The sequence below is a fragment of the Cannabis sativa genome, chromosome 1, assembly GCF_029168945.1.
Source record: "Cannabis sativa cultivar Pink pepper isolate KNU-18-1 chromosome 1, ASM2916894v1, whole genome shotgun sequence".
NCBI classification, from domain to species: domain Eukaryota; kingdom Viridiplantae; phylum Streptophyta; class Magnoliopsida; order Rosales; family Cannabaceae; genus Cannabis; species Cannabis sativa.
The window spans coordinates 13,969,145-14,102,059 of NC_083601.1; the positions used below are offsets into that span (position 1 = coordinate 13,969,145).

Here is a 132,915-nt window from a genome sequence, read left to right on the forward strand (position 1 = left end):
GTTAAAGAAAGAAATTTGTGATAAGTTTTTCATTTTAAAAGAGAGAAAATTTGTAGAGAGGATTGAAATTGGTTTAAATCAGTTCACAATTAATATACGTCATTATGCTCTAATTGAACATGTAATTCTCTCTTCTATTCTTCTTCTTTTTTTTTTTTGTGTTCTCTAGTTATACGATTTCGTACGTTTATACTTTATTTCACTAAATATATATAATAAAATAATTATATTTATAAATCAAACTTTACTGCTGGAGGATAATTAATATAGCTAGAGAATTTCGAATTATATATAAAAAAAAAAAAAATATCCAACTAATTTAAATTAGTGATTACTTTATAATTTGAAAAATTAAATCATCATGAGAAAGAAATTAATGAGAAAGTTAAGACTTTCTAATTTCAAATGTAGGAGTCAAAATATGATTATTCAATAATTATTCATTAATAGCTTCATTAAAAATATTTAACACATAAAGATGATATTAGATAAGTAATTTTAATAAGTGATAAATTTTAATCTTATGAAATTGAGAATTGATTATGATAATCAATAAGAGGTATATGTGATAGTTCGAATCTATATCTAACAAGGATACAATGACATAGTCGTTGACTTCCAGATGTAGATGTTTGAATTTATATATGAATTTATTAATACATAAATCTCAATTATGAGATAATTAAATTATAGAAGTATAGATAAATAAATATAAATTAAACACAAATCATTAATCATTTATTTGATATCTATTGCTGTTAGAGAATAATGTAGATGATATCAATGGCAAATAATTACATGACTGTAATATTATTAAATAGAGATTTAATAAAGTAAACATGATGATTGAGAATGTTAACGAGGTATTGAATAAATAAGTGAAATTGTATTCATAATATGGGATATTTATGAAATACAATAATTGTTTGATAATGAAACTTAATGATACTTGTACAATGTGATTTAACAAGTGGTAAACTTCAGATCATGAAATTAAAAAAAAAAAAAAAAGTCTTAATATCATGATTAAAATGTTAGATTGCAAAAGAGGTCGTATGTTGAAGGTAAGAACTCATCAACTAATCTTTTGGCCGAAAAATCAAAATCTAACTTCAAAACTCAAAAATAAGATGAAGATAAAATGTGAACTGAAATAAAAATGTGCTTTCAGAGAAGAGAGAAAATTTTCTTTCTATTGCTTTCAATGTGTTGATTACAAGAGTGATTTTCCACTCCATTCTCACATTTGAGAAAGAGATATTTATAGGCTCTAATGGCCTTTGATACATTAGTGGTCCCTAAGGACATGGTGACATCCATTATCTAGCAATTGCAGGTTGTAGGAGGTGGTCTTGTACCTTGTACCTTTGTTTGGTATTAGGTGCTCTGGGTTGCATTAGTGGTGGCTGTTGTGTACCCTTGGTCGGTTCATCAGGCCTTGCAGGTGTGATGCTTCCACTACTCGTACCTTCTTGCTTTCAGAGCTTGCAGAAGATGTAGTTGTACACACCTCATATGCACACCTTATCCTTGTGATCGTACCCTAGTTACCTTCATTTCCATACTTAGGAAAATTTCACTAAGTATAGCCATATTGCTATGGAAGTTGCATACCGAGTGGCATGCTTGAAGTGCATGCCGAGTGAGCTCTTGGAGGGTGCATGTCGAGTGACTTTTAGAATGGTACATGCCAAGTGACTTTGAGAAAGAGCATGGCGAGTGACATGCATGAAGTGCATGCCAAGTGACTTTGAGAAAGAGCATGACGAGTGACATGCATGAAGTGCATGCCTAGTGAGCTCTTGGGGGTGCATTTCGAGTGACTTTGAGAATGGTGCATGCCTAGTGACTTTGAGAAAGAGCATGCTGAGTGACTTGAGAATGAGCATTCCGAGTGACTTGAGAAGGGTGCATGCGTAATGACTTTGAGAATGGATGCATGCTGAGTGACTTGAGAATGAGCATGCCGAGTGACTTGAGAATGGTGCATACCGAGTGACTTGAGAAGGGTGCATGTTGAGTGACTTGCATGGTGACCATGGTGAGTGACCTGCATAGTGGCCATGTCGAGTGACTCGCATGATGACCATGCCGAGTGACTTGCATGGGGGTCATGCCTAGCGACTCGCATAGTGACCATGTTAAGTGAATTAGATGGTGGCCATGTCGTCTGACTTGCATGGTGACCATGTCGAGTGACCATGCATCACTACTCCTCTGAAGCGACTCTCTTGGCACGTTCTCGTTAATATCTCAATTGCCAATTAACTATTTTTAGACGTTAGTGTTAGGTTATTTTTAGCCTACGTTTTGGGTCACTTTTTATAGTTATTTTCCTTCTTTATTATTATATTTGGAATAGAATTACGCTTGTTTTCTTTGGTTTCAGGTTTCACACTTGGAATATATCAATTGATCAAATTTCGGAAAATAACAATCTATAGAATAGAGAAAATTCTACAAGAAAATAAAGCTAAAACTTCAAGCTTAAATTTGACTATGTTCTAGTCAGATTTTGGAAAAAGTCAAAACATAAAAGTTTTAGATTTCTTTTTCTTCTTTCCAATGCATCTTGAATCAACTCATTTGGAGTTTGTATGTGAAAGTTATGCACATTTTACTAAAAGATACTGAAGCTGTCCAATTTTGCTTCAGTAGTCGCGACCACCACTTCCCATGGTCGCGACCATGGTCGCAACTAGGAGCCAGGCAGCGAGCATATTTTTTCGTATTTTGCCTATGGTCGCGACTAGACTTTATGTAGTCGCGACTAGGGGCGAAAAATGAGATTTTTGGGCAGTTTTTGACTTTTTCAAAGGTAGCAACCCTAATTTCTATTTAAGGGGCTCGTGTTTTAGAAGGAAGGGAGGCAGAAATTGGATCTAAAAGTGAAAGAAGGAGGCAGAGGAAGCAATGGTGGCGATCCGGAATGCAATCACCAACTAGTTCTTTCTTAAACTCTTGATTTCTATGTTAATTTCTGTTTTAGATTTGATTATGGATGTTATTATGGATTTTATGAACTAAACTCCTATTTAGGGAGATGATGAATGTTGATTGAAATTACTTTTGGTTAATGATAATTGCTATTTCTCCTTTCTTGATTGTGAATTTATCCATATTTGTGTTTAATTACATGTTTAAGATTGATCACCTTCTACATGTTCTATGATCCTAATTCAAAATCTGAAAAGTGAGAATTTGGAATGCTAAAATTGGATAAACTAGGTTTTGATGTGAAACGAAAGTATTTGCATAGACTTTGTGACATTTAGATTATTTCTTAATGCTGATTATATGTTAATCTATCTCAGAGATGATTAGATAACATGTGATTTAGGACCTAAAAGATCTGAAAAGAGTTAGGTTTATTTTTATAATCTGTCATTCACATTGAGAAAGAGAATAGTAATTAGCATTAACAGCTGGGTAATTAAATCAACAAGATTCTTTTCCCTAATTTCTCATCCTTGATTAAACACCTTTATTGCTTCTTTAATTTTCTTATTTTTCTTTATTTCAAAATCTATCAAAATTATTTATCTACCAAATAGAATCATAAGTCTAATTTAGTTGTATTCAGTTCAATTCCCTGTGGTTCGACCTCACCTGCGTGAGTTTACTACTTGATTACGTGCACTTGCGTATTGTTCATAATTTTCGTAACAAGTTTTTGGCGCCGTTGCCGGGGAATTGTTTAAAGATTAATATTACACAAAATTATACTAACTTCTACTTTGGTATATTTTCTCTTGCTGAATTTATAACCTTTCTCTTGCAAAACTGTTCTTATCTATTTCAGGTATTTTGAGTGCATGCGCCGCCAAGGGCAAGCAGTTATATTACCCATTGACCCTGAAATTGAGAAAACTTGTAGAAGAAACCGAAGGAACGAGAGGCAAGAAGGAGTTTCAGCAACTGCTGAAACAACAGAATTCATGACTGCTAATGTGAATGTGAATGCTGCAAATAACGGTAATAATGGTGGTGCCGTGGAAGATCAAGCTAATGGCCGTAGCTTGAGAGATTACATTCTCCCTACTCTAACGGGAGTGCAGTCATGTATCAGGCCACCGGCAGTGGATGCGAATAACTTTGAGATCAAACCTGCCATACTTCAAATGGTGCAGTCTTCAGTTCAGTTTGGTGGCTTCCCTTCTAAAGATCCTAATCTGCATCTTTCTAACTTCATGGAACTTTGTGAAACTTTTAAAGTTAATGGAGTTAGTGATGATGCCATTCGACTGAGACTGTTCCCATTCTCGCTCAGAGAACGAGCCAAGAGTTGGTTAAACTCCTTACCACCCAAATCTATTGCCACCTGGAATGATCTAGCTACGAAATTCTTGTCAAAGTTCTTTTCTCCAGCAAAGTCTGCCAAGCTGCGAGGAGAAATCAACAACTTCTGCCAACAAGATAATGAATCTCTCCATGAGTCTTGGGAGAGGTTTAAAGATCTGATCAGAAAGTGCCCTCATCATGGTATAGAGAAGTGGATGCTGGTCCATAATTTCTACAACCGGTTGGTAGGTAACACTAGAACTCTGATAGATGCAGCAGCTGGTGGAGCCTTTATGAGAAAGAGTGCTAATGAGGCTTACGATCTATTGGAGGAGATGGCTCTAAACAATCAGCAGTGGCCAACTGAAAGGAGTCAAACTAAGAAGGTAGCTGGTGTGTTAGAGGTTGATGCCATCACAAAGTTGACAGCTCAGGTTGAGGCATTGACAAAGCTAATTGCAGGGCAAGCTAAACAAGCCCAAATTGTTTGTGAGATATGTGGAGGAAATCATCACTTTTCAGAGTGTCAAGCAGATGTGGATGATTTGCCAATGGATGAAGCAAAAGTCATTGGAAATTTTTCACAGAACAACAACAACAATTATGGGTTCAACCAAGGTGGTAACCGAAGAAATACTAGGTTCTATCAGCAACGAAATCAGAACCAGACACAGAACCAACAGTTTAATCAGCAACAAGCCTCTGGTGGAAATTCTGGTTTGCAGACAGATTTACTGGTACAATTCATGACTGAAACTAGATCTTCAATTAAAGACTTGCAGACTCAAATGGGCCAACTAGCAACTCAGGTAGCAACCCGTCCTCAAGGAAATTTGCCTAGTACAACTGAAGTTAATCCTAAGGAAAACTGCAATGCAATTACCCTGAGGAGCGGTAAGAAGTATGATGGGCCTGAATTGACACAACCAGTTGATGTAAACAAGGAGATTAAATCTCAACCAGTGCCAACCCCAACACCAACAGTAGAGAAGGCTACTGATAGCCCAGCACCACCACAACAGTCAACACCAATCAGTATTAATCCTCAGAGACTTATAAATTTTTTTTTAATTATTGTAGTTATTCTGTTCTTTTTAGTTATTTTGCTTTAGTTTAGTCTTTTTATTTTGTTGTTAGTCGATTAAATAAACTAAAGATAGTTGTGTGCTGCTGTTAATTGTGATATATCCTGAAATTTTAAAATTGTGTGCTTAATTCTTTTAACTCTTTGGATTAGTTTGGATGCTTGTGAAACCTGTGTATGAATGCAATTTGACGATCTGTGAAATATGTTATAATTGTTTTACTGTGGTTTTTGGTAAGATTGATTGAATAGCTTAGAACTTGCATGTCTTATTCTTTTGAGGCGAAATCCTTGACAACATTTAATAGGAACATGATTTAGGCAATTTGTTTGGATAGTTTGAGCCTTTCAAGCCTACCATAAAATGAATATCCTTTGTTATAGTGAGATTTCTCTCACCTAGAAACTCGAGACAAGACTCCCATTTAAAGGACACGTATATTCAGATTTCCAATGGAAGCTAAAATGTCCATGAGAGACTACTCGAAGTTTTAAACCTCGCCCAGGATAAAGCCAGCGAGATACCGCGAGTACGACCAAAGTCGGATCGCATAGCTGTGACTCGCATTATGCAGGATGAAAGGATGGATCTAACTCGCATGTGTCGCGACATATGCTAGTATCCTCTCTATACTTCTGCGAGGTTAGAGATCAACTCTCTATGATGTGTTATGGTCCCGACAGCCCAATAGCCTTGATAAACCGATATAGACTCGCATGTCTAAGTTCTATCAGCTCGACATGCGATGTCTACAAGAGGTGATTATCTAAGGATACGAACATTCCAAACGTAATGATAACCCTGCGAGCTCAACAACGAAACATGAACAGTCAACTCGCAGATGCGGAAGACGCATACGTTGATGGACTTAGTAACTGTCATTCATTTATTAATGTTAACGTTGCTTGGGTTTAATTATTGCAATTCAATATGTAAATAATGGATTAACAATGAATGTGATCCTTGTGTAACCGATTGGGCACCTGCTTTGTATATAAAGGGGTGATCCACCATGAAATGGCACCTACGAATCCCTTGCTACAGTGGACTAAGCAGATCATAATCTGACTGAACCACTATAATTCTCTGCCTTATTGTTATTTTCCAGCCTTCGTTGATTATTTCTCATTCCCAGTCGAGTACTCGCCATTCTAGGTTGAATACTCGCACTTGTCTTTCCACATAAATTTCTTCTTGTTATTAATAATACTATATAATTTGGTGTTGCAAAATTCACTCGACAACATTTGGCGCCGTCTGTGGGAATCGACTAAGATTTTATTTATTTTAAAGAAAAATACCATCATGGCTGGAAATCATGCAAACGGAGGAGCTAACAACGGGTCCATCAACATTGGGACGATGAACGTACCGTTATCAGGAACTGGAATGCCACCTGTGGACGTCATTAACGGCGGAGTAGGGAGAAGCAACATTAGACCTCTCAACTTGTTCCCAGAAACGACTGACCCTCAAGTCGGGGACACATCCACACCACCAGCAACCATGCATTTTCCCCCTGTCACTCCGGCAGTGGTATCTGAGGGAATCATCCAACTCACCACTGATCAATATACTGCGATTCAGGATCAACTGTGCGCGCTACAGGCCGAAGTAGATGGATAAAACCGAGCCCGACGCCCTCCTCGAGTTCCTGCTATTCGCACGGATAACCCTCAGGTAACAACTTCTAGACATCATACTAACCGTGTACGCAAGGAACGGAGAACCAACCCTGAAGGTTTGGACCTAAACCATCCAACGTCGAGGGATCAATTCGCAAGGTATCCAAACCAAAGCACACAGGTTGATGAAGACCCTGAACGACGCAATCCTCGCAGTCGACCATCAAGAGACAACGACGCAGAATCAGCCTCTTCGTCATCGCACGGTCGTACACCAAGTAGATATACAAGGTCCGGCTTTGTACAGACGCAAGAGGGAGGACATTACCAGGTATATCAGGGTGATCTGCGTGATCACCTCAACGCAGTTTTTAGGGCACGTTCTTGCGCCCCCCGTAATACTGAGACACTCCGTGATCCCCATGCGGACGATCAGGGTGTCAACACTTATAATAACCCGCCTACCGCGCCGATCGCGACCACTGGGATCAATGTCCCAGCAAATCTCGCCGCAGTAGTTGCGACTCCCGCGGTCGTTATAGCCCAGAGTCCTGCGACTGGAGGGATCGACCAGAGCATGCTTCTGCAGGCTTTGAAAATGCTCGAGCAGCAACGGAAGTCAATATACAAGTTGCATGGTACCTCGCCCTTCACTACAGAAGTGCGACAAGCTCAACTTCCAAAGGGGTTTCGTCTGTCCGAATCCCTCAAATATAAAGGTACTTCTAACCCAATAGATTATCTTGAAAAATTCAATACTATAATGGAAGTGGATCAGGTACCACAGCTCGCAAAGTGTCACATTCTTGCGGCAACACTCGAGGAGAACGCCCACGATTGGTTTACCCAGTTGCCTGAGGCGTCGATATCGACGTGGGAAACCTTCGTCGACTTATTCCTCACACATTTCCAGGCCACAATGACCTATAGGCCACCTTATACGACTTTGGCCAACATCAAACAAGAACCTCATGAGTCTTTACAAGACTATTTTAAACGGTTTAATGAAGAAGTAACAAAAGTCGAGAAGGCTCCCGAGTCTTCGCTTGTTTGTATGCTAATAACAGGTATATTGCCGAGGACCGACTTTTGGAAGGAGTTACAAGCTGGAATGGCCGAACCGCACAAGAGAATCGAGAATTCTCTGGCGGAGTTAGAGAAGGGAAAAGACAAACGTCGATCACCAATACCGCGTTCACGATCTCGCAGTCCCTGAGGGAAGAACTCCAGGGGCCGAAGCCCAAGGAGACGTAGCCCGCGGAGACAGCGAAGTCCGAAGTTGGCCAAGTCTCCTCCAAAGAAGGAATCCTCGCCGAAAAGGAAAGGTGGACCTCGTTTCGTCAACTATACTGAACTCGCAGTCCCCCGAGACCATATCTACGCAATCGAAGAAAGAAACGGAGTCTTCAAGAAGCCGCCCCCCATCAGGGGAAATCGCGACAGAAGAGACCCCAAAAAATGTTGGAAATTATTTTACCAGGATCTTAGATCTACTCACAAGTATGTTTATTAACATCCTAAATATGAACTTTCTAAAACGATAAATTAAACACATATAAAGTTTAAGAAACCTTACATTGGGTGCAGCGGAATAATATGACTCCTTCCGTTCAGATATCTAGCCCTTGATTCCTTTCTGTAGCAGAGCATTATCAATATCTGAACCTGGATCTCTTTCTCTGAATCTTTGATGCTGAAACTCCTTTGCTGATGATCTTTCTTCACGATCTTCCTCACTATGATTGAGGTATCACTTGATGTGTGTGGGCACTACTCTAATCACTAAGGATTTCGAAATTCAAAGGAAGAAGAAAGAAGAAGTGGTAGCTAAAGATAGGGAGAGAGAAGGCTCAGTTTTTCTGATTCAGAAAGTGTCAGAAGAAAAGTCTTATTTTTCTGAAGCCTTCACTATCTATTTATAGCATTCCACTAGGGTTAGGTTTGAATTATTTGGCATTAAAATAATGAAAAAATTAACTTAAAATACTACAATAGGTGGCCGGCCATACCTTTAGTGGATTGGGCCTTGCTTTTTGCAATTTTGCAATTTTAACACCTTTTGTATCTGATTTTCTCAAAAATGCTAATTTCCTAATTCAACCATTTAAAATGCCAATTCTAACTATTTAATAACTATAAATAATTATTAAATAATATTGTCATTTATCATATTTATTAATTGAACCATACAAAGTATCATAATTAACAAATATGCCCCTATAAACTCTTTCTTTACAATTTCGCCCTTACTTAGTGAAAATTTCACAAATAGACATAGTCTAACTTGTGAATTATAATTGATTAATCAAAACCAATTACATGAGTCTTACAAGCAATATTATCTCAACTAGTGGGGGGACCATGGGTCTATATAACCGAGCTTCCAATAAGTAGATCAAGAATTTAACACTAAAATTCACTAACTTATTAATTCTTCGTTGAATCCACGCATAGAACTTAGAATTGCACTCTCAGTATATAGAATGCTCTATATGTTCCACCATATAGACACATCATTAGTTATCCATTGTTATAATCCTAATGTGATCAATGATCCTCTATATGAATGATCTACACAGTAAAGGGATTAAATTACCGTAACACCCTACTATATATTTTATCCTTAAAACACTTGACCCCGTATAAATGATATTTCAGCTTATGTGAAATGAAATCTCCACCATTTATTTTCGTTTGGTCAAGCTCGAAGGTGATCATCCTTTGCTTACTACTCGCCAGATAGAAGCTATAGATTCCATGTTTATGCTAGCGCTCCCACTCAATTGCACTACGGTGTTCCCAAAAGTACGTATCACCCTGACCTAAAAGTAGGCTTAACTAACAAATCAAAGAACACGAATAGCCTTTCAAGATTGAGCCTAATCATAACAGGATTAAGATCATTTGATCTAGGATCAACTAGGCGATATTGACTTGAATAGATTTTACGGTAAGTTTAATAAATCTAAGTTAAAGTTCAATATCGGTCCCTTCCGATGCATACTCCATGCATCCAACCTGAGCTTTACTTTAACCAATGCTCTGGAAAGAACATAGCACTTCTCCAAATGCAAGTAAACTCTGTTGTAGATTATCATATCAGTAAAACCCTATGTCTGATAAATCTAGGAAACTTTATTCACATAGTCATGTTTACTTTCCAATGTGTTGACGGCACAATAAACAGGATCAAGTATGTGAAAAGGATTTCAAATGAATTTATACATTATGTACATATAATCATGAAATAAATCATGTGAACCATGCAACATTAAATGTTATTTCTGATCTATATTAATAAGTAAATCTGATTATATTGAAATGAGTTTTATTTAGGGCATAAAACCCAACAAACTCCCACTTGCACTAATATAAAACAAAAAAGTGCGTTTCAAATAATCTCATCACCTTGATATACAAATCAAGTGTAGTAGTAGTAAACTCCTCGTAATAGGATTTGAAAGGTTGAATTAACCACAACCTTTTCTCCACCATTACTCTTCCTTAATCACAAAATCATTGATAATGTGAAATTCCTCTCTATATGTCTACTCTCTTGGGATACTGGATTCTATATCTTTGGCAACTACTTTTGGTTAATCAGGAAATTAACACTAGTAGTTTAGGCAATTTGGAATGGTGCCAAAGATGTATAGAACTTTCCTTAGACTGAATAAGTACCTTTCCTGCAACCTTAACATTCAGTCCCTCTCTGGTAGACCTAGAGACTTCAAATAGGCTTTTACACTTCTCCAAAATCACTATTCCACTCCCAGAGTAACCACCATCTTATCAGAAATATTTACTAGCACATAGGCAAATTTCAAAATCTGATATGGTGTAGTCTAAGAGTTTTAAACACACCCTTATAGACTAACATATAGTTCCTCTTCTTAATCTTAGGATTTACTTGATTGTCTTCCAATGTTCTTCTCCTGGATTAATCTGATACCTACTCATTACTCCCACTCAACAGCAGGTGGCTGGTCTAAGGCATACAAAAGCATATCTAAGACCTCTCACTGTTGAAATAAGAAATTCTTTCATGGCTTTATCTTTTCTCGAATAGTTGAGACTTTTCCTTAGATAAATAAAATCTATGCCTTAGAAGTTGTGAAGCTTCTATAGATTTCCATTAGAAAGAAAATGCTTCAGCATCTTACTAAAATAAGTTGCTTGCATTAGAGTAAGTAATTACCAGGTATACCACAAGCCATAGGTTTAGATAAACTCAAACCTATAATACTAGGAACAGGAAGTTTGTTAAGTCCATAGAATAGACTTATTAACTAAAATTTCCTTTTATGTCCTTGTAATAGAAAACTTTAGGTTATTCCATGTGAATGGATTAAACCATAGTTCTATTGGCTTTCTTCTTAGTTTCTTATCTTGACAATCCATTACTTGTTTAAACTCACAATGGATTTTAATCACTAGTGTCTCCCAAGTCATAAGAAGGTGAGTTCCTAGAAACTCTCCCACTACGACAAGGTACCGTGAATTATGTCGAAGAAAACTAAATGGTATTAACCTCTTTGGTTGTGACAAGACAACAGAGGCAGTGGGATCATCATATGTAAGATGATAGAACACTTTTGGAATCAAGAAAAAAATATCTCCTTTATTTACTATTTGTTTTCAGACTTAGTCATTATCTTAGAAAAGTAGTATTTGTTTGAACAAACACTTTCTTATCTATTGACTATGGGATGGTCCACCCCTAATCACTTAGAATAGCTAACAAACCATGGTTAACAGTTCTAGCCTTTCTTAAGATTTTGATTAGGTCATCCATGAATCTAGTAATGATTTACACGAAGTATACAACCATTACATCATTCTGAAATTGTATTACCATAGAAGGATTTAGGCAACGACTAGTAACTAATCATCAACATGCAACTCGAAATTTCTGGGGAGGTAAGTTTGGATATAATTCAAAAATCAAATTAATGATCTTTGAACTGCATATCTACTAACTATTTCTCCACCCCTATCAGTTCGCAAGATCTTTAACCACTTACCTTAATGGTTTTAACCATTGCTAGAAATTAATGAAATTTTTCAAACATTTCAAATTTCTTTGCATAAGGTATAATCTAGAGTGATCGTTTTAAGAATACAACGAAAAACTCATATCCACCCCTGAATGTACATCCATCTGCGAATGAGATGAACTACTTTCAGTGGATATAGGCATATTAACTCTTTGCAGAGCTTGATCTTGTCAAATCCACTATGAACAAGATACAAATGCCATAGATTAAAAAAAATGTGGTTGAGTCTTTTGATGACTTAGGTGTAGTTACATCAATGAGTTCATAGAATACTGCAAGTGGATCCTGGTCACAGAATACCTAACTCATATTCCATACAGTTTTAATCCATTAATAGAAGATGGATATTAAACACTTGAGAAAGTGTAACTATATTGTATTCTGGAATCAGAAATATAAGAAAATTTCTGTTTGGATTCTAAAATTAAAGTCAAAGACTTAAATTCAACCAAATATAATGAGTAATTTTTTCTTGGACCACCACTACTATTTAAACTCTAAGTCAGATTTGCCCATACAAGTAGGATATTTCTAAGATTGAGAATTTATATCAATTGGAAATAGAATTTCGGGATTATAATCATATGCGTCATTTAATTTCTTAAGAGAAAATATAGAATGACATGAAATGATTTATAGACCATTCATCCAATGATATGCTATTAAGCTAATTCGAAATGAATAAGCTAAGAGGAATTAGGATAATTTCGTTTAAAATAAGAATCCAACGATGCTTCGATTAGCGAAAGTCAAAGTAATCTTATTTATACAATCTTCTTGTTTCATATCGTAAAAATACTAGTCTAAGGTGTCATCAATTGATGAACAGCTAGATGTCGCATATACAATATTTATCTTTCGAGATCTAACACTATTATGAATGTCTAATGGTGAAAATCCACTAGGGATTTATCTCATTAGATAAACAAGCCAAGTTAGACCAACAATGAAGATTCAAAATTAAACTACAACTTAATAACAGAAAATAACATGGTTCAATATAAATTCATACACAATTCAGAAATTATAAACATATAGCAAGTAGGAATGACAAGTGAAAATACTAAAACTTACAATCCTAAATAATTTCCAAGGTTTTCAACAAACTGATATCAGTGTCCCGTTTAGGCGAGAGTCAAAGCTACCATTCATTGAATAGAGTTGTCAGCTCGTCTAAAATGTTAAACATTCTAGCAACCTTTTATTCGATCAAGATTGGAATTCAGCGTTGTCCCGTTTAGGCGAGAGTCAAGGCAATTCTATCTTATGAGCTTCCACCATTGTTTCATAATTTGCAAGTCAAGTATGGTCGCCACCATTAGGGTGATCCATACCATACAAAACACTTACAAACTACTTATCATGCGAGGTTAAACGGTGCGAAATTGCTAATGAACGTTCCTCCATTAGGGAGGATTACTCACTAAAACAAACGCGGTGTAAAACCCACAATGGAGATCGAATGTCTTAATAATAAAGCTCATTATTTAAAAAGAGTTGTATTTTCTTTGATTCTCTTTATTTATTCTATTTATTTTAAATATATATTTATTTAGTTAAAATTTCCAATTTAGAATGAAAAATTCTAAATATAAATTTTAATTTAATATTTATAAATTTTACTTAGATGGTTATGAAAATAACATGAATTATTTCTATCTTAGTAATAATTTTCAATAAATATTTAGAAAAATATTCAATTTAAGTTGTTACAAAATTAATTTAAATTAATTTACAACTCAAATTTTATTTTCTATAAATATATATTGCATTTCAAAAAATTAAAGTATTTAAGAATACAATTTTCGAAAAATGCAAGTTAAAATAAAAAATAAATCCTGGAAAAATTATTCTAATTTAATGTTGGCCCAAAATTAATTTACAACAAAAAATATAATTTTCCTATTTAATTAAATATATAAGAAAAATTTCAAATATTTAAGTATGATGATGAAAATCAACTTAAATATTAATTTTCTATTTAATTAAATACACTAGAAATATACTTTAAGCAAAAATATCATCTATCTAGATTTTCCTTTGACTAATTAATTCAATTTCTAATAATATACTTTAATTCAATTTATTTTAAATTAATCAATAAATGAAAAAATCATTGATTTAAGTTGATCCAAGAATTAATTAAAATAAATAATTAATTTACAACTTAATCTATTTTTCAAGATAAAATTCGAAATTCTAGCATGTAAGAAATGCAATTTCGAAAATTGATTAATAAAATAAAGAAAAAAAATATATTTTGAAAATTATTTAAATTTAGTTGAAAAAATAAATTTCAACTAAAAATAATTTTCTATTTAATTAAATGTCATGAAAAAGAAATATTTAAGTATGATGATAAAAATCAACTTAGATATTTAATTTTCAAATTAATTAAATGTATTAAATTCAAGAAATAAATAATTAAGTGTAGAGAAGGCTTAATTATTAATCTCTAGTTTAATACTAGGAAAAATATACTTAAAATAAATTGTACCAAAATTAATTATATAAATAATTAATTTCACAATGTATAATATTTTCCTATTTAATATTAGAAATAATAAGTAGTCTAGAAATAACTATCTAGAAAATATCTTATTTGACTAAGTATATTTTCCACAAAATTTGAAAAAATATCTGATTTAGGTTGTATTAGAAAAAATCTAGAACCTAAATATTTTTCAAATTTAAATTTAATTAAATATCAAAAATTAAGTTGTAACCACTTAATTTGAAAATATTCCATTTTAAGTTAATATTCGAAAAGATATTAACTTAAAAAAATATCTAAAATATTTCATTTTAAGTTAATATTCGAAAAGATATTAACTTAAAAAATATCTAAAGAATCTTAATAACCAATGCCTAAAATTCCTCAACTTAATTTTGAAATTTGAAATTCAAAAGATATTCAGATTTAAGTTGGTTAGTTGTAGATAACTAAATATCAACTTAAATAAGAATATTTAATGAATAATTTAAATTAAGTTCCAGAAAGAATCTAGATGGTTATAATTCTATATTTAATTAAATACAAGAAAATACATATAGTTTAGCTTAGAATAAAGAATTCTTTAAACTATAATTTTCTTAAATTAATTTCAAAATAAATGAAATTAATTATGTTGCTAATCAATTTTATTAGGTTAAACTAGTGTAATTAACCTAGTACAGTTGTTCAAATCAGGCAAATGGGCCTTCACAATTGGGGTGGTTCATGTGAGGGGGTGCTGGGTTCAGTATGTCGTACCCACTTCTATGGCTCGCAACTCTCACACAAGGCCCAAAAGAGAGGAATTTAACCTTAATAAGAACAACTGTTATTAATTGAATAGGCCCAAAAACTAAATGGGCCTAAATAAATTCTATCAAGAACTATGATAATTTATTTTAGCAACAACAACCTATATGTATCTATAATCAAATTAAACACATAGGCTCACACAGGCACACTTTGGATGGGTCCTATCATGTTGCTAGGTCATACACAGATGAAAGAAGATTGTAAATATACCTGTTACAAATTATTATCTTGACCAAGGGAACCATCAGATCATTAGATCTGGCAAAAAGTAACCATGGCTATTTGCAATCAAGTAATAATAGGTTTTGAAAACTTACACATAAGCTAAAACACATACTCCTGCAACAAGGTTAGTTGGATAGTTGGATGTAGGATTTATTTAATTTTAAATTAAATATTTAATTTCGAAAATAATTAATTAAATAAAAAATAATTTTTCGAAAAATTTAAAAAAAAATTTGAAAAATTCGAAATTTTTAAAAAATTTAAATTTAAAATTAAACCTACAATTTTTGAAAAATTAGGTTTCAACCAACCTAAATATCATTTCAAAAATTTGCTAACTACTTTTAAATTTTAAATGTTATTTTATAAATAAAAATTAAATAAAAAATTAGAAAAGATAAATAAATATCTTTTTCAAATTTTAAATGTAATTTAAATAAATAAAATAACAAAATTTAAAAAATTAGCAAAATATCTTATATCATTTAAAAATTACATGATTATAAATATCTTATTTTTAAATTTAAAATAAGATAAGATATAATCAAATTTTAAAATAAGATAGATTTTTAAGCAAGAAGATAGATACTAATTCTATTCAAATTCAAATTACACTAATATCTTGAATTAAATTTAAAAAATATTAAATTAATTCAAAAAGATAATTAGAATTGAATTAGGAATAGTAATAGTATAAATACAAAACTATACCAAAAAACGGAAGTTAATTCCATGAAAAAGCATGAAAAATTGAAGAAAAACGAAAAAATTGTGAACTGTACGGACAGATTTGCGATCGCAGGAAAATATCAGCACAGCCCCGATTTTTTCAAATCTTCAAAAAATCATAACTAATTCAAATAAAATCTAAATTAAGTTCTGTAAAAAGGCTAACTTACTTAATTTTTTCCATACTATCCAATAAAAATAATTCCAGAGATAAAATCGCAATTATTTTTCACGAAAAGTTTACAAACATCAATCAATCATCAAATAACACTCAATACAACATGATACCATCCAAAGAACATACAAACAATCGTTTTAAAGTCCAAATTTCTTGCAAGTAAATCAATTACCATGGCTCTGAGGCCAGTTGTTGGAAATTATTTTACCAGGATCTTAGATCTACTCACAAGTATGTTTATTAACATCCTAAATATGAACTTTCTAAAACGATAAATTAAACACATATAAAGTTTAAGAAACCTTACATTGGGTGCAGCGAAATAATATGACTCCTTCCGTTCAGATATCTAGCCCTTGATTCCTTTCTGTAGCAGAGCATTATCAATATCTGAACCTGGATCTCTTTCTCTGAATCTTTGATGCTGAAACTCCTTTGCTGATGATCTTTCTTCACGATCTTCCTCACTATGATTGAGGTATCACTTGATGTGTGTGGGCACTACTCTAATCACTAAGGATTTCGAAATTCAAAGGAAGAAGAAAGAAGAAGTGGTAGCTAAAGATAGGGAGAGAGAAGGCTCAGTTTTTCTGATTCAGAAAGTGTCAGAAGAAAAGTCTTATTTTTCTGAAGCCTTCACTATCTATTTATAGCATTCCACTAGGGTTAGGTTTGAATTATTTGGCATTAAAATAATGAAAAAATCAACTTAAAATACTACAATAGGTGGTCGGCCATACCTTTAGTGGATTGGGCCTTGCTTTTTGCAATTTTGCAATTTTAACACCTTTTGTATCTGATTTTCTCAAAAATGCCAATTTCCTAATTCAACCATTTAAAATGCCAATTCTAACTATTTAATAACTATAAATAATTATTAAATAATATTGTCATTTATCATATTTATTAATTGAACCATACAAAATATCATAATTAACAAATATGCCCCTATAAACTCTTTCTTTACAATTTCGCCCTTACTTAGTGAAAATTTCACAAATAGACATAGTCTAACTTGTGAATTATAATTGATTAATCAAAACCAATTACATGAGTCTTACAAGCAATATTATCTCAACTAGTGGGGGGACCATGGGTCTATATAACCGAGCTTCCAATAAGTAGATCAAGAATTTAACACTAAAATTCACTAACTTATTAATTCTTCGTTGAATCCACGCATAGAATTTAGAATTGCACTCTCAGTATATAGAATGCTCTATATGTTCCACCATATAGACACATCATTAGTTATCCATTGTTATAATCCTAATGTGATCAATGATCCTCTATATGAATGATCTACACAGTAAAGGGATTAAATTACCGTAACACCCTACTATGTATTTTATCCTTAAAACACTTGACCCCGTATAAATGATATTTCAGCTTATGTGAAATGAGATCTCCACCATTTATTTTCGTTTGGTCAAGCTCGAAGGTGATCATCCTTTGCTTACTATTCGCCAGATAGAAGCTATAGATTCCATGTTTATGCTAGCGCTCCCACTCAATTGCACTACCGTGTTCCCAAAAAGTACGTATCACCCTGACCTAAAAGTAGGCTTAACTAACAAATCAAAGAACACGAATAGCCTTTCAAGATTGAGCCTAATCATAACAGGATTAAGATCATTTGATCTAGGATCAACTAGGCGATATTGACTTGAATAGATTTTACGGTAAGTTTAATAAATCTAAGTTAAAGTTCAATATCGGTCCCTTCCGATGCATACTCCATGCATCCAACCTGAGCTTTACTTTAACCAATGCTCTGGAAAGAACATAGCACTTCTCCAAATGCAAGTAAACTCTGTTGTAGATTATCATATCAGTAAAACCCTATGTCTGATAAATCTAGGAAACTTTATTCACATAGTCATGTTTACTTTTCAATGTGTTGACGGCACAATAAACAGGATCAAGTATGTGAAAAGGGTTTCAGATGAATTTATACATTATGTACATATAATCATGAAATAAATCATGTGAACCATGCAACATTAAATGTTATTTCTGATCTATATTAATAAGTAAATCTGATTATATTGAAATGAGTTTTATTTAGGGCATAAAACCCAACAAAAAATTCTATAAGTACCACAAGGACATTGGTCATACTACCTTAGAATGTTGGGTCTTGCAGGATGAAATCGAGGAGCTAATTCGGAGAGGAAAGTTCGACAAGTATAAGAAGAGCGAGGAAAGTCATCCCCAAGCGGATGACAAAGGAGAAAACCAGAATGCGAGTGGCTCCAGAACACCTCGCAACATCCTAACTATTATTGGAGGACCCCATATTGCAGGGGACTCTCGCAAGTCACAAGAGCGATATGCCAGAGAAGCTAAAGAAAAGCCGTTCACCAATGTCAACAATCTTAGTGAGCAGCCCGAGAAACTTTTCAAGAAGGAATGCGATGACATCACCTTTATGGAGAGTGATGCGAGATGGGTCCATCACCCGCATTCCGATGCACTAGTCATAATCGCCAATATTGGCGGGGATAATGTCCATCGCATACTCGTCGACAATGGGAGTTTGGTGAATCTGTTGAATTTCCAAGCATTCAAACAAATGGGGTTGCAGGAGAAGGATCTGCGACCTGTGACGTCGAGCATCTATGGTTTTACAGGCGACGTCATAACCATAAAAGGAATGATCAAACTCCCAATCACTTTGGGAACTGCCCCAGTGACAGCCAAGTCAATGGCTGACTTCGCAGTAATCGACCAGTACTCAGCATATAACGTCGTGATTGGTTGACCGATCCTGAAGGAGATGAAGATCATAACCTCGATCTATCATCTGACAATGAAATTCCCTACTCCCGCTGGAGTAGGTTCTGTGCGGGGAGTCCAAGCAGATTCGCGGGAATGCTACAACACGGCAGTTAAACTCGTAGAGAAAAAGACGGTAAATGTTATCTACCTTTTGGAGGCACCACCTCCTCGCCAGGAGATCCTCAGAATCGAGGAAGTGCCGCACATAGATGAACCAGACTTGGATCCAAGAATCCTCGATCATACCGCCGCAGCCCAAGCTGCGGAAGACACTATTGAGGTACCTATAGATCCTGTAGATAATAATAAAGTTTTGAAAATTGGTTCTAAATTAAATTTTCAGCTGGGAGAACAATTAACGACTTTTTTAAAGCAAAATCTTGATGTTTTTGCTTGGAAACATTCAGATATGGTCGGGATATCTCCGCAAGTCATGTGTCATCGCTTGAACATTGACCCCGAGGTGCGAGGTGTCCGACAAAAGCGCCGCAAAATGGACCCCGCAAGGTACCAAGCGCTAAAAGAAGAAGTCGACCGCCTCCTTGCCTGCGGCTTTATACGGGAGTCGTTTTACCCTAACTTGTTAGCAAACCCCGTACTCGTGCCTAAGCCTAATGGCTCATGGCGCACATGTGTTGACTTTACAGACCTAAACAAAGCCTGTCCCAAAGACAGCTTTCCCCTTCCTAGCATTGACCAGCTTGTTGATGCCACTGCAGGTCACGAACTCTTGAGTTTCATGGACGCATACTCGGGATATAATCAAATCCCGATGTATGAACCAGACCAGGAACACACCTCGTTCATTACTGATCGAGGACTATACTGTTACAAAGTGATGCCTTTTGGTTTGATAAACGTAGGTGCGACTTATCAGAGGCTAGTGAACATGATGTTCGCAAATCTCATTGGAAAAACCATGGAGGTATATGTTGACGATATGCTCTTAAAATCTCAACATGCGAAGGATCATATTGCCCACTTACAGACCATGTTTGACATATTGCGACGGTATAAGATGCGACTAAACCCTCTGAAATTTGTCTTTGGAGTTGGCTCGGCGAAATTCCTTGGGTTCATGGTTAATCAGCGAGGAATAGAGGCCAATCCTGCGAAGATCAGGGCATTGGTGGAAATGCCATCACCAACCAAGCCAAAGGAAGTTCAAAGCCTCACAGGTAAAGTCACAGCCTTAAACCGCTTTATATCCAGATCTTCCGATAAGTGCAAAGAGTTTTTTCAGATTTTGAAAGGCAACAAAAAGTTCCATTGGACCGAAAAATGCGAGCAGGCTTTCCAAACCTTAAAAACACACTTGGGGCAACCTCCGATCTTGTCAAAGCCAATGACCGGTGAAGTCCTATCCATCTATTTAGCAGTGTCGGAATATGCGATTAGTTCGGTACTAATATGCGAAGACCAAGAACGGAAATACCCGGTGTATTATGTCAATAAGAGATTACTGGATGCCGAGATGCGCTATCCCCAAATGGAAAAGTTGGCATTTGCCTTGATAACATCGTCAAGAAAATTGCGACCTTATTTCCAGGCTCACAGTATTGAAGTTTTGACAAACTATCCCTTAAGGCAAGTTCTGGCAAAACCAGAGGCATCGGGGAGATTGTTGAAGTGGGCGATGGAGTTGAGTCAGTTCGACATCAAGTATAAACCAAGAACTGCGATCAAGGGGCAAGCCTTAGCAGATTTTATCCTTGAATTCCCCAGCACCGAGGTAGCACTCATAGAAGACAAAAGCGACATTGCTATAGCGAATAGAGAGATGTGGACATTGTACGTCGATGGAGCCTCAAATAGCGAAGGCTCTGGTAGTGGGATCTTATTAATCAGTCCCAGTAATTTTAAGGTACATGCTGCTTTACGTTTTGAATTTTCTGCATCTAACAATGAAGCTGAGTATGAAGCATTAATCGCAGGATTGAAACTCGCTCTCGAGATGAAAGTCGAGTACCTTTAGGCTTTCAGCGACTCCTAAATTGTGGTATGCCAGGTGAATGGAGAATATCTGGCAAGAGGCAGGAGATTGGTTAAATATTTAGCCATTGTATGCGAACTAATGCAGAAATTCAAAAAAGTAGTGTCTCGAGTACCGCGTGCTCAAAATTCACACGCAGACGTACTGGCTCGTTTGGCCTCAACAAGAGAAGCCGAATTGCTCGATGTAATTCCGGTAGATGTATTGGCTCACCCAACTATAAATCAAGAAGTGATCATGGAAGTAGATACCGTTCAGGAGGTCACCTGGATGACTCCTATCGTCGCATATCTGGAAAGGGGTCTCTTGCCCGATGACAAAATAGAAGCAAGAAAGCTGCGACAGCGAGCCGCCCGATATGTAATATATGACCAAAAGTTGTATCGCAGAAGTTTTAGTCAACCTCTACTCAAATGCATCAGCGGGGAAGATTGTGGTTATATACTTCGCGAGGTACATGGGGGGATTTGTGGCAATCATACCGGAGGTAACTCCCTTGCATTAAAAATCATGCGACAAGGGTATTACTGGCCAACCTTGCGACAAGATGCTCTCGCATTTGCGAAGAAGTGTGACAGATGTCAGCGAATAGCCACATATACCCACCAACCTCCAAGTAACCTCCATTCTATCACAAGTCCATGGCCCTTTGCAGTATGGGGGATCGACTTAATTGGCGAGCTACCTAAACGGAAAGGTAGAGTCAAATATGCGGTAGTCGCAGTAGATTACTTCACGAAATGGGCCGAAGCCAAAGCACTCGCAACCATCACAGCAACAAAATTGCGCGAGTTTGTTTATACCTCCATAATTTGTCATTTTGGTATTCCATACAAACTCATCTCAGACAATAGAAAACAGTTTGATTGTAAAGAGATGCGACAACTATGCGACAATCTAGGAATCAAAAAGGCATTCTCCGCGGTTGCTTACCCGCAAAGCAATGGACAGACTAAAGCTGTTAACAAAATAATAAAACACACCATTAAAGGGAGACTAGAAGATCGCAAAGGGGCTTGGCCAGACGAGTTACCGCAAGTCCTGTGGTCTTATAATACAACTCCTCGATCCACAACTGGCGAAACACCCATCTCGCTCTCTTACGGGTGCGAGGCCATGTTGCCAGTTGAAATTGGGGCAGGTTCCCTACGCAGAGATGTTTTCAACATCTCGCAGAACGAGGAGAAGCAGTTACTCTACCTTGATCTTCTGGAGGAAAAACGTGATCAAGCGCACTTAAAAAATGCGGCTTACCAACAGCAAACTGCAAGATACTTTAACTCTAAGGTAAAAGTAAAGGTCCCGCGAGCTGGAGACTTGGTCCTTAGAAGGGTAATGCCAAATACTAAGAACCCAATGCATGGGGTCTTTGGAGATAATTGGGAAGGACCATATCTCATCGCGGAAAAAATAGGTGACACCACATACCGACTCGCAGCACTCGATGGTACTGCGATTCCACGAGCTTGGAATGGCGAAAGTTTAAAATTATATTATTAATAGTACTCGCATTATTAAACTATGTTCGCTCTTATACTTATACTTAGACATTTTTCATAAAAAAAAAAAAAAAAAAAAAAAAAAATCCTAAGTATAAGGGGTATATATGCCATAATGTACTATTGATTATATAAAGGAAATGCCTCATGTTTGTTAATTTTTCAAATTTAAACAAATTTTGTCAAAGTCTTGTAAGCTTTTCTACTTATTACACCAAGCTGTAATTAAAGTCGCATATATATATTAAAAAACGCGAGTACCCGTGTACTACAAAAATGTTAAAGGATAATTATCCCCGCGAGGATATAAATTTGTCCAAAGTAAAATGCAAATATGTCTAAGTACAGAGTGCGAGTACCCCTGTACCGCATAAAAACTAAACTAGCAAATTCAAGAAAAATAGTTTAAGCATAAAAGTCAAGCATCGGGAGCAGCAGGAGCAGGTTCATCCGCGACTTTTCTGGCGGCCTCGGTCTCGACTTCCTCGGCATCCGCAACCTCGGCCTCCTTAGGAAGATTCCCTCCACCACCTTGAGTTTGAGTGGGCGACATAGCGCGAAAAGCCTCGGCCATCTCAGCGGCTTCCGCTCCGAGGATAGAGAAGTCAAAGTCTGGGATTTTGGAAAGAGTGGTGTAAATATAATCAGACACTGCCTGATCATACTGTTTCTTCCCATTCTCCTTCTCGACCTCTAAGACGCGAGCCATCTCCTCGATCTTCACCTGAGAGTTCTTGGCCTCGAGCTCAACCTGCTCCTTAGACTTGCGAAGGTCTTCAAGCTCTTTGTCCTTTCTAGCCGCCTCTTGTTTCAGTCTCTTCATGTTCTCCTGGAGCTGGGCGTTATGCCTCTTCAGCGAGTCAGCTTCTTTAGAACCAGCGGCAACAGCTTTCATGAACAGAGTCATCGACTGCGAAGCCAACTCCACAGAGCGCGGAACAAGCTCCTCAGAAGGGATCTTCTCCGCCTTGGATATGAACTCCTCACCCACGAACTTCTCCTGCATAGCCAGAAAATTGCGGGCTCGGATAGTTGGCTCGATCATGACTTTCTTCTCTTTGTCCTGCGTGGTCTTAGCCAGCTTCTTGGAAGAGTCTGCGGCAAGAGTAGTTATAACATCGCTCTTCCTTTTCTGGGCAATGACGGGCGATGTCGTCGCTGTTCCACTTTTTGGCTTGATTTTAAGGACGGGTACGGATTTCAAAAAAGTCATCTCTGCGAGGACAAATAAAAGATAAGTATGAATAAATTTCAAGGCACTAGTTTATAACATGAGATATGTTACCTAAGACTGGTCGAGAAGTTTGCTTGGAGAGGCGTTTGTCTATCCGCTCTTGTTGTCTCTTAGATGGTTCCTTGTATACTGGCTCTCTTTGAAGACTTGCGTTCTCTGGAATCAGCTGGTGTTCTCGCAGCTTGGCAGTCGTACACAATAATCGCCAGTCGCGATCTTGTACCGGAAGGCTCCCGAGAATTTCAGCTGTCTCTCTGCGAGTTGCGTCAAGTGCAGGTCGAGCTGGTCTATCTGCGAGAACAAAAAGAGCGAGTTAGCATAAGATCTCAAAATAATTCAAAAAAATTTCTAAGTTAGAAGACATGCGACGTACTAGGTCTACGATTAAAATCAGTTCTAATCCCTGAGACTTTGAAGATGTAGAACCATTTTGATTTCCGGTATCCCATATTCGACACCATTCCTTCTACCCCGTTAATTTCAGAAGTCGCCCATTTGCTAAAGCAGTAGAAACCGTTATGAAGGCCTACGCTTTTTATGTCGTAAAAGTAGCTGAACTCTTCTACCGAGGGAACCCTATGAACGTACTCCATATACATCGCGTAAAAGGTCAGGGCAGTGCGATAACTATTGGGAGTTAGTTGGAAAGGTGATACATCATATCGTTTAAGGATGGCCGCGATGAAGGGATGGAAAGGGACTGATACTCCACATCGGAGAATGGGTATTGAGATTACCACATCCTCTGTGGGTATAATCGCAGGATTGGTAAAAGGAAGGTGCGCCCTCTGGGTCAGTTTTGGTCGCAAAAAAGCAAGCCGCAGCAGGTTCAGCCTCGTAAAAGTAGTGAAGTCTGATTTGGTAACTCTCGAAATCAGATCCTCACATGCGAAAGGCTCGTTCAGCTGGGCGTCATCGACCGAGTCAGTCCCGCTCCCTTTAGCCTCTTCTTCATCCTCCCCTGATTCGCGAGCTGGGGCCGTCCAGTCATCATCCATCTCCTCGACCTCGACATCAGGAGCATGCCTCGAATGGATAAGGTAGTCGGGGGCCGACACCATAGACTCGCTGTCTCGAATGTCGATAGTCCCAGGTTCAGCGAGTTCCTCCACCATTCTCTCGATGTTCGCAGAAGACATCGGGCCTAGCTCTATAGGTGCGACCTCCTCTTCTCAAATCTAAGTTGGGAGAAAACTATCTTCCTTCTGGTCCTCGTCGCCATCGAATGCATGGCCTCCCGAGCTGAGTAGTTGACTATCCGACAGGTCGCTCATCTGAAAGATAGAAGATCTTTTCAGCGTGATGAATGTGTGTAAGCAAAATAAGTGATCTCACCCGCGTTAAAATTATAAAGTCGCACTTGATAGAATGGTCAGCATCCTTGCGAATGCTGACAACCCCATCCATATACGAGTAGAGATGCGAATAAGTCACGCATCCTGGGCCAAGCGATATACCTCCAAAAATGGCTGGGAGAAACTCAGTTACTCAAGGGGCATGCGTTCTCAAGCATGACCCTGAAATTACTGAGTTACTCCCACCGTTCCGAGAATACCTATCAGCCAAGGAGTACGCTCATTTGAGTATTAACGCATGTCGCAAATGGCTGGGTGTATCTCAGTATTTCAAGGGGCATATAACTGCGTATATGACCATTAGAATACTGAGACACACCCACCATTTGAAAACTCGGTTAACACTCTCGCGACTCAATTCATAGCATATAAAATCCTAAAAGATCTAGCGAATAATCAGAAGCAAGTAAGTTTTGTCAGTGTGCGAGTATTCAAAGTGTTCGTCCGAATACCTGCGAGTATTCGAAGTGTTCGTCCGAATACCCGCGAGTATTCAAAGCATTAAACAATGCCTATTCAAGTATTTCTTATACAGTATGCGATTATTCCAATTTACAGATCATTTTTTATGGCTTTACCCAGTTTTTTACCTAAAAAACGTAACCTCATACGTACCCCCTTACAAGCATGCATTCCTAAAAAGCCTCGAAATACCAAAACCCAGAAAAAAAGCATTCTTTCTCAAACACAGAAAACGGAAAATGCAATGAAATTTGAAACTAACCTTTAGTTTTGACAAGTTGTTCCTGCGATTGCTCTCGATCACTTCTGAAATTGAGAATGTTTTAGAAAGAGCCGTAGAAATTTGGGCAAAGTATGAAAGTGGGTTTTTGAAATCTCTGTGAAGGAAGGAAGGAGGAAGTTAAGAACAAGAGGGAAAAATGGAGGTTTTGATTCGTATCAAAGAGTTTAAATACCCATATCCCTTATTAATTGGGATTACGACACGTGGCAACCAGAATGCCTAAGGTCGCCCAATCTAACGGCCAACGATGGCCACGCCTACACGAAAACCGAAGAGTTTTGTGACGTGGCACCATAAATGCAATAAAAAGTAATAATTACAGCCGTCATTTTTCGAAACCCTCGATGGGACAACCAAAAGGGCACCTCCTCGTGACAACCTCTCACCTGTCTCTTGAGTAATAGTTTCCCTCTGTGACCGCACCTGTCACATCGCGAAACTAGGGGCATGTGTTATAGTGAGATTTCTCTCACCTAGAAACTCGAGACAAGACTCCCATTTAAAGGACACATATATTCAGATTTCCAATGGAAGCTAAAATGTCCATGAGAGACTACTCGAAGTTTTAAACCTCGCCCAGGATAAAGCCAGCGAGATACCGCGAGTACGACCAAAGTCGGATCGCATAGCTGTGACTCGCATTATGCAGGATGAAAGGATGGATCTAACTCGCATGTGTCGGGACATATGCGAGTATCCTCTCTATACTTCTGCGAGGTTAGAGATCAACTCTCTATGATGCGTTATGGTCCCGACGGCCCAATAGCCTTGATAAACCGATATAGACTCGCATGTCTAAGTTCTATCAGCTCGACATGCGATGTCTACAAGAGGTGATTATCTAAGGATACAGACATTCCAAACGTAATGATAACCCTGCGAGCTCAACAACGAAACATGAACAGTCAACTCGCAAATGCGGAAGACGCATACGTTGATGGACTTAGTAACTGTCATTCATTTATTAATGTTAATGTTGCTTGGGTTTAATTATTGCAATTCAATATGTAAATAATGGATTAACAATGAATGTGATCCTTGTGTAACCGATTGGGCACCTGCTTTGTATATAAAGGGGTGATCCACCATGAAATGGCACCTACGAATCCCTTGCTACAGTGGACTAAGCAGATCATAATCTGACTGAAGCACTATAATTCTCTGCCTTATTGTTATTTTCCAGCCTTCGTTGATTATTTCTCATTCCCAATCGAGTACTCGCCATTCTAGGTTGAATACTCGCACTTGTCTTTTCACATAAATTTCTTCTTGTTATTAATAATACTATATAATTTGGTGTTGCGAAATTCACTCGACAACATCCTTAGTGAACCCTTTTGAGCCTAAACCTGTTTTGTTTCTTCACCCATTGAACTAAAAGATGTATCCACAATGTTGTTTTTGTCCTCATTACATTTTGAATGGTATCATAAGCCTTACAATAAGTTTGGGGGAGTGAAATATATAGTGTGTGGAAGTATTGAAGAAAAGAAAAAAAAATCTTGCGTGATTGAGAAACATGTGAAGAAAAAAGAAAGAATTGTAACTCGACATCACTTGAAAAAAGAAAAGAATGAAAAAAAAAAATTAGAAATAAAAGAAAATTTCAGTGATGTCTAATGATTGAAAAAAAGTAGCAAAATCTCAATCATGGTTAGTTGTGGGAACACTTCGGGCAATTTTAAAATTATGAGAAGCATGTGGGTTCTTTTGTGCTTATGATATCTTTAGCCAAAAATTTCTTGTGTTTTTCGAATATCTAAGCCGTAAAATTCTTACCTAAAAAGTCCTTTTGATTCTAAAAAAAATGTTGTCAACATTAGTGGAGAGAGGTAAGCATGCAAGCATATTGGCTATTGGTTTGTGGACTAGTTTGATGGAGTGAAACCATTATGACATTATTTCGATAGTGAAATTGGTTTGTATCTCTGCATTGTGTGATAAAATGAGCATCCTAATTAATTGTTAGAGTTTTTGGAATTGAAAATCTAGTTTAGTTAATTGAAGGAAGTTTCACATGAGCCAGCAGTATTATAATTATCTGATAGCTTATTTAATCGAGTTTTTAGTGTTAGTCTTAGTCTTACTCGAGGGCGAGTAAGAATCTAGTTTGGGGGAATTTGTTAGGCTATTTTTAGCCTACGTTTTGGGTCACTTTTTATAGTTGTTTTCCTTCTTTATTATTATATTTGGAATATAATTAGGCTTGTTTTCTTTGGTTTCAGGTTTCACACTTGGAATATATCAATTGATCAAATTTCAGAAAATAACAATCTATAGAATAGAGAAAACTCTGCAAGAAAATTAAGCTGAAACTTCAAGCTTAAATTTGACTATGTTCTATTCAGATTTTGGAAAAAGTCGAAACATAAAAGTTTTAGATTTCTTTTTCTTCTTTCCAACGCATCTTGAATCAACTCATTTGGAGTTTTTATGTGAAAGTTATGCACATTTTACTGAAAGATGTTGAAGTTGTCAAATTTTGCTTCAGTAGTCGCGACCACCACTTCCCATGGTTGCGACCCTTTTTCATGGTCACGACCATGGTTGCGACTAGGAGCCAGGCAGCGAGCATATTTTTCGTATTTTGCCTATGGTCGCGACTAGACTTTATGTAGTCGCGACTAGGGGCAAAAAACGAGATTTTTGGGCAGTTTTTGACTTTTTCAAAGGTAGCAACCCTAATTTCTATTTAAGGGGCTCGTGTTTTAGAAGGAATGGAGGCAGAAATTGGATCCAAAAGTGAAAGAAGGAGGCAGAGGAAGCAATGGTGGCGATCCGGAATGCAATCACCAACTAGTTCTTTCTTAAACTCTTGATTTCTATGTTAATTTCTGTTTTAGATTTGTTTATGGATGTTATTATGGATTTTATGAACTAAACTCCTATTTAGGGAGATGATGAATGTTGATTGAAATTACTTTTGGTTAATGATAATTGTTATTTCTCCTTTCTTGATTGTGAATTTATCCATATTTGTGTTTAATTACATGTTGAAGATTGATCACCTTCTACATGTTCTATGATCCTAATTTAAAATCTGAAAAGTGAGAATTTGGAATGCTAAAATTGGATAAACTAGGTTTTGATGTGAAACGAAAGTATTTGCATAGCCTTTGTGACATTTAGATTATTGCTTAATGCTGATTATATGTTAATCTATCTCAGAGATGATTAGATAACATGTGATTTAGGACCTAAAAGATCTGAAAAGAGTTAGGTTTATTTTTATAATCTGTCATTCACATTGAGAAAGAGAATAGTAATTAGCATGAACAGCTGGGTAATTAAATCAACAAGATTCTTTTCCCTAATTTCTCATCCTTGATTAAACACCTTTATTGCTTTCTTTAATTTTCTTGTTTTTCTTTATTTCAAAATCTATCAAAATTATCTATCTACCAAATAGAATCATAAGTCTAATTTAGTGGTATTCAGTTCAATTCCCTGTGGTTCGACCTCACCTGCGTGAGTTTACTACATGATTACGTGCACTTGCGTATTGTTCATAATTTTCGTAACAGTTAGCAGTGCTAAATTTTGAGATTAACACTTGCCCCTAGTCTGCAAGAATTCTTTTAAGTGCTCTTGTGGACTGGTTATTCTAGTGTTCTCTAGATTAATTGTGAGTCTGCCCCTTGGCACAAACTTTAAGAAAGAACAAACTATATATAGGGAGCCTCCTTCCCTTAAACTTCACTTCATAATTTCTTCCTTGGCCTAGTGGTGAACTTCAATCCTTCTTTCCAAGAGATCCTAGGTTTGATCCCAACCTTAGTCCTTCCTTTTGTTAATTTCTTAAATTTTTTTTGTGGGTCGGGTGACATTTGAAATCACTCATGGCCGAGTGACTTAGTCTAACGTCCTATTGCTTAGGCACGCTAGAGTGACTTTCTAATTATTGTGCACTCATTTGCTAATCAAAGGGTTTACTTAAAAATCGTATCAAATTTGAACTTTTTACTTAAGCTTTAAACTTTGCAAATATATATCTAAAAAAAAGTTGGGATCCCATTTCTAAAATTTAAAAATATATTCAAAATACACTTTATAGACGTCGCACATCGACTACAAAAATAAGGCCCAAGACTGAACTCTCTAGGTCGAACCATCTTGACATGTACAATCATCCCCGAGCTCAGGACTCATTGGTGTTCCACCTTAGCCTTTCCTTTACCTACACATAAAAACAATATATGTGAGTCGACAGACTCAGTAAGAAAAGCATATAACATATTACCGACTTGCATTTAGGCACTCATACACCTATTTATAAGGCTTAACAGATGATCAAGAATGTTCCTAATAGAAGTACGACCTCTGTACCACATGTACTAAGTACTTGTCCCGTATTAGTGTTGGTAGGGCTAAACCATACCCTGAGTACCATTGAGTGTTGTACCACATGCACTACGTACTTAACCGTACTAGTGTTGGTATCACAGGTTTGTACCCTTTGAATATCATATATTGTACCAATGCACTCCATACCGTTACTGTACTAGTGTTGGTAGTATATGAATCACATAACATAGCATGCAATTTACATACATACACATATACATATACATGTTTTATACTAATCTTACCTCATTTCCGAATTCAAGTGTGTCGATTGACCTGAATGGAAAATCACGCACTGAACGGAGGCCCTATGTCACTATCACATAAATGGGTAAACAACTTGCTAAAATATTCTCAGAGACCTAAACTAAAAACTAGAAGTTTTCCTATTGATACCTACCAAGATATTGGAATGGAGAGCACCTTCGCAAATACTATCGGTAACCAACTTACAGAACACTACTCCAAAGTAGCAATTCTACCTACTCAACATTAGAGTACAAAAGAGCTAGTACCCACGACCTTTTTGGCATGGTCTCCCACCATTCTTCAACGGTGGCCTCTTCTATGCAAGGCAAGCAAGGGTAGTCACTTGACATCTAAAAGCTAAATCTGTGTAATGTAAGCTTGTAGATTCATTTTATGTAAGTTGCACAGCAACAAAGACCAATTAATGAATAAAAATAATGTTTATGTTCTATTTATTGTGTCTAAACTACTTGCTCACAAGATTAACTTCTTAAAGTTATTTTTTTAGTTCCACATGTGTACAATGGGCAGCACCCCAAGAAAGAACCCAGGCAAGGTCTGTGAAACTTGGTGAATAGCAAGTGACCAAGAGACCAGTCTGCATGGTCACTTAGGGGGCACCCACACCGTACAATGCATCGAACTAGCACAAAGAATTTATGTAGATAAATTTTAATGCTTAGAATAAGTTACTAAACCTACCTCTAAGTCGTCCAGGCATACTTCAGCTTGACAAAGTAAATCCAGACCCTTACATGTCAAGGCCATAAGAAGATAGCCAGGTTTAAAGACCGCTTGGTCGATCACACAATCCATGATAAAAAAGCAACAGGGCCAAACAATAGTAGTGTTCAAAAATAGAGGGTATATAGGCCAAATATACGAACATGAAGGCCCTGAGGCTGAAAATAAGTAGTGTTCTAAAAAGACCACAGGCCATGCAGAACATGAAAATAAGTAATGCTCTAAAATTAAAATGCCACAGGCCATACAGAACGTGAAAATATTTTCTATAATATACAAACATGATGTTAAATACTAATAAGTGAAAAATACTGTCTATGTGTGGTAGGGCTAGGTGGAGCCGAGTTTGAAGTCGCAAGATCAGGATCACTAGAGTTTAGGCTGGCCCCAGCATCAACAAGCTGGCCAACCTGGTGGTCAATGTAACGCCCTAACAATTAAGCACGTTACCCAAGGTGATTAAGAAACCCTAATCCCCTAAACGGGATTACTAGAAAGATAAACACGGGTAATTTAAACTTTAATCGAAAACAAATTGAAAATAAAACTTGTAATAAACTTAACTTTACAATCAAAAGTTACATGTTTCGAGATCCCAGAAAACATTTTACAAAATATTACAAGTCTTTTCGCTAGCCGACCTAGGCGGCAAAATCAAAGTTTCAAAAGTACATAACTGGTAGACCCCAACCCGGTTGGACTAGTGTGGCCTGAACATGTACATACATCGCTTAGCTCTCGCACTCATGGCTGGTCTAAGACAGATTTACCCTTTCCTGCATAGTAGAGCACCCGTGAGCCAAGCCCAGCAAGACAGTATATTTATCAATAATCATAAATAACACATCACATGGATATTAATTCCATTTCACATTTGTCTATATGAGACAGACCCGCGTGTTACACTTACACGCCTACTTATGTCTATGTGGCATAGACCTACATGTTACGCTCACACGTCTATTTGTGTCTATGTGGCACAGACCTATGTGTTACGCTCACACGTCTATTTGATGGAAATTATTTTACCAGGATCTTAGATCTACTCACAAGTATGTTGATTAACACCCTAAATATGAACTTCTAAAACGATTATGAAATAAACACATATAAAGTATTCGAAACCTTACATTGGGTGCAGCGGAATAATATGACTCCTTCCGTTCAGATCTCTAACCCTTGTATCCTTTCTGTCGCAGAGTATTATCAAGATCTGAACCTGGATCTCTTTCTCTCCTTCTTTAGTGCTGAAACTCCTTCTTGCTGAAAGTCTTTCTTCACAATCTTCCTCACTATGATTGAGGTATCACTTGCTGTGTGTGGGCACTACTCTAATCACTAAGTGTTTCAAAATCTCAAGGAAGAAGAGAGAGAGAGAGAGAGTGGGCGGTCAGATATAGAGAGAGAAGGCTCAGTTTTTTCTGAATGAAAAATGTAATTTTCCTGAAGCCTTCACTATCTATTTATAGCATTCCACTAGGGTTAGGTTTAAATTATTTTGCATTAAAATAATGAAAATATCAGATGATAAATGCTATAAAAGTGGCCGGCCATGGCAGTATGGACTTGGGCCTCACTTTTTGCAATTTTGCAGTTTTATCATTTTTGCATCTGATTTTCTCAAAAATGCCAATTTTCTAATTCAACCATTTAAATGCCAATTCTAACTATTTAATAACTATAAATAATTATTAAATAATATTGTCATTTATCATATTTATTAATTGAACCATACAAAGTATCATAATTAACAAATATGCCCCTAAAACTCTTTCTTTACAATTTCGCCCTTACTTAGTGAAAAAATTCACAAATAGACATAGTCAAATTTGAGAATTATAATTGATTAATCAAAACCAATTATATGAGTCTTACAAGCAATATTATCTCAATTAGTGGGGGGACCATGGGTCTATATAACCGAGCTTCCAATAAGCAGATCAAGAATTTATTACCTAAATTCACTGACTTATTAATTCTTCGTTGAATCCACGCATAGAACTTAGAATTGCACTCTCAGTATATAGAATGCTCTATATGTTCCACCATATAGACACATAATTAGTTATCCATTGTTATAATCCTAATTTGATCAATGATCCTCTATATGAATGATCTACACTGTAAAGGGATTAGATTACCGTTACACCCTACTATGTATTTTATCCTTAAAACACTTGACCCCGTATAAATGATATTTCAGCTTATGTGAAATGAGTACTCCACCATTTATTTTCGTTTGGTCAAGCTCGAAGGAGATCATCCTTTACTTACTATTCGCCAGATAGAAGCTATAGATTCCATGTTTATGTATCAAATAGACAAGCAATTGATAAGGTGAACCAAAACATACACAAATGAATAAAAAATACTTCTGTTTCTTTATTGATGTTGAATAAAATAGATTACATTGAAATGGAGTTTTATTTAGGGCATAAAACCCAACACTATTTATGTCTATGTAGCATAGACCTACGTGTTACGCTCACACGTCTATTTACAATAAGGCCTTAGTAGAGTTTATCTCGGTTATAGTTACCGAGTCTAATTCGGTTATGCCTTGCTCGCATAACCCTATTTATATATATGTAATCCATACATTACCTTCTGTCGGTGGTTTATCCTGGTGATATATACCAGGTTTAACCCAGTTATGTCTTATACACATAACTCTTAACATAAATGCATGCCCACAATTTATACTATAACATATAGAATCTTAGGGTAATAACCCTATCTTTCATACCAAATAATCACTCATATAACATATTATAGTATGCTCAAAATAACATCTATTGAGGGTAATAACACTAACTCATGTCTTCACTGGATTAACAATATTATCATACATCATCGCTTTCTTACCTTCATAATATTCTAGGGTAATAACCCTAGACCGCATTTAATTAAACTCAAGGTACTAGTTTACCGAGTCTAGCTTATTTATGCCTTAACCGCACAATTCATAATCTCAAATATACATACATATATTATGGCATATCAATACTTATTAACAATTCACTAGGGTAATAACCCTAGGCCAATAAACCGCTCACTTTAGAGTAATAACTCTAATCCCGATTTCTAGTTACTCATATATATATCATATTCCATATAAGCGCCATCGCGCATAACTTTACATGCTAACTACTGTCTTACCTGATGTCGCGCAAAATATGGAGATTCCAAATCCCCAGGTGCTCTTGGCCAAGTGCCGGTAATCCTAGTCACAAACTCGGGATACACAAGTATAGGGTTGATCCCTAAATCTATTTTTACAAACTATAAAATTGGCATTTAAATTACAAATATTCACATAAAGCTCAGAACAAGCTTTCCAATGATATAAAGAACATCCCAAACGGAGTCCCGAGTCAAAAATTATGGCCAAAACAAAAATCCGAAAAAAAATACAATAAGCTGCCAAAAACTGGTCGCGGCTACTGGGTTTAAAAACCCAGAAAACCCAATTTCCAGCCACGAAAAATGCATCCAAAAACACCAATTTTCATACTAAACCAGCCCACAATCATAATAAACTTTCACCTATCATAAATCAAATAATTAGAGAAGAATTTCACCTAATTCACTCTCCAACAACACCAAAATATGCATCAAGATCTTTAATTTCAGCAAGGTTTAACTAGAGTAAAAATCCCAATTCAAGAGCTTGCAAACCATAAAAAATCAGCATCTTTACACAAATTTATTCTCAATATAACTCAAGCAAATGCTTTAAAATCATTAGGAACAATTTCATATCTTTGCAACACATACATGCCAAAAACAACAAGATTATTCCCTTAATCCAACACACATGCAAAGATGACATAAAGTATGTTTTTCAATCTTATTTCAGCAGTTGAAATTAAATTAAACCAATTAAAATGGCTACCTCAACACAAGCACAAAGATTACCAAACTAAGCTTTGATCCAAGCAACAACTCACACATTCAATCAAAGAAAGAAATAGCTTAAGAGGGAAAAGGGGTTCAGTTTTGAAGAAGAAGAAACCCAGAAATTTTAGCAACAAATTCAAATAGAAAGTAAGGAAAGCTAGCTCAAATCCAAGCAAGAACAAAGCCCCAAATCTCCAAAACTAAGCTTTCTTCCACAAGCAATTCACCACAAAATCAAAGCTAGAATAAAAGAGTTTTAGAGAGAGAGAGAGAGAGAGAAGGGGGCTGCTAGGGCTGGAAAAAAAATACAGAAAATAAAAATCCTCTTTTCCTTAAAATTTTCCTTTTAATGAATCATAGCCCAAAATGCACAATTACCACATTGCCCTTATGGCCAAATTCCCATTTTCAAGCATATCAGGGCAAAAATATAATTCTCACATTTCATACATAAATATTAAATTTCAGATTTCTCATATAAAAAATAAAATGCCAAACAAACATCCCAAAATTGCATTTCGACCCCAAAATCTTGTTCGACCCGAAATACCTGGTTGTGACTATACCGCGCCAACTTGTCAGAACACACCTGAAAAAGGAAAAGACATACATACTATATAATAATATAATCCATAAGCACATAATTAAATTAAATTCATAGTTTTACCCTTTTCGGGTCAAAATTACTAAAATACCCCTGGCTTACTAACGAGATCTTAACATGTCATAAATCATAATAATTCACATATAATAAATTATATAATAATATAATTCCATAATTATACATAGTTAACTAGTTAGGGTTTGCTAATCCATTCTCTTAATCTTAGAATATTACATTCAATATCCTGGTTGGCCACTTCCTCAGCAAGTGGACCGGCCAGCCCCTCATCATGGTTCCCTGATGATGACCCCTCTCAATAGGCATTAGTCTGGTCTGCTCCCAACTGGCTCTCGAAGAGCACCTTTCCTCGGGCCAACGTGTTCTCCACTAAAGCCTCACTGCCCATGTATGACAGATTAGTTCTAGAATTACGTAGCTTGAACTCATAGGTGAGTTCGGAGGACAAGTCAGCATACTCCTCCTTTATGGCCTGCTGGCCATCAAGAGCTGCTCTCAGTCTCTCCCCATGCCCTGCTAGTTTAGACTCCAGCCTAGAGATAAAGGCAGCTTGTGTGGTGTTCTACTTGTTTCTGGCTCCCAGCATGGTCTCTAAGCCAGAATTCATGCTCTGTCTTTCCACAAGGAGAGCCTCCATCTCAAACATGGGTTTGTCCTTCGCCAGAAAGGAAACTTCCATGGTCTTCACCTGCTCCCGAAGAGCATCTAAGGACCCCCGGGAGCTATCGCATACAGAGCTCAACTTCATCAAGACCTGAAAGCAAAATAAGACAAAATTAGTATCAAACTACAAACTGGTCAACTAGCCCCTCTTTGTGACTGCTATGGTCGGCTAGCCCCTCATAAATACATCCATGGTCATCCTACCACATGTAATAAGTCCCTTGGTTGGCTAGCTTACACAGTGCCAGAAAGATGAACAAAGCTAAAAATAAAACTTACTAGAAAAAAGATCTCGAAGGCCAGTAGAGTAGAGCATATCTGGCTCGCCATCACCAAGCTCCTTGAGCTCCTCATCCATGAAATGAAAAGCTCTCTCTATGCGTATGTGGGCTTCCCCCACAACCCTCTACCCCGCAGTTGAGCCTGCTCCTCGATCGGGCCTCTAAGCACCCTATCCCGTAGGTTGTATCACAGGCTGCCTAGCAAGTCCAACCCCGGTGGAGGAGGAGGCAGAGATGACCTAGAAACATCTCTGCCATGAGAAGTTTGAGCCACCTTGGCCCTCACTCATCCCATGGGCATATCTAAGGTTCCCATGGAGAAGTCTCAGCCTGGAAGACATATCTGCAAAAAAGAAAGTAATGAAGTCATATTGCAATCATCAGCATTCAATGCAAGACAAGAATATGGTGTTATAAACTATAAAATACCATCATCTTCAAAAGAGGAACTGTCAAAATCCTCTATAATGGCCTTGGCCTTGCCTCTAGATGTAGGCAAGGGGCGAGCAGGTCCCTCAAAAGTCGGGCCTCTAGGCCCGATCTGGAGAGAAGCAACAAGACCGCTGCTGGCCAAGCACCGGTGGAAGGCCCTCTCTTTCCTCTCTAGATTCTATGCAATGCAAGACAAAGGCACATCATCATCCAATTAAGGAACCTATCCATCTCTAGGATAGGCTCCCTCTGCAGTTGAGACTCCCGCAACTCCAAAAGTAGGAGGATACAAACCATACTTTTGGAAGTTGGCGACACTGCTCAACTGGAGTATGTTCCTCTGCTCCACTAACAGAGACATGACGTGGTTCTCCCTATCCCTCATTTACAATATGAGGATAGAGCGTTTGAAGAATGGCACCCATTAGAACTCGTAGTGTCCAATCCTCTGAAGGCCATAAGCAATAAAGTACTTCTTAGCGTACCCACCAACTTAGAGCATGGCTACACTATTAGTGTCACCCAACCATTGGTGACCGATCTGACTGAAGTAGAAGTACCCAAACCTATTCTACTTCAATGAAAAATTTAAATTAAAATAATATCCGATCTCATAGGGAGTAGGCTGAGGCCAGCCTAGCTCCCTATATAAGACAAACATTATTGAAAGGTACTTGATACTTTTTGGGGTGACTTGTGTTGGACACGTCCCAAAGTATGCAGCAATGTCTCAGAAGTATGGATGAAGTGGCAACACCGCCCCATGCTCAATATGATACTCTAACCAAGCCAACCAACCCAGGGGAAGCAGGTGTGCCCAGTAATCTCTATGAGGTATCTCACAATGGACACCCCTCACTAAGCCACTAGCAAGTATCTTGCTAAAAGCATCATCAAAAAGGGTAGAAGCGGGAGAGAGCCAACTGCCTCCCTGTGATCTTGCATCTAGTATCTCAGGCTTAGAAGGCTGCTCCAAGACGTGATCTAAGCCTTACACTGAAGGCTCACCAAGCCTGTTCAGCAGATCGCCATTGGCATCGTAACGACCCAAGGGACAGTTGGAAATGAAAATACAAGTCCTTTACCTCCTCCTCCTAACCGGTACAGCCTCCTCAAGATCAGACTCAGTATCAGGACTCTCAGCCCCCTAGTCAATCTCTAAACATCAACATGAGGCTGAGTAGCCTCCTCTACGATCCTAACTCGACCCCTTGTAGCCACCTTAGCTACATGGAGGCGTTCTACGACAAGTCTACTTCGTCCTGGCCATAATTACAAAATAAATAAGGGACCTACGCTGGTGTCACCTTCCCCATCCAACATCCAGTGCCACTTGCATAGAAGAGATAAGGGAAGGTGAGCAACTTGACAAAGCTATAAACATATTCTAGTCAACAATACCTAAGGCTATCTTCCAGGTAAAACACAACGTGCAAGGTCAATTATCGACCAAGTACCGTCTTAAGTACACTTACTAAGATATATAGTAAGTCCTAAGTTATATAATTAACTATAATGGACTCACTACTGAGCCTTATACAGAGTTCCCAAGGGGAACCATGCATAAGGCTATAGTTGTATATGCCTCTAAGGCTGTCACGAGACCCTAGCCTTGGTCAGCAGAGGGAAGCAAACTGGCTGCCCCATTGGAGCCTTGGCCTTGGCTGGCCAGGGTTCTAAGCCTTAGTGGTTGGCCAGACCCCTTGACCTAGTCTAATAGCCAGCTAGGAACCCATGTTCCAAGAATAGGTCGGCCAGCTTATGCAGTACATCTCCTTAGTTGGCCAGACCCCTTGACAGCCACCCTTAGCTGGCCAGGTCTTAAACAAGACCTCCTTGGCCAGCCAGGACTTGTATAAATCAAAACATGTGTATTTTCAAGAACTCAAACATGTTCTTCGTGTTCTTCATGACTCAAAGAGTCCAGAATCACAACGAAGGTCAAATTTAGATTTTTTTGTCTAGAAATCACACATTAGATATCCTAAGGGTATCATGCAGATCAAAATACCAAAAATAAAACAATCTAACATAGGAATCAAAGGATGTTCAAAGCAAAGAATAATGTTTATGCATTCATGACAAAATCAACCAAATCAAGTGAAATAGAGGGAATATGAAGCTTGCCCACTACAAGTAACTGTTGACGACGAATGTGGGAAGCTTGGATGGTCGAAACGGTGTGAAAACCCCAAGAGAATGGTGCTTGATCGGTTTGACCCTCTAGAGAGAAGGAGGAGCTTCTTCAAATGAAAATTTCAAGTGAGAGAAGTGAAATGCAAAAAGTAAAAAGTGAAAAGGGTATTTTCTTCCCAAAAACACATATAGTACATGTGGGACCCTTTCTTCACTTACTCCACCTACACAACAAAGAGACAATTAAAGCAGTTATTTTTCTACGGAAAATAAGATCAGACAATCAAGGCAAGGTATTTCAAAAGGCTAAAAATGCAACAACTTCTATTCAGTAAAGGCAACAGCAGTCTCGACCGCACCAATCTAGCTGGTAAGTCCCACTTATTTGTACAGACACCCACACAGGGACTTGGGGGCAAATGTTATCCTGATTTTGCCCAGCTGATGTGGCAGTGCTTACATGGACAAAATAAGTGCCACATGGTAATACAGCTCACCAACAAGAAGGTCAAATTAGTACCTAAGTAAATGGGGACCCTAGCACTCAAACAGGCTTCAAATGATAGACCAACTTCCTCACAGAAGCTGGCCTGCCAGCCTCTTGACAACACCATGGTCGGCCAGCCTGCTCCCTGCAGGTGTCTAGCCAGCCAAGGAAAGAACTTGGCAGGATTTTCTATGCAATTCTACACGTGGATAGTATGATTAGGCTGTGAAATGGGCCTTAAAATCCCATTAGAATAGCTTAATATTATCTATGTTCAAGGGCATTTTTGGTCTTTTATATTAACTAATTTAATATACAAATATCTACGATTTCAAGTTGTAAATTATGGTTTAGGATTTCTATATAAAGGCCTTAAATCTAACCTAGAAAACCTAGGTCTGAAAGCCATAACCAAGTCACTAAGTGAGAACTAGGTCTAAAATCTATAACTAAGTCGTTGAATCTGATACTAGCCTCCAAGCTCTAAGCCTAAGTCTGATAACTCTCTTCTTCACTCTCTCTCACACACCCATACAAGCATTTTTAACACTTGAGATTTGCCAACATTAATTCATACTTTGTATACTTAAGGGTGCTATATCAGATCCCACCTACAGTGATCAGATTAGTCTTAACCCTTGGTATCAATACAACTAAAAGGGGAGTAGGTCATTACCCGCTATCAAAGGGGGTTGAACCTCTATAACAATTATGTGTGTTCTTTACTTTTTCATTCTCATTGTGTAACACGTGGCAAGCATCAGATCCATACGACCTCGTTGTCATTTGATCACTTTTCAAGGTCAACAGTTGTGATCTATGGACCATGGACCTATAATCCTAATCTCCAATGAACTAGATTTATTTATTGAATCTAATCAATCAAATAATCTTGTTTATTAATTTCATGATTACTCTACTATAAATATAAAATTGAACTCTTAGTAATTATAGAATTATATGTACTTAGTTTTACTGCAGTGTCCATTGATATAATCAATTCCAGTGGTAAGCCCTCCTAGTGTTCGTTCGTAATTAGTCTTGGTTAAAATATTGTTTTACCCTTCTAATTACTTCTTTATCCTTTAGTACCATTAAATCACTAATGAAAGTATAATTTAGATCCAATCTAAATTTGCGTTCAACTTTTTGTTTCCATAATTAACACATAAAGGAAACCAACATTCTATTTGTTAGGAAAGTCAAGATTCTATAATTGTAGATCATGTTCCCAGCCATCCACATTATTAGATTCCCAAAAAAGAAGTTGTAAGAATCATCTTCTCTTAGAAAATTTAACGAGTGAATCAAAGAAACTAATAATATGAACATGAGTTCATGATTACTCATGGTTTAGGCTTCTCTACTATTGATCATCATTATGATATGAATTAGGTCTTTATGGTAAACGGTAAGTTTGATAAAGATAGCTTTATTCATATTGGTCCTTGTCATACATAATCTCTATTATATACAACACATTCCCTTAGATTTCATGTTACATCAGTAATCCAAATCGAGATTACTTGCACTGAATTACAGGCATTAGTGAACCGTACTAGCAACTATTGATTAAAGACACCTAAGCTTTAATATGTTATTGACTATTTTATTCATGACTAAGTGATCTTAATTATTCGTACAATATAAGTCACAGTCTCATGTATGAATAAGAAATTTTTCGATATTTATATATAAATTATTCAATATTAAATATTAATAATTTAACATTCATGCATATATTAAAATATTCAATTATTATTCATAATCAGAAATATCTTTACAAGTTTTTCAGGGCATAAACCCTAACAATCTCCCACTTGTCCTAAAAGTAAATTGGGCATATATCTTAATCCCATATTAGTTATATGACCCATAAAATATTTCACTGGAAGCATCTTTGTGACTAGATCTACCAGGTTATGTTCTAACATAATCTTCAAGACCGTCATATCACCACTCTCTACTATATCTCTTAGTAGATGGTACTTTCTCTCAATATGTTTGCTTCTCTTGTGGCTTATTGGTGTTGGGATTTATGCTATAGAAGCAAGTAATTAATGGATAATATATTATAGAATATATGAAATGTAGTTGTATGATAAATGAATACATTAATTATAGAAGTATAATTAATTAATATCAAAAAATTTCTTATTCATTTAGAGATGGTAGAACCTTGTAAGGTTATACAAGAGAATTAAGATTATACAATATGAATAAAATAAGTTAGTAGTGTATTAAAGTAAAGGGATCCTTAATATAGAACTACTAATTATGGTTTACTAAATATTATACTTTACTGTGTGTAGTTTTGATTCGAATCACATATGTGGATGGCATGTAGTATAGGTGTCGTGTATAATTTAATTATAGATGACTACACCGATATGTAATAATATCTTTCATTAACATGTTATTTACCAAAAAATAATTATTCATATCACATTGATGGTCATTGGTAGGTCTCTCTGAATCCTAAGTATTCATGAACTCATGTTTGTGTTCATTAAGTTTTTTAATTCACTTGTTATTATTTCTCAGAGAAGATGATTCTTACAATTTCTGTTTGGAAATCTAATAGCATGAGTGGTTGGGAACATGATGTACAATAATGGAATCCAAGCTAACCTAACGGATCGAATATTAGTTCCCTTATAGTGTTAGTTTTAGGAGTGCGACCAATTGAATCTAAATCTATAATAAGTTATAGATTAACTATTCACATTGAATTAATGGTACATAAAGAGTTCAAGAGATAATTAGAAGGGTAAATCGATATTTTTGAGAAACTTTAATTATGAACTAGTAATTGGAGGACAATCTACTTGTAATGATTATATAAATGGACTACTAGTAAGAATTTTGTAAATATAATTCTATATTGTCAAAGAGTACAATTCTATATTTATAGTGGAGTAATAATTGAATTAATAAATTGGATTATTTTATTGATGAGACTTACTAGTAATCCAGTATTTATTAGAGCTTTAAAATATAGATTCATGGTCCCCAGATCACCTCTATACAATATTGTACAAGGAAAGATATAATTTGTAAGATGAATTGAGAAATAATTCATTTTTAAGAGAAGTAATTCTTGAAGGCAATATAGTAATTTTGTAAAAATTATTATTTTGTATAATTATTTCAATTATGAGTTGAATAATTAAAATAGAATTTAACTACTTAGTTTTATTTGATAAAACTATATTAATTAGTTACATATAATATTATTGCTAAATAATATTATAAGAGTGAAGCTTATTATTTTAGTAGAAAATAGTAATTATTTAATCCAAGTTAAATAAGAAATTAATGAGAATTAATTAAGTATTATTTATTGTAAATAATAAATCTTATTCAAAAAAACAAAATTGAGAAATTAATTATGGGCTCTAAAATATGACCCACACATGTGGGGCTATAGACCCACACTTGTAGGTAAAATATAAGACCTAATGAATTTTATTTTGATTATTTTATTAATTAAATAAATTAAAATAAAATAAAGATTATCTTTTAATTATTTAAATTAAATATTTTATTAGATAAGATATTAAGAATTAAAGATAATATAAATAAAAAGTTAACTGAATTTAGTTATTCGTTACTGATATTAAATATAATATATTCTTTTTATTTTAAAGGATTAAAATATAAAATTATGAATTATATATATATATGTGATATATAGTTAATACACAAAAAATGATATAGTTAACAAGACAGAAAATATAAAGAAAATTTTATACATAATTTTAAATTCTCTTGCTCTATATATATATTTTGAATTCTCTCTCTTCTAGTTATTGAGAATTTTATCCTCATCTCATAATCATAGTGTCTCATAAGTTGAGTACACGTTGTGATAGAAATTCTTCTTCTGATCATATCCGTAAGCACACTCTTATCCTGAGTGTTAAGGCCGATTTAGAAGACTATGGTGTGAAGTCTTCATCATTGTTCATAGTAAGGATTGGATGATTGATATTTTGTACAAGAAGATTTGAGGATCCCATGATAGGCTACAAGAGTTATATTTCCTTCTCATGTAGTTTAGATTTAATCTATATATTATTATGTTGAGATCCTTGAGGATGATGACTCATATTCATTAAATCAATTTTTATTAAAATCCACTTCCGCTTTCAACTCTGATATGGACCATTAAAACTAACACTTGGTTCCTTGGAGTTGGTCACTGCTCCACTGTTGCGATAGAAGAGTACTAGTGTTTTTCTATTTCTGGAACTACTTCCAAATCAGTGTAGAATTTCTTCAACCAAACTGCTTCCTTAGCTGCTTCACAAGCTACTACATATTCAACTTCCATGGTTGAATCTGCAATACTGGTTTAGTTAATACTTCTCCAGACTACAGATCCACCACCAAGAGTGAATATTGACCCAGATGTCGATTTTTGACTATTTTTGTCAGACTGAAAACCATAATTAGTATATTCAGTAGAATTTAACTCTTTACCTGAATATACAAGAATGAGATCTCTCGTTCTCCAAAAATACATGAGAATGTGCTTCACAGCTATCCAGTGTTCCAAACCTAGATTAGATTGGTAACGATAAATAATCTCAACAGCATAGCATATCTCAAGCCTTGTACACAACATTGCATACATCAAGCTTCCAACTTCTTATGCATAAGGGTACTTTCTGATGTCCTCCATCTCATGATGTGTTTTTGGACATTGATCCTTGCATAGAGTAATTTTATGTCTGGACGATAACTGTCCTTTCTTGGAATTTCCATTGAGAATCTTTTGAGCACCTTATCTATATAAGTTGCTTGAGAAATTTCTAATGTTTTCTGCTTTCTATCGCTATAGATTTTAATGTTGAGAATATAGCTTGCATCTCTCAAATCTTTTATTTAGAATTGTTTGGCTAACCACTTCCTTACATCTGATAACCTTTCTACATTGTTGTAAATAAGTAGAATGTCATCAACATAAAGAACTAGGAAGACCACTACATTATCTATAATGTATATGTATACACAGGATTTGTCTTCATTTTGTTCAAAGTCATACTCTTTAATAGTCTTATTAAAGGTGATATTCCAAGATCTAGAGGCTTGCTTCAATCCATAAATAGATTTAAGCGATTTTCATACCTTTCGATCTTTCCCTAGTTGCACATACCCTTCTAGTTGTTCCATATAAATGATTTCATCAAGATTTCCATTTAGAAAAGCAGTCTTGACGTCTATTTGGCATATCTCATAATCATAAGGGGCAGCTATGGAAAGAAGAATATGAATAGATTTCAGCAATGCCACAAGAGAGAGAGTTTTGTTATAATTGATGCCTTCTCACTATGTGTAGCCTTTGGCTACAAGCATATCTTTAAAAGTCTCTACCTTCCCTTTAAAATTTCTTTTTTTCTTGAAAATCTATTTACACCCTATGGGTGTAATGTCCTCAAGTGGAGTTTTATATACTCAGCCTTTGTCGGTGCTCATGGAATCCATTTCTTGATCCATGGCATTGTTCCACTTGTCTGAGTCAGGGTCTTCCATTGTTTGCTAGTAAGTCAATGGATCGTCCTTGTCTGTGTTAGAGACAAGAACATGTTTTTCGTGTTCACAGAAGATAGGTTGCCTCACAACCATCTCACTACGACAATGAACCGGGGTTTCCTTTTCAAGAATAGTGGTGACCGTTGTTGGTCGTTCAACTGATGATACTGAAGTTGATGGCTCAAAAATTTGTTAGTTTCTAATTTTCTCGATGACCACTTGACTACATGGTTTATGACTTTTCATATAGTCATGTTCAAGAAAAATAGCATTTATTGATACAAATATTTGTTGTCTTAAAGACTATAGAAGTATCTCCCTCGAGTTTCTACTGAATATCCCACAAACATACACACTTTAGTTCATGGAGCAAGTTTCCCAGTCTTTGGTTTAGGAACATGAGTAGGACAACCCCAAATATAGAAATATTTTAAATTGGGTTCTGTCCCATTCTATAATTCTATTGGCGTGTTGCTTATACTCTTTGAGGGTACTACATGTAAAATATAAGTAGCTGTCAGAAGTGCATATCCCTAAAAGCTTAGTGGTAGTGTTGAGTAACACATCATTGATCTGACCATGTCTAATAAGATCCAGTTTCTTCTCTCTACATCGTTCTGCTGAGGTGTTCTTGGTGTTGTAAGTTGGGATAAGATCCCTTCTTCAAGCAAATAGTCTTTGAATTTGGAATCTAAATACTTGCCACCACAATCTGATCGAAGTTTCTTTAATGACTTACCTCATTGCTTTTCAGCCGTGGCTTTGAAGTCTTTTAACTTTTCAAAAGTTCCAGACCTCTTGACCATTAGGAAAGTATGATCGTATCTAGAATAATCGTCAATAAAAGTGACAAAAATATTCGTAACCACCTCAAGTTTGAATATTAATTGGTCTGCACACATCGATGTGAATAAGCTCAAGTCGTTATTTGGCTCTATTGCCTTTTTCATAAAAATATCTTTTATCCATCTTGGCTTCTAGACAAGATTCACATACCGGAAGAGTTCTGACTTTTATTTCTCTCAAAGGACCATCATTTGTTAACCAGTTAATTGTGTCTAGCCAATGTGGCCTAAACGTAGATGCCACAGATACGTTTCATCACCATTTGGAACATTTTGCCTCCTATTTTATTGAGGCAAAGCTACTCTAAATAATTCATTATTCAAAATTAATTGCTCACTTGGTCTGAGCACATAAAGTCCATTTCTTTATTTTGTAGAATAAATTTTCGTTCTAAACTTAGAAATAATAATCTCATTATTAATAAATTCAATGTTAAAAGATTGTTCATGTAAAAACGATAAATAATAATATTCTTCGTACAATAAGGAATGAAAAAAATATTGTTCAACAATAAAAACTTATTTTTAAAGTTCAACCGGACTTGGCCAACACTTTTAGTCGATACTTGTGCTCTATTCCCAAACCATATGGTCAGCTCTCTATCAGCCAGCTCCCATGGCGAATCAAGTATTTGCATAAAAGAGCAAATATGATAAGTGGCTCTAGAATCAATAATCTAAGAATATTTATCATCTTCCACTAAGTTAGCTTCAAGAACAAATAAATCGTATTTATCTTTCTTAAGCTTAGAGAGTTACTTATTCTACTATAAAACTCTTTGATAATTGATCACTACCATAGGGTCGGTATTGAGTCAATTTCATTAAGCCTATGAGACAATTCTCATCTTTATATTTTGAAACTTAATTATCCCATATTTCCTTTCAAAATATATAGTACCTTTTTTCGATCAAGTTAACAACTAATTACATGGAAGTTTAGTTGCACTTTGTGAGTATAACCTACTATTTCAAATTCCATGAATTGACTTAGTAATGCTATCTTAGAGTTGATATCGCACTAAAATACATCATTTCCTCTTATCTTAGTCAAGAGATCAACCTTGAACAACACTATAGACAAACCTTCCTTAGGGGGACTAAAATAAAATCGTCTCGAGGCTAGTTTATACTCCTTCAATTTTAACCAATAATGGAGACCGTAGGTTACATTAACATGTACTCCTTCTCCCACACACTATTTTAAGTTAATGTATTTATTTTATTAATTCTCAAAAATAATACATATTAACCACTTTAATAATTATGATTAATTTATTAACAATAAAACTCTCAAATTATAAATAAATTTCTCATCACAATTATTAAATCTAAATTAAAACTCTTTTAATTCATAATTTAAAATTATTTTAAATTGATAGGTTAATTTTAAGTTATCAAGTTTAATTCTAAATTAATCTTAATCAGATTACATGTTTTCAGTTTCAAAAAACACATAAACACATAGGACAATCCTAATATATCATATTTCTACTATGAGATGCATGATGATATAAACTGTGTGGGATTTCTATGTATGACATGTTATTCACTAATGCATGATCATATTACTAATCAATTATTAATGAATATTTATTTAAAAGTAATAAATAAATAATGATAATGAACCGGATAAAATTTAGGTATTTTTAATTTTACAACACTTGGAAAAATTAGAAAAATAAATTACAAAATCTTCTCTCTATTGTTGCAATGGCATTTTTGTAATTTTATAGGATCGTCGTAAGCCTCAAAATTAATTAAAATATGTTTTAACTAATCATTCTTAAATAAACTTTTATTTAAGACATCTCTTAAACCTTTTAAATTAATTAAAACGATTTTAATCAATTTATTCTTAAATAAAATATTTTTATTTAAGACACAATTATCATAATTATTTTTTCTTTTTAATTGTCTTTAATTGAATAATAAAACATTTTTATTATTTAATTATCCTTACGACAATTATTGTCTTAAATAATTAAATTACTTATAACTGAAATTTGAATTTCAAATTTATACCATAATATTTATACATACATATATATTGAAATATATATACATATATAATAATGGTCGGGTTCTAAGTTCGGGTACCATGGTCCATTCATGGTTGGCGACTCTAAGAGCCACCATGGCCACGGTGGCCATGGCTGCTCAAGGTAGGAAAAATGGGAGCAGGGTCTATTCGAACCAGGCAGGTCGTGGAGACCCAGACCATATACGGGTCTATCTTCCTTGGTCACGAAATGGACGAGGAGCACCATTTGGGTCTTGTTGACCCTTATGCAAAATGGCTCGGGCATGGGTGGAGGGATTTGAATCCTTGTAAAAATGCCTCGTGAGGAGCAGTGACTCTGGCAGCACCCAAGGGAGGATCGATCGGTCCTCCAGGCGCTGCTTCAAGTAAGTCATGGGCCTAGCCAGACCTTCACAGTCCTTTTTGAGGTAGTCCATGTGTTGGTTACACCACTGTGTTTACATGGTTCAAAGACCCAAGCAGGTCTCGTTCTCCTTCACGTAAGTACTGACGTCCCATGCATGCTCGCATGTATGTATTTATGTGGGCACAGAATTTGAGACAAGTTAGTCGTCGTGCATGGTTGGGGTTCCTCCATGAACCCGACTACCGAGCTCCATGCAGTGGTCGTTTCACACGTGCATGGTCAGGATTCTAGTTTTGAATTGGAGCTCACATGCAATGAGCATTACATCGGTAAATAATTTACATAAAAAAAATTAGAAAATTAAAATTACACAAAAAATCTTATACCCCAATATTGGCTTACATTATTTTCTAAAAAAATAATAACGAAACCTACACCTAATTTTACCATAAAATTAACGATCAGTTCAACACATACATTCGCAATATGATACCATTCATTCACAATATATATCACACATGTATATAAATATAAAACTCACACAATATTAAATATACATACATAATAGAGTTGTTTTGGTACCAATTGTTAGTTTTATAGTACCAAATTAGGTACACTGCTAAATAATTATTCTAATTATCATTGTACCATATGCCTAAGATCACCATATGTATATATTAAATTAAAGTTAAATAGACTAAAATAATTTTTACCTCTAGAAGCCTATCAGGATATCCTTAATTCTTTTTGCAAGTTGTATCATTTTTCGATTGATCATAAAGCTTACCAGTAGCCTTCCAAATCTTCCAGCACACACAAAAACTAATGTAGGCTAGTAGGATAATAGAGTGTATAGAGTTCTTGAGTTTATCTCGGCACATGAGCAAAAATATTTCTTTTTAGTGATAGAGAGAAAAAGTAATAAATTTAGCCTTTTTAGGCTTCTCAAAAATTATACATAATAATTCATATAACTTGAATTTAGTTTATATACGGTATATATAAAATAAAAATTAATAAATATTTTATTTTAAATTCAAATCTATTATTAAATTATATTTAATTATTTGAATAATTAATATGATTGTAGATATTTATTTTCTATAACCAATTTAGGAAATATCTCAATTGCATTGAGATAATATCTCAACTATAAGAAAATATCTGTAATTACTTTACAAATTCACATTTAAATAAATATTTATCTTTAGAATTAATTAAATAAATAATTAACCTAAGAAGACAATTCGTGGGGACACCCTATGTAGGTGGCGCCTACACTGTGTCTAAACACAATGTAGATGGTGCATGTGTCTTTTATCCTGACAACTTTTGTCTTTTCCTAATTTATTTAATTTAATTATTTTGAAAAAAAAATTATTAATAATCACTATTTTGACAATTCAAAATAGATTTTTCCAAACTCTCACACATCTATTTTCCTTCGATAGTGTTTGATAGTGGCGATCCGAGGACCATGGACCTATAATCCTAAGCTCAAATAAACTAGATTTATTTATTGAATCTCATCAATCAAATAATCTTATTTACTAATTCCATGATTACTCCACTATAAATATAGAATTGAACTATTAGTAATTATAGAATTATATTTACTGAGTTTTACTGCAGTGTCTATTGATATAATCAATCCATTGATTAACCCTCCTAGTGTTGGTTTGTAATTAATTTTGGTCAATCTACCGTTTTACCCTCCTAATTACTTTTTTTATCTTTTAGTACCGTTAATTCTCTAGTGAAAGTATAATTTAGATCTAATCTAAATTCGCGCGTAATTTTTTAGTTTAAGAATTAACACATAAAGAGAACCAACATTTGATCCGTTAAGAAAGTCAAGATTTCATAATTGTTGATCATGTTCTCAGTCATCCACATTATTAGATTCTCAAAATAAAAGTTGTAAGAATCCTCTTCTCTTAGAAACTTTAACGAGTGAATCAAAGAAACTAATAGCATGAACATGAGTTCATGATTACTCATGATTCAAGTTGATCTACTATTGATCAATATTATGATATGAATTAAATCTTTATGGTAAACGGTAATCTAAATCGAGATTACTTACACCGAATAACAGGAATTAGTGAACTGTACTAGCAACCATTGATTAAAGATTCCTAAACTTTAATATGTTACTGACTGTTTTATTCATGGCTAAGTGACCTTAATTCTCCGTATAGTTTAAGTCATAGCCTCATGTATGAATAAGGAATTTTTCTACATTTATATATAAACTAGGCAATATAGCCGCTCTTCGCGCGGCTGCTAATTTAATTTTTTTAGTATTATAATAAATAGTTACTTAAAAATATAATTCTAATATATAGTAAAATTATAAATATATTATCTTATTTCATATTATTAATAATTTATTTATTAAAATTTAAATGCACAATTTTATTAATTATTATTTAAAATTATTTATTAAGAAGTTTAAAATTTATTATATGTAGTATTTTAAATTGTTTTGTTAAAAAAAAAATATTTTTGTAAAAATAAATAAATAAAATAGTGTAGAAAAAAAACTACAGTGTTTCCCATAATACATTATTTTCATATCTCGATTTTTTAAAACTATAATTACTATTATATCTCACTTGTTGTCTCATTGTATCTCACTTATTTTTATCACCGTATCTCACCCGTTGTCATCATTGTATCACATCTCTTGTCATTACCGTAGTTCACTTGTAGTCGTCACTATTTTATTTCCTAAATCTATATCTTAATATTAGATTTCATCTCGAATTTTAAATATTTTAATTTTAACATTTTTAAGACATTAGAGAAAATTTATTAGTTTGTTTTGTTATTAATTAATATGTTTTAAAAAATTGATTATTATTTTTTAAATATCTTAATTAAAAAAATATATATATAAAAAATGTGATATTTTAATTATGAGAAATGCTAAATGAAAAATATAGATATAGATTTATATGTATTGATTGATATTTTATGTATGTATATAAATGAAATTTATGATTAATTATATTTGATTTAAGTTTTAATATCTTTTATTAAATTTATTTTTTTTTTCTAACTTTTTTTAAAATATTATATAGAAAAATTATTAAAATAATAGTAAAATATCAATTTGTAAATTTATTCTTTTTATATAAAAAAAAAATTATTAAAATAATAGTAAAATATCAATTTATATAGATTTATGTTTTAACAAAATATTAAAATTGAGAGAATTAAGGAGAGAAGAGAAAAATAGTTTTGGAGTGACTTTAGGCTGTCATGTCACCGCCTCATACTTCTCCTTTATATAGATAGATAGATATAGATTATTTAATATTAAATATTAATAATTTAACATTTGTGCATATATCAAAATGTTTAATTATTATTCATAATCAGAAATATCTTTATAGATTTTTCAAGGCATAAACCCTAATAAAAGTGGTGGTACGATTGAGACAAACTCACAAGATGACAATGAGAAAAATAAGATGTGAAATGGAATGAGATCATCCACCATCACTGTGAATAGAGAGAATGACAATGGAAATTATCTCTAGGAATTTCAATTTTGATCTATCGCCGCCTGATTCCTTGTGCTTCCTCTCTGGCCACGTCTCACCAGCCTTTTCTTGGGGTCGGTGTGGTCATGGTTGGAGGGGTTTGTCCCTGATCTCACTAGATTTTGATCGTCAGAGATCCATTTATCTATGGTCTCGTATGTGCATTTTGTTATTTTATGTAATTATTTTTATTAATTTTTTTTATTTTGATTATGGTTTTAATAATGTTGTTGCAACACCACAATATTAGATTAATAAGGTTAATTGTTATTTTGAGGGAGGTTGTTTGTGAACTTTATTGGGTAGGGTTGTTAATGTTTCATCAATTTACTCAAATTGCATTTGCGAGGTAGCCATGAACTCTTTTCTTAGGCATTTGATTTGGGAGATTTTCAAATTTTTATTTGGTTTTGTGTCTAACGATCTTCCACTCTCTTGTGTGGATCGTATTGTGCATGGTTGGTCATGTGTTAATTTTCATTTATTCGCGATTGAATAATGAGTTTGTTATTGCCTAACTTTTGTCTTTGACGGATAGCCATGAATGGGTATAAATCATCAGATGTGCATTTAGTTTGAAAATCTAGCATATTTCACACTTGTTGGAAGCTTCATAACTTGTTGCTTATTAAACCTTTAGTTGGAATTTCTGCTAGGATTTCTTTTTTGTTATTATTATTGTAAATGACTTGATTAGTCTATTCTAAATAATTTTGTTTAATAAGTATTAACTGGATGTAATGGATATTATCTGATTAACTTATTAATGGGTATTTTCATTCTCAAAAATAAAATAAGAAAGAGGATGACAATGAGAAAAATCAAATCAAACTTTAACTAAAGAAATGAGAAAAAATTTGAGTAAAAATTTTAGAGACAATAATGGATGCTTCTCATCCCAATTTTGACCAAAAAAAAAAGTGAATACGTGTCATAATATTATTTGATTACAAAGGCCCCTACTTGTGGGTTTCTTTTTTTTGGTCTTGCAAAGAAAAATTCCATACATATATATAGGTTGCGATGGTTTTGAGGATACCAACCATGGCTCCTCAAGTCATCATTGAAGGAGACTCATCTTCCATCGAGCAGTTTTTCTTTTTCAAAGTCATGCATCCGGGGCGGGTCAACCCCAACCCGCTGAAATTAATGTAAGGCGGGACATAAACCAGATAAGTGTCCTGCTTGTTTCGGGTCGGAGAATATCCGAATTTTTTGGCTACCTCTATCTTATCTATCCTTAAATATAGAATTTTCTTTTTCTGGAATAGTAAATATTATCCTCGTTTGGTGAGAATTCCTTGTCTATTACCATTACAAGGGAATCTTGTTTGGCAACTAAGTAATGGCCCATCTTGGGATCTCGACTGGAATGAGTGATTGCTCAATTAAGTTCGGTATTGAGCTTTGTCCATGTAACAAATTATATGAATTTCTATTTTCTCAAGAAAGAAAAAACACGTACACAGCTTCTGCCACATACTTATTTATCAGCAAACACCCATATATATATGATCTAAAACGTGAATTGGCTTTTAATTTCTATTAAAAGAAAAAAAAAATTGGATGTTTCGCTTGGAAACATTGAAGAAGGCCCAGAGAGGCTTGAGTTTCAGAGGTTTTAACCAAAAACCTATCCCAACCTAAACTAGATTTCATGAAATTCAAACCAGGCGCAATGGTACTAAAATTTTGAACATGAAAAAATTACCATTGTAAATTTCATATGGGTAAGAAAAATTAAGAGGAAAAAAAAAATAACTAAGACACTCAACTCAAACAAAGCACTAAATCATGTCGGAAACTTACATAACATGCCTATCCTCATTAAATCATCATTTATGATGGGGGCAATAACAATACAGAAAAATACAAGCGCCACAATACAAGGTTATAATCACTCGGCTACATATGGTCAGACCTGCTATCATCCTCATTAATTCCATCTCCTGCATGCCTGAAACCAATAACAATGCCTTATTATTACAATAATCTTGAAGATGCAGTTAATAAACCGAAACCTAATCCGTACCCAAAATCGGTTTCAACCATGACATAATTCTACGAAAAGGGAATCAACATTTCACAAAAATTGGTCCCCGTAACATTACGGATGACAAATCAAGTTTAAAACCTACCGCCAAGACGTAGTTAGATTTCGAGCTTTTCTATCTAGCTGAAGGTTTTCCAGGGCAGATGATGCTCGAATTACTTCCTCTGGAAGCTCATCACTGTCATATCTCCAATTATACTCATCTTTCCTGTAACTTGACATGGAAGACCCACCTCTCCTATCTGAATGCTAGAAGGCATCAGAAAAACAATGGCAACCATACACGTAACCAAACGTTAAGCTAACATAAGTTTTTTACTTACCAGATGCCTGGGAAGCAGGAAGAGACCTAGAGTGGAAATATCACCAAACTAAAACATCTCAGTTACAAGTGGAAAAGAAAAATTGAATACCATAAAGAGAATTGATTTCCAAAAGAAAATGTAAAAAAACATAAGAAATAAGAAAAACAATGGTTGGCACAACACCTTCCTAGTGGAGGGAGGCCCCCGGCAACAGATGAAGAGGAAGGTCTTCGACTACTTCGAGAGTCTAGACTGGATACAGACTCTGTTTCTGAAGTGGTTAGCTTTCTTCCAGTACCCCTTGCTTGAGACAAATTCTGTATGAACATTTTAGAATCAGAGATGATAGTCAGAATATAAGGCAAGGCACCATTTGCAGCTAAGCTACAGATGTGCAAAAAAGGGTCCATATATTTACTCAAATTTTCAAGATCAGAATGTTATTTTAACTTCTATATGAAAATACTTCATGCATCGCTACTTATTGGCCAATCCAGCTTAAATTCCATAGTGACACCATGGTGGTAGCTAATTTATTACATGTCATCATAAACCGTGTACAGTGTTTGTACACATAAAATGCTCTATGTCTAACTTTAATCATGGAAGCCTCTCCCCACAAAGTATATTTGGCTTTAAGTAATAAATACAATGCAATTGAATATTTTGCCTTCATAAAGTTCCCAGAAAATCATTATATTCTGATCCACGTTAGAGAAGAAATTTTCATCTCTAGTTAGTTTTAACATTCCCTGCGACAATGTTTAAAAATTGCCCACCAAATTGTGCTACACAAAGTTATATAACTCGACTAAATTTTCCGTGCTTGGTTTACTCTCATATAACCTCTGTTTGAGTGTTTCATCCCTCTCAATCATGTGTATCATTCTCATTCTACGACAGGTTGAGAAAGTTCTACAACAATAATTTAGGCAGAATAAGTATGATCTTATATAAGTTGTGAACTTGAAGCTTACTGTTGTGACACATACTTTGGTTTGAGAAACATAAGACCAATCATATATTGTTTCCTAGATGACTAGATCAATATAAAACAATAGGCCTTTAAAACTAATTCTAAAGCAAAGTTAAGTTCTCTAACACTAACTTCCTTATAAAACTTGAATATACACAAATATAGATCTACAATACTTCTGTATAGAGAGTTAATGTCAAACCTCAAATTTCAAGAATCCTTCAAGCACATCCAAAAGCAAAGGACCACTATCACCGTTTCTGTTAAGATCATACCCATTCTTGCTACTAAATTCTTTCAATTCGGTTTTCCAGAAATCTTTTTGCTGCAAGTTGTAAAATAAATCACCATTCATTAGTAAAGGATACAGAACAATTCAAAAATCTCTTCAATGATCTTGCAATGCATAAAAGGATTTTACTTGATTACCAAATTACACTCGGGAAGGTAAACTTTCATCGTGTGATTTAGTTGTGCCCATTCTAAGTATTCACATATCAACGCAGTCAGCAACCTCCCTGCAATTTGGAAATCGTAGATAAATTAAATATGAGATTACAAATTTCACAACACCTGAAACCCAAACAAGCTAAAATGCTAGGCACGTCATAATTTCTACAGACAACGTTTACCATCTCATAGGTAAAAATTATATCAATTAGGAAGTAGCTTAAGTGAACTAAGGATGTTTAGTCAGCCATTAGCAAATGAAAAAGACATTTAATCAGCAAAAAATGGTCACGAAAACCCATAACCTCACAACAAGCACCTCACTCCGATTCTGTTTTGCTATCCAGATATATTATTCAAAAGCGAATTTTAACCTGTACGGTTGAACCCATTTCAACAACTCCATGGACCAATCAAGTGGATAAAACCCCACCAACAGAGCTGAAATGACAGCCCACTAAACAAAAGCTCCTTACCAACCAATTTATGAAAGAGATGGAAAGGAACCTGAAGGTGACGCGTGAAGTTGTTTAGCACGATCATTACAGCTCCCAAGTAAAGCAGGAGGCACACCATCTTCCTTCTCGACAACACGATCCTCTTCTTCAATTGCCTCAAACACACTTGCTCTCAACTCAGCCTAGAAATATTTGAAAAGAACCTCACCATAAATACAATATAATCCAAATATTTTCAAGTTTCAAATCTCAACCTAATTTTTCTCAATTGAGATTCACATTAACAGAACTAAGCTTTCGGATACAAATTAAAACAAAATAAAACATTTAGGTGTTCTCAGTTTACTTTGATTCCATTTTATAAGCACTAAATTAACTCCAAATCACAAAAACCAAAACAAATAAAACCCTAAAACAAAATTAGTAAAAATATGTATCAAGCATACTACATCGCTAGCTAACACAAAATAGTATTTTTCATATTTGCAGTTTAAAATCGGGCGCAAGCAAATTCTGTGAAGATCTAAATAAAAAATCCGGCAGCAAAAGAATGACATGAACAGACATAAAAAAAAAAAAAAAAAAAAAAAAAAAAAAAGTGATGATCGTGTAAATTGTACCCGGATCTTGGCAAGGACGCCCTTCTTCTCGAGAGTGCGAGTAACTAGGGTTTTGAGGTCCATCATCTCCCTCGTGTAATCATCCATCTTTAGCTTCTAAAGCTTATGAGAATTTTGAAATCCTCTGCTTTCTCTCTCTCTCTCGCTCTTTGGGTTTTGAATTGGAGAGAGATGCTTTGCTTGAGTTGTGTAGGAGAGAGAGAGAGAGTAGTTTAGTCGAGTACCGAATAGAGCAGAGGGGTGGGCAGTGCCCGGTGGGTGCCATAATGGTGAATGTGGGTGGGCCCAGTTCCGCCATCTCTCATTTTGTTTTTGGGCTTTGGTCCATTGGATATCTGTACCCCATCTTCTAATAGTCATTTGTTCCACACAAATAATAGCCCATTAGCCCATTCAAAAAGATGCATCACCCTAAATTTAAAAAGGGTAAATACCATTTTGAATTCTGTGTTTTGTAAAAGTTACTGATTGGACTATGTATTTTATTGAATGAAAAAATAAATCCTGTATTTTCCAAAATAGTAAAAATAGGACTCTCAGCTTAATTTTTGACAACTTTTTTTTTATATAATCAACTTGAAAACAATTCCTATTATGAACAGATACAGAAAATGTAAATAATTTTGTCATAACACTTTTAGATCAGATTATAATTAAATTTTATTTTGATAAAAAATCAATTCAGGATCCTATTTGTACCATTTTAGAAAATACAGGGTTTATTTTGTCATTTAACAAAACAGAAGATCCAATTTATAACTTTTGCGAAATACAGAGTCCAAAATAGTATTTATCCATTTAAAAATTAAATTAATAAATATTTATTTCTTTAAAAAATACTGTATTACTCCTCCTTAAAAATAAAAAAATTAATGTTATTATATCATACTAATTTTTGTATATAACTCCACTTACATTTTGTTAATATATAAATATTCTGTTAAATTTAACGATGTTAATAGTTTTGATCTCCCGTTAACAAATAAATAAACTCAATAATTAAACCCAAAAAATTAAACAATCTTTTTTTTTTAAATTAAAAAAAAAATTATCCACATATCTCTCTAATAAACCGGATATTTTTAATTTTTGAAATTTTTTGTTATTTTTAGTACCTATGCTGCCGGTAATGACTTTTTTTAAATCAGTATGAAGTTTTCTTAAAATTAAATAGGTGACATTGATATTTTATGAAAAATTTAGATACACCCAAAAAGAAGTTAATATGCAAGACCAATGAGGTAGCAACTGAAAGAGTTTTCTCAAATTGTATAATCCAAGAATGAAGAGGTAAACATCACATTTTGTAACTTTATGTTTTCTTTCATGTATATGCTAACCCATTTATTTGGTTTCCAAAGAAGAAATAACTTCAACCAGGGGAGATGATGACTAAATGGAAGAAGTTTTAGAACTCGAAGGGACAACATTATTAATTAAACTAACACTATATGTTTCTGATATTGATGAACTGGTAATGATTTTATTTAGACTTGAGTTTTTTAATTCTCGCAACCTAAAAGTATGTATTCATATTCATACCTCACATACAATTTTATGCACTGATATATTTATATTAAATATATGTATATATGTGAATATATTATTTTCTCTTATTTGTGTCTGCATTTTGGTTTCTAATTTGAAACAAAAGACCTTAAGAAGAATTGATTTCTTGAATTTAGGTCACTGAAGAGCGGCTTTCTACCTTATTTAGTGTCTGTGGTTTATAGACAAGTAAGTGAACAACCCTCTCTCCTCTTTATAATGTGTTAGTTAAGCTGAATATCTACTGTATGTGACTTGTTTTCTAATTATCATGTTACCTCTTGTTTAAATTTCATATGTAATAGCATATTATGGTTGCATATGCCGTTGTGTTTCTCTCTTTTGATTGGGTGTTGTTAGCATTATGTATAAAACATATTAATCAGCTAATCTTTTTTGCCTCGTACTGTTTTTATTTTCTTTTCATTTAATTGGCTAACTCAAGTCTCAAGCTTCATGCCATCTCATTTAACACACACATATGTATAACCAAGTAAATATTTGAAAAACAAAAAACACACAAGAGGAATTAAAGCGATAAAAATAAGAGATATAAATAGATACTAATAGAATATTTATATGCATAAAACATATAGGCATTCTGTTGTATACCGAAATGGTACGTTTTACATTTATCAACTCGCAAGCGCACGAATCTTTATTGTAGTATTGAGATTGTGAAGAACGAGGTCGAACCCATGGGAATTGCGTGAAATTGAAGAAAATACTTATTTAATCTAAGCTAATAAAACTCTAACCTAGTTCCGAAAATGGTGAGATTTTTGGTAACAAAATAAAATAAAGTGTTTAAATGATAAAAATGACAGTAACAGATATTTTCAGAAATATTTTGGGATATTATTAAGGGTTCAGAATCCACTTAATGTATATAAAAATATTTATGTTTATGTTGATTCTCATAATTTAATCAGTAATCAAACCAATTATTTTCTAATAAAAAATAGATTTTCCTTCGCTTTAAAATTATAACTTCTAAGCATTAAATGTGAAACAATTTAATGTAAATACAAAAAATCAAAGAATATTATTTTTAATAAAATATGGAACCAAGCATAAATAATTTCTAACTATCAAAAATACTTGATATTAAAGATGAAAGAAATTATTTTAAGAAACGAAAATCATAAGCATATATTGTACTGAGAATCAAAATAAAAATAAATACTTAATTAAATACACTAGGTTTCATCGTCCTCCTTAATAATAAGGGAACTTAGAAACCCATAAGAAAATTAACTAAGAAAGCGGTAAACTAACACTGAGCGCTCTGAGCGTTTTCTCTGGATTTTTCTGTCTGAAACTGAAACTGTATTCTAAAAACCTAAGCTTCTATTTATAGAAGGGTAAAAGGACTAATCCGCAATTAAACTTATTACAAATTGCATGTGGGTAAAATTGTAAATACAAAAAGTTAATTTCAGAGTGCCACGTGTCGCATTTTGATTGGCTGCCTTGGGCAAGGCAGTGCCACGTGGCAAGCTTCTGTTGGCTGAAAAAATAGCAAATTGAGCCTTTGAGTAACACTTGGCGCATGCAGAAAAGAGGAGAAAGCTTCCTTTTTGAAGCTTGGTGACCAAGGTGGGACGAGGCCCACTCGCGCGCCTGGAAGGTGGCGCAAACGCACGGCCAAGGAGAAGTCGTGCGCGTCACGCGCGCGTGTGAGCAGAGGGGCTGCTGCTGCTTTTTCCGAGCCAATGGGAGAGCGCCACGTGGCGCTAATGTCGGCAGGGGAGAAGAAGAGGGCCAAATGGGCTTTTGTCCTTTTGTGCTCTCTTTTGGGCTTCAAAAATACCAATTTTATAGCTTTGGGCTTTATTTTTGTCATTTTTTTATTTCTTTTCTTTTCTTTTAATAATGCTATTTTTCAATCAAACACAAACAACATTAAATCCAAATAAAATATTTTCGACATGAAATATATCATAATAATTTTAATGAAAAATATTTATTTAAAATCTAATTAATTTGTATTTCTTTAAATAAAAACAATGCATTTTCTTAACTTTTTATTTCTTTTTCTCTATTATGCCATAAATACTATTATTATTTATAAACAAAGATAAAATTAATCTTAAATAAAATATTTTCAATATAAAAATATATTGTATTAATTTCATGAAAATATTATAAAGAATTAATTTTATTTTGTATTTTTACACTATAACACATTCGAAAGCTACTACCTGGTAATTAATTAATTAGATACTAATTAATAACAATAACTTGTTGCTTAATTAGAAAGTAAAATAAAGCTTGAAATTCTAAAGATATAATTAATGAGCTATATCTATTTGTATCTGGTATTTTCTTCTTTTGTGCTCTCTCTTTAATTATAATGTCCAATCTATGATTACATGACTTTTGAGTACAATAATTAAGGTGGCGTTTGGTTGGAGGTAATGAAATTGAATGGAATGGAAAGGAAACAATTTTCATTCTATTCCTTTGTTTGGTTGCATTTTAAAGTATTGGAATGGCATTCCAATGGAATGCCCTTTCCACTATTTTGGTGGAATGGCTATTCCATTTTGAAAAGAAAGGAATGACCATTCCAATGTAAAAAGAAAGAAAAAATTAAAGATTTTTTTATCAATTTTTTTTATGCATTTTAAATTTTATTCCATTCCTATTCTTATTTCCATTCCTATTCTTATATTTTCATTCATCCCAACCAAACGCCTCCTAAGTGTGTAGTTACTTGGAGATATCTCAATTGATTTGGTGTGTGAATGTGTGGGAGATGTATAGCGGGATGGGTTGAAATCCCCATTATAACATTTGAATAACAATGTGTATATTATATTGTCAAAAAAAAAAAACAAAGTGTATATTATAGGTTTATATACACAATTATAACATTCTTAACAATTAGTTATATAAAACATATCGTTTATAAAATAATTTACAATTAGTTACTGAATTCTTAAACAAAAACCACTAAAACTTATATAAAACTAATATTTACGTGTCTCGCCACGTAACTCTCATCTAGTATGTATATATATATAATGTATTATGTACAATTATTTTTGTGATTTCATACGATTTTGTTATTTTTAAAAAAAACTTGTGCTTCATTTGTATTATTACATTTTTTTTGGAAATATTTTGTAAAATTTGATATATAAAATTATTTATTTTATACAATATATTATTTAGTCAAATACTTAAATATTATTCGTAAACTTATAATGTGGTATATTTTTTTTTATCTAATATAATTATCATAATATTTTTTTAATATTAAAATTACAAATTTATTTTTGATTATTTAAAGTTTACTTGGCTTTTAATCTCTACTTGATTTCAATCATTAGTTATAGTAAATAATAATGCCTTATAAATTTATTATATATTTATTTTTGAAAATGATAGGAAAAAAAATATTAGAATAAGCTAGCATCTATGACCTAACCTTAATATATTTACAAGCTATACTTAATTTTAGATTGTATATGACTATATGTGTAAACAGAAGAAAAACAATACAAATACAGGATTTGATAGGAAATCCTAAGTTGTCCTTTCTAACTGTTATGCAGTGTTTTGGGATAAACACTTATTAGTTTATTATTGTTATGACATAGGGCTCGAGATCATCGATCGTACTCCAAGTAGGTCGGCTAATATAACTGAACTAGAACTTGAGGTAAAAAAGTATATTGTACTGCATAGTACGTTGTATATAATATAATTAGTATTGTTATGAATTGATTAATAATGAGATATAGTTAATATTGTTATATAATGAAAAGATTGATTGGTTGAATATTGATAATGTGATAATATTATGCATGTGATATGGGCTCACCTGATTAGGTGATGCAATTTTCTTGGCGACGTACTGAGCGTAAGTATGGGCGTCAGTGATATATGATGAGTACCGAGTGTAGGTACGAGCTCACCTGATTAGGTGATGTGATTTTTCTGGCGATGTACTAGGCGTAAGTACGGGCGTCAGTGATATATGATGAGTACTGAGCGTAGGTACGAGCTCACCTAATTATGTGATGCGATTTTTCCTAGCGATGTACTGGGCGTAAGTACGGGCGTCAGTGACATATGATAAGTACTGGGTGTAGGTACGGGCTCGTCTAATTAGACGATGCGATATATTGGTGTCAGATTGTGGCACAAGCTCACATGATTAAGTGATGCAATTATATGATACATGGGTGCAGGTTTTTACACAGGCTCACCTGATTAGGTGATACAGTTATGCGACATATGAGTGCCAGGCTATGACACGGGCTTGCCTGATTAGGTAATGCAATACAAGATTATCAGATTAAAGCATCGACTTGCCTGATTAGGCAACGTGATGTTATGAAGATGGTTGCTTTATGAGGTAATATATATTATTTATATGATTAAATGAATATGAATTCTTTTATTGGTATAATGATTTTGTATTACCAAATATTTGTATACTGATGTTTATTCGTGGCAGATGTCAGTAGTGATTTGGATTTCATCTTATGAACAATGTGTGATGGTTTGACTCTTATTGTGTATAAATGACAATATTCGAATAATAAACTATATGATTATTATTATTACTTTTTTTGCTGAGTCTTGTGACTTACGGGTGCTATGTGGTGCAGGTAAAGGCAAATAAAAGCTAAATCAACCATGAGGTGACTGTTGGAATTAATTTATTTTACCAGGATCTAGATTTACTTACAAGTATGTTTGATTAACAACCTAATATGAATTCTAAAACAATGAAAATAAACACATATAAAGTTTAGAAAACCTTACAGTGGGTGCAGCGGAATATTATGACTCCTTCCATTCAGATCTCTAGCCCTTGATTCCTTTCTGTAGCAGAGCATAATCAAGATCTGAATCTGGATCTTCTTTTCTCCTTCTTTGATGTAGAATTTCCATAGTCTTACATACTATGATTGAGATACCACTTGATGTGTGTGGGCACTACTCATCACTCAAGGAATTTCGAAAATTTAGAGAGAAGAAAAGAGAGAGGGGCGTGTGGCTTTCTGAGAGAAACTAAATGATCAAAGTTGTGTGTAAGTTGTTTGTTTCCTGAAGCCAACACTTTCTATTTATAGAATACCCTCTAGGTTTAGGTTAGAATTGTATGACATTAAAATAATGGAAACTACAAATGGCAATTCTCATGCATGTGGCCGGCCATACAAAGGGATTGGGCCTCACTTTGTAACTTTCCCATTTTGTTATTTTCCATTCCCATTTTCTCAAAAATGCCAATTTTCCAATTTAACATTTTAAATGCCAATTCTAATTATTTAATAACTTAAAAAATAATTATTAAATAATATTGCCATTTAATATATTTATTAATTTAGACATGTAAAGTCTATTAATTAATAAATAAACCTAGAATCTCTTTTCTTTACAATTTCGCCCTTGCTTAGTGAAAATTCATAAAGTAGACATAGTCTAACTTTTAGAATTATAATTGATTAATTAAAATCAATTAACTGAGTCTTACAAGCAGTATGGTCTCAACTAGTATGGGGATCATGGGTCTATATAACCGAGCTTCCAATAAGTCGAACCGAATTTACCAAGTAAATTTCCTAACTTATTAATTCCTTATTGAATCCACACTTAGAACTTGGAATTGCACTCTCAGTCATATAGAACGCTCTATATGTTCCATGATATAGACACGTCATTAGTTATCTATTGTTATAACCCTAATGTGATCAATGACCCTCTAATAGACGATCTACATTGAAAAGGCACTACTGTTACCGCTGCACCTTCAATGTATTTTATCCTTAAAACACTTAGCTCCGTATAAATGATATTTCAGCAAAGTGAAATGAGATCTCCACCATTTATTTCTGTTTAGCCAAGCTCGAAGGATATCATCGTTTCACTTCTAAGTTCCTATAGAAGTTATAGATTCCATCTTTATGGTAGCGCTCCCACTTAATTATACTATCATGTTCCCAAAATGTACGTATCACCCTGACCCAAAAGTAGGCTTAACTAACAAATCAAAGAACATGTATAGTACTCTTGAGATCGAACCTACCCATATCAGGATTAAGGTCATTTGATCTAGGATCAACAGGTGATATTGAATCGAATAGATATTACGGTAAGTTTTAATATATCTAATCAAAGTTCAATATCGGTCCCTTCCGATGTATACTCCATACATCCGATACTGGTAAACTTTGCCAATGTCCTGGAAAGGACATAACACTTTTCCAAGGTGTAAGAATACCTATTGCTGATTATACCATGTCAGTCTAAATCCAGTATTCTGACAAATCAGGGAATAAACTTTTGAACATATAATTAAGATTAGATTTCACTGTGCTGACAACACTATAATCTTTAACAAACTCATATGTTCTGGACTTAAAAAGAATTCATATATTATATACATATAATCATGAAATAAATCATGTGAACCATGCAACATAAAATGTTATTTCTGATCTTTATTAATAAGTAAATTTGATTATATTGAAATGAGTTTTATTTAGGGCACAAAATCCAACAGTGACAATCTTCTCCAGCAATGTACATATTGACCTCACCGGCCTGCGCCCCGAGTTGCCAGAAGTTGTTTTGGGTTGGCTGTATCTACTGACTTTGATTTTGTGTGTAAATTGTTGTCGTATATATTTCTTTAACAAAACTTTTTATAACAGGGATCCCCAGAACACACTTTTTATGCCGTTATAATGTATGTTCTTAGTGTTTTATTTTAGTCAAGTTTGTAATATTATCACGGTTTTTAATAATTAATTAATCTATTAGTATTAAACTAGTTTATAAAATCACATGTGGTCTCTATAGATTAGGACGTTACAATAACTCACCCAAACCAAACCGAGATAACTCGACGAAAAATACAAACTTAAAAACTCAACAAAAATATAACCCGCCCCATCTTTATATTGGGGGGTTGTAAATAATATCAATTCGCCCAATCAAACCGAACTAATCTAATTAACCTAAATAAGAGAGGTTTTTTTATATATTTAATTTTTTTTATTATATATATTTATATATCATATAATTTATATGACTATTTCAAAAATATAAAGTTGAAACTAATATGTTTTTTATTATTGTGGTTGATTTGAACTTTAAATTCAATCTATATATATATATTTGTCTCATTTTTATAATTAATTAAAATATAACAATTGAATGTAAAAATAATAAAAAAAAAATATTAGTTGTCAGTTTGGATGGGTTAACCTGACCAAACCGATTAATTTTATTGGGCGGGTTACTATTTTTTTTTCTTAATTAGGCGGGTGGCACTTAGATTTTTGTAACCCGATATTTATATTGGGTTGAATAAAATGTACCATAAACCGACCAAACTGATCGATATACACCTCTAGTAGTTAGTGAAGGTGAATGGATAGAATAAGATGTATTTTTATAAATTTTTGTTGCTGTATAAATATTTATAGGACTTAATATATTTGTGTAATATTTTTATTATTTTAGTATATACATACAATTTTTTTTTATTTTGTACGTATGGAAGAAAAAATGGAAAATATTAAAATATATAAAATAAAAATGATTAAAGATAAATTTTATTTACACTTAAAAATTTATAAATACACCCTATTTTAATAATTTTTATTTTATATAAAAAATATATCTTTTCCTTTTTGAGAAAAAAAATTATATCTTTAATTGTATTAAGTTTTTTCAACTTTTTTCTTTCAATTCATTATATCTATCAAATAAAAATAAATTATATTTTAAATATTATGACAAAAAAATTAAAATAAAAAATTATATAATTTTTTAAAAAAAAAATATATACATAAGTGAAAAAATTATGAAAATGAAATTAAAATAAGTATGAAATTAACAAAAAAAAAAATTAAAAAATATATTAAAAAAAATAAAAATTATTTAAGTTTATATATATATATACTAGCAAAAAACTACGTGCGAGGCACGTATACTAAATTTTATGCTAGGTTTTTTCTATGTTATTTGAAAGTGATACGATTAAAAATTAAAGAAAAAATATTATTAGTTATTAGGTGAGATTATTATTATGTGTATCTAAATATTATAGTTTATAATGTTGTCAATTAAAAGTGAATACCGAATGCAATATATTAGTGTTTAAGAAAGCTTAAGCTTCAAATTAGTTTGAACTTGATAATTCTAATAACTCTGTGTAGACTATGTTTTTGGTGTAGTTTTTATCGTGCTGGCCTGTGGTCACAGGTCGGATTAATACACGCACTGTAGACGATGTTTTTGCCCTTGACAATGCCACATATAACTGACCGTGTGAAAAAACAGGTTGTGGCAAATAAACTCCAACATAATCTAACGTTTGGCCTCGCAATTTGTTTATTGTCATAGCAAAACTTAATCTTATGGGGAATTGTGTTCGTTTAAATGGAAAGCCGCTATTTTCATCCACATTGGGTAAGAATGGTATTCTTGATATAAAGACTCTTTTTCCTCTATGGTGTCCTACAGCAATTTCAGCATCTATCACATTTGGTTCAAATGCTCGACAAATCAAACAGGTTCCATTGCAGAGTCCATCTGAAGGATTAATGTTTCTAAGCAACATTATTGGGCAATTCCTCTTTAGCTGCAATTCATGTGGAGGAAGACCGTTTGGTGTAAGAGTGTTTAAGAAATCTTCCATAACTGATTGCTCGGTGCTATTTATAGCTTCATCTCAACTGTAGTAGTGATGTGCTTCTCCCGGGAAACGTGGAATTAACATCAAATTAATTTCATCGACAAAAGAGTTCTTTGGTGTTAATATAGCTCGATTCATCATGGTAGACACATTTTCTGGGTAGTGATGGATGTTGTGGAAGACATTTTCTATTAGGAGGTTTAAAGATGTGTTGTCGTCGTGATAAGGAATGAGCATTTTACTTGGGATTTGTAAGGTGTCATTGACGGTGATTGGTGGCATTCCATTGCCCACCGACAATACGTAATCAGAGAATATTGGGTCCAGTCTTGCTCTCATATTTTCAATTAGGTGGAACTTGGTGAATATTAACATTACTTGGGAGAATAAGCAGAGAGAAAAATCTGGAGAAGAAGAGAAGTGGTGTAACGGCCAACAAAAAAAAATTAGAAGGTATATGATTCTGTTATATATATTGGAATGAAAAAATAGAGAGAAGAGATGAGATATAAATGGATTGGGTTGATGACATATATTATTATTCTCAGTAAGCTCTGATATAAATTAGAATAAGAATGCCCAAATTATAATAGGAAAATGAATACATTGATATCTAATTTTTAAATTCTTTATGGCAAACTAAATAATAAATAAAAAAAAAAGATAAAAAAATAAAACAAAAGCTAAATAACAAAAAAAATAATAAATAAAAAATAAAACAAAAGCTAAATAACAATTGATCTATGGATCACACCAATTATAGTAGTAATAATAATAATATTCCCTTGATCTGAATCGAAAACAACCGAAAACGATGGATAATTCAAACCACCAGGGCTACTCAAAGTCCCAACTTTGGTAAATGTCGTTTCACAAATATCAGCTCTAGTGGGTGCTTTAACAAATATTCATATACGCTTAGAATCATACCCAATAGAACAAAGGAAAGCCACATAATCATTTACATCAAGATCATAAACCAAACCCGGATTGAAAGTTTTGTTGGGATCAACATGTCCTGCTCCATGAATGAAAGGTGTTGATTTTTCCCCTGACCTAAGATCATCAAAAGTCTTGATTTTTCCTCTTTCATGTACTACTATGATTAATTTTAAATTATAACTTGTAAATGTTACCAAACAAATAGGGTCTAATAAATTAAAAGTCAAACTAAAGAAACATATCGAACATCTAATGCAATATGATTTGTTTTTTTTTTTGTTGGGTATAAATCAAAAAACGATATTTTTCAAAATAATATATAAATTATGATACTTTCAAAAACACTTTCCTTTTACCTTCTTATAGATCAAGTCTTTAGTTACTAACGGAATTTGACTTTTTGAATTTGATTTATCATAATTTCTCGTCATTCGAGAATATTTACTTTTTTGAAAAATACTCACAATGGATGACCTGATTACAGTCCCTCGGAACAGAATAGTAGCCGCGGGATCATCACTTGATTTTATATACTGTTTCATTTTATCACCATTAATCTGACCAACCATGGTCGCTGGTATAAGATGAGAATCAGCTATGAGCTCTTCGCCACTGTCTTCTGTATTAGCTAACACCAAAGCAAGACCACCTGCGAGCTTAACAACACTCTTTCCGGCGACTTTAGAGGCAATGAGAGATCCAGAATAGCAGTACCTATTCCCTGCGTCACCGGCGTAGATCAACGAAAGCTTTGCATCGGCAGCTAAATGCTCTCCTGCGTACAGAGACACGCCGATTAATATTCTACCGTCACCCAAAAAGACATCGGCCGGGAACTCTCTGTCGATGGTGGAAGCACCGACGGTCAGTATCCAAGGAGCGATGTTGGTGGCAGTGGAAGGGTTGGGACCGGAGTTTCCAGCAGAGCAGGAAACCAAGACGCCGTGTTGGGATGCCCAGATGCAACATTTCCTTCATACATATCGAAATGAAACAAGTCCTCAGCAACCTGAAATTCATTAATTAACATAGATCAGTCTATCAAATATAATATTTCATTTCTTCATAATAATACTAATATTTATTTATTATACTAACTTTACCATTATTTTTGACCTTCCATCGTTACTCTGAGCTTCCTCTGGTTCGTCAGAAACAGTAGTATTACTGAAGGACACTGGATCTTGTGTTGAATGATAATCAGAACAAATTTGAGATGGTGCAACATCACATATTGTAAATGATGAAGAGCCAAATGATGGATGAGCAAGAAAACTCAAATTGTCGTCCGTATGAACCTTAGACTGTGGCTTGCTCGTCTCACTCCTGCTAGTAAAACACTAAATAAAATAAAGCTATACTTATCCAAAACTAAAGATGTACTCCACAAAAGGATTGGAATTTTTCTTCAGAACTCACCTAAATCACATGTAGCTTCAGTAATAAAATCATCAAGACATTCCAACACAGAAAATATGTCTGCATTCTGAACATGACAACACTTATCAACATAATGTTCTAAAAGCATAGGGAAAAAAAACAATAATATTCAAATTTCTTACTCCTTACCTCTCCTAAGGATTTCCCCAAGCTAGATTGCCAATCTCCATTTCCATCTGTAGCCACATCCTATGATTGCAAACAGTCCTCGACAGCAGACTGCGAAGGATTCTCCTTGATAGAGCATAAAACTGTTCTGTCCATTAAATTTGGAAAATCTGCCTCAACTGCGATCGAGTCCAAATAGTACGGCGGCGAGTGTCCATTTGCCCCAACAGAAAGAGAAATTATATGGACACCATCGGAAATCGCTTGGTCCATGACTGCTAAGATATCCGAATCGAAACATCCTAATTTTTCGAAACATGTGGGCAGTGCAAATTTTGATGGTATAAGGTAATATTTAATATCAGTTCAAATATTAATAGGATTTGTTTTATTATTATTTTATTATATATAAATAATATTTTATTATTTTATTAAATAAAAATAAAAAGTCACCCATAAATTTTTCAAAAATTAAGAATTTCAGTTATATAGGCACACTTTATATAGAATAGATATATTTTTAATAATGGGAGTGATATTTATCATGTAGCTACTCATGATTAAAAGGGGTGGTGGGTGCAAACTTGAAAAGTTAAAGTGAACGGACAATTATACCCTTGATTAATGTTCAGTTTGGATCCTTCTTTAGTTACAAGTCATCCGCATGAGTGGCAATTTAGACATCATCTTCTCCATTCTCACTCCAACCGGAACTCTGATTAATCCTCTCTGAAAACCCTAATCGTTCTTCACATACCAAATCTTCGAATTAAATTGGGTTTTCTTTTTCGGTCCCATTAATTTGAAGTTTCCTTTTCATATTTTGGGATCAGAAAAAGATTTGGTTTTGAAATCTTAATAGCTATGCCGCCGAAGCAGCAATCGAAAGCCGATGTGGCTAAGAAGCAGAAGGTCGTAGAGGATAAGACCTTTGGGCTCAAGAACAAGAACAAAAGTAAGAATGTCCAGAAGTATGTTCAGAACCTCAAACAGTCTGTTCAGCCGAAACTCGATTCAGCTAAACTCACTGCGAAGGTTTGTGTTATATACCCTTCTCTCTTTTATACGTATATGTATGTATATTTTTGATTGGGTTCTGTGTGATTTCGGGAAAATTGGCCATTCAAAATACGTTGTAAATAGTACAGGGATTAGTTATTAGTCTTGTTTTTCTTCGTTTTCTTCGCCGGTGAGCTTGATTTATTTATTTGGAGGTCTTGGATGAGGATTCTAATTGATTAGTAATTGCATGAACAGAAAAAGAAGGAGGAAGAGAAAGCAAAAGAGAAAGAGCTGAACGATTTGTTCAAGGTTGCTGTCAGTCAACCCAAAGTTCCAGTTGGTATGTATTGTGCTTTCTTACTCTTTGTTGTTTTCGGTGATGGTTAGCAATCTGTTTTATTTGGTATTTTGGGTAATTTTTCCGTCTTTTATGAAATTTGGACTTGTGAAAATTTGGATAGGTGTCGATCCCAAGTCTATATTGTGCGAGTTTTTCAAGGTCGGACAGTGTACCAAAGGTTTTAAATGCAAGTTCTCACATGATTTGAATGTCCAGAGGAAGGGTGAGAAGATCGACATTTACAGTGATAAGCGTGATGAAGGTGATTGGCTAACATGGCTGTCTGAATTATTCTTGCTTTCACTTGTGTTTTGTTGATGTTGATGAACCAATGGTTTACCCTTTTGTTCTTTTCTGGGTTCGTTATTGTTAGACACGATGGAGGACTGGGATCAGGAGACACTGGAAAAGGTTATTGAGTCAAAGAAGACCGAGTACAACCAGAACAAACCAACTGAAATTGTATGTCATATACTTCCCATTGGTTACTTAGATATTTGTTGTTGTTGTGGAAATTTTGCATTTAAAGGTGTTGTTCTCACTCCGAGAATGTTTTTCTTTGGCGTTGTGTTGCTTGGCATGCTAGATGTTAATGCCCCTCCCATACGGGCCTATGCCTGTGGGTGGCTTTCAAATATCACCTTTGGAAATACAAGTGGGCATGTAAATGTTTTTAGTGATATATGGTGCAACACTTCAATTTTTTCAGTTTATCATTCACTGCTTGTGCTGAAGAATGTGGTGTTTACTAGTGACTTTTGTTCAAGCTGTATGTCGGAGTCTATTATGGAGACTTCCGATAAAATTTTGATAGATTAGATTGCTTCTGGAATCAATGAAGTTACTGGAAGTTTTTTGTTTGTTTGCATTTTTCTTGAATTTGTTATCAATTTGAAAAAGATACTAATTTAAGTTGCACTAAATTCTGGATTATTAATGCATGTGACTATCCATTTTTGTGAATTTGTTTATGTTAACAAGCATTTTGTTCTGATTGTAATGGTAACTTGTAAGGCAATCATGAATAAACTAATCAACTTCAAGTTAACGTAGATACAAAGGCAGGCTAGGCAGCACAGATTAGCATATATCCTAGATTCTGTAAATTCTGTTACTTGACTTTGGGGTTACATGATTGCTGGGGTAGCAATTGGAATAAACTTCATCGTTTCAATTGATGTAAACTAACTGTGTAATTTACACCCAGAGTTTGATTGATCACTTATTTGTTAAGGGGTTTGACATATATCATTCATGATGGCCCATGGTTAATTTTGTGTTTATTCATTATTCTCATATTTAGGATTTAAAACTTGATTTCTGACAAAAGATGCTCTTCATCTGCTTAATTTTAATTGAAAATTTTAATACTCTATAAACTTCATCGTTTCAATTGATGTAGACTAACTGTGTAATTTACACCAGAGTTTGATTGATCACTTATTTGTTAAGGGGTTTGGCATATCATTCATGATGGTCCATGGTTAATTTTGTGTTTATTGATATTCATTGTTCCTCATATTTAGGATTTAAAAAAGTTGATTTCTGACAAAAGATTCTCTTAATCTGCAGTTGAAGTAAACATATATATTTTAATTGAAATTTTTAATATACTATGTGTAGGTCTGCAAATACTTTTTGGATGCTGTGGAAAAGAAACAGTATGGTTGGTTCTGGTCTTGTCCAAATGGTGGCAAAGAGTGTCACTACAGGCATGCCCTTCCTCCTGGCTATGTCTTGAAATCTCAAATGAAGGCACTTCTTGAGGAAGAGGCTGACAAAATGCCGATCGAGGAAGAAATTGAAAATCAGGTGAAAATTAGAATATGTTTCCTTATGAAATTTCCTCTGGCGATCCAAACTTCAAGTAATATATCTTGTTTTACACTCTGTCTTGTGTTTTAAATTCTAAACTCTTAATCTACTGGTTGCATCAGCGCTCCAAATTAACAGCCTGCACTCCCATGACACCTGACTTGTTCTTCCAATGGAAGAAGAAAAAGGTGGACGAGAGAGATGCTGGCTTAGCTGCTCTCCGAGCTGATAGGGCAAAGAATGACCGAATGAGGTTTTGTATCACACTATTAAACTATAAAATATTTTTTCTTGGTCTGTTTAGCTATAAAATATACTTGATATGAATAGGGATTTAATCTTTTTGTTCTTTTCAGTGGTCGTGAGCTGTTTCTTTCAGATGCCAGCTTGTTTGTGGATGATGCTGAGGCATATGAAAAATACAATAGAGAAGAGCCTAACAATGTCGAAGAAAGGGTAATCCTGCTTTCTTCCTTGACTGTTAACCGGATAAAAATCTGACATTCAACACTTAAGGCTTGCTTTTGGAAACAAAATGTTACTTAAACTGTATTTTCTATAAGTTGTTTTTGTTTTGACTATATCATTGTTAGTTGAAAAGATGATTCCTTGATTGTTATAATGCTACTAATTGGATCTCGTGTGCCTGTAACTGCTGGCATTTGCACTGCTGTCCTTATAAGCTTCTTCATCTTACATTTGGATTTATGCATAATCTGCACTCAATTATATCTTAATGGTTGACTTTACATATGGTGTTTCTTATTGTCAGGACAACAAGAATGCCGCCACAGAGGGTCCAAGCACCTCTAATGATGCTGTTTCCAACTCTGAAGAATTCCCTGATATTGATGATGACGACGATGATGAGCTGGACTTAGATGAGTTGAATGAGCTTGAAGCAAGTCTGTCAAAAACCTCTATTCAAATCTGTGAGCCAGGTATTGAGACATCTTGAATGAGAGGGGTTTCAATTAGTGCTCTGTCATTTTGGCTGTAGAATTAATGAGGGACAAAGGGGACTCCAAGTCCCACAATTTTTAATGAACTTCATGGGAGTTATAATCTGCTCTGTGGTATTGTGAAATTATGGGTACTACTAGTTCTTGCTGGTGATAGGATTGTGGTTTACGGTTTAATGTTATCGAAGTACCAAATTTTGATCAAACTTTCTTTTACTCTTTTTATATATATATATATATAAACTAGTAAAAACTACGTATACTAAATTTTATGCTAGTTTTTTTCTATGTTATTTGAAAGTGATACAATAAAAAATTAAAGAAAAAACATTATTAGTTATTAGGTGAGATTATTGGAATAAAGAACAATAAATAATCACGTAAAAATCAAAAATAATTATTTGAATAAAGAATTCAATATACACATTTATATATATGAATCTCATTAATCAAAAAGAATTATTAAATATATGAACAATAATTTGTCACGCTATATGTTTCCCAATAAAGAAATCCACCTCCTCATAGTCAAAAATAAACAATACATGTAATACAGATCTTTGTAATGAAGTACCTAAAAGAAACAAAACTTCAGTTAGCATAATCGGAAAAGGTTTAAGTGAACTAAATAATGACTAAGAAGATCTAAATTACAAAATGAAAATAACATGTCTATATGAGTATGATTCTATTGCTATATGAGAATATAATTGATCTAAGAGAAAATAGATAAACTTATAAACATATAAATATACTTAATATTAATTTTGACAAAGAAACAATTCAATTATAAACAATTCTAAATATCAGCTTGACAATTTCAACACACTAATTACTCATTAAATAATCATAATGTATACATCATGATAATTTTATTTTATTTGATATCAAATGATAGAGATTGTTGAGGTTTTCAGCCATGGAAAACACACTATGATCAAAAAGTAATGCTCATTAATTGTATATTTCAAAGAAACCCTAATTTCCATGAATGTCCCTAATAATATATAAACAATAAAGTTGTAAATTAAAAAAAAAAAGTAGCAAAATTTCATTTAATATAAGAAATAGAACAAATTGAAGATTTATACAATACTGGAATTTGAACTCTTAGAAGTCATTAGCGAAGGGGCGAAACTCGTTAGATCTCATAGTTGAACACTACCTTAAAAAAAATTAAATGATGTGGAGGTTTTTTTATGTGTTTCTGTTTCGATATGTTCTTTTGAAACACCATAAATTGTAAAACAAGCCTAACAGTTGCTTAATGTTTCCTTAGCTTTAACGTGGCACCCACTTCTTAGATTGGCTTTTTTATCTTGTATATTTATGTATCTTTGAGATTTAACGGAAAAGGCTCTATTGCCTTGAGATTTAAACCACGTTTTATTTTCTTATTATTTACAGGGCCGACATGCTTTGGTCTATGATATAAATACAACAAATGAGACTTGGGAGGGTTGACCTTAAGGAGGTAACAATTGTGTTTTAAAATCTTGGTTCCTGAAGAATGTTTCAAGATACAAGTATGATGGGTTTTTTATATTATAGACGATTTGTTCCAAAACATAATAGAACTAACCAATTTAGGTTAATGATCTGGCTTCTGATACGTCCATATTAAAGATGATTGGGGGTGTGCGGTTCTGTAAATGCTATGAAATAATTTTGTAGTTAGTCTGTGAATATTGCAATGAAAGTGTTGGTTTGACCTGGCAATTTTGTGGTTACAACTTACAAGAATTCTTGACAAGGTTGTTGAATAGTAAACCAATATAAAACTTGTTTTACTCTGTTGAATAATATGAAAGATAATTCATTTTTTTCACCATGTTTAAAAATAAAGACAAATTTGATGAGCATATTCTTTTTTTTTTTAATTGAGAGTTCCCGGGTTGTTTTTTTTTTAAATGTGTTGTGATTCTCGAATATTTAGCATCAAATATCAGTGCAAATATTAATGGAATTTGTTTTATTATTATTTTATTATATATAAATAATATTTTATTATTTTATTAAATAAAAATTAAAAGTCACCCAAATATCAATTCAAATATTAATGGGATTTGTTTTATTATTATTTTATTATATATAAATAATATTTTATTATTTTATTAAATAAAAATTAAAAGTCACCCATAAATTTCTCAAAAACCAAGAATTTTAGTTATATAGGCACACTTTATATAGAATAGATAGATATATATTTAGGACATTGTTACAAATTACCCCAATCTTATGTTTCGTATGGTACTATCATCAATATTCTCCCACTCCATTGTGGACAATAATTTCCTCCATGATAACATCCTCTTTTTTATGATTCTTCTCTATATACTCCCCCCATCCTTCCCTCGTCTCTTTACTATCATCAATATTGCCCATTGGGTTGTGATTATCAACTTCTGCTACGAGTCTTATTTGTGCTTGATGGTAATTGGAAAAGCGTGCAATTGCTCGATTCAGTTTCATTCTTAGAGGAACTTGATGCGTGGTATACTATCAAATTTAATAGTTATTTTCTTTTCAGTATTACCATTAAATTTATCAATTTATTATTTTTTTGAGGAAAGGTAGTTTCAGTAATCAACAATGATCAATCATACAAGCTGAATACACATTCAATGAGCAATACAATTCGCACTGTAAATGAACATAGGGCAGAAGCAACTTAAACTTTCAGTCTTCAATAAGACATTTTCATAGTGTTGCGCACCGCGTGGACTACTACCAAACTCCATTGCCACCACGACTCATTTTATCAAGCGAGTGCTTCTGTAATTTCAGGTGTTTTTTTTTTTGCAAAGTTTGTCAGGTGTTGTTTCACGCCTCCACAATCTGCCTATTGCAATCTCGAACTACGCACTCAAAGGCATACCAAGACTTATCTAAACAATTTGTTGGATCACCATTTAGTTTTGACATTGAAATTCATCTAGTGGAGTACAAAGCTCAAACATAGGAACCCATCTGTATCAAAAATAGGGTTCCTAAGATGTAAAAGTAGGCATGTCAAAAAGGTCCTTTCAGTTGAAGTGGGTCGGAGTTTCGATTCGACAGATCACTTTTGATTCGAAACATTTGGATACTGATTTGATCTCGAATCAGATTCGCTTTACCTCGCTTAATTTTTTTTTTTTGAATCAGATTTGATCTGATCAGTTTTAATATATTAAAAAAATTAATTCAAGACCCGGACCTAGGCTCTCGGACTCGAGACCCGAGACTGGACTCGGACATGGGACTAGACTCGAGACCCAAACCTGAACCCGAGACCTCAGCTCGGACTTGGGACCCAGACCTTAAACCAAATCCGAGACCAAATTCGAGTTTTGGGACCCAGACCCGAACTCGGGACCATATCTGAATCCGGGACCCAGACCCAAAATCGAATTCTGGGACCCAGACCTAAACCCAAGACCCGGACTGAAAATCGAACTTGGACCCGAACCCCGACCTGGGACCCGAGACTTGGACCTGACCCAGGACCCAGCCCGTGGACCTAGACCCAGACCCAGATCCGAACCTGGACCAGAACCAAGACCTAGACATGGGCTTAGGACCCGAACACGGACTCGAAATTAGACCCAGGACTCGGACCCAGACCCGAGACAGGACTCAAACCTGGACCCGGACCCGCGACCCGGACTTGGACCCAGACCCAAGACCCAAGACTCGAGACCTAGACCGAAACTTGGGACTCAGGACCCGCACCCGGGACCTAGACCCAGACTCGAACCCTAAACCCAGACCCCGACCCTAACCTGGACCGAGACCTAGACTCGAACCCGAAGTTGATGTTGGGGTCGAGTTTATTGAAATATGTTATCTTCACATAATCTATTAATACAAGTTAATACCAAACATAGTATTTTATTAAATAATACTAATACAAAATTAAAATTAAAATAGGTATAAAATTATATGTTTAGATATAAAATTAAAAAAAAAAAAGAAGTTAGGTCGGATCAGATCTGACCCGATTTATTCGGGTCGGATCTGATCTGATCCGAGTATTTGATCTAGCAGGACGGGGCATGGTGAATCCGTACATGATCTGGATCATGTCAGATCATAGCCAATCAAATTCGACTTGACCCATTTACACTCCTATGTAAAAGATATGCTATCTTGAGCTTTCAACCATGATCAAACATAGTTTTTGTTGAAACAACTCCCTCAGCCATAGTACACACTATATCCTCCAAAACAACCCCATTCCTAGCCTTTCAAATAGCCAAATAAAGCATGAACATCATGGTACCAAAATTGCAGCCAAATTTTTGTGAGACCTGAGATATGGCTCACTACGGCTTAAGAACCTAAAGGTATTTTTTTCCTTGTTTTTTAAAGCATTCATAGTTTAAAATTACATACATAAAAGCTAAACACAATTCAAAACTTAAAAAAAAAAAAAGAATAATTAGCAATTTTGTCCCTTAAAATTTCAACAATACTAATTTTGTCCCTTAAAATATACAACTTGTTAAAAATTCTCCCTAAACTTTTACATTTATAGAAATTTAATCTTTCTGTTAGGTTCTGTCCCATTATTCTTTTTAAATGCAGACATGTCTGTAAATTAGCAATCACTAAATTATGTATATTTTTATACTTCTAATTGGTTTTATATAATTTTTTAACAATATTTTACACATAATCATACAGAAAACTAATTAGAATGATTATAATTTGAATACTTATTAGTAAATACATATGTATTATTATTATACTAATTTTTCATGTGTTGTGCTTTTGGGCAAGTATATTCGTGCTCACGGCTTGTCGTACCGTTTCGTGCTTAAGTCCTTTTTTTTATGTCATGCTGTGACGTGCCAATTTACAGTATCGTATCATGTTGTGTCCAAATTTATATTTCTAGTTTTGGATCCTGCTTATGCCTCCCGAGCTCGTATCAATTTCATGTTGTGTCAAAAAGTTCAGACTATACATACAACATTACTCACAACTGATCAATTTTTTTTTTTTTGGCCTTTATTTGGACCATGAAACATCCTTAAGTTAACATAACAAATAATAAATAATTACAATAAACATTTAAACATATAAGCATCCATATTAGCTTTTAAACTATGTTATCATTATAATCACTAAATATGCCTTAAAATGAAATTCTCATATATTGTTATCCAACGAGTCCACTATCAAGGTAGCCTCAACTTTGTAATCAGATCTAATCTAACTCCATATACAGTTAATCAAATAAAGCAATCACCACTACTTCCATCAACTTAATCAACAAATAAACCCTACCCATGCCTGATGTAACATGTCAGCCAAGATGAAATGATACATTTTAGGTCGATGTCCACGAGGTGGCCAAATGGTGGCACATGTTGGTGGCATGCTAATGCCTAGTTTGTACAATTATAGTATTTTCGTAAATATTTTCAATATTGTTTAGATCAAAAAGAGACTTGATATTGCCATTTATTTGGGCTAGGAATACAATGTCACAATCGAATTTGAGTAAAGCGAATAATTGATATATCTTGATGATCATATGTCTATAGAGAAAAAATTATATATGTTCCTGGTAGAAGGTTAGAAGCTTAGAATGCTCCTTAAGGGAGGAGCTCTTGGTGTCAGCTCTCGACCACTCCCTGACACCTTGGTGCTAAGTGAGCACTACTAGTCAGTGGGACTAGTAGGGCGGACATGTGAGGACCACAGGGGGACTCATATGTCCCCATGAGTTGGAGTACTCACAAACATTATCGAACCGACTCAGTAGTGCGTCTAGGAATGCTGATAGAGGTTAGTTGGCAAGTTCTTATTGGCTTGCTAGTATGTTGTTTGCATGGAATGTGGCTAAACCTCCGAGAGACATCGTGGTGCACCTTGGCCATGAGTCTTAACACGAGATGACACAAGTAGTCATTCACGGGGCTAGTTTGCATATGCACATGGGATGGATGTACCATGCTGGAAAGAACAAAGTTCTTACATATGCTACTAGTCTGGTTGCTTGTCTTGAGGGCCTGCCAACATGCGTGGAAGCATGGTGCCTTTGAGGATTAAATGTATGGGTATCATTGGGCCATGAGGGAGACTGTTCGAACAATATTGTATGGGTGTCATTTGGCCAAATGCACACTTGAGAGGGTTGAGATTCAATCTGTAGTGTCTAAGAATGCTAAAGAACTCTTCCAGGTCTCTCTCGTGTACTTCTATCTTCTTAGACTTCACTAGCATATCATCAATATAAACATCTATGCTGTTCCCAATGTAACCATGAAACATTCATTTGACTAGTCTTTGATATGTGGGCCCAACATTCTTGAGACCAAATGACTTCACCTTGTAGCAGTAGAGTTCAACATCTCATTTGAAGCTAGTATGCTCTTTGTTAGGCAGGTGCATGCTAATTTGGTTGTAGCTTGAGTAAGCATCTATGAACGTGGGCAACTCATGGCCAGTAGTGGCATCTAATAGTTGGTCAATGCTTGGAAGCGATAATCAATCTTTCAAGCAAGTTTTATTCAGGTCTGTCAAGTTGATGCAGTTCAACATCTCATTTGAAGCTAGTATGCTCTTTGTTAGGCAGGTGCATGCTAATTTGGTTGTAGCTCGAGTAAGCATCTATGAACGTGGGCAACTCATGGCCAGTAGTGGCATCTAATAGTTGGTCAATGCTTGGAAGCGATAATCAATCTTTCAAGCAAGTTTTATTCAGGTCTGTCAAGTTGATGCAAGTTCTCCACTTCATATTTGGTTCAGGTACAAGCACAAGGTTGGATATCCATACTGTGTAGAAAGCTTACATGATGAATTTTTTCTCATGTAATTTCTCAACTTCTTCCTTCAAGGCCTTTAATCTCACTCTATCAAAAAGTCTTCTCTTCTATTGAACTGCCTTGAAGTTTCCTTTGTCAACGTTGAGTGTATGAATGAAGACATCAGGCTTAAGGCCAACCATGTCTTTATGTGACCAGGTGAAAATGTCTTGGTTGCATCGAAGGGAACTAAGTAAGTTCATTTGGGTCTCCTCTAAGTTCTTTCAAATCTTCACCATTTTGGTTGGGTCCTTTTCGTCTAGTGGCACTTCTTCTAACTCCTCAGTTGGACCAACTCCTGAGACATTGCCCCAAAATGAGGAGCTACATCCTCACCTTAGTGTTGGGTGTCCCTTTATTTTCGACCTAATGCAACTTATGAATTGGATGGTGCTGGTATCATTGATGAAGCTTTTTGAGCTAATGCGAGAGACATGTTTTTGCATTTTTGTGCCTGCCTCTGGTTGCCTCTCAAGAAAGCTATACCAACTATAGTTGGAATTTCATTGCCAAGTGAAAAATAGAGGTTGTTGCTAGCGAGTCATACAATGTTGGTCTCCCAAGTACTACATTATATTGAGATAGTACATCAATTACAAAAACAGTGGCCATCACTGTGTTTGACATTGAAACAACTCCCATTGTCAATTCCATCTTGATCGTTCCAATTGGTATGGTACCAGTACCATTGAGACCATATGAAAATTGAACACATGGTTCTAAGTCCTTCACTAGAAATTCCATTCTCTCCTAACATTTCTTGTAGAGAATGTTAACTAATGATTTATTGTTGATTAGAGTCTTCGACACTGTCATATTGGCAGTCTGAACTTTAACCATTAGAGGATCGTCTTGTGGATAAGTGACATTAGTTGCATCCTCCTACCTAAACATGATCGGTAAAGGTTCATATCAAGGCAACTTTGGAGGCCTCTCCTTAACTACTTATACTTCAGAAGTTGGCTCATGGCGTAGTGAGTACATGTAACTCTCATGAGAATTTCTTGAGTTGCTTGCTAGATGTGGTTCTTCAAAAATCCCATGTAAGTGGCTTTCTACAGGTGCAACTTGAAGAGTCAAAGCTTGCCCCTATTGCGCTTTGCTAGGTTTCCTATCTTTAGGTCAAATGTATCACTGAAATTTCACATGCTTTTGACGGATGAGAAACTCAATCTCTTCTCTAAGTTGATTACATTTTTTAGTTTCATGATCTAGTCTCTAAGACGTTTGTAAGGTAATGTTGGAAATATTTTACCAGGATCTAGATTTACTACCAAGTATGTTTCATTAACATCCTAATATGAATTCTAAAACAACGAAATAAACACATAAGAGTTTAAGAAAACCTTACATTGGGTGCAGCGGAATATAATGACTCATTCCATTCAGATCTCTAGCCCTTGATTCCTTTCTCTAGCAGAGCATTATCAAGATCTGAATCTGAATCTCTTTCTCTCCTTCTTTGATGCTGATTTTCCACAGTCTTACATACTATGATTGAGGTACCACTTGATGTGTGTGGGCACTACTCTATCACTCAAGGGAATTTCGAAATTAAAAGAGAAGAAAAGAGAGAGAAGGGGCGGCTTAGCTTTTCTCTGAAGGAAACAATGTGCAAAGTTATGAGTTTCCTGAAGCCAACACTTTCTATTTATAGAATGCCCTCTAGGTTTAGGTTAGAATTATGTGGCATTAAAATAATGGAAAAAATAAAATGGTAATCCTCTTGCATAGTGGGCGGCCCATATAAGGAAATTGGGTCTCACTTTGCAACTTTCCCATTTTGTTATTTTTTATTTCCATTTTCTCAAAAATGCCAATTTTCTAATTTAACCTTTTAAATGTCAATTCTAATTATTTAATAACTTAAAAATAATTATTAAATAATATTGTCATTTAATATATTTATTAATTTAGACATATAAAGTATCTTAATTAATAAATAAACTTAGAATCTCTTTTCTTTACAATTTCGCCCTTGCTTAGTAAAAATTCATAAAGTAGACATAGTCTAACTTTAGAATTATAATTGATTAATCAAAATCAATTAACTGAGTCTTACAAGCAGTATGGTCTCAACTAGTATGGGGACCATGGGTCTATATAACCGAGCTTCCAATAAGTTGAACCGAATTTACCAAGTAATTTCCCTAACTTATTAATTCCTTATTGAATCCACTCTTAGAACTTGGAATTGCACTCTCAGTCATATAGAACGCTCTATATGTTCCACGATATAGATACGTCATTAGTTATCCATTGTTATAATCCTAATTTGATCAATGATCCTCTATATAGATGATTTACACTGTAAAGGGATTAAATTACCGTTACACCCTACAATGTATTTTATCCTTAAAACACTTAACCCTGTATAAATGATATTTCAGCTAAGTGAAATGAGTACGCCACCATTTATTTTCGTTTGGTTAAGCTCGAAGGAAATCATCCTTTACTTTCTATTCGCCAGATAGAAGCTATAGATTCCATTATTATGTTAGCGCTCCCACTCAATTGCACTACTGTAACGCCCTGAACCTCAGGAACGCCACGTGTGTGCTTTTATAATCTTATTATCAATAATCTATTAGTTTAGGAAAAGTGTGGTTTAATTCAAAAAAAATATATATTATCTTTAATTAAATTTAAAATAGAAACTTTAGTTCAAAATACTGTCGTAATATGGGGATCCCCTGCTAATAAAATTCTTTTATAACCAATTATAAAACCATTAATACAAGAGTAGGTTATACATCCAATCATAGAAAAAGGGGTGATCCTGCTTCCTGGAAGCCAAGACAACACGGTTGATATGTACATTGCTGGGAGACCTCTGACTCGTGGCCAAAAGAACCGCTAATCTTCTTACCTGCATCATGAAGCACCCGTGAGTCATAATGACTCAGCAAGAAAGCTATTAGACAAAAGAAAATTATGGAAAGTGATAGTAGATTTCTTTTCAACAGATTATTCATACCAGTAGATTGCACTCTTTCAACGTATATTTACAATTCAACGTCTATACAAGTAACTCATTACAAAATTAAGAGTATTTATAGCTATACATAATCAACAATCTCAGCAGTTCATAAAACACCTTAATCATGCATTATCATAAATATTCATTTTCAATGCTTCATAAAGCACCCTAGCTCACACATTAGCATATCCACACAATTTCAGTGCTTCATAAAGCACTCCAATCATACATCATTACAACCTGTTTTCTTACATCCCTAAGCCACTGAGACTGTAAGAAAAATGACCAATTTCATAAGCAATTTAACATTTATTCAATCCTACCTTAACAAAAATGTATTCAATTACAACTCATCACATAATAACACTCTTGATCGTTCCACAACTTCATAACCACATAATTTAGGTACTTCATAAAGTACCCCTACCACTCGTTAACCACGAGCTGTATATGTCACTATCGTTGTCCGATACAACAAACGATAAGTAAGAAACCTATCCGCGGTTTCAGGAGTAATTACTCATAACGGTAATAACCGTTTCTTTTACTCGATCATAATCGAGCCACAACGATAATAATCGTTTCATAATACTTCCCTCGATCATAATCGAGTCAAACGATAATAATCGTTTCATAATATTTCCCTCGATCATAATCGAGTCAAACGATAATAATCGTTTCATAATATTTCCCTCGATCATAATCGAGACTATCACAATTATAATCGTTAACTACAAACGGTATATAGTACTTTTCTTACCTCAAGTCCAAAGTCAAGTATGTGGGCCGACCTGAGTGGAACGATGCCCGACACTTTCGAGTCCTATGTCACGATAAAAGTAAATCAATAAGGGTCCATTCTAAAACACTGTCTAAAACCCGCATAAAATAACTTATGGTTTTCTACCAAATCTTATGGTAAAAACACCCTAAAATAAAATACATCTTTTGGCTCTAATCTATGTCTCATACTGTAGAGCTCTTCATAAGCTTCGAAACGGTATATAGAATGTCTAAAACGGACACCCGAGTGAAAAGTTATGGCTAAAATACGAAAATCGGCGATTCCTGAAATTTGACCATCCGGAATTCCGATTGGTGCAGCCATGCTCCATCCGGAATTCCGGTTCACAACAGCAGAAACTCGAAAATTTCAGCTCTTCAAAGTCCCAAAACTTGCTCCAAACCTAACCAATTGATCCCAAACTTTACAGAGCAGTATAATAACCATAAGACAACATATTCCAAGCTTCAAAACACAACAATTCAATCTCTAACTCAAAATCACATGTTCAAGTGAAGAAAACTTAATTTTTAGCTTCATCCAATGCAACTCAAGTCAACCAGCCATGGAAACCACCCAAATCAATTTTCAGCATACTCAAAAATCTAAACTAAACATAACCCTAACTTACTTTAACTCCTACAGCTACTGAAACACAAAACCTTACTCCAAAACCAATTAAATTCTTAGAACAAAGCATAGAACTTACCTTGATTGCTTCTAGGTTGTGCTTAGGTTCTACAAGCTACTTCAATTCAAGAGAAATGGTGAAGTTTTGATCCTTTGCTGGCTGGTTTTTGGTTCACACGAAGGGAAGAAGAAGGAGAAGAAGAAAAAGTTTTGTTTCTTGCCTTGGAAGCTTTTCCCTTAAATAGGGTTTCTTATTATTTTCTTTCTTTCTTTTTTTTTAATAATAGTGGGCAGCCCACAAAGTCTAGAAAGTCAAAATACCTATTATACAAAATGACTAATTTACCCCCCAAAGAAATTAAACTTTAAAATAACCTAGGGGCATTTTGGTAATTTTCTAACTTTCCCGATTTAACCTAGTTCTCAACATCTTAACCTAGTCCGGTATAATTTCCAATATAACACAATTTCAACCATCGTGACATTTCTGACCATTCTGTCGAGTTCCACAATTGTCAGGCCCGAACATATTTTATTCGAATTATGGTATCTACGATACCCACATATTTCAATACAATCTCCGTAATTAATAAATTACGCTTTATTATTCATTTACTCATATTTTCCTAATCAACTCGTAATTAGTTTAAGTAGGATTATAATCCTACTCTAATACCCACTTAATCACATATTTAATAAAATATGTCCAATTAAAATATCAATATATTTTTCGGGATATTACAACTACCGTGTTCCCAAAATGTACGTATCACCCTGACCCAAAAGTAGGCTTAACTAACAAATCAAAGAACACGAATAACACTCTTGAGATTGAACCTAATCATATCAGGATTAAGATCATTTGATCTAGGGTCAACAGGTGATATTGAATTGAATAGATATTACGATAAGTTTAAATATATCTAATCAAAGTTCAATATCGGTCCCTTCCGATGTATACTCCATACATCCGATACTGGTAAACTTTGCCAATGTCCTGGAAAGGACATAACACTTTTCCAAAGTGTAAAAATACATATCGCTGATTATATCATGTCAGTCTAAATCCAGTGTTCTGACAAATCAGGGAATAAACTTTCGAACATATAATTAAGATTATATTCCACTGTGCTGACAACACTATAATCTTTAACAAATTCATATGTTCTAGACTTAAATAGAATTCATACATTATATATATAATCATGAAATAAATCATGTGAACCATGCAACATAAAATGTTATTTCTGATCTTTATTAATAAGTAAATCTGATTATATTGAAATTGGTTTTATTTAGGGCATAAAACCCAACAAATACCATTTCATGGGTGACTGCAAGAACTCCTCGAGGAGGCTTGTCTTTTGTCTTAGCCTTCTTGTTCCCATTTTTGCCACCAGCTTTTGGCCCATTGTAACTTTGCTTGCCATTCGTGTCATCATTCTTCTCATTTCATCCTTGAGTATTTGCATCATCAGAGGATTCATTTGTCTTCTTGTTTCCCTCTTTTGATCCTTCTGCTCTTCTCTTAACTTCTTCTAGCTTGATGAACCCATTTGCCCATTTTAAAAATTCTTGCATGGTCTCCACGACTCTTCAAGTATTTTCATAGCAGGCTTTTAACTATCAATCTTGCTACAAGTTCCATCACCAGCGCGTCTTCACTGATTATTTTCTTCTTAGTTACTTCCATTAGAAATCTTATGAAAATACATTTTGATTTTTAAATAAATAAAGTAATTTTATTATATTTGATTGTTAAATTATTTTTTATTAATAATTTATAGAATATATAAATATTAGAATATTCCACATTTATTGATGAGTTTATGCTCTTGTAACAGAGAGAATTAAGATCATGCATGATGATGAAATAGTCAGCAACATATTAAAGTATGAAATTTTTAATCAACAGTTGCTAGTACAATTTACTAATGCTCGTCATTCGGCGCAAGCAATTTTAATTCGGATTACTGATGTAGTTTGACATCTTGGTAAATGTACTTTATACAATGGAGATTATATATGATAGGACTGATATGAACTAACTTGTCTTTATCAAACTTTCTGTTTACTATAAGGACCTAATTCAAATAAAAAAGTTGATCAATTAGTAGATCAATTTAAATCTTGAGAATTCCTAAAATCCTGTTCATGTTAGTAGGTTATTTGATCCATTTGTTATAGTCTTATCGATATGAGCCTTACAACTTTTATTTAGAAAATTTAATAATGTGGATGGTTAGAAACATGCTTTACATACTCAGGTTAGCCTTGGGGATAGATGAGTATGTTGGACATGTCAAAGGGATGGAGTGTGGCGTCACCCAGACCCAATCTTTCAAGACCCCATGCCCTAGAAGAAAGAATATGAGTAAAGATAGTGATCACATAGCTGAGCTCCAGAGTCAACTTTTGGAGTACGAGCACTACAAGAAAATGTCACTTTTACTACCACAGTTTGTTATTGCGCTGGTAAAAGTAACTTTTACCAGCGTATTTCACAAACTGCGCTGGCAAAAAGGTCAAAGTTTTACCAGCGCACATTTGCAGTGGCTAAAATCTAACTTTTACCGCGTAATGAAAAAGTTATTTTTACCAGTGCTTTTCATTTTGTGTTGGCAAAAGTTCTAATACCAACGTTGATTTGCCAACCCCTTTTGCCAACACATCAGAAGTAAAATCCATTTTACAAGGGCAATACCAAACTTTTGCCAGCACGAAAAATGTGCTAGCAAATGTTCCATTTCTTGTAGTGGAAGGACAAAATAGAAAACAACAAGAAGAGATAAATGAAGTCCTCCAAGCAATAAGGTCTCAACAGAGAACCACCGGTGGTACTTCTCATGCACTTGGTACAGATGTTGGGGGAGCATCCAACGAACCAACAATAGTCAAGGCCTATTCTCCACCACCACCCCAACACTATTTATCGGGGCATCTGCTCCACTCGCAATGACTTCTGTGGGGGCATCTGCTCCACCCCCATCGCATCCTGTTAGGGAATCTACTCCACCAATACCAACATTTCACTTAATAATTTAATTTATTATTTATTAATAACTACAATGAATTTAATTAATATTTTGATTTTTTTCTTGTAAAAAATAAATTGCAAGATGTACGTGGAGGATCGCTCCATGAAAAAACATCCCTTAGTTGCAACGAGGCACGTGCTAGTACAACCAAAACTCAAGAGGTTGATAGTACATGGAGAGGATTATGAGAACACCAATTGTTGTGTCTTTACCGAGAAAGTCATCAATCATAATGCTCTACTAATACACCCACTTGAACAAGAAGGCTATCATGGAAACTTAAATAGATGGCGGTTGGATGGCTAAAGTAGAAATCACGAAAAAATCAAAATTTCAAAAAATGTGTTTGGAGTTAAAAGTTATGAGACTTGGATAATGAAGTCAAACATCATTGACTTTTGCGACCTGAAGACGAGCAAGGCTTCATCGATATCTCTTTGGTGTAGGTATAATGATTAAAAATTAACTTAATATGTATAAATAGAGTTTGTTATTACTTATATATTGTTTACTAGCCATTTGCAGAGCCGATTACTCAAACGTAGTGGACTGGATAAGGATTATGCATTTATTAACCCATCTTGGGTAGCTATTAAAGCTAGAAACTTCAGTGATCGTGTGAACAATTTATCCTGATGGTTGCACGGCATAGACCCAAACCAGTTTCTCAATTTCTCACTTTCCCAATAGAGGTCGACAATGGTTGTCTAATATTTATTTTATATATATATATACATATAGTTTTTATCATAATTGAAAGCCTTTATATTTGAGTTTTGTATGCTTTTGGTTTATAGTATTAGTCTTATAACTCTATTACTCTTTATATATGTGAATGCATGTATCTTTTATAGGAGGATACTTATGTATAAATAGATACATTTTTATTGTGAAGATTGTTTCTAATTTTTTTTTTTTTAAGAATGATGCAAATGTTATAATTTTACTAAAGTTAATATTTTACGTTAAAAAACACAAGAAATTTTGTTACCACACTAAAAATTATTAACATATAATAAAAGTAAAATATTAGATAGATAGATATATAAAAGATAAAATATATATTATGTTAGCACTAAATGTACAAATTAAGGCCTTGATGATAATATTTTATACATATAAGGATTGAACATTATCTATCAACTTAATTATGTGTATACATTAATTGTAAGGACTTAGTTTGCAAGGTGAGAAGAACACATATCTCATAGATGTTTAATATAAATATAAATATAAATAATATATGTTACCATAATGTAGTAGGAATATTATTATTTATCTAAGAAAACACAATATATATCCATTCATACAAAGCCACACCAATATTAATTAACTCTCAAACTTTCTTACATTTAAAAATTAACCTTGTTCATCTATATTATTATTATTATTATTATTATTATTATTTCATTCTCATATTTTTATATTTTAAAAAATTATGGTTGTTCTCCTGAAAAGAAGGTAGTGGATGCTTGGAATTTAGACCCAGGAATTAGGACACCGGGCTTTTCTTTAACCCTATAAAGGGGCATTGCTACCTTATATTCATTTTTCTTTGATTTTTTTTCAAACATTTTGTAATCATCTTTCTCTTTAATACTTTGCGTTGGTGCCTCAGCTGGTGCCTCCGTTGGGTCCTCCATCGCCATGGTTGTTGCTTTCTCTGATGCAAGTATCGTCCATAGAATGAGAGTTACTACCACAATTTTGAGAAAATCTGTTGAAGTGTTCTTGGTTGAAGCCCACATCTTTCTTCCAATTTAGTATAATTATTATTATTTATTTTTGTGGGATTGTGGTATGGATGTAAAGCTTTTATTAAATATTTAAAGAATGTGGAATTACACTTGAATTATGATTCTATTTTGAGCTTGAATGTTTGTTGGAATGAATGGAGGAAAATGTATTAGGGGTGGGGGATTGAGAAATTTCATGGAAGGTTTTAATTGTTTTTGGGTATGATTGTGTGGACTAAGTCAACATTAATATATATTTTATTTTGATGATTAGATAGTTCATAAAATAGTTATACACTTCTTCATAATAATAATAATAATATCTATTTTCATATTTTATATACAAAGAATAAAAATTAAAATAAAAATATAAATAGAAGTATGATTAAGAATGACATAAAAATAATATAAAATAGTAAAAATGTCATTGCAATCATTGAATATGCAACCAAATAAATGATTAAAATAAATTTTATTCCTTTTTTATTTCTTTACCCTCAAACTAAAGGCACCCCCTAAATAACTAACCGAAAGGCGAAGTTCTTGTCGTATGACATGGTGGGCTATGTATGATAATTGATGTTTGTTCTTCGGTCTGGGTGTTTAGTTTTTGGATTTTGTTATTTTGCTGATTGATTATTTCCTGAGGTGTGGGAGCGGAATATTTTCTTGACCATCTATGGAGGAACAATATGCGGCCTTCTCAATCCATGATGATGATGAGGAAGGGCTTATTTTTGAAGCAGGGGCTGATGGATTGGCAGAGATTGACGATCGATAGCTTCTGGTAGGACGATTTTTATCTAATCGGGCTATAGATTTTCAGGCGATGCAGAACAAGATTGCTACACTTTGGCAACCAGGGAGAGGTCTGTATGTGAAAGAACTTGACTCAAACCTTTTTCTATTTCAATTTTACCATGAAGTTGATATAGAACGGGTTATTGAGGGGAGTCCTTGGACGTTTGATCGAGCACCTTTAATCTTTGAACGAGTGAAGAGTGGTGAGAATCCTAGGAGTATACCGCTGGTAAAACTGTATTTATGGGTGCAACTGCATAACTTGACAGTCGGATTCATATCAGACAAAGTGATACAAGGTGTGGGGAATTACATTGGTTCGTTTCTTAAATCCGATCCTAATAATTTCTCAGGTGTTTGGCGAGACTATCTACGTATCCGTGTGTCAATTAGAGTGGACAAGCCACTGAAAAAGAAGAAAAAGCTTGAGATATGAGGCGGTCCGACATGCCATGTGCACTTTAAATATGAGGACTTACCAACTTTTTGCTTCATCTGTGGTGTTCTTGGACATTCTGAGAGGTTTTGTGAGAAGCTGTTCGAAGTTCCCAGAGAACAGATTGTTCAAGAGTATAATCTTGATCTGAAAGCGGCACCAAGAAGAAGGAATTATGCTGATGGTTCACGATGGCTAAAATCTGGGCTAGCAGTCAAAAGTAATACAGAGAAGCCGCCAGAAGCAAGCAGCTTCAATGGTGGTGGCCGAAGTCATCAAATCCCACCATTCAGGGAGAATCAAAGGGGGAGAATTACCATGAATCAAGTAGCTTCATTAATTCACCAAGATTTACGCTCGAGGAATGACTCACCAAGCATTAAGATAGTTGACCATAGTAATGAAGCACAAATCACTATGGAAAAATCCCTAAGTTTAAGGAAAGATAATACTACTGGGATGATGGCGCCAACTCAATCGGATTTGAATTCAGGGCTGGTCTTTATTGACAACAAAAGGAGAAGAATGGGCCATACAAATGAAGTTGGGCTTAATGAAACACAAGAAATTGAAGTGGGCCGTGGGGGAACAAATAATGATCAAGATGTCAATAATATGGATATTTCTCAACCAGAAACCAATGTAGACACAGTCCAAAATGATGCTTCAAAAAACTTTCTCGAGGCGGGTGCTGGTTCCCAAGCCCGCCAAGAATTATGAATATTTTGAGCTGGAATTGCCGGGGGCTAGGGAACCAACGGACTATTCAATTCCTTAAAGAAATTGTTTTTCAAAAGAGACCCGATTTTATCTTTTTGTGTGAAACAAAGTGTCATAAATCTAAAGTTGTGGGCCTGGCCCAAACTTTAAATTTTGAAGGTGTGTTTGTGGTAGATGCTATTGGAGCTTCGGGTGGTATTGCCTTACTTTGGAAAAATCAAGATGATGGTACTTTGTTGGGTTATTCAAACAATCACATTGACTTACAAATATCCATCTCTCCTTCCACTCCGAGTTGGCGTCTCACTGGTTTTTACGGCGAGCCAAACCGCAATAGGAGAAGTGATTCTTGGGCTCTTCTTCAAAGTTTAAGAGATCGCTCCTCTCTTCCGTTGTGTGTTATAGGGGATATTAACAATATTATTTGTCAAGAGGATAAAAGAGGTGGGCGGCCCTACCCTCAGTGGCTTTTAACGGGATTCCAGCAGACGTTATTGCATTGTGGGTTAGAGGATTTGGAGCTACAAGGCCATCAGTATACATAGGAAAAAGGAAGAGCTACGAATGCATGGATTGAGGTACGTCTTGACAGAGCTTTAGTTTCTAACACTTGGAATCAACTTTTTCAGTCGGCTGTGTTATCCAACTTAGGCTTTGCTACCTCAGATCACTCCCCATTGTTTCTTGAACCTGTAGTGATTAATAATGTTACTCATAGCCATAGATTTCGATTTGAAAATTCTTGGCTAAAGGAGCCCCTTTGTTTGGAAATTGTTCGAGATGCTTGGTCCGAGGAACAAAATGGTAACATTTCTAATAAAATTAAGCTTTGTGTCGAAAGGTTATTAAGTTGGGGAAAGGAATTAACTGGTAATCTTAATCAACGTATCAAGGCTTATAAGAATGATTTGCAAAAACTCCATGGTTTAAGGGATATCAATTCGGTTCAGAGATATGATGAGATTAAAAAGAAACTGTATGAAGCCCTTGATCGAAGGGAGAGTTATTGGAAACAACGGGCCAAACAATTCTGGTTGAGAGAGGGTGATCAAAACAGTAGCTATTTCCATAAGGCGGCGAGTAGGAGAAAGAAGAATAATCAAATTACTCAGCTTAGAGATAATAATGGCAACTGGGTTTCATGGGATTCGGGTTTAACAACGGTTGTGGCTGATTATTTCAATGAGTTATTTACTGCTTCGGGAAGTGTTTGTACTGAAGTTGTAGATTGTGTGCCGAGTTCTGTGCCGAATTTTGTGAATATGGAGCTTTGTCAACCAATTGAGGATGAAGAGGTTCGAAAAGCAGTCTTTCAGATGCACCCTGACAAAAGCCCGGGACCTGACGGGATGACACCTGCTTTTTTTCAAAAGTGTTGGCCGATAGTGGGTAATGAAGTTGTGAAAAATGTTCTCTGTTTTTTTGAAGAGGGAATCTTGGCTGATAGTTGTGGTGATGCGAATGTTGTCCTTATTCCAAAAACGAGAAATCCAGAACGTATGTCTGATCTTCGTCCTATTGCCTTATGTAATGTCTTGTTCAAGATCATAACAAAAGTCATGGTTAACAGAATGAAGCCATTCATGGATTCCATTATATCTGAAAATCAAAGTGCTTTTATCCCAGGTAGATTGATCTCTGACAACATACTTGTTTCTTTTGAAATATTACACTATCTTAAAAGGAAGCGCAAAGGAAAAGAAGGTTTTATGGCGTTAAAACTGGACATGAGTAAAGCATATGACCGCATTGAATGGGACTTTCTTGAGGCAATGCTTCGGAAACTAGGCTATGTTGAGAGATGGGTTCAGCTGGTTATGATGTGTGTGAAATCGGCCAAATACTGTGTTATGCATAACAACAATGAAGTTGGTCCAATCATTCCCACAAGAGGTATACAATAGGGTGATCCACTTTTGCCGTATCTTTTTATTCTCTGTGCTGAAGGTTTCACAGCTTTACTGCGAAAATATGAACAAAGAGGGTGGCTTCATGGATGTAAAGTGGCCAATGGTGCTCCGAGGGTGTCACATATGCTCTTTGCGGATGATAGCTATCTATACTGCAAGGCCACTGAAATGGAGGCTCGTCGGATCCAAGAAGTGCTATCCAAGTTCGAACTTGCCTCGGGTCAAAAGGTTAACTTCTCTAAGTCCTCTATTTTCTATAGTGCTAACACTTTGGATACTATGAAAGTTAGAGTAAATGCATTGTTGGGGATGACCACGGCCATTGAAGGGAGCTTATACTTGGGATTGCCTAGTTCTATGGGGAGAAATAAGTCGGCTGCTTTGGGTTTTTTGAAAAACAAGGTAAAGAATAGACTCTCGGGTTATGGTACAAAGTTTCTCTCAAGGGCTGGTAAGGAGATTTTAATTAAAACGGTTGCACAAGCACTCCCAAGCTATGCCATGAGTGTTTTCTTGATCCCGCAAGAGGTTACAAGAGATATTGAGGGATTGATGTCCAAGTTTTGGTGGCAATCGTCGAATAACTCTCCTAAAGGAATACATTGGATGTCTTGGAAAAAACTTTGTAAACACAAATCTAAAGGTGGAATGGGCTTTCGGAACTTGAGAAGCTTTAATTTGGCACTTTTGGGTAAGCAAGGTTGGAGATTAATTACAAAACCGGAGACGCTTGTTTCGAGAATTTTTAAAGCAAGGTATTACCCTCGTTTCTTCACTGCTGATATTGGTAATAATCCTAGCTATGTTTGGCATAGTGTTCTTGAAGCTCGTCAATTTCTGTCTCATGGTGTTTGCTGGTCTATTGGAAATGGCAATTCTATTTCAATTTTGGGGGAGCCTTGGTTACCTGACACTCAAAATCCATTCATCACATCTTCACATCCTACTCTTATAGGTGCTAAAGTGTGCAATTTATTTTCCACTGATGGTGTAGGCTGGGATGAAGAGATTGTTGCTGATCTATTTGTTCAGAGGGATCAAGATCTGTTACTCGACATCCCCTTGCTGCGAGGCCAGGATCGAGACAACATAACATGGAAAGGTGAAATTTCTGGACTTTATACAGTAAGGAGTGCATATAAAATTGTCCAAGAAATTAATGGGGAAGAAGATCAAGGTTCCGCTGCTGTTGAACAATTCTGGAAGAAATTCTGGGCTTTAAAATTACCTCTGAAAATGAAAAACTTGGCTTGGAGAGCTTGTCAAGGCTGTCTTCCAACCATGATTCAGTTGAGAACTAAGCGTGTGGAGGTGTCTTCTGTCTGCCCTGACAGCCAGGAAGAATCGATTTTCCATGCTCTTGTTGGCTGTCCAGCTGCTGCACTTTGTTGGAACAGAGTGGGAATCGGCACAGCAGCACCACAACAGAATAATTTTTTCGACTGGTGTGCTTTGAAGTTTCTGGTGTGTGATGCAGATCAGAAAAAACTCATGGTTGCTCTTTGTTGGTCAATTTGGAACGCACGGAATGACAAGGTTTGGAACAACAAAACATCAAGTGTGAAGAGTATAGTATTTTCGGCTCAATCTTACCTTAATCAATGGCTAACTGCTCACAGTTCTAATGTTATTTTCCCGAGTCCTGGTCTTATTCTAGGTGACGGAGCTGAGCAGTGGCAGCCACCACATGAAGATAGTATTAAGGTTAATGTCGATGCTGCTTTATTTTCCAACACAACTCAATTTGGAATTGGCTTTGTGATTCGTAATGCTCAAGGAGTTCTCATTGAAGGAGTAACCAAGCTTTTTAATGGCTCGGCCACACCAGAATTAGTGGAAGCAATGAGTGTAAAGGAAGCTTTGAGTTGGATTAAAAGAAATCAACTTTGCCAAGCTATTCTTGAGACCGACTGCTTAGTCTTTATACAAGCCTTGCGTAGTTCAATTGAAATGATTTCCATGTTTGGTCAAGTGGTTAAAGATTGTAAGGTTTTATTAAAAGAACTTAAAAGTGTTTCTATCTTTTTTATTAGGCGATCAGCTAATAAGGTGGCTCATAGCTTTGCTAGAGCTTCGTTATTCTATCCTGATTGCAATTTCAATATGGGGTCTGTCCCAATTGATTTGCTGCCTTTTTTGGTAGCTGAAGTTATTGATTGATAAATTGATGATTTTCATTCAAAAAAAAAAAAAGGCACCCTAAGATTTTAAAAATAAATATATATAAATTGAATCCTCAACCTTTTCGAACATTTTCAAATGACATCATTTAGATGTACCAAAAGTCATTAATGAATGAATTTTTTAATTCTTCTTTTCAAAGTATATCAAGAGTTAGGTTTTAATTTTTTTCAAAATTACTTTTAAAATCTTTTAAATGTATTTTAAAAATAAACAATAAAAGGTGTTAACATATTTGAAACAAAGTCGTCTCTATTGGAAATATAGTATATAATTGATTTATAACTTAATTATCAAAAATATTTTTATATATTTAATTTTTAAAAAAATATATGTTGTATTTTATTTAGTTTCTTTTTTATATTTGTTTATAAGATAAAAGTATATTTTTATTGATAATAATTCATTTTGATATATATGATTTTATTTATTTATTTATCTAGAAAATAAATATATATTAAATTATTTTTCAAGAAAATATTTAAATTATATATTTTTTAACAATTTTAAGCTATTGTTCGATTTTTATTGCTTAGTTTTTTATCGATGTGATAAGATCATATGATCATGGATTTATAAAATTTGTAAATTTATGTATTTCTAATTATACACGTATGACTCATTATTAGGAATAAAATAATTTCATAACTATTGAACCAACATGAAGTTCAATGTCATATAGTATATATGTATTTAAATAATTATTGATCTATTGTGATATATTAAAATCTCCACAAGTGTATTAATATTATTAGATATTATAAATTTTAAAAAATTCTCTCAATCAGGGAGAGAGAAGTAGTTGGGATTGATGATGATTTTTAAAAAATGATCCTTGCACAAAGTATATAAGAACGATGTAATAGTTTAAAATCATATATATCAATTGTAAATTAATATTATTCAAAGTTGAGATAGAATGAGTTGAAAACACTTGAAGCGTAAATGAATAATGTAGAAATTATTAATAAATATTTATTTAATCTATCATAAAGTTGTTAAATCTAGATGTACTCATAGATATACCTTAATGTTATAAAATTTTGATAATCGTGAATGAGACAGTGCTCAAGAAGAGACTTCCAAGAAAAGTTAGACATAACATATCTGATCATAATTGAATCTCTGAAGTGGTTCTATATAGGTAACTATAAATGATATACATATTTAAAAAATAAATAATTTAAAAAGATCTCTATAAGTTATGTCAATATGGGAGGAAATTATCACACTACAAAAAATCTTACATTTAGTCACAACAAAACTTGTGACTAAAAGTAAAAAAATTGAGACTAATTATAATCATGATTTCTATGTTGTGACTAAAAGGTCCATGGCTAAAAGTATTAATCACAAAAATTACAATTTGTTGTGACTAAATGTATTTTTAGTCACAATATTTGTTGTGACTAAAACTAAATTATTGACAACTTATAACTAAATACTATGTTTTAGTCATAAGTAAGATTTTGTTGTGACTAAAAGTCACATGTAGTCACAAAAAAATTATGTTGTGACTAAAAAATTGTCACTAAAAGTAGCAGTTTTTTGTAGTGTCATATAATGAAATTTCTATCGACAATAGATGTTGAATTGTTTACATATACAATAAACTAACATGAGATAGCAAAGATTATGATATTAGATTTGTCGAGAATTATCGACATATATTTGATTTTTGGCCAAAATATTATGACGCAGTCCAGACAAAATTTACTCGTATAAAGTAAGTAAGATCTGTAGTGTGTGTAAATAAATATTTCTAATGAGAAATTTGTATATATGTATTTGTACATAATAAATTGTTGTATAAAGTTTGCATAGACATAGATTGATTGAAATAAAGCTTAAATATTGAGAAAATATAATCATGATTTGATTATAGCTTGAAGTATATTTTATGAGGATTTATAAGCGTCACATAAATGTTGCAACAAATGTTATTTATTTGGAGCTCCTAATATAGTGAGAATTTGAAATAAGCCTTATCCAAAAATTGTAGAAGAATTTAATACATGTCTTAAGTGATATAAATTCAAAGTCGCGTGCACTATATGACAAAGATCTTTGTATGAAATAAAGACATGTAAATAAATTATTATTTAAAAAATACATATGATTATCTATGCAATATAAATTTATAAATTGTACGTTGTGATAGACTCTTAAAGAGTTTTTGATTATATTATAAATGATTGAAGAACAAACTTTTATTTCTTTTTGTATATTGAGATATTAAATGCATATAGTTTGTTCATTAGTAGAGAAGTCCTAAAGTACTTCATATGCATCAAGAATTATCGATATATGATCATTTGATATGAAAACTAAGATCGTACAATAAGAATAGAACAAATATATGGTCTTGAAGTACCATCATTCTCGCAAATGAAAATTTATATTATCATTAATGTGTTACTTTCATATCTACTTAAAATTTTAAACTTTTGTATAAAATAAAGCTGTATACACACATGAATGATTCAATAAATTGGATAATTAATGAAGTTCCTTGAACCCCTCATCCATAATTTAGAAGTCCACACATACTCTGGAAGAGTTATAGAAAATATATGATCATAGATAATATACGGTGATATTTTAAAAGTGATAACAATAATCTTATGAGATATATTATCACCAAAATAATTATGGATAATATGTGCATGAGGGAGAGACATATTCATGTTGTACTCTTTTTCCCTTAGTTCAGGTTTTGTCCCACTGGGTTTTTCTGGTAAGGTTTTTAACAAGGCAACTTTAAATCATGTTAACATACTTGCACTTTATGAAGCTAGTAGAGAATGTGTGGGAGTGAGATCATTGACATAACATATTCGAGAAACATATGGATTACACTCTGTAATAAAGTATCAACACAAGCAGTTCTCTATAAAGATAATACTGCTTACATCGCTTAACTAAAAGGAGGGTACATTGAAGGAGATAGAATTAAAACACATTTGACCAAATTATTCTTTATACATTTCAAGAGAATGTATATTGGTGTCCAACATATTCAATCAATTGTCAATCTTGCAGACTTATTCACAAAGTTATTACCAACATCAATATTTGTGAAGACGACATACAAGATTAGAATTCGTCGATTAGATGATTTCCACGAATGCCTAAATGAGGGGGAGTTAATTCATACTACACTTTTTTTCTTTTGGCCAAGTTTTTTTAGCAAGGTTTTTAATGAGACAGTTTTGATGGACATCTAAGGAGAAGTGTTATGAAATATTATTTATGGATGTCCAAATCACCAAATTAATTATCATCATTAATGCTTAGTTGTATTTTCCTTTATCACATTGATTTAGTTTCTCATTCTTTTGTCATATTTTTGTATAAATAAGAGTTCACCTAGGGATGCACACAGGGCAGGAATTGGCGGGGAGTACTCCCCCCGTCCCTATCCCCGTTAAGAATTTCAATCCCCATCCCTGCTTATTTCCCATCAGGGGTGGGGTGAGGAATACCACAATGGGGGCGGGGAATTTCCTAATAGAAAAATAAAATTTATAATAATATTTTTAATATACAAAAATATTAAACTATATAAAGAATTAAAATATTACACATTAATTATTATTCAATAAGCTAATTATTATCCAAAACACAATTTAAAATTCATAAAGAAGATACTACTATACTAACAAAATACAAACATAAATTATAAATTATGAAATATTACTAAAAATATAAGATAAAATACTAAACGCGTCCCCGTCGGGCGGGGAGTGTGATCCCCGTTCCTGTCCCGTTTAACATTCAGGGATAAAAAGTAATCCTGGTCTCCGCCCTATTCCCCATTTAGACGGGGAATCTCCGCCCTATTAGGGCGGGTCCCCGCAGGCCCCATCACGGGGAAATGTGCATCCCTAAGTGTTAAGTAGTCAAAAATGCATATTTATTAGTGTAAAAATACAAAATAAAATTAATTCTATATAATATTTTCATGAAATTAATGTAATATATTTTTATTTGAAAATATTGTAGTGTTGAGTTAATTTTGTAAGAAAATAACATTTTATGACACAAATAAGAGAAAGAAATAAATAAAAAAAGAAATTAAGAAAATGCATTGTTTTTATTTAAAGAAATACAAATTAATTAGATCTTAAATGAATATTTTCATTTAAATTATTGTGATATATTTTGTGTTGAAAATATTTTATTTGGATTTAATTTTATTTGTGTTTATTAAGAAAATGACATTTGTGAAAAGAAAGGAAAAGAAAAAGAAAAATAGTAAAAATGTGATCCAAAGCAATAAAAAATGGCATTTTTGAAGAGCCAAAACAGTCCAAGAAACAAGGCCCAATCGGCCCAAATCCCTCTCTCCCAGTAGACAAGGCAGCCACGTGGCCTCCTCCCATTCGCCCGCAGCTGCCACCGCCAGCACCAGCAGCCCCTCTGCTCACACGCGCGCGTGACGCGCACGGCTTCTCCTTGGCCGTGCGTGCGCGCCACCTTCCAGGCGCGCGAGTGGGCCTCGTCCCACCTTGGTCACCAAGCTTCAAAAAGGAAGCTTTCTCCTCTTTTCTGCATGCGCCAAGTGTCACTCAAAGGCTCAATTTGCTATTTTTTCAGCCAACAGAAGCTTGCCACGTGGCACCGCCTTGCCCAAGTCAGCCAATCAAAATGCGACACGTGGCACCCCAAAATTAACTTTTTGTATTTACAATTTTACCCACATGCAATTTGTAATAAGTTTAATTGCGTATTAGTCCTTTTACCCTTCTATAAATAGAAGCTTAGGTTTTTAGAATTCAGTTACAATTTCAGTTTCAGACAGAAAAATCCAGAGAAAACGCTCAGAGCGCTCAGTGTTAGTTTACCGCTTTCTTAGTTAATTTTCTTATGGGTTTCTAAGTTCCCTTATTATTAAGGAGGACGATGAAACCTAGTGTATTTAATTAAGTATTTATTTTTATTTTGATTCTCAGTACAATATATGTTTATGATTTTCGCTTCTTAAAATAATTTCTTTCATCTTTAATATCAAGTATTTTTGATAGTTAGAAATTATTTATGTTTGGTTCCATATTTTATTAAAAATAATATTCTTTGATTTTTTGTATTTACATTAAATTGTTTCACATTTAATGCTTAGAAGTTATAATTTTAAAGCGAAGGAAAATCTATTTTTCATTAGAAAATAATTGGTTTGATTACTGATTAAATTATGAGAATCAATATAAACATAAATATTTTTATATACACTTAAGTGGATTCTGAACCCTTAATAATATCCCAAAATATTTCTGAAAATATCTGTTACTGTCATTTTTATCATTTAAACACTTTATTTTATTTTGTTACCAAAAACCTCACCATTTTCGGAACTAGGTTAGAGTTTTATTAGCTTAGATTAAATAAGTATTTTCTTTGATTTCACGCAATTCTCATGGGTTCGACCTCGTTCTTCACAATCTCCATATTACAATAAAGATTCGTGCGCTTGCGAGTTGATAAATGTAAAACGTACCATTCCGGTACACAACACTAAGTTCACCTCATTAGAATAAATAACTGAGAATATCATTCAATTTCTCTTTCTCTCTTCATCTTCTTTTTTTTTTCTTATTTATTTTATATTATTCTATATTATTTTATAAAAACATGCAATTTATTTATTTATTTATAATTAAAAAAAACCCTGAAATACTCTTCTGCATCCTCTCTCTCTCTCTCTCTCTCTCTCTCTCTCTCTCTCTCTCTCTCTCTCTCTCTCTCTCTCTCTCTTATTTATTTATTTTATTTTAACTTTCAGGTCCATCTATCTTGAAGTTTCCTCTGATTGTTTTTCTTCAAAAAAAATTTCCCTTTCTCTATTTGTGAAACCACTGTGTAGAAAGGAGTGAGTTGGCAAAATAGTCTTTATGAAAATTTTTATTAATAAAATGACTTTTCAAATATTTTAATTAGCAAAATAACTTTCTTTTAAAATTGACATAATAATTAATATAATAAATACAATTAATATTAATTTTTCTTTATCATTTTAAATAAAATAGATTTGGTTGGACTCCCATGACCTCTCTTCATCTTCAATTGAGTTCTTCATTACCATTTGAGTTTTTATCTTCATCTTCATACCACTAGTTGAGTATTTCTTCTTCAATGGTATTCATTCACATTTGACCTAAAAAATTCAAGAAACCCTTAAAGAAGAAGTGAAAATTCAATCCAACAATTGTAGATGTTAGTAACTGACTATACTCTCAAGTTTAATGATTGAGTATTTATTATTTTGCAGTTATATAGCAATATAAAGCATAAATTTAGGTTATTCTAAAAAAATTGGTGTGAAAATAACCCCAGTTTGAGGTTGAAGATGACCTGTGATATGCGACCATGTGCGACCAATTGGCCGCCTTTGGTCGCATATGGTCGTTTAGTGAAAAAAAAAAAAAAAATACTACGCGACCATGCGTGACCATGTAGGTCGCACATGGTCGCTCAGTGTAACTATAAAACTATAATATGTGACCATGTAGGTCGTACATGGTCGCTCAGTGTAATTAAAAAATTATATTATGCGACCATGTAGGTTGTACATAGTCGCACATGGTCGCTCAGTGTAACTAGAAAACTATACTATGCGACCATGTAAGTCGTACATGGTCGCACATAGTCGAACATGGTCGCTTTCCACTAATTTTTAGATTTCAACATGTATTTCTAAATGCATCTAAATGGCTTCAAAATAACTATAAGCTAAGTGATTTGATATCCTTACTTTAGACTTGTTAATTTGAAACTTTAACTTTATGACAAGTATGGATCATATCTTTATATGCATGGACTATAATGGTGAGTGGAAGATTACCTATAATTGTATTTGGGAATGGTTTGGTACTGGTTGCAATAAGGAATTTGTGGTTGATCATAGTCAAGTTTCATCAACTAGTGAATAAAGTCTATGAAAAAATAGGTGTTGATCAAAATTTGTATGAAATTGAAATAACTCATAAGGTGGCAGGTGAAACATTCAACAAGATGGTACCAAGTAAGATTTGTGGTGATTCTGATGTAGAGGATCTATTGAAATAGTTGTACAAAGTTAAAGAAGTGATTCCTTTATATGTGTGCATAAAAAAGAATAATGATAAAGGAAAGACAAAGTTTGTCAATGATGATGATGGTGATGGTAATGAACTCACTGGTGATGATGTTGAATTTGATTGTGATGATGATGTTTTTGATAATAGAAGCTTTTACGATAATTATTTTGGGTGTCATATAATAGATCAAGTTCCGAATGATCCAAGTTATGTCCTGAATGAAGATATACCACAGAGTGGTGAAGGCATCATTGGTTCCAATCCCACACCAGATGATATTGTACATGAAAGCGGTAACAATGAACTTCAGGAATGTGATAAAGTAGTTGAAGAAAATAATGATGTAATTGAGAATGACATTATAGTCGAAGGGGGTCAAATTATCCCTTATCAACATTATAATATGTTTATGGGAAATGTTGCACAATGTAATAGAAAGCAAGTCAAAATAGTGGCAGATATGATGGATCGAATTTGAAAGTCAGAATAGTGGCAAACATGATGGATCCTAATATTGTTCTATGTGACCCTGTGCGACCCTGTGCGACCCTGTGCGACCATAGTATATTTCAAAATATATCCTAATATTGGTATGTGCAACCATGTGCGATTATGTGTGACCATTGTATAGTTCAAAACATATTCTAATATTAGTCTATGCGACCCTGTGCGACCATAGTATATTTCAATATAATCATTTAAATACATTATATTGATGACAATAAATTATTTAACTATATTTTCTAAGTTATATCATAAAGTATGTATGTGTATAACCATTTAGTATCATTTATAAATTATAATTAAAGTATATTATATAATTGTATAAGTCTAGGTGACTATTTAATTATATATTATATATATATGAAATTCAATATATAAATTAAGTTATTTTATAAAATATGTATGTATAAGGTATAATGTATAGATTATAATTAAAATATATTTTATAATTGTATAGGGATTTTACTATTAAAGTACACTGTATAAGTCTTTGTGACTATTTAGTTACATATTCTAAATAACTCAATAATTGAATTATATGGTATAAGTCTATTTTTAACTATTTAGGACTCGTTTGGAATGTCGTATTAGATCGTATTGTATTGTATTGTATTGTATTGTATTATATTGAATTGAATTATATATCATATTTTTATATAATACTATGTTAAACTTTAATTTATATTAAAATATTATATATTTAGGTGTTTATAAAAATTAATACCACATATAGTTTTACATAAAAAGTAATCCGTCCCTGTCCCGTTTAACATTTGGAGATAAAAAGTAATCCTGATCCCCGCCCCATTCCCCATTTAGACGGGGAATCCCCGTCTCATTAGGGCGGATCCCCGCAAGCCCCCATCACGGGAAAATGTGCATCCGTACCCCATTCGAATAAATAACTGAGAATAAATTCTTATTCAGTTTCTCTTTTTCTCTTTATTTTTTTTTTCTTATTTATTTTATATTATTTTATAAATGCTATTTATTTATTATTTTTTTTTTTAAAAAAAACCCTAAAAATACTCTTCCGCATCCCCTACACCGATGCCTCTCTCTCTCACTTTTATTTATTTTATTTTAACTTTCAGGTCCATCTATCTTCAAGTTTCCTCTGATTGTTTTTTTCTTCATAAATTTTCTCCCTTTCTCTATCTGTGAAACTACCGTCGGGAAGCTAGGGCTCGCGGAGGAGCGGCAGATGCTTGGGATCGCCGAAGAAAGTAGACGCATATACGTGTCTCACAGGTTCGGCTCGTGGAGGAGCACATCAACTAAGATTTGGTGGATGTATGATGGAGGTGAGCAGAGATGTTTAGGGATCTGTAGAGTATAAGATTTTCTTCCTTATATTCTCTAGTCGTACTATGTTACGTTTTATTTTTCTTACAGAATTTTTTTCTTGGTTATGCTTTGATACTCAATTCTGAGCTTTAAATTTATTTTGGTCACAGTGTGTGTAAATACTGTGCGAATATCAATGTTGATGCAAATACAGGTTGCTTTCAGATATATGTTTGTGTATTTTGTGAATAAGTTTTTCGAAAGTTGCATTTCAGTTGTTATGTAAAGTTCCGTTGCTCTTATATTTGATTAAAGTGTGTTTTGTTGAAAAAATACTTATGTTTGATTTGATTAAAAGTGGACTGAATTATTTTGATGGGTGTATGCTGCAAATGTTATATGGATAACTCTGCTGAAGTTGTCTTATTGGGATGATTTTTAAATATATTGTACTAGGCTCTTGTCTGTGTTTGTGTGTATATTTTGCTAAACCCTTCGATTCCTTCCTATCCAGGTGTCAGTTTGTGAAGTAAAGGGAAAGATGGATCACCATGAGGATGAAGGGCGTGTTGGTGGTGGTGAAAATATTGGAAAGCAGAATGAGGAGGTGTGATTGGTGTTCCCAATTTAGTTTTCCTTGTAACAGTATCTTTTTAAATTTTCTTGGTTTACAGTTAAGTTGCAGATTTTAGTCTTTTGTCTTGGAACATTTATCTAGACTTAGACAATTGAATCACAAATTAATTCGGACATTGGAATAGTAAATGTCTTCTGAAATGTGCCATCATTTTGTTCTAGTCTTTTAGATATTAAAACTGTTTGTTTGTTGTTTCTTTTTGTTTTGTTTTTTCCCTCCTATTTCGCTAAACTAAATTCCCAATATTTGCTGTATTTGACGTTCAGTTATTGGAACTCATACAAGGGGAGTTGGTTCCATTACATGAGTATGTTATAAAAAGTGTTTTTTTTTCCTTTCTACTCTCTTCTTGTAGGAGGCTGTTGCTCGACTTGAGGAGATGAAGAAATCAATTGAAGCAAAAATAACACTTCGGCAGAGCAATTTGAATCCTGAAAGGCCTGGTTAGTAAATACTTATGAAGTCCTGAGTTCTACTCTCACACATATGTAGGTGGTTATTTATTGAATAGGATGAACATCTTTGGGTGGTCAGTTTCACCATCCATTACTTCTTTCTAAGCACCAAAAGTAGCTATCGAAAATCCTTGATGCTGAAACAAAATTTTTGCTGGTCTTTGTTTTTTTAGAGTGATAAGGTCGATAGGCTGATCATGTCCTTTTTTTTTGGTGTACAATTGTATTTATATTTGTACGACAGTTTCTTTTTGGGGCTTAGGTTTATGGAACAATCATGATTGAAGAGATAAGATGGAATAAGTTACAATTTGTTGGGATTTAAAACATGAACTATTTTTTTATCCTTTCATACTCTTGGTCTCAAGTGATTATTTTTTTGTTGATGTAATATAATATTTTTAAGATATTATTTCAATTATCTTTTAAAATTTCTGTTGCCAACGTTTGGTCAATTATCCTTTCTTGATTTTCATATTATTGATGACGCTTTTTTTTCAGATTTAGTTGCAGATTTCTTTTAGAACTGATTCTTTTTTCTAATGTCTTCTTGTTACTATATTTTTTTCATTTTACATGTTTTTATGTTTATATTGCTTTATTATGGTTGGATGGTGCTCATTGTGGTAACTGATTCCTATTGTGGATGCATGGTGTATCTACACTGTGGCAACTCCACGCTCTCTCTACTCTTATTTTCAGACTCAGGATTTCTGAGGACATTGGATTCTAGTATTAGGCGTAACACAGCAGTCATTAAAAAACTGAAGCAGATAAATGAAGAGCAGCGTGAAGGGCTGCTGGATGACTTGAGAAGTGTTAATCTAAGCAAATTTGTCAGTGAAGCTGTGACTTCCATTTGTGATGCCAAACTTAGAAGTTCAGATATACAATCAGCAGTTCAGGTAACTTTTGTTGTATCAAACTGATGATTTCTTTATATAGCAGCACCATTATACAGAACAACAAAAAAAGATATTTGTGGTATTTATTCTACATCTGACAGTTCTCCGTATTTTAAAGATCTGCTCTTTGCTTCATCAAAGATACAAAGACTTCTCCCCGAGCCTTGTTCAAGGGCTTTTGAAAGTCTTCTTTCCTGGAAAATCAGGGGATGACTCAGATACGGATAGGAATCAAAAGGCTATGAAGAAGCGCAGTACTCTGAAGCTACTTTTGGAACTTTACTTTGTTGGAGTTATAGAAGACAGTGCTATTTTTGTAAGCATTATCAAAGATCTTACCAGCATTGAACACTTGAAGGATCGGGATACTACTCAGACAAATTTATCTCTCCTTGCTAGTTTTGCTCGACAGGGAAGAATATTTCTTGGGCTTCCACTCTCTGGGCAAGAGGTGTATGAAGAGGTATATTTTCTATTTGATGGGATTTCCTTACTTCTTTTGTAAGGGAGCTTTCTATGTTTATCCATTTCTTTTTTGTATGTATCTTCTTTTAAGGACTCCCTCTTCCATGTTGTGCTCCAGTCTATACCATTTATGCCGTTTTTTTTTTATTACAGTTTCTTAAAGGTCTTAATATCACATCAGATCAAAAGAAAATTTTCAGGAAGGCATTACATGCATATTATGAAGCTGCATCAGAACTTCTTCAGACTGAGCATACTGTAAGATTGACTATCGGGATTTTTGCTTCTACTCTTGGTCACTTCTTTTCTCCTCTACTGTATTTTCTTTATTTATTTATTGCTTATGTGACAACTCTTGTATACTTTTTACATTTACCTCTCTCCCTCTCTGTTGGGTTCTGTTCTTTGCCACTTGTTTCTACTATTACTGGAGTTTGTATATTTGATTTTATTTTCTTGTTTATGTGCCAACATTTCTATCCTTAGTTACACCTTGCTCTCTCTCTGTTGGATTACTAGACTTCGTATTTTCTTAACTATATATTATTGTATCAAATTGATATTTTTTTTTAATATCTTGCTAGTCTCTTCGTCAATTGGAGCATGAAAATGCAAAAATTCTCAATGCCAAGGGAGAGCTAAGTGATGAAAATGTAGCATCATATGAAAAACTGAGAAAATCTTATGACCAGTTGTACCGCAATATCTCATCGTAAGTACTTTATTATGTTATTTTTATTATATTTATATGATGATGACTAATTAATGGAGCTAGGCAGTTGAGGTTTATATGGTGTCACTGGCATTTTTGTTTAGGGTGGGCATGCTAGATTATTTTTTTCCTCAATAAAACTAACATCGTAGAGATTAAACGAACAAAAAATAAACAAGGAAATGAAGAACAGATTTTGTATGGAAACTCTTTTAGAGAAAAAATCTCTGGTTAAGAAAAAATTTTCAATGCCAAGGGAGAGCTAAGTGATGAAAATGTAGCTTCATATGAAAAACTGAGAAAATCTTATGACCAGTTGTACCGCAATATCTCATCGTAAGTACTTTATTATGTTATTTTTATTATATTTATATGATGATGACTAGTTTAATGGAGCTAGGCAGTTGAGGTTTATATGGCGTAGCTGGCATTTTTGTTTACGGTGGGCATGCTAGATTATTTTTTTCATCAATAAAACTATCATCGTAGAGATTAAACGAACAAAAAATAAACAAGGAAATGAAGAACGCAGATTTTGTATGGAAACTCTTTTAGAGAAAAAAATCACTGGTTAGGAAAGGTAAATTCATTATGTCCAAATCAATAGTACAAAAATTGAGTATTTGAACATACACTGTACATACTAAACTAGATTGGGCCTATTAAAAACTTAGAAATTTACTGTTTCTACTTTTCCGCACCACTGACATAATATATGTGAAAACATGAACTATAAACACAATTGTCTAGGTGAAAATAAATACAATTATGGACAGATATATGGAAGTACTTCTTGAGAAAAAAGAAAAAGAGAATTGCAACAACAGTAGGCTGAATAGTGTTCAGACATTTGATCATTTGATCCCCACTCATTCATAGAATTATATGATTGACAGCTTAGCAGAGGCACTTGATATGCAGCCTCCAGTAATGCCAGAGGATGGTCACACAACTAGGGTTACTTCTGGAGACGATGCTTCCTCCAATTCTACTGGGAAGGATTCTTCTGTTCTTGAAGCCATATGGGATGATGAAGATACTAGGTCTTTCTATGAATGCTTGCCAGATCTCAGGTTTGCTTCCACACTATGAAAAGCCAATAATATTGGCATGTAGTTGGTAGTTACTCATTGGATAATTGGACTATAGTTTCAATGTTTTTCTGGAAAGCAAACTTTCACTTGATTGAAATGTCACTGATTTTTTTCTTTAAAAAACTTCCAGAGCATTTGTTCCCGCTGTATTGTTGGGGGAAGCAGAATCCAAGATGAATGAGCAATCTGTGAAGACACAAGAGCAATCCACTGTAATAAATTAAATATGTATATATAAAAAATTTATATGGTTTGTATATTTTCTGGACTACATTTTTTGCTGGGCTGCTTGAATCTGGACATCATCACATCACATGAAAAATCTGATAGCTTGGTTGCATGACATATACTATTTTTTTAGCCTGCTCAAGTAGTGCTAAATTTGGGTTTATATCGCTCGACTGTATAAATTATTTTCTTGTGAGTTGGATCTTTGTAAACTTATTTTCAAATGATTCCTTGTGCACCTTCGACATATTCTTTGGCACTCATGTACCACAAGGCTTAACCAGAATGCATTGCACTCTTTTCTATTAACTATTTGCAATGTTTTGCTATGTAATGTGTTTTGTCAGTCACTCTTTCATATTTATGGCTGTTTCCTAAATTTACGTTATGTCCTGAAGTATATGTTGTTGGTCACCTAATGAACCTCCCATGTGTTTTTTTTCTGGCTAAATGAACTCCCTTTGAGAGTCTTCAATTTTATTATTGTGATGTTACATGCTCGTGAACCATTTGTACTGTATATAACATAAGATATATAGTATGGACTGTGGAGCTGTGTTTTTTTTTCTTTTTTGTTCAAATATGGAGTTTTACTTTGTTTGCAAGCATATGATCCTGACTTAGTTATAATGTCACAATAATTCCTCTTCATATCATTTTGGATCACAGCTGATGAGAGCGTTCCTTTTCTTTTATTTCGTTTGAAGGAATTGGCACCTGAATCAGACCAAGTTCAACAAACTGCCCCAGACTCTGCAGAGATTTCTACAGATTCTGGTGCTTCACAGGAGGGCAGAAGCACAGAAAAAGGGAAGGAAAAGGAAGAAAAGGAGAAGGATAAGAGTAAAGACCCTGAAAAGGAGAAAGGGAAAGAGAAAGATGCTGACAAGAAAGGAGACACTGAAAAAGAGAAATTAAAAAGTATTGAAGGGACAAATCTGGATGCCTTATTGCAGAGACTTCCAGGTTGTGTGAGCCGTGATCTTATCGATCAATTGACTGTAAGCATACTCCTGGTTATGAAATTCAACTGCAATCATACTTCTTTAATCTTCTTCGTTGTTGTTGTTTTTTTTTTTTCAATCAACATTCATATAAATTTATTTTGTTTTTCTTGCTTTTATATGTGAGCTTCTACCTTGAACATGTTACTGTTGCTGTAATATATATTCAGGTAGAATTTTGCTACTTGAATTCAAAAGCAAGTCGAAAAAAGCTTGTGAGGGCATTGTTTAATGTTCCAAGGACTTCATTGGAACTGTTGCCGTACTATTCACGCATGGTTGCCACATTATCAACATGTATGAAAGATGTTTCTTCCATGCTCCTACAAATGTTAGAAGAGGAGTTTAATTTCTTAATTAATAAAAAGGTTTGTTTTAAATATATTTGTATGATACTAAAACTTGAAGTGGATAGTATTCTAAAATATTTTGTTGCTGTCATTCTTACGGGCGAGGATTTCTAATTGAATTATATTTTGCTGCAGGATCAAATGAACATTGAAACAAAGATCAGAAACATTAGGTTTATCGGGGAACTATGCAAGTTTAAAATTGCACCAGCTGGCCTTGTTTTTAGTTGTTTGAAGGTAATGTCCTAGTTGCTGGTTTTTTTCATCTCTATTAGATTTTTTTGTGTTCTTTTCTTTTCCTTCTCTTATAAATCTGTGCTGGAATTGCAAAAGTATTTATCTCTTTTCTGTCATTTCCTCGAATGTTTTCTAGCTGCAAGATAGTTTATATTAACTATGGATGTAAGTTTCAGTCAGCTATAATCTTGTATCTATAGTAGCACTTGATGTTTGATTACTGGAAAGATGGGCTAATAAAGTGGCTACTGCTGTTCACCAGGCTTGTTTAGATGATTTCAGTCATCATAACATTGATGTTGCTTGCAATCTTTTGGAGACCTGTGGTCGTTTTCTGTATCGGTCGCCTGAAACTACTGTTCGAATGGCTAATATGCTGGAGATATTGATGCGTCTGAAAAATGTCAAAAATTTGGATCCTCGGCATAGCACCCTTGTAGAAAATGCTTACTATTTGTGCAAACCACCCGAGCGGTCTGCTCGGATTGCTAAAGTTCGCCCTCCTCTGCATCAGGTTCAAATCTATTCCACCATTTACACTATTTTGTATATGCCTCACCTAAAACCCATCTCTCATCTCCTTTTTTTTCATTTTCTTTTTTGCAGTACATAAGAAAATTGCTATTTTCAGATCTTGACAAATCTACAATTGAGCATGTGCTGAGGCAGCTTCGTAAATTACCATGGAGTGAATGTGAACCCTATCTTTTAAAATGCTTCATGAAGGTTCACAGGGGGAAATATGGCCAGATTCACTTGATAGCTTCTCTCACTGCTGGCTTAAGTCGCTATCATGATGAATTTGCTGTGGCTGTTGTTGATGAGGTGAAGTTTCTTCTAGCTTCCCATACTCTTTTGGCATTATAGTTTACTGGTTCTTAGGACGAGTATATCCCTGTATTTTTTGTTGTTTCCTGATAAATCATAGTGATATGCTCTAGTTTTCAACAAGTAGTCTTGCTGCATTCCAGTTCTTTGGCATCATGTCTTATGCTTATCAGTACAAAACTCTGAGAATATTTCTATCATTCTTTTCCATAGACCCGAACCTTGTTTTAAGTTTTAAATGCAAAGAAGAGAAAACTGTATCAACTAATTGAGTGAATAGAGAAGTTAGAAAGTGATAGAATAATGATAATCTTAAGAGTAGACATTATATATCAACACAAACAACTACAGTAATGAATTCCCACAGGAATGCTTTCTATTAATCACCAAAGAATTACTGAAAATAGCTCTTCGAGAGGCTTTCTCTCCTATTCTAACCTTTCAAGAAGGCTAGATCTCTCCCAAGAGATTTCTCAATTCTAAACCCTTTCAACATAACTAAAACTGAGTTCTGATTCCCTATGCATACACGATAGAGAATAAAGCTTTCTTCGTAGCAACTTAATTAAAAGCTACTAGCCAATACAAAAAAAACAATTCAGCTTAGAACAATTAGAACAAAGACTAAAACTGAATAAACTGCTGTCATAAAACTTATGCTTGGCATTTGTGGCTTTTCCTCTTTCGGTAGACACATCAAGGGTTTATCAATATCCCTACTAAAATCTTACCTTGTCCTCAAGTGGAAATCATGCATTGATAGTTGAGCAAGTCTCCTGTGTAGCTTCAAAGTCAGGTAGGGAGTGCCATTCCATCAAAACGTTGGAATTTGCTTGAGTACCAGCTGTTATAAAATGGTGTTGGAGGACCTGTCCGGGTTCAACCTGTAGCTCCAATTTAGGTGTCAGTTGCAGACGTAATGTAGGAGAGGAGTGAGCATCACCTACTGTGCAGCGAAGCTGGGAGACATGGAAAATTGGATGAATAAGAGCTGGATACGATAGCTGGAGTCTGAAAGTGACTACACCGATTCATTGGGAATAGGGTATGGGCTAGCATCTAGTTGGCAGTTTTTCATTGGACTGTTTGGTGAGTGAATGCTGGTTATATAATTTGATTTTTAGGAAGACCTTGTCTCCCCACCTTAAACTCCTCTTTTCGACGTTTTAGATCAGTATGGGCTTTCATACGTTGCTGTGCACGTTAGAGATGCATGATGCATCCTTAAATCATCACGATCTCATTCTGTGCCTCAAAACTTTTCAATAGATGAAACCACCGCTGTCTCCTTTTTGTAAGGCAAAATAGGTGGTAGATCTTGACCATATAATGCTTTGAAGGTTGTGGACTTGAGGGATGTATTCTGTGCTGTATGAAAAATCAGCCCAAGATAAACCATTTAGGCCATTGTTTAGGGTGCTCATATGTGAAACAATGTAGGTACGTGTCCAGACACCTATTAAGAACCTTCAATTGCCCTTCGATGGTATGGTATGTGGTGCTTTTCTTGAGTTGTTTTCCTTGTTGCTTGAATAAATGGCTCCAAAAGTTGCTCACAAAAGTTCGATCATCATCGGTAATGATGGACATGGGAAATTCATGTAAGTTAACAACTTCGCGCATAAAAGTTTCAGCTAGTGTTTAAGCTTCCAAAAGTGAGCATGGTCAATCTATCAACAACCACCAAAATCGTGTCCCCAACGTTGGATTTGGGAAGGCCTTCTATGAATCTATGATTATTTCGTCCCAAACTTGTGCTGGTAGTGGGAGGGGCTGGAGTAATCCGGTAGGTTAAGTATTGAGGAGTTTATTTTGTTGCCCCAAAAAGTTCAGCTGCGATGTGTTTATAAGTTTTGAGCTTGCCTAAATGTCCTCGCCATGGGACTTTTCTTAAAATCAGCTAGGATGTGTGGAATTATGGTGGGTTTTCTTTGGGATAGCTACTTTTGTAGTAGAGGATGTGTTATGGAGAGTGAAAACGTAGTGTTGTTGATTACTGACGTGAATATCATATCATAGCTGAGTAAGGAAGGCATCAGCGGAATTAATACTAGGGTAATTTTAGTGGGGGTAATTTGGTCAAGTAAAAAATTCATTACATGAAATTCGGGTTTCCCAATCATAATCCCAAAGCTGGTGCAACTCAGTGAGTAAGGAAGGCATCAGCGGAATTAATGCTAGGGTAATTTTAGTGGGGGTAATTTGGTCAAGTGAAAAATTCATTACATGAAATTCGGGTTTCCCAATCATAATCCCAAAGCTGGTGCAACTCAGCTTTGGCTCTTTCTTTTTCTGATAAAAAAAAAGACGCTTAAAGACAGCTTTGGCTTTTGGCTTCTAGCTGCAAAAGAAGCTTAAATTAATTAATAAGCCATTTTTTTTTTTTGTTTTACCAAACAGTTTGTCATTTAGCTTATTCAACAAGTGCTTTTAAGTTTCTCTAAAAGCTGTCTAAATGGGGCCTAGATCTCTCCAAAGAGATCTCTTTCAAATCTAAACTCTTTCAACATAACCGAAACTGAGTTCTAATTCTCTATATATAGAGAATAAAGCTTGCGCATCAACAACTTAATTAAAAGCTACTAACTAATACAAAAAGAACAACTCAGCCTAAAACAATTAATGAAAGACTAAAACTGAATAAACTGCTTTAATAAAACTTATGCTTGGCCTTTTCTCTTTTTGTAGACACATTGGTCCAGGGTTATCAGAAAGCAGTCTGAGCAAGTGATCTGGTTGTATTTGTTTTTTTTTTACAAGTTCTGTGACTCTTATTGATGCGTTATTTATATATAATCTACTAAGTTGCCTGCATTCTAGAAAAACTGGTGCATCTCAAGGTTTTTGCAATATGTTTTTGCCTTATTGTCATATGTTTGAACTTTCAGGTTTTGGAAGAGATTCGGGTTGGCCTGGAATTAAATGACTATGGTATGCAGCAGAGACGCTTAGCCCATATGCGATTTTTAGGAGAGCTATACAACTATGAGCATGTGGATTCGTCTGTTATTTTTGAGACGCTGTATTTGATTCTTGTCTTTGGCCATGGCTCACCAGAGGTATTCTTCTATGTGCTCAGAACAATTGTTAGGAATCTTTTTTGTTTCTGACATACATGCTTTGATGTGAAAATAATAGATGGAATCTCTTCATACCAACGGGGTTTTTTTCTTATAAGTTTTATTTATAGATGCTATTTGGGATGGTGATACAGCTAAAGTGCGATATGGAAAATGATTTGTGTCATTTGGGGTGTCATATAGCTAAAAGTAGAACATGGTCTTATGGACTTGTATGTCAAAAATGAATTTTTAATGACACTATGCCATGTATAACTATGTCTTTGTTTTTCTTAATATTTATTTTGTTTGATTTTTGGTGCGAAATATATTATGTAAAAATATTCTGACATGGTATCTAATATTATTTTCCCATCTCATAGCAAGATCTACTAGACCCACCGGAGGATTGTTTCCGCATGAGGATGGTTATTACTCTCCTTGAGACCTGTGGGCACTACTTTGATCGAGGCTCTTCTAAAAGGAAACTTGATCGATTTTTAATACACTTTCAAAGATATATCTTGAGCAAAGGTGCTTTACCACTGGATATTGAATTTGATTTACAGGTATTTATTGCAGTTTATTTTTTTAATTTCATTTGTAGTTGTTCTTCTTGCATGCTTTGATGACTGGAAGTAATATTATAGCACCGTTTATATTACACCTATATTATATGCTTGAAATGAGAAAACACTGAAGTCTGTTATATCCCTTATGTTTTTGAAAATGTGTTGTATCTTCATTCCCTTTATGCACTCAATTTATTACCTTCCTGGAATTTGAGGGAGATCTATTGTACTGAAGCTTTCATTTTCAGGATTTATTTGCTGATTTACGTCCCAATATGACTCGATACTCATCTATTGAAGAAGTTACTTTAGCTCTGGTGGAACTTGAGGAGCATGAACGTACTCTCCCATCTGACAAAACAAGTAGTGAGAAGCACTCTGACAGTGAAATAAGGAGTTCTTTCAACTCTATTTCAGCAAATGGACAGAGTGCTGTGAATGGTAACGAGGGAAATGGTAGGTTGCATGATGGCCTTGGAGACAGTGACAGTGATTCTGGAAGCGGGACTCTTGATCCAGAGGGGCGTGATGAAGAAGAACTGGATGATGAGAATCATGATGAAGAATGTGATACTGACGAGGAGGATGACGATGGGGGTGGACCTGCCTCAGATGAGGATGAAGTCCATGTGAGGCAGAAGGTGATGGAAGTTGACCCTCTTGAAGCAGCAACTTTTGAGCAAGAACTAAAGGCTGTCATGCAGGCAAGTGTTTTTTCTTTAACTCTTGTGGCATATCATTTAATGTGTTTTATTCTGATGACTGTGGTGTGGGGCTTGTGTGCTGGTGGTGAATATTGATTATTTCTAACGTCAAATTAAATTAAATGCAGGAAAGCATGGATCAGCGCAGGCAAGAACTACGTGGTCGACCCACATTAAATATGATGATACCAATGAACGTGTTTGAAGGATCAACCAGGGGGGTTGGTGGTGAAAGTGGTGATGAAGCATTGGATGAGGAGGGTGGAGGAATTAAGGACGTCCAGGTAAAAGTTCTTGTGAAGCGTGGGAGCAAGCAACAGACTAGGCAGATGTACATCCCTCGGGATTGCTCTCTTGTACAGAGCACAAAACAGAAAGAAGCAGCTGAGCTTGAGGAGAAACAAGACATCAAAAGGCTAGTTTTAGAATATAATGATAGAGAGGAGGAGGAACTGAATGGGTTGGGAACCCAAACATTGAACCATATGCAGGGTAGCGGCAGTAGAGGTTCCACCCGAGGTCACTTGTGGGAAGGAAGCAGTGGGAGGGGGGGAACACGTCATCGGCATTATTCCGGTGGTGGAATCTTCTACAACAGAAAAAAGTGAAGGTTATTATGCTAGAAGGCTTTCTTGTTTTTGCCACAAGTTCAAATAGGTACAGTAAACTATCTCAATTTCTAACGAGATTTGTCGAGGCTGCCTAAAACGAAGCGGTGCCTTTTCTGCAAGACTGATGTGCCGTTTCTTACCCCATTCTGATGAGCTCAATAGTCTAAAAAAAGTAGCGCTTCGGGAAAAATGTTTTAAGAAGTTCAATTGCCAGGTAGTTAGTGCGAGACACAATGCTATGTGTTTTCAGTTTCTGATCTGCAATGTACCTGTAGGATTTGATTGTGTTCTGTATAGATCCTGCGTTTGGCATTTGCTGCAGTTTGCATGTATATATATGTTATGTAAGACAAAATGAAGATAGTATGACCAAAAATCTCTTGCTTTGTTCTTATTTTAGATATAGTGTAATGATTTCTGTTTTACTTGTGTAGTGACTGACTCATTCAAACCGAACTTCATATGCATTTGGAATGTTTGAGAGTTTATTATAATGATAATGAAATACCAATCTCATATGACCAATTCCTGTATTGTATCCATATTGTTTTGGACAGTTAATGTGTTGTAATGGTACTCATCGTTTTAGTTGCCCCACGGCTACAAATGTTTTCAAATCGTTTCGAGTCCAATTGGGTAAGGTGTGGTAATTTTAACAAATCTATAATGAATGTAATACCAATCTTATACGACCAATTCTTGTATTGTATCCATATTGTTTTGGACAGTTGCTTTTTTTTTTTTCGTGTGATGGTACTCACCGTTTCAGTTGTCCAATGTTTTCAAATCGTGTTTTGAGTCCAATTGGAAAAGGTGTGGTAATTTTAATAAATATATATCGAGTTTTGCATAATTTAATTTAATAATTATTTAAAATATTTCTAGCCATTTGTAAGGTATTACTTCATTCTAATAGCAATATGTGTGCAATGTGTGTGTGTACACTTATATATATTTTCACCTTAGTTTTTGACAACCTTGTTCTGGGTTCCGTATTTAGAGAGCAACTCTTTTATGTTGAAGTAAGAAATGGTTTCTTCGTTTCTTTCTAAAGTAAACTTTCGCTTGGGGATACCAAATCCACAACCACAACCCTTTCACTGCACATTTATTCTTTTTTGGTAGGGAACAAATAATTTTTTTCTTAAATCTAAATATTCCCAGGCCTTGTTTGGTTTCTATTATTCTGGCGTATATTGGCTGACCATTGCCCATGCTTATTGCCCCATTTTCTCAAACGAAAAAGATGTCTTAGAAAATTCTCTTGTAACCGCAGCATCTTTTTTGACCAGAAATTCAGACACATCAACCTTGTAAAGGCCCATTTAGATAGATCAATAGTGGTACTCCCACTAACACCTAGAAGGACAAGAACTTATAGCCTTTTAAGAGGGTCGATTTTGGACCTTTTAGGAAGTGAAAAATAAATAAAACTAGGGAGAAACTAATTTTCAAATTGAAGCTCACATAAACATCCTAAATGGAAAAATTATTCCATTTCGGGCACTTGGATATAAACTAAAACTATAGCTTTCAAATATATACCTTGAAGATAATTTTATGCCATTTAAGTTGGTGGTGTCATTCCTCAATTAAGTGACTATTGCTACGCCTATTTTTATTATTTGTTTTTTTCTTGAAAAAGAAACAAACAAAGAAAGAAAACGATTAAATAAAGCAAAGAAACACAACACAATATGTTTTGTGTGCGAATTTGGTTCTCAAAAATTTTGGTGGTCTTAAGTAATTATCTATTGGTTTACAGCTAAGAATTGAGTGCCATACGTGGAACAAGTGGTGCCCACGATTCCACTTTGGCTTAAAATTGCGATACCCCTTAACTATTTTGGACCCATTTTATCACCTTTTCTTCTGCACGTGATCCACGACGATAAGTATTGTTCACATATTATATATGTTCCTTTTCTTGAGGAGAAGAAACTTATTGACCTACTGAATCATAGTTATTGATTTCATTTTATAATAAGCCTTTCATTTATTTGGCCATTTTTTTTTACTAACACACACACACAAACATAGCTTCAAGAAGCAAAGTACCTCCTTCGAAGTGTTTACTTGCTCTTACCTAAAAGAATATTATTCCAATCCCCTTGTACAGTTTAAAAGTTAGCTGATAAGAAACAACAATAAAAGGAATATAAGGTCAAAGGTTTGCTTTCTAAGATTCTTGCTTTTTTTTTTTTTTAAACAAATATATAATTTTTAGGTTAATTAACAATTTTTCCCCTTGAACTTTGACATGTACTAAATCATGCTACCTGAATTTTTTTGGCCGTTAAAAATTCCCCCTAAACTATTAAGATTGTTAGATTTAATGACTTTTATTTAATTTTAGTAAAAAAATTCTAACATGGATGAAAGTTTAGGGGGCATGATTTAGTACATATCAAAATTTGTGGGGCATGATTTGGTAGATATTAAAGTCTAGAGAGTATGGTTTAGTACATAAACAATCACTGAAACAGTAAAATTGAATGAAATTAGACAAAAGTCCTTAAATCTAACAATCTCAATAGTTTAGGGGGAATTTTTAACGGCCAAAAAAGTTCAGGGAGCATAATTTAGTATATGTCAAAATTCGGGGGAAAAAATTGCTAATAAGCCTAATTTTTATTAATTTGCTAAATCAGCCAAAAGATAAGACTGTACCTCAATAGGAATATCATCCTTATTAAACATTCGATCTGAAAAAGAACAAAATGCTACTATGAGCAACCATGTTAGTAGATTGGTTAATAAAAAATAAAGAAACATTGTTTAAAGATTCTAGAAGTTTACGATAATCTTCTATAATAACCCTAAAAGAAGAAAGTATAGATAATGAATTTTAAATAACTTAAACTGCTATCAAGCAATCTGACTCTAACTCTACTTTCCGCCATGTTAACAAATTCTTGCTTTTCAATCATATAAATTTATTTTCTTAAGTGAGATTTAAATCGAACGGAACTTAGTTTTATAATTAATTAAATATAATTTTTACTCTCCTCTTCTAGAGTTTTGCTTTTTATTCTATTCTTTATAAAAAATTCTTCAAACTATAGTAATTATTGTAAATAAAAGTAGCTTTAAATATATAATATTAACTCTAAAAAATAAGACTACACAATCTTAGATTTTACTCTTAAAGTACTATTTATGTAAGAATTTTTTGTTTGTACTCTCAAATTATATGAATGAAATGCAACTAAAATGATAAATTTGCAATAATTTTTATATTTCAGGAGATTTTTTTTTTTTTTTAAAAAAAAAACTTAAGGATAAAACTCAAGTGTCATAATTTAGGGATAAAATTTTATTTACTCTTTGTAATTTGTCTAGTAGTACATGAACTTATGCCTATACTTAGAAAAATATTACATTAAAATTACAAGAGAGAATAAGAGGATTACAATCAAAATATCCAAAATACAAATAACAGTATTACATCAAGATTACAAACTAGAGAAGAAGAAGAATAACACACAATAAACTTAAGGCTCAAGGAACTTTGTCCTAAATGTCATTTCTTCTCTCATATGGACACTTAAAGAAACTCTAGAAATGCTCTTAAGAATTTATCAAGCCTCATATGCTCAGCCTAGTGTCTACCGATGAACATTTCCTCATAAATAACTAACCACAACGAATGATTTCAACTACATCTCTCACAAGTGAACAATATGACCTCTATTTATAGAGTATTCACTCCCATATGAACATGAATAACCACCATAAAGCCATTGGATGTTACCAATCATAATTGGGTGTTTATGGTATTAATTGGATGATTTGGAAGAGTTTTAGGCTCTTAGAAAGACTCCCAAACTTTCAAAAATATATGCACTTGTATACTGAAAAAAGTAATTAGTTACTGGTCACTATTTTTTCAGCTTTAGCCAATTATTCTCTAAAGTGTTCCAAATCACTTCCACTTGATTTTGAGCTATTTATACACCTTATAAATGAATAAATCAAGTCTCCAACATCTATATTTTCAATAGCTATCATTCATTCACATTCATAAATAATTAGTAACATTTTTTTTTTACTAATTTAAGAGTTAAAAGGAATTGAGAGTTACATATTCAAATGATCATCAAAATTAAAGAATTTGTAACTCCTATTTTGTGATCATTCTACACATATTTTGTACCTCCATAATGTATGTTATAATTTGTCATACTTAAAATATTTAATCTAAATATTATATTGTATAAAATAATATATCATTCTCCTACTAGATTAAATAGTATCTCATTTGTGGCAAATAATTTTGTAATACAATATTTTATTTAATCAATCAAACATTATATTATATAAAATAATATATCATTCTCCTACTAAATTAAATAGTATCTCATTTGTAGCAAATAATTTTGTAATATAATATTTTATTTAATCAATCAAACATTATATTATAGAGTAATGTAATATTCCCCCACTTGATTAAATGACTCCACTCTAATGGAAACCATTACATTTGTGCATAGTGTAAAATGTCTTTCGTCTTGAATTTTACCTTAGTGTAATTACCACAAAGTTTGTCAAAATTTTAGTTGCTGTAGCATTGAACCACTATTACTAGATAACAAACTGGTGATACCACATACACCTTTGCTATGTTCACTCAAGAACCTTATGGATTACTTTTGCACCGTTAATGAACATGTGCAAAAATCCACTTTATGAATATTTTAGAAAATAACTCCCAATTCTCATAAGAGGCGGCACCACCCCTAGTCTATATAGGTAGAGTTTTAGTGTCTCACAACTCTTTAGACACTTTCTTAAGCTTAAGCTCCATTAAAAAACCTTTCGGTTTTAACCCTCTAATTTTTATTACATGTACTTATCCATAGATGGGACAATTGAGTACCACATTCACTTTATTGACTTATTATTACCTATTGAACTTAAGACTTAATTTTTACTAGTGTTAAGATAAGTTACCATCAATGAGTAAAACACTAAGTCCCATCCCTCAAAATTCATGCTTTAATCTTGTATGAAGATTAAACGGTTTGTTAACCTCACACTTTTAATTCCAAGCGAAACATGCTAGCCAAATATAGTGTCCACCTTTAAGGTGACCACTATTCTCCTTAAGTACTTAAGTTTTGAAAATTTAATCATAAAAGATTAATTTTCACGCTACTCAAATTCTCAATAATTTTGATACAAAGCATATCAAAATTAAACACTAATTTAGACACAAAACATTTCTAAATTACACACTTAACTTTAGACACCAATCATCTCAAAGTTACACTTACCAAGCATGTCTCAAATATACATATTTTTAGTTTTAGACAATAAACATGTCTAACAATTAATAGAGTAATACAATGGATTAGCCTTTATTGTGTATTGGGTTGAGAAGATCCTTAGAAGCTTCTATTTTCTCTTGGTAATAGAGCATTCATTGGCTCACGCCATGTCTACAATCAGCTAGACTCCACACGGAGGAAATCAAGATGATGGAGATGGTGCAGACTAACAAACTCCTGGACAACTCTGCTCCCCTCAGACCATTAATGGAGGCTCACAGCAAGGATTTCACACTGGATTTGGAGGTTTCAAAAACTCACCGTTTGGGAATACTCTTACTCAACCATTTTCTATCAAACTTGATAGAAACAATTTTACTCTCTAGAGAAATCTTGTCTCTACTATAATCAGGGGTCATCGTCTTGAAGGCTATGTCAATGGATCAAGGACCTGTCCACCTGAGTTTGTACCATCACCTAGAGCTACATCTGAAGATACATCAGATCCAATTCTTATGCTGAACCCCGAGTATGAAAAGTGGATAATTTGTGACCAAATTTTAATGGGTTGGCTCTATGGATCTATGATAGAAGCCATAGCTGTAGAGGTTACGGGGTGCTCTTCAGCAAGGACTTTATGGACAACTTTGGAGAGTCTTTATGGAGCACATTCACATGCAAAAATGGACGATACTCGAACCAAGATTCAGACAATATGCAAGGGAAGCACTACCATGGCTGAGTATCTTTGATAAAAAAGAACTTGGTCTGACAACCTTGCTATTGCAGGGGATCTCTATCCTGAAGCTCACCTCATTTCAAATGTGCTAAGTGGTCTTGATGCTGAATATCTAATAATTGTTTGTCAACTTGAAGCACATGCAAAAATACGGCTTACCTGGAAGGAGTTGCAGGAAACTTTACTGATCTTTGACAGTAAACTCGAGCGTCTGAACTTGCTTGGATCCAGTGGGAAAACTCACATTCATTTGGAGCTGGAACATCTGCAACTTTGGCCAATAAGCATCCACAACCATATCACCCTGCTGGACGTGGCAACTTCAATAATAGCAATTATGGTCGAGGGGGCAGAGGATCAAACTATCATAATGACAATGGCAGTAACAATAGAGGAGGTGGTTCAGGCCGTGGTCGAGGCAGGTGTGGTAGAATTCCCAAACCAACCTATCAAGTTTGTGGACGCTATGGACATTCTGCTGCAATATGCCATAACAGGTATGATGAATCCTTTATGGGATTCACACCTAGAACCAACAACAACAACAATGAAAAGAAGGATCTCAGTACTTATGTGGCTACACCAGAAATGATAGATCATGAGAACTGGTATGCTGATTCAGGAGCCAACAACCACCTCACTTCGAACTAAGATAATATTTCAAACAAGTCTATCTACAATGGTAAGGATCGCTTGACTGTTGGTGATGGTACTCAGCTACATATTTCACATATTGGTTCAAGAACTTTGCAATCATATAATGATAACGAGTTATTTTTAACTGATGTATTATATGTTCCAAAGATTGCAAATAATTTAATAAGTATTTCCAAATTGACTGCTGACAATAAAGTGTTTGTTGAGTTCTTTTCTGATGTTTGTTTTGTGAAGGACATGAAAACAAAGATGGTGGTGCTGCGGGGGAAACTTAAAGATGGTTTGTATCAGCTTGAAGGTGCTACCAAACCCTGAAACTTAAAGTATCCAAGCCTTGTTTTACCAAACACTAGACCCGAGTCTTTTCATTTATGTCTTAGTCCATTTTTGCAATTGTTGAGTCTGTTTCTTAGTCCAAGTCCTTTGTTAGTTCGAGTCATGTGTCTGTCAAAGACTTGTGGCATAGAAGATTGGGTCACCCCTCCTCTAAGGTCTTAAGTCAAGTCTTGAATAATGCTAATGTAAAAACATCTATAAATGATAACCTACTGTTTTGTGAAGCATGTCAATATGGGAAATCCCATGCCTTACTCTTTAAAATTTCTAACAGCAGGGCCACCAAAGTGCTTGATCTGATTAATATAGATCTTTGGGGTCCATCACCTGTTATGTCCAACACGAATTTGAGATACTACATTCATTTTGTAGATGACTTCAGTAGATACACTTGGATCTACCCTCTCAAAGCCAAGTCAGATGCCTTAGGGGCTTTTGTTCAGTTTAAAACAAAGGTGGAAAATCAATTTGAGAGAAAGATTAAGAAGTTACAGACCGATTGGGGGTGAATATCAGTCATTTAGCAATTCGGTTGTTGAAAATGGCATTATTTTCCAACATTCTTGCCCCCATACTTTGGAACAAAATGGCCGTGCTGAAAGAAAGAACATGCACATTGTCGAAATGGGACTAACACTCCTTGCTCAAGAAAACATGCCTCTAAAATACTGGTGTGATGCCTTTTCAAACCTCTGTTTATCTTATAAATGACTTCCAACACCTGTTCTTGGGGGTAAGTCACCTATTGGACCCTATTTGGCAAGAAACCTGACTACAGTTTCTTAAAGGTCTTTGGTGCTGCCTGTTAACCGTGTCTAAGGCCCTACCAAAACCATAAATTTCAATTTCATTCCACCAAGTGTGTGAACCTAGGGTATAGTGAAGTGCACAAAGGATATAAATGCCTAAGCTCTAATGGGAGATTATATATCTCTAGACATGTTAATTTCAATGAGAGAGAGAGAGTTTCCTTTTGCTGTAGGTTTGCTGAACAATTATAGGAAAGAGTTTGATATCACTATTTCATTACCAGATGCCTAGTTTGACTTCTTATACAGCAGCCTGATCCAACTTTATCTCACCAAATTCACATCCACCACATAATCAACAAAATGAACCATCTGCTGCCACACCTTGTCCATCACCTGCTAATATAAATCATCAAAAGTCAACTGAAGCATCACCATCATCCATGAGTCCAAGTTAGTCTCCTACAAACCAGGTAGATCTCACTGACCATTTATTTGTTGATTTGGATTTTGCTCAAACTCATGCTGTTGACAGTGAGACAACAGGAGCACCTGGAGCCGATACATTTGTACAACAGTCTCTTGAACCAGAAATGGTTCCACAGTCTAGACACCCCATGATAACCAAGTCCAAGGTTGGGACATTTAAATCCAAACTCTACACTGCACAGATCAAACAACACCAGGGGACTTCTGAACCTAATTCTGTCCTGGAAGCTCTTCAACACAAAGGTTGGAACAAATCTATGATTGAAGAATTCTAGCCTTAATCAAGAACAAGACCTAGGTTCTAGTTCCAAGGAGAGCAGAAATGAATATAATTGGAAACAAATGGGTGTTTAAAGAAAAACTTAATCCTGATGGGACAATTGAAAGGCTTAAAGCAAGACTTGTTGCTAAAGGATTTCATCAAAGACCTGGCTTGGACTTTGGTGAAACATTAGTCCTGTTGTCAAAGTCTCAACTATCAGAATCATTCTTACTATAGCAGTCACCAATGGTTGGGATGTGAGACAGTTGGACATCAACAATACCTTTTTAAATGGCAAGCTTGAAGAAGATGTTTACATGGAGCAACCACAAGGGTTTGAGGACAAGGAGAAGCCCCATTATGTCTGCAAACTGGAAAAATCTTTGTATGGGCTTAAATAGGCATCTCGTGCCTGGTATGAGCAGTTGAAACAAACACTTCTCGAGTGGAACTTTGTGAACTCAAGGGCTGACACTTCCCTTTTTCTCTTAAAAACCTCCAAGTTTGTTATCATGGTACTCATCTATGTGGATGACATAGTCATAATTGGGAATAATGGCCTTGAGGTTAACAACTTCATCACTCGACTTCACAAGGTGTTTGCTTTAAAAGACCTTAGTGCCTTGAATTTCTTATTGGGGATTGAAGTTATTAGAGACAAAACATGGATGTACCTATCCCAAGGGAAATATGTAACATAGTTGCTAAAATGTGTTGATATGTAAAATATCAAACCTTGTCCTACACCCATGACAGGAGGCAAGCCTCTGTCATTATATGAAGGATATACTATCTGGCAGGTTCCCAGACACGAGAATGCCTTCGAGGACATGTTGGCCAAGCTAGCAACAGATCCAAAAATAAAGGAAGACAGGGTAGTCCCCATAGTTCATCTTGCTACGCTAAGCACTAGATATGTCATCCTAGACAAAAAGTTGTACAAAAGAGGGTTATTTGTACCATATATGAAGTGCACAGTCAGGACAGAAATCAACGTAGTTATCTATGAGATACACGAAGGTTTTTGTAGAGATCACACATCTAGACCAAGTCTATCTAAGAAGATCATCTGGCAAGGGTATTTTTGGCCCACGATGAAAGGGGACTGCATTGACTACGTCCGAAAGTGTGAGCAATGTTAATGTTATGCCAAGGTCCCTCGGGCTAGGCCAACAGAAATAACCCTCATTAGCAGTCCATGGCATTTTGCAGAATTGGGAATTGACTTAGTATGGTCTCTTCTAATTGGGAAATGAGGAGTGAAATACGTCATATTTTTAGTTGACTACTTCACCAAGTGGATAGAAGCAGAATCAATAAACACAGTCACATCCCAAAAAGGCTTTGGATTTTGTAATCAAGAATATTGTATGTTGTTTTGGCATTCCACATAAGATCGTGTCCGATAATGAAAAGTAATTTGATAGTGACCACTTTACTGATTTTTGTACCAAACACTAAATTATAAAAACTTTTTCAATCGTGGTCAAACCACAGGCAAATAGATAAGAGGTCGATGCCATGTGTATTCTACTCATGAAAAACTTAGAGTTTATCAGTATCCATGACTTGATGTCTTGAACAGGCATCTCGTGCCTGGTATGAGCAGCTGAAACAAACACTTCTCGAGTGGAACTTTGTGAACTCAAGGGCTGACACTTCCCTTTTTCTCTTAAAAACCTCCAAGTTTGTTATCATGGTACTCATCTATGTGGATGACATAGTCATAATTGGGAATAATGGCCTTGAGGTTAACAACTTCATCACTCGACTTCACAAGGTGTTTGCTTTAAAAGACCTTAGTGCCTTGAATTTCTTATTGGGGATTGAAGTTATTAGAGACAAAACAGGGATGTACCTATCCCAAGGGAAATATGTAACATAGTTGCTAAAATGTGTTGATATGTCAAATATCAAACCTTGTCCTACACCCATGACAGGAGGCAAGCCTCTGTCATTATATGAAGGATATACTATCTGGCAGGTTCCCAGACACGAGAATGCCTTCGAGGACATGTTGGCCAAGCTAGCAACAGATCCAAAAATAAAGGAAGACAGGGTAGTCCCCATAGTTCATCTTGCTACGCTAAGCACTAGATATGTCATCCTAGACAAAAAGTTGTACAAAAGAGGGTTATTTGTACCATATATGAAGTGCACAGTCAGGACAGAAATCAACGTAGTTATCTATGAGATACACGAAGGTTTTTGTAGAGATCACACATCTAGACCAAGTCTATCTAAGAAGATCATCTGGCAAGGGTATTTTTGGCCCACGATGAAAGGGGACTGCATTGACTACGTCCAAAAGTGTGAGTAATGTTAATGTTATGCCAAGGTCCCTCGGGCTAGGCCAACAGAAATAACCCTCATTAGCAGTCCATGGCATTTTGCAGAATTGGGAATTGACTTAGTATGGTCTCTTCTAATTGGGAAATGAGGAGTGAAATACGTCATATTTTTAGTTGACTACTTCACCAAGTGGATAGAAGCAGAATCAATAAACACAGTCACATCCCAAAAAGGCTTTGGATTTTGTAATCAAGAATATTGTATGTTGTTTTGGCATTCCACATAAGATCGTGTCCGATAATGAAAAGTAATTTGATAGTGACCACTTTACTGATTTTTGTACCAAACACTAAATTATAAAACTTTTTCAATCGTGGTCAAACCACAGGCAAATAGATAAGAGGTCGATGCCATGTGTATTCTACTCATGAAAAACTTAGAGTTTATCAGTATCCATGACTTGATGTCTTGAACAGGCATCTCGTGCACGGGTATGAGCGAGCAAAACAAACACTTCTCGAGTGGAACTTTGTGAACTCAAGGGCTGACACTTCCCTTTTTCTCTTAAAAACCTCCAAGTTTGTTATCATGGTACTCATCTATGTGGATGACATAGTCATAATTGGGAATAATGGCCTTGAGGTTAACAACTTCATCACTCGACTTCACAAGGTGTTTGCTTTAAAAGACCTTAGTGCCTTGAATTTCTTATTGGGGATTGAAGTTATTAGAGACAAAACATGGATGTACCTATCCCAAGGGAAATATGTAACATAGTTGCTAAAATGTGTTGATATGTAAAATATCAAACCTTGTCCTACACCCATGACAGGAGGCAAGCCTCTGTCATTATATGAAGGATATACTATCTGGCAGGTTCCCAGACACGAGAATGCCTTCGAGGACATGTTGGCCAAGCTAGCAACAGATCCAAAAATAAAGGAAGACGAGTAGTCCCCATAGTTCATCTTGCTACGCTAAGCTTAGATATGTCATCCTAGACAAAAAGTTGTACAAAAGAGGGTTATTTGTACCATATATGAAGTGCACAGTCAGGACAGAAATCAACGTAGTTATCTATGAGATACACGAAGGTTTTTGTAGAGATCACACATCTAGACCAAGTCTATCTAAGAAGATCATCTGGCAAGGGTATTTTTGGCCCACGATGAAAGGGGACTGCATTGACTACGTCCAAAAGTGTGAGTAATGTTAATGTTATGCCAAGGTCCCTCGGGCTAGGCCAACAGAAATAACCCTCATTAGCAGTGCATGGCATTTTGCAGAATTGGGAATTGACTTAGTATGGTCTCTTCTAATTGGGAAATGAGGAGTGAAATACGTCATATTTTTAGTTGACTACTTCACCAAGTGGATAGAAGCAGAATCAATAAACACAGTCACATCCCAAAAAGGCTTTGGATTTTGTAATCAAGAATATTGTATGTTGTTTTGGCATTCCACATAAGATCGTTTCCGATAATGAAAAGTAATTTGATAGTGACCACTTTACTGATTTTTGTACCAAACACTAAATTATAAAAACTTTTTCAATCGTGGTCAAACCACGAGTGCAAATAGATAAGCAGGTCGATGCCATGTGTATTCTACTCATGAAAAACTTAGAGTTTATCGATTCCATGACTTGATGTCTTGAATGTGCATCTCGTGCACAGTATGAGCAACAAACAAACACTTCTCGAGTGGAACTTTGTGAACTCGAAGTGACACTTCCCTTTTTCTCTTAAAAACCTCCAAGTTTGTTATCATGGTACTCATCTATGTGGATGACATAGTCATAATTGGGAATAATGGCCTTGAGGTTAACAACTTCATCACTCGACTTCACAAGGTGTTTGCTTTAAAAGACCTTAGTGCCTTGAATTTCTTATTGGGGATTGAAGTTATTAGAGACAAAACATGGATGTACCTATCCCAAGGGAAATATGTAACATAGTTGCTAAAATGTGTTGATATGTAAAATATCAAACCTTGTCCTACACCCATGACAGGAGGCAAGCCTCTGTCATTATATGAAGGATATACTATCTGGCAGGTCCCCAGAGACCAGAATGCTTTCGAGGACATGTTGGCCAAGCTAGCAACATATCCAAAAATAAAGGAAGACGAGGTAGTCCCCATAGCTCATCTTGCTGTGCTAAGCACTAGATTCGTCATCCTAGACAAAAAGTTGTACAAAAGAGGGTTATCTGTACCATATATGAAGTGCACAGTCTGGACAGAAATCAACATAGTTATCTATGAGATACAGGAAGGTTTTTGTAGAGACCACACATCTGGACCAAGTGTATCCAAGAAGATCATCTGGAAATGGTATTTTTGGCCCACGATAAAAGGCAACTGCATTGACTACGTCTGAAAGTGTGAGCAATGTTAATGTTATGCCAAGGTCCCTCGGGATAGGCCTACTGAAATAACCCTCATTAGGAGTCCATGGCATTTTGTAGAATTGGGAATTGACTTAGTATGGTCTCTTCAAATTGGGAAATGAGGAGTGAAATACGTCATATTTACCGCTGACTACTTCACCAAGTGGATAGAAGCATAATCAATAAACACAATCACCACCCAAAAGGCTTTGGATTTTGTAATCAAGAATATTGTATGTTGTTTTGGCATTCCACATAAGATCGTATCCGATAATGGAAAGTAATTTTATAGTGACCACTTTACTGATTTTTGCACCAAACACTAAATTATAAAAACTTTTTCAATCGTGGCCAGACCACAGGCAAATAGATAAGAAATCGATGCCATGTGTATTCTACTCATATAAAACATAGAGTTTATCAATATCCATGACTTGATGTCTTGAAATTCAAGAAGACTAAGATTATACATTATTTTGTCTACCACAAAGAATTCAAAAGTGAAGCTACAAGCCTTCACAACTCTCGAGCCCCAAAGGTTTGGGGGTAAATGTTATTCGTGTTTCTGGTAGGGTGAAACGTGTACGTTAGAGATTCATCTTACTTCAAGAAGGCCCATTCTCAAGCCTAAAGTGGGCCAGTCCACTAAGGGAGTCAGTCTACGAGTTCACGTTCAGTTGTAGATTAAACTCATCCATTACAAGGTCAGATTATCTGGGTCCGAGAAGGGTTCTCAGCCAGAAGAAAGAAGGCCCAATATGGGATATTTGGATACCCTCATGGGGTATTCCCAGAAGGACTATCTAGAAGACATTTGGAAGCGAAGGCTTACGTGGAGATCCCTCCAATATGGGATCCCACTAAATCAGTGATTCACCTAGAGCCATATCCTCTGAAATTTATTGTATAAATGTGATAGCATACAACAACTTTTACCATTAAATGGACTCCGTAAATATAGATGATCGTTATCTTGAAAATGAGTTCTTTTCTATTTAATCTAAAGTCACTATTAAATGTATTTACCCCTTCAGTGGGTTTAGCTTCATACAAAAATCCTAATAGTCTTAACCCTAGCCTATAAATAGAAGATTGTATCTTCATGCAAATGGTGGAAAATCATTATTACTAAGACTTAAATTAGGGTTCTTAAGTTTGGCAAAAATATTATCCTTGTGTAAGACATCAAAGTTTCTCAAACTAACAATATATTGACTCGTGGACTAAAGTTCATCAACGCTCCAACCACGTAAAAATCTTAGTTTTCTTCTTCTTTAAATTTTTTGTTTCTTAAGCTCTATTTATTTTATAATCAATTTTTCTAAAACTTGGTAAACATTCAATTTTATGATCGAGTCCCGATTTGAAGTCCTTGGATGATCTTTAGATTTGTATTTTGTCGCTCCTAAAATAGATATTAGGATCGAAGTATTAGAAGCGATACATTAGGCGTGACAAGTCGCCCCTATTACGCTTTAGGGACGATTATAAGAGTTTTTAGGGGTGACTTTTATCTCCTTTAATATTCTCTTTTCTTGTAGTTTGGTTAAATGGACTTTTCACCCATTTGAAATTTGTTTTTTTATTAAATCGGCTTCTTTGCGTTGGTTGTACTAGGGCTGTGCATAAATCGATCCAATCCAATGAGAACCGACCGATCCAATTACAACCGACCGCCAAATATTGGATATCCAATTATGATCGGATCGGATTGGATGTTATTTTTAAATATCCAATTGGATCGGATCAGATCGGATGGTGGATGGGGTGTCTAAAAATCCAATACATCCAACATCCAATCGAACTAATTAGTATTTTCTTTTAGTTTGGATGAGTAATTATATTTTATATTGTTATACGTCAAATCTATATGTATATATGAAAAATAACATTAAAATTTTACTCTTTTTTTCTTGGATAGGATGGCTCCAGTCCAATCTAATACATACTGGACCTAAAATATTGGATGGATCCGATCCGATCTAAAAAATACTAGGTCTAAAATATTAGATAACCCCAAATTAAATAAATAAATATATATGAAATACATCCAATGGATAGAACCGATCCAATCCAACATCCAATGGATGTTGGATCGATTGGATAATGAAATTAATTGGATCAGATCAGATGGTAAAATCTAACATCTAATATATGATTGAATCGGATCTGGATAGGCTTAAAAATATTAGATGTGATCCAATGAACACTCCTAGATCGTATACTGATGCAACCTAGTTCTAGTACTTACAAACGAGGCAATTGCCAACTAATTAGTTGTGTTAGTCATGGGCGCGCGTTAGCCAACGTGTTAACTTACGCAGATACATAATTTGGTAGAGTATAGTATAACCACAAGTTTACACATAAATATTTAAACACGAGTTCTCGCATGATATAAAGAGCTCTTATTATATATATGTGGTGCTGGGGAAAGACATTCCGTCATTGCATATATATATATATATGTCTATATATATGCGACATGTACTCAGTATTCCGTACCACAAAACCAAAAAATAGTTACCTTTCTAATCAGAAACGTAAAAGGAACCTGTCCAAGTCCATCATCAATAGATACATTCATAAAAATATACAAAACAATTGCATTATATATATTATATCATATATATATATATTCTTTGGCACGAAAATCATTATAACAGATGTTGTTCCCGATGGTAACCTAAAAATGGTGATAAGTAAACATTTATAGTTAATTAGTAAAAATTACTGGTAATACCCTGCTATTCATGTCAAGGAAGTTCTCGGTAGAAGAGCACTGTTACAATTGTCTTCATAATTCACTACTTTCTTTATTTCTAAGTTGAAATCAAAGAGAGGTACGTAGTGGAGGAAAAAAAATTGTAAAATAATGAAAACTATCATATGAATCTTCGTCAATTTTCATCTCCCTCTCTTTGGTTTAGGGTTTGACATTTAATATTATATGAACATATCATTGTACTAGGGGTATTATAATCATTAGTTTTTGCAACATATAGTACAAATATTTAGTTATTTAAT

General features: G+C 34.4%; 6 protein-coding genes, 1 long non-coding RNA gene and 1 other non-coding gene across 8 annotated transcripts; 3 read left to right on the top strand and 5 right to left on the bottom strand.

The window, feature by feature from the left end:
- Positions 1 to 4,379: 4,379 nt before the first annotated feature.
- On the bottom strand, positions 4,380 to 4,486 carry LOC133033805 (small nucleolar RNA R71). Its single transcript, XR_009685868.1, has one exon. It is a non-coding gene; the product is annotated as a small nucleolar RNA R71 (small nucleolar RNA).
- Positions 4,487 to 54,038: 49,552 nt separating this feature from the next.
- LOC115706690 (protein TONNEAU 1b) lies at positions 54,039 to 57,377 on the bottom strand. The gene is made up of 8 exons (XM_030634406.2): positions 57,139 to 57,377; positions 56,568 to 56,700; positions 56,040 to 56,128; positions 55,813 to 55,935; positions 54,818 to 54,951; positions 54,653 to 54,678; positions 54,415 to 54,571; positions 54,039 to 54,233 (listed from the first exon to the last, which is right to left on the bottom strand). Exons 1-8 carry the CDS (start codon positions 57,223 to 57,225, stop codon positions 54,182 to 54,184), a joined length of 801 nt encoding a protein of 266 aa, XP_030490266.1. The 5' UTR covers positions 57,226 to 57,377; the 3' UTR covers positions 54,039 to 54,181.
- A 9,461-nt stretch (positions 57,378 to 66,838) lies between these two features.
- LOC133038014 (uncharacterized) lies at positions 66,839 to 67,357 on the bottom strand. The gene has a single exon (XM_061115959.1). It carries the CDS (start codon positions 67,355 to 67,357, stop codon positions 66,839 to 66,841), a length of 519 nt encoding a protein of 172 aa, XP_060971942.1.
- Positions 67,358 to 68,262: 905 nt separating this feature from the next.
- LOC133038029 (subtilisin-like protease SBT1.4) lies at positions 68,263 to 70,117 on the bottom strand. Its single transcript, XM_061115995.1, has 6 exons — positions 69,989 to 70,117; positions 69,866 to 69,925; positions 69,712 to 69,782; positions 69,413 to 69,622; positions 68,771 to 69,268; positions 68,263 to 68,410 (listed from the first exon to the last, which is right to left on the bottom strand). Exons 1-6 carry the CDS (start codon positions 70,115 to 70,117, stop codon positions 68,263 to 68,265), a joined length of 1,116 nt encoding a protein of 371 aa, XP_060971978.1.
- A 298-nt stretch (positions 70,118 to 70,415) lies between these two features.
- Positions 70,416 to 74,169, top strand: LOC115706080 (zinc finger CCCH domain-containing protein 11). The gene is made up of 8 exons (XM_030633596.2): positions 70,416 to 70,879; positions 71,102 to 71,186; positions 71,308 to 71,448; positions 71,560 to 71,648; positions 72,810 to 72,998; positions 73,124 to 73,254; positions 73,358 to 73,457; positions 73,774 to 74,169. The coding sequence occupies exons 1-8, from the start codon at positions 70,709 to 70,711 to the stop codon at positions 73,957 to 73,959; spliced, it is 1,092 nt and encodes a 363-aa protein (XP_030489456.1). The 5' UTR covers positions 70,416 to 70,708; the 3' UTR covers positions 73,960 to 74,169.
- Positions 74,170 to 83,385: 9,216 nt separating this feature from the next.
- LOC133031121 (uncharacterized) lies at positions 83,386 to 85,648 on the bottom strand. The gene is made up of 3 exons (XR_009684624.1): positions 85,234 to 85,648; positions 84,501 to 84,563; positions 83,386 to 83,629 (listed from the first exon to the last, which is right to left on the bottom strand). It is a non-coding gene; the product is annotated as an uncharacterized LOC133031121 (long non-coding RNA).
- A 5,109-nt stretch (positions 85,649 to 90,757) lies between these two features.
- LOC115703869 (uncharacterized) lies at positions 90,758 to 95,955 on the top strand. The gene is made up of 5 exons (XM_061116017.1): positions 90,758 to 90,958; positions 91,265 to 91,859; positions 92,045 to 92,420; positions 92,604 to 93,778; positions 93,833 to 95,955. The coding sequence occupies exons 1-5, from the start codon at positions 90,758 to 90,760 to the stop codon at positions 95,953 to 95,955; spliced, it is 4,470 nt and encodes a 1,489-aa protein (XP_060972000.1).
- Positions 95,956 to 104,577: 8,622 nt separating this feature from the next.
- LOC115706264 (regulator of nonsense transcripts UPF2) lies at positions 104,578 to 117,229 on the top strand. Its single transcript, XM_030633852.2, has 18 exons — positions 104,578 to 104,860; positions 105,358 to 105,450; positions 105,836 to 105,923; positions 106,638 to 106,840; positions 106,959 to 107,303; positions 107,459 to 107,563; positions 107,890 to 108,017; positions 108,914 to 109,090; positions 109,242 to 109,323; positions 110,047 to 110,340; positions 110,514 to 110,711; positions 110,829 to 110,930; positions 111,193 to 111,444; positions 111,537 to 111,755; positions 114,647 to 114,817; positions 115,201 to 115,386; positions 115,638 to 116,093; positions 116,222 to 117,229. Exons 1-18 carry the CDS (start codon positions 104,852 to 104,854, stop codon positions 116,699 to 116,701), a joined length of 3,588 nt encoding a protein of 1,195 aa, XP_030489712.2. The 5' UTR covers positions 104,578 to 104,851; the 3' UTR covers positions 116,702 to 117,229.
- Positions 117,230 to 132,915: the final 15,686 nt, after the last annotated feature.

Bases quoted from the DNA above. Each gene is read 5' to 3' on its own strand.
- LOC115706690 (XM_030634406.2), bottom strand. From the start codon at position 57,225: ATGGATGATTACACGAGGGAGATGATGGACCTCAAAACCCTAGTTACT. The intron at 54,572-54,652 runs GTAAGTAAAAAA...TCTAGCATTCAG, and splicing joins TCCTGCTTCCCAGGCATCTG to ATAGGAGAGGTGGGTCTTCC. The intron at 54,234-54,414 runs GTAGGTTTTAAA...TATTGGTTTCAG, and splicing joins AATCTAACTACGTCTTGGCG to GCATGCAGGAGATGGAATTA.
- LOC115706264 (XM_030633852.2), top strand. The intron at 109,091-109,241 runs GTTTGCTTCCAC...AAAAACTTCCAG, and splicing joins GAATGCTTGCCAGATCTCAG to AGCATTTGTTCCCGCTGTAT. The intron at 111,756-114,646 runs GTGAAGTTTCTT...TTGAACTTTCAG, and splicing joins CTGTGGCTGTTGTTGATGAG to GTTTTGGAAGAGATTCGGGT.
- LOC115706080 (XM_030633596.2), top strand. From the start codon at position 70,709: ATGCCGCCGAAGCAGCAATCGAAAGCCGATGTGGCTAAGAAGCAGAAG. The intron at 73,255-73,357 runs GTTTTGTATCAC...TGTTCTTTTCAG, and splicing joins GCAAAGAATGACCGAATGAG to TGGTCGTGAGCTGTTTCTTT. The intron at 73,458-73,773 runs GTAATCCTGCTT...TCTTATTGTCAG, and splicing joins CTAACAATGTCGAAGAAAGG to GACAACAAGAATGCCGCCAC.
- LOC133038014 (XM_061115959.1), bottom strand. From the start codon at position 67,357: ATGGAAGATTTCTTAAACACTCTTACACCAAACGGTCTTCCTCCACAT.
- LOC115703869 (XM_061116017.1), top strand. From the start codon at position 90,758: ATGCAGAACAAGATTGCTACACTTTGGCAACCAGGGAGAGGTCTGTAT. The intron at 92,421-92,603 runs GTATACATAGGA...TGTTACTCATAG, and splicing joins TTGGAGCTACAAGGCCATCA to CCATAGATTTCGATTTGAAA. The intron at 93,779-93,832 runs GTATACAATAGG...TCTGTGCTGAAG, and splicing joins TCCAATCATTCCCACAAGAG to GTTTCACAGCTTTACTGCGA.
- LOC133038029 (XM_061115995.1), bottom strand. From the start codon at position 70,117: ATGGACCAAGCGATTTCCGATGGTGTCCATATAATTTCTCTTTCTGTT. The intron at 69,926-69,988 runs GTTTTATGCTCT...TTGCAATCATAG, and splicing joins CAAATTTAATGGACAGAACA to GATGTGGCTACAGATGGAAA. The intron at 69,783-69,865 runs GTAAGGAGTAAG...TGTCATGTTCAG, and splicing joins TGGGGAAATCCTTAGGAGAG to AATGCAGACATATTTTCTGT.